Here is a 144,179-nt window from a genome sequence, read left to right on the forward strand (position 1 = left end):
TAGTGTTCATTAAGCACTTCCACAGTTATTAACTACGAGGTTTCTAAGCCAAGTTACCATTTTTGCATTTGTATATCATGAGGCTAACACGATGATACTTTTATGCCCAGGGAAGTCGAGACAATTTCCAATCCGAAAATTGCCTAGACCGGCACCGGGAATCGAACCCAGCCACCCTCAGCATGGTATTGCTTTGTAGCCGCGCGTCTTACCGTACGGCTAGGGAGGGCCCCTAATTTTTTGGCGTATTGAAGTATTTTTAAGTATTTTTTGTATTGTAATGTATTAAGTTCATCATAAATTGTATTTTCCGTGTATTTTATTCTATGAATTGTATTTTTCGCGTATTATTGAAGGTATTTTTTCATTTCGTGTTTATATCTGTCAAAATCAACTGTTTTGAAACTAAACATGAAGATCATTTGTATACATATTTATCGCAAGTCGAATGAAAACATGTATGATAATAGCACAGAGAACAGACGTTCATCTTCATTCGCGGACTTGTGTAAAAGTTTGTACTGGTCATTTTAAAGTAAATATGTCGTTATGCCCCCGTTGCGCGGTGCTGGTATGCTCATTTCTTACCGGTGTTACTGACGGAATAACAATTTCTTGCATTAATAACTTATTTGTAAAGCTGGTTCCGTAGAATATAGCAATGTCGGATTCGGAAGGTGGGTTAGATCTGCTGTCTATTTACATTCGACGATGGATCTTCCGGCCGATGATGACTGCTGATGAAGTATGCGGTGTTTCGCGGAGTAGTTCACTAGCGTTCGCAGAGGATACCGCGCCAAAGAGCCAAGAATCAGCAATTTGCTGCTAGCAGGAGGAACATTTGACCCCATTTTAACGCTTCCCAGAACGTATACGTTGCACTTGGGTTGACGCTAATTTCATAATATACAATAAAATGTATTAAGGTGATTATAGAATGAAGCCAGAAATCGGCCATTTTGTAAACCACGTGCTTTTCCAATATTTTTTTCAAGGGCACGAGATGAAAGAACCATAACGCGTATGGGGCTGAAATAATGGAAGATCGTTTGCTTAGTTATGCTGAACAATCATAATTTGAATTTCGGCACTGTACGAAAACTATTACGCCAGATCTGGGCTTTTGGAAATGAATGTAGATAAACGTGTGGTGAATTTGAAATTCACCACGGGCTTCATTCTATAATCACCTTAAAAGCAAGAAATTAAATAACAAAAGATGAAATCTGATTTGAAAATTATAACATTTACCCAGGGCCAGATTTAGCCGGAAGGGGGCCCCGGGGCCAACAGGTTGCGGGGGCCCAAAATGTACAAAAAAAAGGTGGTTCTGGTACATAAGAATTGTTGGGGCCCAAAAGCAAGATTTCTCGCCTAACTTTTTAAAAGGAACACCATGAAAGCTATTGATTGCAGTTTCAAAAAAAATGTTACTTAGGTCCTTTTGAAAAGTTAAGCGAGATTTCATAGTGGTTCAAAAGTACGTTTTTGCCTTTCTCGTACAACAAAGTTGTACCGAAAGGCTATCATTTCACTCCGAGAACGACCTTTTTATAGAAGCCTCGGAGACCCAGCCCATAGTGTTATATACCAATCGACTCAGTTCGAAGAGCTGAGAAAATGTCTGTCTGTCCGTGCGTATGTATGTGTGTGCACAAAAGCTAAGAAAAACATTAGACAACTTTTCATATAGTAATTCTTAACCGATTTTCTCGCAACAAGTTTCATTCGACAGGGGGCAAAGTCTAGTTGATCAGATTGATTTTAGATCGATCGGCCGTTACGTTTGAAAGTTATAAAGAAAATGGTACATCGAACCCTATCAACGCCATATAAGGTTGGTGTCTTGGCTAAATGCGAGAAAGGCATTATCACCACTTGGTGAATTAAGTTGGGTTTTGTTGTACAATATTGGCCCTGACGAAAGCGAAAATACAAAATGGGGGGCGGCTGAAGCTTTTTTATTTCACCCAACAAGGGATATAGGACGTCAATTTTAAAATGCTTATCCAGCTTTTCGCGCACGGTAATGGCTGCCGTTTTTTGACACTTCGCTGCCTAGAAAAGTGTCAAAAAACGGCAGCCATTACCGCGCGCGAAATGCTGGATTAAAGCGTTAAAACGCATTTTAGCCAAAAATGGTTCATCTTTTTGGGTTAGAAATTTAATTTAATATAGGTAAAACGAAAATTGAATTATTTTGATCAAAAAACATGTGTAGATAAGGAGCCTAACATGTAGTTTTTCAAAATTCTAACCCTACTTATTTAAAAGTTTTCAACATATCACTGTTAGTAACATTCTAAAAGCATTTTCTTCTTCTTCTTCTGTTCGCGGCTGACTGTCATCATGCCGCTGGTTAAAGGGCTAGTGACTTAGACTATATGCCCCTAAAAGCATTTTAAAATATACTTCCTATACTTCACCATGTTGAAAAACAGTCATTTCACGCACACGTCCGTCGCCGCTAGATGACAACAGCGCGGCTGCGTCAAAGCGTATAGTATTAAGGCTTTGGTCCGATTCGTGAATTAAAATCTAATTAAACTTAAAAGTGACAATTCAAAACTTTCCAAATAACCCTGCTCGCAGAGCAAGATTACTTTCGACAGAGATCGTTGAAATTGAATCATTTTTGATAGATGTTTTGTTGGTCTTACTGGGTAGCACTAGCCATTCTTATGACCGGGGGACTTCATAATTTCCAAACTGTCACTTTTAACTAAATTAATGATTTCGTGTGTGTTACTTCTACGTAAAGTTAAACGATTTACAATGATATGGAAATGCTAATATCATCTTCCAAACTTGGACGTACATGTTCATGATAGAATTAGAGACGAAAGTATAGAATTGATAGTTCCCCGTTAGGATACGGCAGGCATGAAGAATGTCGATTTGAAAGCGAGCGGAGGGCAATATTTGTGATGGCACATATCACACGACCACAGACAAACAGACGTAACAGCTTGAACATTTTTCTGAAAAATCCATCGCTCAACTCCTCTACCACCATCTTTTTTTTTTTTTTTATCTATTGCATTTATTTGATAGGCTTAGGCGTGTATAACACTTAACGGAGCCGAGACTCTTTATGATATTTAAAAACTATATCATTATTATTAACAGTTAGTAGGGGAAAGGGACATTGACCAAGATACTCGTGGTGACTCAAGGTTAGATTGCGTAATTTCAGGATGGACAGGGTTGGGATTTTGGTTTTGGGTTTTTTCAGCTGCTCATCCGGGTATTTGACGTCAAAAACGTTGTAGCATAGCGTCGTGCTCGAGTTGAGATTCGTCTGGGAGCTTCTTCCGGATGGCCAATGCTTCATGGTACACGGAACAATAAGACAGAAACAAGAAAAAAACTTAGAAAAAAATTAAATATTAGACTTTGATGTCAGACGAGCAAAGAAAGACATAGATAGCCTGCATATATACCACATCGCGATCCCCAAAACACTTCTTACTTCCCTGTAGGGTTGTTTACCTCGGGCCACAAGGGTATCCAATAGTTGCTCTCTGGAGGCGTCGTTTTCCGAGCAATACCAAACTACGTGATCGATGTCATCGTAACCGGCTCCACACCTACATATATTGCTATCGACCAGGTTTATTCTATAGAGATGTGCGTTTAGTGAATAGTAATTGGACATAAGCCTCGACATCGTGCGGATAAAGCCTCGACTTAAGTCCTCACCTCTGAACCACGCTCGCGCAGAAACTTTAGGAACTATGGAAAATAGCCACCGTCCAAGTTCATTGTTTGACCAAATCATTTGCCAATTTTGAAGAGTACTCTGACGGACTAATGGGAAAAACTCGTTGTTCGAGATTTGTCTATCATAAACTTCACCTTCCTGTGCGCCCACCTTTGCTAGCGAGTCCGCCTTCTCATTGCCATAGATTAGGCAATGGGATGGGACCCATACAAAGGTAATCTTGAATGATCTTTCGACCAAATCACGCATCTGCTCTCTTATATTTGTAAGAAAGTAAGATGCGTGCTTAACAGGTTTCATCGACCGGAGTGCCTCGATAGAACTAAGACTATCCGAGAAGATGAAATAATGGTCTACGGGCTGATCGGAAATTATCCCCAAAGCGAAGTTAATTGCTGCCAGCTCAGCAACATAAACCGAACACGGTTCCTGAAGTTTTCGGAAGGTGATTGAATTTACATTGAAGACACCGAAGCCAGTGGATCCGTTGATGCGAGAACCATCAGTGAAATATCTGTTGTTGCAATTGACATGTTCATATTTTCGTAAAAAATAGGGGGAATGGAAAGATTTCGAAGATGATCTGGTATTCCTTGAATAGCATGTTTCATGGACAGATCGTATTCAATGGAGGAACTGTCGTTGATGAAGCTAACTCGTGGTGGATTATAACATGGAAGACAAAGATCTGTCGATATGTAGTTGAGGTAGACCCTCAGGAATCTTGACTGACGAATCAGTTCAAGCATATTATCGAAATTTTCTAAGACAAGTGTGTTACTTGTTCCACATTTGATCAGTATTCTAAGTGAGAGTTCCCAGTAGCGGTGCTTTAAAGGAGTGACTCCAGCAAGCACCTCCAGGCTCATGTTATGCGTTGAATGCATACAGCCAAGAGCAATACGCAAACAACGATATTGAATTCGTTCCAATTTGATCAGGTGGCACTCAGCTGCTGAGAGGAAGCAGAAAGAGCCGTACTCTAAAACAGAGAGAATAGTCGTTCTATATAGTTTGATGAGATCTTCCGGGTGAGCGCCCCACCAAGTTCCGGAGATAGAACGTAGAAAATGAATCCTTTTTCGGCATTTCTCTATCAAATAATCAATATGGGATTTCCAGGTACACTTAGAATCAAACCAGACCCTGTAGAGAATGAAATGTATGAAATGGAAGCAAAAAAAATTGGGCTATTTTTGTATGTTATTCTTAATGTGCTAAATTGGGTATTTCTACTTGAGCGTGTATGCAATGAGCACCTGGCATAAATGAAGCAGTTTTGAAACGATTTTGTTAGCGGAAGGACGTCTGCCTTCCTGAAGTCACGACAATGTCGTGGTCGGTACGCGAACTGCTCGCTCCCAGAGGGGGAATTCTTTGCTCGGCCGGTGCGTGTTGTTTTGCTTTGATCGGCATCGGTTCTATTTGTTTTTTTTTCGAATTTTCTTCCCGATTTAGTGTTAAATTTGGGTTCGGCCGGAAGAGTGTATGTGATAAAGGTTTGTGCGCATTGTTTCCAACAAGGTTTGGACCTCACCGATATATTTTCGATAGTTTATGTTGGTGTGTGTACAATTAACGAGTGCAGTGTGATATCATAAGACATCGTGTGAGGGCAATGATTTCAACGTTAACAAGTGTTTAAATATGAAAATGGTTGTGAAGGCCCGATCGTTTTTGAGATTAATTTATTTACACTTGCATATGACGAATCGAACACTAGTGTGCGTGTGCCAAATGTCACTCTTCTCTATAGCACCATGGTTAGCTCATGTCGCCGCCTCGTAGCGTTGTCTATTGTCATTTATTAGTGTTGCACGGTTGTTGCAGCAAAACATCACAAATACTTCGAGTGGAATACAGTGGAATCACGCACAATTCTACTCATTTGGAGACATCAATTGCTTATTATAAACCAAACTAGAGTCGTTATTCATCCGATGTATCAATCTTATAGTGAAAAAATGGATTAAATTATTTTCTTCGAAAGTTTCAAATATGTAAATGAAGTTCTAAAATAATATAGAGTTATTGGTTGGTTTTACCGGAAACTTATCAAAAGGATGGAGGGTAAGTGACTGCGAACCTAACTTTCATTCGAAGATGTCAAACTAAATTTTCACGCACGCGCACGAAGTTGGGTAAGTTGCTTGTATCTTGAAAAAAAAAAAAACATTTTAAGTAGAAAATTTACATTTCTATCGATATGACGATACTACTATAAAACAGTGAAAGCATCGTAAGCATGAGATAAAAGTGTATCACACTTTTAGTACATCATAGATTCGGAGGATGTATTATATAATAATATCCATAATGTATAATGATAGAATAGAATTTAATTCATTATTTCCGATATGTTGTTTTTTATAATCGCCGACACAATTCTAGGCAATTTTCTCATACGAAAATCACGATTAAAATTGTGAATCTAAAATTTCGATTTGTATATAGTAGTTTTGTATGGAAAGTTTACACAACGATTGCCGAGTCAGATATGTAGTTAAGAATAATAGCTGATGTGGATATGACGAGATGTTACTTGAAACCGTGTACAATGCAAACTTTGGAATTTGTGACAATATGCATATTATTCTGCACAGCATATCGATTTTCATAATTTTCTACGATTCACCAATGTCGATAATTCACTGATGTTTAATTGTATTAATCAAATAAAAGCAGGATATAAAATGTATGGCAATAGGACTTAATAACTAAAAAAAAAAAAAAATCCAATTCTGGAGTGAGTTGGTCGATGACCGGAATCGTCATAGGACCTAGTCGGTTCGGAAAAAAAATCCAACTCTTGAGTGCGTTGGTCGATAGCTGGAATCGCCATCGGACCTAGTTGGGTCGAGAAAATCCAACTCTGGAGTGGGTTGGTCGATAGCCGGAATCGCTATCGGACCTAGTTGGGTCGAAAAAAAACCAACTCTGGAGTAAGTTGGTCGATGGCTGGAATCGTCATCGGACCTAGTCTGGTCAAAAAAAATTCAACTCTTGAGTGCGTTGGTCGATGGCTGGAATCGCTATCGGGCCTAGTTGGGTCGAAGAAATCCAACTCTGGAGTGAGTTGGTCGATGGTCGGAATCACCATCGGACATAGTTGGGTAGAGAAAATCCAACTCTGGAATGAGTTGGTCGATAGCCGGAACCGCTATCGGGCCTAGTTGGGTCGAAGAAATCCAACTCTGGAGTGAGTTGGTCGATGGTAGGAACCACCATCGGACCTAGTTGGGTCGAGAAAATCCAACTCTGGAGAGAGTTGGTCGATAGCCGGAATCGCTATCGGACCTAGTTGGGTCGAAGAAATCCAACTCTGGAGTGAGTTGGTCGATGGTCGGAATCACCATCGGACCTAGTTGGGTCGAGAAAATCCAACTCTGGAGTGAGTTGGTCGATAGCCGGAATCGCTATCGGACCTAGTTGGGTCGAAGAAATCCAACTCTGGAGTGAGTTGGTCGATGGTCGGAATCACCATCGGACCTAGTTGGGTCGAGAAAATCCAACTCTGGAGTGAGTTGGTCGATAGCCGGAACCGCTATCGGACCTAGTTGGGTCGAAGAAATCCAAATCTGGAGTGAGTTGGTCGATGACCGGAATCGTCATCGGACCTAGTCGGTTCAAAAAAAAAAAAAACAACTCTGGAGTGCTTTGGTCGATGGCTGGAATCGCTATCGGACCTAGTTGGGTCGAAGAAATCCAACTCTGGAGTGAGTTGGTCGATGGTCGGAATCACCATCGGACCTAGTTGGGTCGAGAAAATCCAACTCTGGAGTGAGTTGGTCGATAGCCGGAACCGCTATCGGACCTAGTTGGGTCGAAGAAATCCAACTCTGGAGTGCGTTGGTCGATGGTCGGAATCACCATCGGACCTAGTTGGGTCGAGAAAATCCAACTCTGGAGTGAGTTGGTCGATAGCCGGAATCGCTATCGGACCTAGTTGGGTCGAAGAAATCCAACTCTGGAGTGAGTTGGTCGATGGTCGGAATCACCATCGGACCTAGTTGGGTCGAGAAAATCCAACTCTGGAGTGAGTTGGTCGATGGTCGGAATCACCATCGGACCTAGTTGGGTCGAGAAAATCCAACTCTGGAGTGAGTTGGTCGATAGCCGGAATCGCTATCGGACCTAGTTGGGTCGAAGAAATCCAACTCTGAAGTGAGTTGGTCGATGGTCGGAATCACCATCGGACCTAGTTGGGTCGAGAAAATCCAACTCTGAAATGAGTTGTTTGATAGCCGGAATCACTATCGGACCTAGTTGGGTCGAAAAAAAAAAAACCAACTCTGGAGTGAGTTGGTCGATGGCTGGAATCGTCATCGGACCTAGTCTGGTCGAAAAAAAAAATTCAACTCTTGAGTGCGTTGGTCGATGGCTGGAATCGCCATCGGACCTAGTTGGGTGGAGAAAATCCAACTCTGGAGTGAGTTGGTCGACAGCCGGTACCGCTATCGGACCTAGTTGGGTCGAGAAAATCCAACTCTGGAGTGAGTTGTTCGATAGCCGGAATCGCTATCGGACCTAGTTGGGTCGAAGAAATCCAACTCTGAAGTGAGTTGGTCGATGGTCAGAATCACCATCGGACCTAGTTGGGTCGAGAAAATCCAACTCTGGAGTGAGTTGGTCGATGGTCGGAATCACCATCGGACCTAGTTGGGTCGAGAAAATCCAACTCTGGAGTGAGTTGGCCGATAGCCGGAATCGCTATCGGACCTAGTTGGGTCGAAGAAATCCAACTCTGAAGTGAGTTGGTCGATGGTCGGAATCACCATCGGACCTAGTTGGGTCGAGAAAATCCAACTCTGAAATGAGTTGTTTGATAGCCGGAATCGCTATCGGACCTAGTTGGGTCGAAAAAAAAAACCAACTCTGGAGTGAGTTGGTCGATGGCTGGAATCGTCATCGGACCTAGTCTGGTCGAAAAAAAAAATTCAACTCTTGAGTGCGTTGGTCGATGGCTGGAATCGCCATCGGACCTAGTTGGGTGGAGAAAATCCAACTCTGGAGTGAGTTGGTCGACAGCCGGTACCGCTATCGGACCTAGTTGGGTCGAGAAAATCCAAATCTGGAGTGAGTTGGTCGATGGCTGGAATCGTCATCGGACCTAGTCTGGTCGAAAAAAAAAATCAACTCTTGAGTGCGTTGGTCGATGGCTGGAATCGCCATCGGACCTAGTTGGGTGGAGAAAATCCAACTCTGGAGTGAGTTGGTCGACAGCCGGTACCGCTATCGGACCTAGTTGGGTCGAGAAAATCCAACTCTGGAGTGAGTTGGTCGATAGCCGGAATCGCTATCGGACCTAGTTGGGTCGAAAAAAAAAATCCAACTCTGGAGTGAGTTGGTCGATGGCTGGAATCGTCATCGAACCTAGTCGGGTCGAAAAAAAAAATCAACTCTGGAGTGCGTTGGTCGATGGCTGGAATCGCCATCGGACCTAGTTGGGTCGAGAAAATCCAACTCTGGAGTGAGTTGGTCGATAGCCGGAACCGCTATCGGACCTAGTTGGGTCGAAGAAATCCAACTCTGGAGTGAGTTGGTCGATAGCCGGAATCGATATCGGACCTATGTAGTTGGGTCGAAGAAATCCAACTCTGGAGTGAGTTGGTCGATGGTCGGAATCACCATCGGACCTAGTTGGGTCGAGAAACCATCGGATCTAGTTGGGTCTAAGAAATCCAACTGTGGAGTGAGTTGGTCGATGGCCGGAATCGTCATCGGACCAACTCTGAAATAAGTTGGTCGATGGCCGGAATCGTCATCGGACCTAGTTGGGTCGAGAAAATTCAACTCTGGAATGATTTGGTCGATAGCCGGAATCGCTATCGGACCTAGTTGGGTCGAAAAAAAATTCAACTGTCGATGGCCTGAAAAATCTCGACCCATGAAGGCATAGCTAAAAACAGCAGCTTTAGTTATTGAAAGTTAGAATGTGTGAATTTTTGAAGAGATGTGAACAAAGAAGATTGTTCAATATTTTCTGATTTGATGCTGGAATGATGTTATGAGCCTGGAAAACTCAACCCATGAAGGCAGAGCCAAAATCAGCAGCTTTGGTTATCGAAAGTTAGAATGTGTAAATTTTTGAACAGATGTGAACAAAGAAGATTGTTCAATATTTTCTGATTTGATGCTGGAAGGATGTTATGAGCCTGGAAAACTCAACCCATGAAGGCAGAGCCAAAATCAGCAGCTTTGGTTATCGAAAGTTAGAATGTGTAAATTTTTGAACAGATGTGAACAAAGAAGACTGTTTAATATTTTCTGATTTGATGCTGGAAGGATGTTATGAGCCTGGAAAACTCAACCCATGAAGGCAGAGCCAAAATCAGCAGCTTTAGTTATCGAAAGTTAGAATGTGTAAAATTTCAAACAGATGTGAATAAAGAAGACTGTTTAATATTTTCTGATTTGATGCTGGAAGGATGTTATGAGCCTGGAAAACTCAACCCATGAAGGCAGAGCCAAAATCAGCAGCTTTGGTTATCGAAAGTTAGAATGTGTAAATTTTTGAACAGATGTGAACAAAGAAGACTGTTTAATATTTTCTGATTTGATGCTGGAAGGATGTTATGAGCCTGGAAAACTCAACCCATGAAGGCAGAGCCAAAATCAGCAGCTTTGGTTATCGAAAGTTAGAATGTGTAAATTTTTGAACAGATGTGAACAAAGAAGACTGTTTAATATTTTCTGATTTGATGCTGGAAGGATGTTATGAGCCTGGAAAACTCAACCCATGAAGGCAGAGCCAAAATCAGCAGCTTTAGTTATCGAAAGTTAGAATGTGTAAAATTTCAAACAGATGTGAATAAAGAAGACTGTTTAATATTTTCTGATTTGATGCTGGAAGGATGTTATGAGCCTGGAAAACTCAACCCATGAAGGCAGAGCCAAAATCAGCAGCTTTAGTTATCGAAAGTTAGAATGTGTAAATTTTTGAACAGATGTGAACAAAGAAGATTGTTCAATATTTTCTGATTTGATGCTGGAAGGATGTTATGAGCCTGGAAAACTCAACCCATGAAGGCAGAGCCAAAATCAGCAGCTTTAGTTATCGGAAGTTAGAATGTGTAAAATTTCAAACAGAAGTGAATAAAGAAGACTGTTTAATATTTTCTGATTTGATGCTGGAAGGATGTTATGAGCCTGGAAAACTCAACCCATGAAGGCAGAGCCAAAATCAGCAGCTTTGGTTATCGAAAGTTAGAATGTGTAAATTTTTGAACAGATGTGAACAAAGAAGATTGTTTAATATTTTCTGATTTGATGCTGGAAGGATGTTATAAGCCTGGAAAACTCAACCCATGAAGGCAGAGCCAAAATCAGCAGCTTTAGTTATCGGAAGTTAGAATGTGTAAAATTTCAAACAGAAGTGAATAAAGAAGACTGTTTAATATTTTCTGATTTGATGCTGGAAGGATGTTATGAGCCTGGAAAACTCAACCCATGAAGGCAGAGCCAAAATCAGCAGCTTTAGTTATCGAAAGTTAGAATGTGTAAAATTTCAAACAGATGTGAATAAAGAAGACTGTTTAATATTTTCTGATTTGATGCTGGAAGGATGTTATGAGCCTGGAAAACTCAACCCATGAAGGCAGAGCCAAAATCAGCAGCTTTGGTTATCGAAAGTTAGAATGTGTAAATTTTTGAACAGATGTGAACAAAGAAGATTGTTCAATATTTTATGATTTGATGCTGGAAGGATGTTATGAGCCTGGAAAACTCAACCCATGAAGGCAGAGCCAAAATCAGCAGCTTTGGTTATCGAAAGTTAGAATGTGTAAATTTTTGAACAGATGTGAACAAAGAAGATTGTTCAATATTTTATGATTTGATGCTGGAAGGATGTTATGAGTCTGGAAAACTCGACCCTTGAAGGCAGAACCAAAATCAGCAGATTGGTTATCGAAAGTTAGAATGTGTAAATTTTTGTACAGATGTGAACAAAGAAGATTGTTCAATATTTTATGATTTGATGCTGGAAGGATGTTATGAGTCTGGAAAACTCGACCCATGAAGGCAGAGCCAAAATCAGCAGCTTGGTTATCGAAATTTAGAATGTATAAATTTTTGAACAGATGTGAACAAAGAAGATTGTTCAATATTTTCTGATTTGATACTGGAATGATGTTATGAGCCTGGAAAACTCTGCCCATGAAGGCGGAGCCAAATCAGCAGCTTTAGTTATCGAAAGTTAGAATGTGTAAAATTTCGAACAGATGTGAACAAAGAAGACTGTTTAATATTTTCTGATTTGATGCTGGAAGGATGTTATGAGCCTGGAAAACTCAACCCATGAAGGCAGAGCCAAAATCAGCAGCTTTAGTTATCGAAAGTTAGAATGTGTAAAATTTCAAACAGATGTGAATAAAGAAGACTGTTTAATATTTTCTGATTTGATGCTGGAAGGATGTTATGAGCCTGGAAAACTCAACCCATGAAGGCAGAGCCAAAATCAGCAGCTTTGGTTATCGAAAGTTAGAATGTGTAAATTTTTGAACAGATGTGAACAAAGAAGATTGTTCAATATTTTATGATTTGATGCTGGAAGGATGTTATGAGCCTGGAAAACTCAACCCATGAAGGCAGAGCCAAAATCAGCAGCTTTGGTTATCGAAAGTTAGAATGTGTAAATTTTTGAACAGATGTGAACAAAGAAGATTGTTCAATATTTTCTGATTTGATGCTGGAATGATGTTATGAGCCTGGAAAACTCAACCCATGAAGGCAGAGCCAAAATCAGCAGCTTTAGTTATCGAAAGCTAGAATGTGTAAATTTTTGAACAGATGCGAACAAAGAAGACTGTTTAATATTTTCTGATTTAAAGGATATTATAAAGGTGTTGTAGGCTCACAATACTCGAACCATGCAAGCATATTCAAAATTAGCAGCTGCCAGTTATCGAGAGTTAGAATACGTAAAATTATTTTCAAAATATATAATTTGAATGTAGTAAATTAGTTTCACTCTTTTTACAGTTAGAGTAGAGGAGAAGGTGAATGTAGAGAATGTAATGTATGAAATGGAAGCAAAAAAAATTGGGCTATTTTTGTATGTTATTCTTAATGTGCTAAATTGGGTATTTCTACTTGAGCGTGTATGCAATGAGCACCTGGCATAAATGAAGCAGTTTTGAAACGATTTTGTTAGCGGAAGGACGTCTGCCTTCCTGGAGTCACGACAGACCCCAAGGTATTTTGAAGATAAAGATTGGTTTATGTTATCATTCAACAGCTTTAGTTTCAGTTGAGCAGGGTACCGCTTCTTAGTAAACACAACCAACTGAGTTTTTTGCGGTGAAAACTCGATCCCTAAATGTCTGGCCCAAACAGTCAGATTATTTAGGGAACTTTGCAATGGTCTTTGCAGGACTTCTGCACATGAACCTCTTAGCGAGATCACGGCATCATCTGCAAGTTGTCTAAGTGTGCATTGTTGTCCTTCCAAACAATTGTCAATATTTTTGACATAGAAATTATAAAGCAAAGGACTTAGACAAGATCCTTGGGGAAGGCCCATGTAGCTATTTCTGGAAGTTGTCAGAGTGCCGAGAGTAAAGTTCATATGTTTCACTGACAACAAGTTGTACAAGAAATTATTTAAAATAACGGGTAATCCACTACTGTGCAGATTTGCCGACAGTACTTCTATGGAAACTGAATCAAAAGCGCCCTTAATATCCAAGAAAACTGAAGCCAATTGCTCCTTATGCGCAAAGGCCAGCTGTATATCTGAAGAGAGCAACGCTAGACAATCATTTGTTCCTTTCCCTTTTCGAAAACCGAACTGAGTATTTGATAGTAATGCATTTTGTTCGACCCAATGGTCAATTCTTGAAAGGATCATTTTCTCCAATAATTTCCTCATGCACGATAGCATGGCAATCGGTCGGTATGAATTGTGATTAGACGCTGGTTTCCCAGGCTTTTGAATAGCTATTACTTTGACCTGTCGCCATTCAGGTGGCACAATGTTGTACTCCATGAAACAGTTGTACAGGTCAAGTAATCGTCTTTTTGCGATATCTGGGAGGTTTTTCAGAAGATTGAATTTGATGTTATCGCATCCCGGAGCAGAGTTATTCGATGAAAGAAGAGACATAGAAAGTTCCAGCATTGAGAATGGTCCACCCAAAGAACCGGGATCAGTGACTGATTCTCGAAATAGCGGTTCTGCTGGTACGGAATCTGGACAGACCTTTTTTGCGAAGTTGAATATCCATCGATTGGAGTATTCTTCACTCTCGTTGGTGGAAGTGCGGTTCCGCATGTTGCGGGCCGTTTTCCAAAGTGTTGTCATTGAGGTTTCTCGTGATAGTCCTCGACAAAACGTCGCCAGTAGCTACGTTTTTAGCCTTGAGAAGATTTTTGAGCTTTCTTTCAAGCCTCAAATACTCTTCGAAAGCTCGGACCTTCCGTGTTTACGAAAGGCCTTGAAGGCATCAGATTTCTCAGAATACAACTTAGTACATTCATCATCCCATCCAGGAGTGGCTGGTCTTCTTATGACAGATGTACTTGGAACGCGTCGTTTCTGAGCTTCCAGTGCGCTTTTTGAATCAACTCAGTAAGGAATCGATACTCATCCAGTGGCGGAAGAATATCAGTTGATTCAATACCAATTTTTACCGCCGATGCAAATTTTGGCCAGTCAATGTTTTTCGTGAGGTCGAAAGGAACCTGAACTGGCTCTGATCGTTGATAGCCATTTTTGATTGTGGTGACTATCGGCATGTGGTCACTACCATGGGGATCTTGGATTACCTTCCACGTACAATCTAATGATAGTGAGTTTGAGCATAAAGACAGATCTAATCGACTTTCTTGACCTTGAGGTCCTATTCGAGTTACTTCACCTGTGTTCAAGATATTCAAGTTGAAATCGTCGCACAAATCATAGAAAATTGGCGCTCTATCCAGCTTTCCACGCTCGGTAATGGCGGCTTGCTGCTGTGTAAAAATCAATCGGTCACTGTACTGTTTGACACTAGCTGGAGGAAAGCTCGCTGGCGTTCCTGGGTGAGGGGAAGGGAAAAAAGGCCTTTTCGTCAGTGAGTTTTCCTCCAGCTAGTGTCAAAAAGTACAGTGACTGATTGATTTTTACACACCGACAAGCCGCCATTACCGAGCGTGGAAAGCTGGATTATCGTCTCTGGTTTCGCCCCATGCAATACCATGTGCATTCATATCGCCCAGTATTAAAACTGGGGATGATAGAAGCGAAACTGCGCTCCAAAGATGTCGACGACTAAGCGAGGCATTTGGTGGAATATAAACTGAAGCTATGCAAAGGTCTTTATTCTTTACATTTACTTGGCAAGCGACGATTTCCAAGCCATTTACAATTGGGATGGGAATTTTGTAGAAAGGGTAACATTTTTTGATCCCCACAAGAACGCCACCATAGTTATCATCCCGATCTAGGCGAATAATGTTAAAATCGTGGAAGTTGATTTCATCTTCAGAAGAAAGCCATGTTTCACAGAGTGCAAATATATCGCAATCGTGTTTGCGAATCAAAAACTTGAACACGTCTAATTTATTTTTTAGACTATGACAGTTCCACTGTAGCACAGTGATTGTATCTTCTATAGTGGCCGTATTATCTATCGAAAGATACAATTTCTGCAAGAAGGGGCCATGAAACAGTCAATTGCTTCAGATATGTTTCTACTGTTGGTAAAAAGATTTCAATAATTGCCCTCATTGAATTGGGTACATTAAATAATTTCAAAATACGGTCCACAAGGTCCTTAAAGGATATCAGTCCTCGCTTGGACGAGATTCTTTTCTTGGAAGTGCGAGTAGCAGTTTTCTGCTCAGAGATATTTCTTGTCTGATGTTTCTTTGAAACATCAGTTTTAAACAATGGCGGAAATGTCTTACTGCAACATGGGTCACAAGGTGCAGTGTAGACAGGCTGCTTCAGGATTTTAAATAATCCCCATTACCATCCAATTTTGCAAGCTTTTAGGGACGATTTTGTTTTCTTACGGCGCAATCCCGGGATGACAGTTTCTTCCTCTTTTCGGGTACGTGTACCTCCGCAGAATCATCCATATCGGCTACGTCAGAGTCCGATTCGTCTATGGAAATGACATCATAAAAATCACTTACTTGAACGGCAGCTGAAATAGCAGCCGTTGCGTTGGCAGTTGCGGATGTATCTTGCGACTTCACCATTTCTGCATACGACTGCTTAGAGCGCTGTACTAACGAACGCTTAACTTTTTGGGTGCGCTTCTTGTACACCGGGCATTCTTGCAAACCATGGGGAGGGTCTAGACCACAATAAGCACATTTTGTAGCTTGTTGTTGGCATGATTCCTCCCTATGCTTCTCAAAACATTTGCCACAACGGGGCTTGTTGTCGCAAAACTCGGCAGTGTGCCCCAACTGTTTGCAGTTGGTACAATTAAACACCCTCGGCACAAAAAGACGCACCGGAAATAACATATTTTCAATATCTACATATTTTGGGAGAATCGAACCGGCGAACGTCACCCGAAGTGAACCTGACTTGGAATACACTTTTTACCATCTACCATGACAGCTGAATGCAACTCCTTGCAATCCAGAATATCCACAGTAGATTGCAGGGCATTCTTTAAGCGACCTTTTCCTGCAAGTACATCCGTACAAGTCAGGCTCGCTGCGTTTATCACGCCTTCAATTTCGACCTCTCGCGAGGGCACATAAACCAAATATTCTACATTATACAGTTGGTCTTTGCAATAGCATTTGCATCCTGATATGTAGGTGCGGTTACACGTAGTTTGTTCCGATTAATCTGATGAAAATCAGTTTTCGGAAAACGACGCGTCAAGTCGCGTTTGATTCCTAAAAATCAATACTTTTCACTTTCTGCCGAAAGTAAACAACCCAAGGCCCAGGCGAAGAAGCCTGGTAGAATCGCGATGCGAACGACATTGTCTTTGGGAGGCGTTTCGCCTCCGTTTTCTTCGTCCATGTAATATAAACCCAAAATCCCCAAAATAATAAAAGAAAATAATATGAGAAAATACTAATAAGATTTAACTATAATAATAACCAAACAACAACAAAAACACAGAAAAAGCGAAATGAATTAATAATATTTCAGGCGAACTTTTTCGCTTTTTGGCCCACTGTAATCCACCGGTACCTAACTATAGGCAGAACACAAAACGGCACCACTGAAGTGTGGATGAATCGAGTTCAACGGGACAATGGGATACGAAGTTTTACTTAGCCTGTTTGCTGTCTAGTCTCCCGAGTGACGACGACTTAGCTGCTGATTGTCGTTGCAATAATGCTTCCAGAAAAAAAGACTTTACCTTCTAACGAGACATGGCATTGCTAAGACAGCTCGCTGCCTTAATTTGTTGGCTGGATGGATCACCTTGTGACTAACTAACTTTTAACTCGCGTAGGTAACTAACGATATAAAAACAACCCCGACCGTGAGGAAAAAAAACTCCACCGATTAAAAGAGCGTCACGTGATGAGACACGGATGTAAATACGTCCGGCTCGTCCAGAAACACGACAAGGAATCCTACCACCATCTTGCGAGCATGTTGCACGAAACAATGTTTCGTATGACATTGTCACCAGAAGGCGCTAGAGTGAAATGTCAAACTCGAAGGATTCCTACGCTAGCGCCTCTAGTTGTGAAACGTTCAATCAATCAAATTCAAATTGGTCGTTAAAGTCATGGTCGATAGAATTTTCTCTAGTGTTACGTCTGTTTGTCTGTGACACGACCTTCCTTCTGCCAAGCTCCCGTATGAAGGGGGAGGGAAGAATATCAGTGTGGAAGCCAGAGATGCCAGATTTGAAGACATGTCTTCAATTTGAAGACATTTGAATCTCTGTGAAGACATTTATTTCCTGAAGACATTTTGAAGACTTTTCAAAATATTTGAAGACTTATCTACTTATTTGAAGATACTTGAAGACAATAAGCCAGCGAGTGGAAAATAGAATTTTATTTTTTACTTATAAAAATACCTTCACACTAGCTGGCTGATAACTGCAGCGCATTTCAGACCTCATACGCACTTAGCTTTGAGTTGTGCGCTGGTTAAAAAATTCCCGATGGCAGCATTTGTTTGAGTTTTCCTTGTCACCGGCGGTGTTTTTGACATGTATGTAAAAAAGTATTTCGATCATTACATCGGAACGCAATGACCGATCAAATTTACGGCAAAAATTGATTGAATTCTTCAATGACTTGATTTAATCAATTAAACCGTTGAACTAGAACCTGAATTTTATCTCTATTCCTTCCGAATTCCTTTGATCTTTTCGGTATTTCCATGTGACTTTCTTCTAAATATCCGTCGGGAAACTCTTTAAATTTTCCGCGAATTTTTAAAAGAATTTTCTGTGAAAATTTCGAAGAATTTTTCATGTAAAATAAGGAGAATTTCCGATGAAAATTATGAGGAGTTTCTTGTCCAAATTCAAGAGATTTGAAATTGAAAATTCAGTACAAAATTTATATCTTAATAGTTTCCATAAAAAGGTATAAAGGAAATCCTCCAAAATTTAAACTGAAAATTCTCCTTCTGAACTCCCACAATAAATCCCTTTTAATTTCCACAAAAAAAATTGTCTCGATTAATTTTAGTAGAAATAGAAAATTTTTACGAATGTCGACAAAAAATTGAAATGGATATTTCTAATTATTTCCATGGTAAATTTTTACGTGAAAATTACATGAAAAAAATTCAGGGAAATTCCACAAAAAATCGGTGGAATTTTAATTAAAGACTAAGTAGAAAAATCACAGGAAACTAGTTACACGCTTTCGTTCAATTTTTCCTTGAATACTTTTCACGGTAACCGCAAAATACTCAATAATTAGTACAAAATACGCATTTCGGTGACCAACTGGGACTACCCAATAAATGAGTAAATCACTTTTACGCATTAATGCGTATTCTAGCTGTATGTCAAACATTGCGTACTTTTAGGGTCTGTCTCATTTGGAGAATTAAACTTAAAAGTGACAGTTCGAAAATTAGCAAATAACTCGGTCACAAGAATGGCTGGTGCTACCCAGCAATTCCAATAAGACATCGATTCAAAATGATTCGATATCTGTCAAAAGTAATCTTGCTCTGCGAGCAGGGTTATTAGATAATTATTGAAATGTCACTTTTGAGTTTAATTTCAGTTTAGTTCTCCAAATGAGACAGACCCTTAATCTCTCCAAGAAATACGCTCATGGGTGAAATTTACGCATTTTTAGTAAATAAATATATGGACCTTGATTAATCGATATAGGACAGGAAAGATAGGAAATGTAATTTTTTTTTCAATCCATATATTTTAGACGTAAATAGGAAACACAACAAGTTAGTTTATTCTTTATTAAAAACTTAAACAAAAACAGAAAAACGGTTTCGCTCAATCAAAATTGGCATTCATTCCATTCAATCAGTTTTGCACACAACTCATGGGCGTGACGTCTGCAACTGTTTTGCTGAACGTGGAAACTCATGTCGTTTTCGGTTTTAAACCTGGGTCAGGTCCGACCCCGACTCTGAATAACCGAACGAAAAACGAATCGGGATCGAGTCAGTATGATGGTATTAGTGAGAACTCAAGCCCTATCATCTGTTTTGTTTTCAATTTGCACTTCTATCAGCTGGCAGAAACAGACATATTTTATCTATTGAATTTTGTTATTAGTGTTATTTTTTCTTGTTTTATGAATTATGGGGGAAATCAGACGTTTCTTCTGTTAATCGTTTAATGACTAAAATGACTATTAATCCATCAATAAATTAATGTGATTAGGAGCTTATGATGAATGACAACGGAAATGTGGATTGCCGCGAAAGAATTTATGGCAATCCGTGTTTACCGATAAACTATTATGCTGATTCTATATGGCTTTTTGGGTAACAGTGATTGTGTTACAGTAGATTTGAATTATCAATTATGTCATTGAAATGGAACAGAACAAGAAAATATGGGAACACTTTGTAAAAAATTCAATACAAAATTTATTTAGATTTAATGCCTTTTATTTTAAAACAAAGAATCAAATCGTACAAGAGTTGAACAGCATTCTTTTTTGCTATTTGCATTCTTTCTGCTATTTTTCTCGCCCGAGGGGATAAATTGCGATTTCGTCAGAACTGCAAAAACCAAATATGTATACAAAAGAGGCAAATAATTTTTCACTACATAATCTAAACAGGAGATTCAACATAATAAATATGAATGGGAATAAATATGTCTTTGTCGGTTTTTTAACGAATTAAAATTAAAAACCTTTCTTCCACTCAAAAATTATGCAAAATTCGTATGAAAACTGTTCCTAAATTTGTCGAAGGCAACATAGTTGCTAAAGCCTTATAAATGGTTAATGCCAGGGTTAATACATTATGTGTATATTCTTCAAATCCGTAACCTTGAACAAATTATGCACAGAACTGCAATAATGAATAAAATAATGTTAAGGACATTTTGGTGTAAATAACTTCATAGCGGCAGATACTTTGGTACGCTATTTTCCCATTGATAGACCAATTATACCTAAAGTATATGTACTAGACTGGCCCAGGAAACAAAAAGTTGTCTAATTCCACGGGGCACCCCCCAGGATTGTGTCTTTGGGTGACAAAATCAATCTCTGAAAATTTCAGCTCAATCACTTGTTGCATAAGCTGGCACATTTGATTTGAAGTTTGTATGGGGATTTCAGCCAAAATGTATAGGAAAATACATCTCCGTCACTCATTCGATCTGGAAATTGGTTCTGATTGCTCGATTGACCTCAGAATTGCAAAAACGGCAGTTGGTATGCTACAGAACAATTTCACAGAACATTGTATGATGATTGAATGAACTTTTATATAGGTTTCGGCTGGTGCGATTCGATCAAAAAATCCAAAAATACACAAATCAGCTCCTAATAAATCAGCCGAAAACTATACAAAAGATCATTTAATCATCATGCAATGTTCTGTGAAATTGCTATGTGGCATACCAACTGCCGTTTTTGCAATTCTGAGGTCAATCGAGCAATCAGAACCAATTTCCAGATCGAATGAGTGACGGAGGTGTATTTTCCTATACATTTTGGCTGAAATCCCCATACAAACTTCAAATCAAATGCGCCAGCTTATGCAACAAGCGATTGAGCTGAAATTTTCAGAGATTGATTTTCTCACCCAAAGACACAATTCTGGGGGGTGCCCCGTGGAATTCGACAACATTTTTTTCTCCCCATACTAATCTGGGCCAGTCTAATATGTACGAATACACAACGTAATAGCACAGAGAAACAGACGTCTCACTCAACACATGTTCCATCGTTCACCTTTTTAACGGTGGATTCAAATTTTTGTAGGTGGTCAATCGGCCACCGATGGCGCTTCCATCGGATTTGCTTGTGTTTGACGTTTGCACACTACCGCCATCTGGTTGCCGTTTGACCACACACACTGCATTTAGCACTGGGTGATAATGCTTCCGTGACGATGATTTTGATTGCATTTTGTTCTAAGTGAGACGTCTGTTTCTCTGTGGTAATAGTGAATAAATGCAGCTACCTTCTCGTCACTGCATTTTATAAATCACATTTTCAACAAAATGTTCAACCCTCATTTTGTTTATAATGGAGCTACCATCTGAGGTAATCAGCGAAACATATGTCGATACCTGAATCCGATTCACCATCAGAGAAACTTGAAGACAGCACAACATTGAAATAATCAATTTTAGCGTGGAAGACAGCAACAAAATTGATAAATTTAACAAATGAAACAAACGAAATCAAATACCCATCCTTGTATTTTACGTTTTCATTTTCCTTCAGCGTAAACATAAACACCAGTTTGACAGTTTGTGTTCGAATGTATTGGTGAATCTAGGTTGGATCTTGATAAATCGGCAGAGCGAACCTCATTCATTTTGGGTCGGATCTGGTGCGGATCGCGATCCAACCTGAACGAATAACCGAACGTTTTGACAGCTGTTAGAGCGGATCTAGAGATGTCGTAAAATTCCGATTAATCGATTAGTAACTAATCGATTACTCTCGATCCTTGTCGATTATTGAATCGATTAATCGTTGGATAGTAATCGATTCAAAATTAATCGATTATCAAAACGATGAATCGATCAATCGAGGTAATCAATTAAATTGCGACATCCTTATGATGTCGTAAAATCCTGATTATTCGATTAGTAACTAATCGATTACTCTCGATTCCTCTCGATTAATGAATCGATTAATCGTTTGGTAATAATCGATTCAAAATTAATCGATTATCACAACGATGAATTGATTAATCGAAGTAATCGATTAATTTGCGACATCTCTAAGCGGATCCAGTGCACAGATCCATGCAGAACTAGGTTCGACCCAGCAATAACCGAAAACGACATCAGTTCCATGAGCTTTTAGCCAAAGGGGCCGGTATATTGTAATTAAAAATAAAAACTTTATAAAAATAACAGCTGCTTGCACGCATCTGCATCTCAAGAACAGTTTGTTTCCGTATATGAATCATGTATTGAATGCGGTGACACTTTGTGGTCATTTTAAAAGTCGTAGCACAGATGGCCAAGGCGGCATTGAAAGCTGTTCGGCTGAAGCCGAAGTCGGTTCCTGAGTAAAATAAAGTAAAGTTTGAATGTAGGTAGTATACATAAGACAAAGTAATATGATTTCTTACCGAACTGAAATGATGAGATGAACAGCCTGTCACCGGCCAATGATTTGATGATCTATTTGTTTTATATTGAAATTCAAATTGTTAACTTTTCCATTTTTACTGCACAATAAGGAACAAACAAATGCAAAATGGCGCGCACACGAACGGAAAACGATTTGATATTCATTTTTACGCAATTTTAAGTTGATGATACAATTATCAAAATGCATATTTTCTACTCCCCATTGAGGAGTAAAAAGAAGTCATTTTGTGACGTATACAGTATAAACTGAAAATTGTGTGAAATGTACTCATAAAAAGCGTATTTTGCGGTTACCGTGTTGGTAATTCTTCTAGAAATATCTTTGGAAATTCTTCCAGTATTTTCTCTGAGAATGCCTCTCAGAATTTCTACAAACATACATTCTGGTATTCATTCCGAAATTCCTCCAGGAAATTGTCCGGAAGTTTCAGGGATTTTTTTTCGAAAAATCCTCCAGTAATTCATTTGGAAGATCCTCCAGAACTAAGTAGATACCCGACTAGAAGGTCTTATCAAAATTATATCATCATATGTTATTATGTTATACAAATTTTTTTAAACAAAATTTGTTAGAAATATGGTGCAGGATGTTGTTAAAATTGTTAAATTCATACCAAAAATTACACAACATGAAACAAAAAAAACAAATTTTGTAACAATTTTATCACAAAATAACATACTTTGTTGGAAATTTATAACAGAATCAGAAACAGAATATATTGTTTACTGTGCAGTTACAGGTCGTGATAGGTCTCCAGATTGTGATCAACATTCAGAAATATTAGTATTTTTCTGAACAAGAATATTTTTCAAGAACATGAAACTAAGAACATTACAAATTAGACAACTTTTTCAAATTATCCTATCAGCGTTTGTGATGTCTATGTCAGGAGACTTTGCTACATCTATTTTAATTGCCTACTGTTGGGCAATTCGGTATTGAGCATTTTTTAAATCTTATTATGTTAAAATCCTGTTACAACATTTGAAAGATAATGGCTACTAAGAACAAAATTGTATCAAAATAAGTTATATAGATCACAATATGTTAAAATTGTGTTAAGTTTTAGTTATGCTCTTCTAGTCGGGTAAGTCTTCGGTAGTTCCTTCACGAATTCCTCCAATAGTTCTTCCAGGAATTCTTCCAAAAGTTTCCCCCGGATCCCTTCGGAAGTTCCTCCTCTGGAAAATCCTTCAATGGTGCCGAATTACTCTCCAAGAATGCTTCCGTCTCGGCCTGAACAGTGTTCGTCGGTCTGATTTCAGTTGCATCATTTTCCAGCTATACCTTGAATTTATACGAAATGATCTTGTATGAGCGAATCCCGCAGTTTCCACATTTTTTAAAATTGTTTCCCCAAGAACTTTCTCCACAGTATAGCATTAGTAATTATCGATGACCAGCTCGATAATGATAATCGACTAAATGATATTAGAGTCGAGATTACACGACTTCCGACATTTTCTTTACGGCAGCTTTTTTTTCCAAAACAATAATTTCATAGCTGTCAAAATAATCTGACTGGTATTAGCAGGTATTGGCGTATTATTGGAGAGTCGGCGTATTTAATCGGGTATTAAAATTGTATTTTAAGTTCTAATGACGTAATGTCGGCGTATTGATGAATTATTTCGTATTGAAGTATTAAACATATTTTTTGTATTTTTCGGGTATTTTTTTATGTATTTTTAGATGCAAGTATTTACAATTCAACTGATTGATACAGTTGATCGCCCCTCGGCTTCCGTATGCTATGAAATTTATCTGGTATTTCCTTCAGGATTTTTTTTTTTTTGAATTTTCTGCAGCAATACCTCAAGAGGATCCTCCAAGAATTCATCCAGAACTACCTCCAAGAATTTCTCCAGTAGTTTCTTCAGGAATTCCACCGTAAATTGCTTCAATAATTCCTCAATAATGTCCTTCAGAAATTCATCAGGAAAATCCTTCAGGTATTCCTCCAGAAAATCCCTCCGGAATTCATCCTGAAGATTTTACAGGAAATCCTTCTTAAGTTCTTTCAAGTATTCCTCCGGAAGTTCCTTCAGTGAATCCTTTGGATGTTCCAACAGGAATTCCTCATCCTGAAGATTTTACAGGAATTCCTTCTTAAGTTCTTTCAAGTATTCCTCCGGAAGTTCCTTCAGTGAATCCTTTGGATGTTCCAACAGGAATTCCTCGGAAAATTTCTTCAGGAGTCTTCCAGAAATAATAAGAAGCTCTATCTAGAAGAAAGTTATAAGAAGCTCCATCGGGAATTTATCCGGAAGTTGATCTAGATATTTATCCCGACGTTCCTTCAGAAAATTCTCTGGATGTTTTTTTTAAGTATTTCACAGTAAATTTTGAATACCATCAGGGTATTCTTTAAAAAGAAATTTGGAAGAGTTCCAAGTGGAAATTCAGTTTAAAAATCCGACTCAGTACAAAATCCAAATAAAAATCGTTAAAAAAAATAAAGACTTTTAAAAAATATTCTCTTGAATTCTAACAATTTGAATGTTAAAAAAATAAACATTATTCAACATCAGCAATACAAGGAGATTATTGAATTTACAAAACTATTGGATTTTGAAATTTCTCGCTGATAATCATAATCTTAATATTGAAGACATTTGAAGACATTTTTAATCGACTGTGAAGACATTTGAAAATATCATCTGGCATCCCTGGTGGAAGCTGATATATCTTCACTGGCAAAAGGAAGGTGGTTTGACTTGCTCATATGCCATCGCGTGCGGAAGGATTTTCTATCGACGAGTACTGTTTCCGAATTTCTAATATGACATCAGCATTTAGTCGAATATGATTTTTATTGCACTTTGCACTTTATTGCAATTCTATACTTTCGCCTCTAATTCTATCATGAACATGTACGTCCAAGTTTGGAAGATGATATTAGCATTTCCATATCATTGTCACTTTTAAGTTCAATTCGATTTCACGAATCGGACCAAACCCCAAGTCAGGAAAAAAACATGACAGAAGCAAAGCATCTGCATCGTTTAGCCAGATTGGGCAAAAGTTTGAAAGAGCATTTGGTGGTCGCGATTTTTCTGACGAACCCGGAGTTGTTACACTGCCGCGATTCGCATAAGAGTCCCAAGTCGATATTTGACAATTTTGATTTCCTTTCAGAAATAAGCTTAAAATGACTTCAACTTAAAGAAAAACTGATAAAGTAATAGGCTTCGTTCTAAAAATTTGAAAATCAAAACCCACTTGTGTTGCTATTTATTCACATAAAAGTCATCATCCAGATTTTGATTCACTTTTGCACAAAAAATAAATATAATTATGGTTCATTTGATGGGTCTTCCAAGAAAAGGCTGAATCACATAAGGATGAAAACTCATTAGGCTGAACACGAACAGCTGAAAAAGAAAATTCTCACATAAGGCTGAAATAACAAAAGGCTAAAACTCGAAAGGCTGAGAAATCGTGAGAAACCAATTTTAGTGACAGAATTCACATTTGACGTTAATAGGGGCGACTTCTTCTTGTCTTTCAATTTTCAAACGGAATTCTTATTTTTTAGTCTACACAACTCAAAAAAAAAATGAGGTAACATAGAAAGAAACAAGACTTTATTGTTCTTGGTTCTTGTATTTGGTTTTTGATTCTTGCCAAGATTTTTTATTCTTTATTCTTCTCTCTTCTTCGGTCGAAAATGTTCAATTTTTGCGTTATGTAATTAATGGATCTTCTCTTATTCTTTATTTTTTATTCTATGAGGGTTACATGATCGATTTAAAACTTACTTGTATATTCTTCATTTTTTTCAGCTTAATCAATTTCAGCTTTTCGATACACTTCAGCCTTCTGATACTTTCAACCTTTTGAGTTCAGCCTTATGAGTATTCAGCCTTATGTGTTTCAGCCTTTCGTAGGACACCCCATTTAGTTTTAAAACAATGTATACAAATAAAGAATAAAGAATATTATGCCAAATTTTCAAATAGATTGTAGGCTTTATCAACTTATTAGATTTTTTTGTATTTCTCCATGTAAGACGAGTTTGAAAAATTTTATGGCATATTACTGAAATTGAAGAAAACTGACATGGGACGCTTATGCGAAAAGGGGCAGACAACCCGCTTGTAACATTATTAGAAGGTCGCCCGAAGGAAGACTTGAAGCTATGATTATGTGAAAGGAAAACTGTTGGACGAATAGCGGAGGAAATGCGAGCACAGTAATTAGAATAGTCAAGAGAAAGCGATGAAGTCTTTTGTTCATGCGGCAAACCGTGAAGGAGTTCGTGTATGTTATTGTTGTGGGCAGGCTGGCCACTTCCGGATAAATTGCCCAATCTTTCTCAAGCACCAGAAGGATAAAGTGGAGACTATGACAAACCGGCGTCTGCTTCGTATCTATCTTCATCGAGGTGTTGAGCCTCTAACTATTTGTAAAATTCAAAAAATAATATGATGCAAGTGAGTACCGACCTGAAGAATTGGCCTGATGTTGGTTAAAAATCGGGCGAATGTTGGACCCAACAGTTAGACGCTTTAAAAAAAATGAGTTCTCTGGGAAAGTTGACCTTGAATAAATTCAATAATCACTTGAGCGAACAAAAATTTTCAACAGGAAAGGTCAATTATGGGGAATAGAGACGTATTCTAGGTCTTCAGTCGTCACATACAACTAAGATTAGGTACCTTGCCTGCAAACTACTGTACACGTTCAAGAATACGTGGAGTTCCAACTCCTCGTATTCACGCCAACTTACTATTATTACTAGGAATTTATTTGACACTATTTATAAAATATAGAAGGTGTTTTCTTTCACACAAAGCTATATCAATGGATTTCATAAAGATCTTCGTTTTATTTTTTATATTCTCAGAGTTACATCTAATTGCAGTATATTACGCTTATATTCCTCTTTCTCTACCTCAGAGGATCATCTCGGATAAAACCTATCGTTTAGATTCTAGGAATAAGTTTTCTTGCGTTTTCATTTTTTCCGAATGTTTGCCAGTACTATAAATAGCTTGTTCTGTAGTTTTTTTTTGTTGTAAATTGATTCAAGATTGGTATAATACCAACAGAGAAACAATTCGAAGCCTAACGTTGTTTGAATATGGAACCCGGTTAAGTTAGTAACATTACGTGAGATTTTTCAATGGATTTGTTTAGTTGTGTTATATATGTCTAACATATATATCTAACGGTCGTTAATGCTATTTAGTTATTGTAATAGTACATTTACATCTCTGTAACTTGTTCGTATGTATCGTCTAAATATCAGTTCAGCTATGATTTCCAGATCTCTCCTCTATATGTATTCGTTATTCTTTCTGGTTACTCCTAGCATAAGTTTAGAAAGCTTTACATCAAAATTGCTGGAATTTGAACTGAACTTTCTAACTAGTTACACGTTCTACAAAGTTTTACGAACATCTGAAGAATTAAAGTGTTATAATAGATATAACTTATGGGGTTGTACGGTGATTTGAAAAAACTTCCCCGTGTCCACAGTAAAGCTTTTGTATGATATACCGACGGATATAAATATGATCCGTTTATGTCTAGCCTAACTTCAACTATAACATCAGGCGGCTGTCTGTACATGCTATCGATAAAAGGACAAATGAAAAGATTTTCTTCGAAGTGAATACATATTCTCAATTCTGGAATTGTCGGTTAGTCGAATTGGAAAGTTTATAGTTTGAAGGAAACATGCAACTTTACCACTGTCCTAGAAACAGAATTTGAGTATTTACAGATGTGGACACAGGTCAAGCTATGGCGTTTCCGGTTTTGCTTGATTCGTTAACTAGCTAAACTCTACGCTAATATAAACACGTACATTCTTCGTTTCTGTCCTATATAAACTATTTGAAAAAGGCAACATTTCGTTCTGTTACGACGAGTACTCGTAAACTAAGGAAACAACATTATCAAAATGGTAAACAACGTCATTCTACTATGAATTTCGATTATTCCAATCGCCGTCCCTGTAAGTCACGCTTGTCACGCAACACATAAGTAGGTAGATCTTACATAAGTTGAAGTGTAATCCAGTTACAGAGTGCGAGTCAAATTCTCCAAACATTCGCACCTTCGATCACATCTAACGCACCACAGCCGGCCATCGTACCATTTCTAGTCGAAAAAGTAAAGCTTCTGCTATCCGGATCCGCCCGAACCAGCGGACTTGTTACTGTAGGGACTGGGCGACAGAATTCCCGCATTCGGTGGAGTTGGCGTTTTCACCGAACGGATGCCGTCCCCTTCACAGATGTATTTACCTGTAGAAATGTTCCAGTTCGAATAAAATAATAAATGTTGTGTGATATTGAGGTCGATAGCGATAGAAAGAATTCAGCAAAAAGTTTAAAGTTAAAGGAACCTGTAAGGGCAACGTCATCATTGAGACAACTCACAATAATTTCGATATTGTGTTGGTTTGAAAATTAACAATTAAATAGGATTATGCCAATAAAGATGAAGAACTTCAGTCACGATAACGAACCATTGAATGGATAGAAGAAATGATTTGAAGAACACAAATTTGGCATCCCAGATTGCTATGAGACTGATTTAATTCAGAAAGATGTTTTGCGCATATAAAATATTTCTTTGAATAACGAGAAGCGTTATATTTGGACAGCTTCCGTCATTTTCTACGTAATAAATTACTGAAAGAGTAAAGATACCATTCAGGTTTTGAAAACCATGTGATTCGATTCAAATAATGTCGTGTAATCGAAGTTGGGGATCGGAACAGAGTTGCCGCCCAAACAGACCTCCTTCCTATCTGGCATGGTGTTCATAAAATTTCGAATATAAACTTTGATATGAAAACAGCCCATTTATATTTATATTAGATTGGAATCGAATCAATTTACCTGACACGAATCGTCGTTTCACCAACGACAAGCGGTAACCAGTTCCGACCAACTCGAACTCGATGCCGGACAGTGTCGTACCCTCACAGTTGAACTGCGCTGATATGATGGCTGGATTCGATGGTCCCGAACCGACTTCCAGACGTGCCCGTAACGTGTCAACACCCACGTTATCCGAGTGCTGTGATATGTCGGTGAAATTCCACACCAACCGATTGGATTCGCCTTGCCTATAAGAACCAATAAAGTTAGAAACTCCTTCAGAAATTTTAATAATCAGACGATACGTACCAAGCCGAATGAGGTTTTGATTGCACGTTTTTTACTCCGCCATCGACTGGTACCGTAAGTGATACGTTCAGCAGTGGCGACGCCAAAGCCATGGCATGGCTGTTGTACTTGTAGTCAATTTTGATGTCCGTGTGTCTTTGTTCGCACTTCCAATAGGACACCAACTGGAATGGACACGAAGCGGCTCCCGGTTTAGCCTTTACCTGATACTTGAGAATGTCGACATTGAAGTACGGCGCCGTAGGGTTCTGTTCCGACTGCCGCCTCAGGATCGACGTTAATACTGGCATGTTGAACTCTAACGTTGTGCTGAGAGCCGTCGACTGCAGCTGCGTGATCAACTGCTTGTTGGGCAGAAAGTTTTCGAGATTCTGAAGGTTTTTGATACGGAAACCCAGCTTGGCCGGATTGGGATTGTTTGCAAGAACGTTAACTATTCCCGCTGGGAAGGACAGCATCATATCACCACTCATCTTCACCTGGCAGCGAGTCTCATCCGCTCCCCTGAGAAAAAGAACGCTTTTGAGTTAATCGAATCGTATCCAGTGAACATCCCATGCCTCGTACCTGAAGTAAGCATGAATGATTTCATGGAAGGCCACGGCCAATGGTATCGTATCTGTCATGCCAATTGTCAACGGCGAGGGACCTCGCGACGACCCAATACCTACACTGGGACTGCGGAACTCTAAGCTACCCACACTATCCGCCCTGGCAATCTGCGAAGCCGGACTTATTCGACCTCGCACTAAAATACAGACCATCATTACTTTTCATGATTATTTGGAGTAACACCGTAACGTACCTGCCGCTTCGGATCTACGGGACGGTGGCCTTGGTATCGCTATACTGCTTCCACCGGCTGATGTAGGCGTGGGTATTTGTCGCTGCGTCAGTTTGGTCAGATTGGCCGACGCTGGCGCTGAGGCACTAATATCACCAACCTCCGAGAAAATGTCACCCAAATCCGCGTAACGGTTGCTATTGGAAGATGAATTAGGTTAGACAACTTTTATTTCACCTACGCTTCGATCTATGTTGGATTATACAGCAGATATCAGGATAACCGAAGGAACTCACTTGGAAGTGGTGGACATCGACAACGTGGGACTCTGCAGGGGCGCATACGGATGCACCGTTGTGGGCGTGGATGCGTTAGACGCATTCGGACTAGTTAGATGGGTTGTGTGGTTCAACAGAGCCGCTGATTGCGCACCGCTCAGATGCTGCCCGGGACCGGCCTGTTGATGGTGAGCCGTTGAAGCCGAGGAAGAGTGGTGGTGATGGTGATGCTGCTGCTGAGGAAAGATAGCATGAGTAAGAACCAACGGATCGTTCCCATTCGAGGGTCTGTCGCCCAGCTGCTGGGACACCGATTGGGACCGCTTCATGCGTAACAACATTCGTTCGTGCGTTTCGGAGCTTCGCCGGCACTGCTGCACGTGGCGTGCGTATGTTTTGGCATTGTGAATTGTCAGTGTGGGATGAATGTGTTCCAATGGGTTTTTGGAATTGACGCAAAATATGGATGATGGATGGAACAGGGAATGGACACACAGACAAACCCCAACAGATGATGACATGGGAACAGTTAACCATAAAGAGAATGAAACAATACAACGAGTTAGTTGTGTTAATAGAAAAGTTTTTTTAAGTCACACTGCAAACGTACTACAGACCTACGGAATTATGGCACAATGAAGAACCTTATTAGTTATCCAATACTAAACACATAGAGTAATACCAGGCAAAAAATATTTGCTAAGTGCATCAAACGATTTGAAGCAAAAATATCAGTGTTTTCGGTGATACTTTGTTGGGCTATCGTTATTTAAGATTAACATTTTGAAACATTACGCAAAATCAGAAGTTACCTGTGTCTCAAAATTGATATAGCACAAAGCAAGGTTTTCCGCAGTGAAAATATGTTCAGTCGTATGTGGAAGGCGAATATGAATTTTAGCGTCATCGGGGTCAACGGGTCGAATATGGGTAAGAATGGGTCACTGTTTTAACTACTTAGAATGCCTGTAGGTAGATTGAATATATCTAAAGCCAAGAAAACCTAATTATAAAAGACCTTTTTGCACGATTTTGTTATCTGACCTCTAGACTTTCGGTAAGAGCGATGACCCATTCTCACCCCCGATGACGGTAGTATTATTTTTTGACTTGGACGCTATTTGTTATGTGATGCTTATCCTGTGACTGTGCAAATCCGTAATCCGAATTAATGTAATAATTTTTAAAATGACCGCAGGAACATCCAGGTATTAGCTTGATGATTGAATTCATAAACCCAAATTCTAACAAAAATCTCTACATCAACAGTTTAATACGATAAGCCAAACTACACTCCTTTAGCGCAGTACACGCAAATATACGAAGCCTGCAGACTTTTAATATAAATCAAACATGCTAAAAAGTCAATCAAAAAACTCACCGACGAGAGCGCCCCTATCGGTGACAGAGACAAATTCTCTACCGTTGCTCGTAGCTCGTCAACGCTGGCCGATATGGGCGCCGCGCCATTGTTCAGCGGTTTGATTTCGACGTGGATCTTCCGTTCTTCCCGCTCATCGTCGCTATCACTGTCCGAACTCGAGTAGAAGTTATCTGAAAGGTTATCGAATTCATGATAGCATTTAAAATGGCGTTAGTCATATAACGTGGCAAAACTTACTACTCTTCTCGGTGATGGTCGCACTGTCCCAGGTTGTTTCCCGCGGCTGTATGCTGTAACCGTCTTCGTCGACTTCGGGTGTCGCCGTCGGAGCCACATTCCCCGTGCTGACGGCGGAGGTTGTCTGCAGGTTGCTACTGGCGGCTTCCGTTGCCTTCACGGTATCGTCCTTGTCCTCGCTAGAGAAGTTTGACATCGGTTATTGGATCAGGACAAATATTCTTAAAATTTATGAAAGTGATTCAAACATACAAGGCCATTCAACGATGTTTATACATTTGAAACATTAAAATTAAGCGGTTCACATAAATTCGTAAAAGGGCCTCGACTATTGTGTACGAGTAGCATCACTTGCTTACGTTATCACAAATAACAATTTAAGACTGAATATTATCTATTACAATCTAAGATAGAAGCAAAACATTCACCAACATTCGAGATCTGTCCTGGCTACGACCTTGCGAATGCAAGGAACACCCATCTAGAAAGTAGCAGAAAACTCTACCACCTCTTATATGTAAGTGCCACGGAAGTTTTTGGAATTTTTAGTTCGAAAACAGCAGGAAACATTGTGGTAGAATGTGAAACACAGGTAGATCAAAGATTGAATCACAAAGTAAGATAAAGAACAGTGACAAAGAATGGGGTCCAAACGATGTTGGTCTCGAGGTGGAAATGGATGAGATGCGATTTGAGGTTGTCGACGAATTCATATATCTTGGAACACCCGTTACATGTGATAATGACATTAGCCGCGAGATGAAAAGACGTGTTGCGGCAGCAAGTAGGACTTCCTACGGTTTACATAGCCAGCTAAAGTCTGGCAGTTTACAAACACGAAAAAAAGGTCTGTATACATCGTTGAGTCTATAGAATTCTTGGAGTTTTTGAGCGGAGAATACTGCGCTCAATACTTGGTGGCGTGGTGGAAAATGGTGAATGTCGCAGACGCATGATTCACGAGTTGTACCAAGTGTACAAAAATGTAGACATATGTAGGCTGATAAAATACGGCATATTACAGTGGGATGGACATGTAGTCCGTATGCCGGAAGAGAGACCAGGAAAAGTCATGTTTAGCAGAGAGGACTTTGTGGTAGACCCCGCACTCGCTGGCTGTGTGTAATCGAGGCCGGTGACCGGCGATTTGCTGCCCATTGTCCAAGAACGAGCGACCTGGAATACGAGATTACATTCGGTTTTGCTTTGGACAACACGGTGTGTACGACCATCATAGGTAGGTAAGAAACACAATCAGGTGTCAAATTATGTCAAACTATTGAAATAAAAATGAATTTTCTGTAATAAATTCATGATAAAAAGTGATGCCAGGCACAAAGCCCTAAAAACCTAAAAACCTGGTCTGAATCATCAAGAGACATATGCTCCAGTAGCAAAGCTCACAACGGTACGAACGGTTTAAACTGTTGGTGCCCAGAGAGCATATTGCTTCCACCGAATGGATGAAAAAACAGCCTTCTTGCATGGTATGTCACATGAGCTCAGAGGCACATCCATGTTCTAAGTCGTGGGTAGGACAAATAGGGGAAACGCCGATTTGAACAAAAAATTAGATGTTGAGAAACCTCTCCAAATCAAAAATATTTGTATTTCAAAATGCCTTCCGGGAAGAATCCTCACATAATTTGTGATTTTTCTATTTCTGATCTATTTTCACGGCAATTATTGGATATCCAATGAATGTTCATTGCGTACTAGCTCTTTTCGTTAAAACAATACTGATCACAATCAATGTAAGATAAGAAGAGATAAGGGTAGTAGTTTAGCGGATGGTGGTGTATAGCAAGTCACCTTGGAAAGCTATTAAATATTTCATAAGGCGGAGCTACATCAAAGAAATAAAGACAAAAATCAATTTTCGCTCAGTGCGCTAAAAAAACGTGTGCGCGCACTTAGGGGGAGATACCCCAGCGCCGGACACTTCTAAATTCGGCACTTGTAGAGATCCCTCCATCATCTTATGTAGTACGGAAGAAAGCCATTAAAAAGTTTTTTACCTGCAAGGAATATCAGATTCTCATGTTGTAAACTTTGTACAAAATTAGAAATTGAACAAAAATGTCGAACATTTTCATGTTTCCCCTTATTTTCGAAGGTTTGAATCAACAATAATAAAATCAATCGAATACATTATGATTATGTTGAGATGGTCAATACTAGTCGTATTTAAAATATCGATCATGATTTGATAGATACAAATGTATTTGTGGTGCGAAATCAATTTCTGGATCCGGTAGCTGTCCCCCAGGTCCGGACAGTGAGTTTTTTATGTGATCAGATCAAATAGCCATTATTTGCACCTGTTTTGTTCAACTTACTTAAATTCAATTGTTTTTTCTTGCCCCAAGCAGCACACTTGTCATAAATGAGTTGTTGTCACTTATGTACGATTAAATCCAGTCATATATGAGTTGTTGCAACTAAATTGGTGTAAATTGTGCTACTCGAGTGTTGAGGTATTAGAAAGCCACAGAAATAAGCAGAAACAAAAATTGAAGATGTTATTGAAAATGTATAGAATTTTCAGTAAAATGTAAGAAATTGAGCTGGTCAAATAAGCAACACGTGTTGATATCTGCAACTTGAAGCAAGTGAAAAATATTATTATTCTATTTACTCATGTAATTGGAACTTAATCATATTTGAACATGACGCAATAGTGTCTGGTACTCGGGGACACTTTTCTGCACCGTGAAAGTTTTCACCAAAATTCATTATCAAAATACATCGTCCTAAAACGTGTTCAAATGATCAAATATAATTTGTATGAATCATCAATGATCATGTATGGTACACAAGTAAACATTGGATGATTGGAGAGTTTTTGCTAAATGGCTTATGAATCCGGCATTGGGGAATCTCCCCCTAATATGTTTCGAGTCGCCTAATAAATAAGCGATTGCACATTTCATCACGTACTCCACGCACTCCAGTGGCTTGCGAAGAGTCGCGCTTATTTCGACAGAAACGACGCGTACTAAAAGTGCACGAACCATCAAATACTTTATTCAACTTCACTGTCACGCAGGCTTGTAAAATGTCATCTGCATGTCGACTAATTTGTTCATAACTTTCTTCGGAAGCCAAATTTACTTAAAAATTTTAGATGCACGCATAACGCTCGAGTAGTGCTATATTTTTGTCCAAAGGTACATTACCCTAAATATAACATCTGAGGCTAGAGAGTGAAATCTCTCCAAAATGTCACGTGTCATTTGACATAATGTCATTTGAATGACATTTTGCCTCCCACGCCCCAGATTACATTTTTACAGCAATTTCTTGTTAGACAAAGTTGTAGCTACATTTAAGCGCTATAAGTTCGCCATACTTGATAGTTGATAGCTAACTACTGAAAAAAGTTCTGGGAAAATTATGAAAAAAGAATGCAAATGACATTTTACAACACTGGTCACGCGACTAGCTGAAGAAAAAACCAACACATTGCTCGACCGGTAGCCAATGATTGTCATGCCATCTCCAAACGATTGCAAATTGCGTTTTCTAATGTTCAATACATTTGAATCAACGGTTGCGAAGGTTTACACACATATCGGCATAACTTTATGTTATCTGTGTTTATGATGATCTTCTGATTGTCTCTTTGATGATCTATCTCGATGATCTTCTGATTGTTGGAGGCAAGGTAATTCTGTCGGGACCCTACACACTTAATTTTTTTTACCGGGATCTCAGCAAAATATTGAACTTTTACCGAGATTCGCACAGCCGTGCCCCAGCAAACATGTTTTTCGCCGAGATTTCTGTCAAAATTGCTGAGAATCAGCAAATATTTTGCCGAAAATCAGCTAACAAACGCCATTGCTGAAATATCAGTTTTTTATTTTGCTGGCGCACGGCTGTGCGGATTTTTGCCGAGCTGCAGAAATAAAAACTGAGTGTGTAACAAAAGGCGGAAAAACTGTTATCTGTGAGAATAACTTGCGTTAAATTGTGATGCCGTTGAGCCTGTATGGTTGACTGATATTCTAAACGACTTAGGAGAAAAGGTGTGGATTCTCAGCGAATCTTTTTTGGGGCCCCTTAGTTTTTAAAAAAATATAAAATAAATATTTTACATTTAGCACAGTCCGAACTTTGCTTAACAAAAGTTGAAGGTTAAGGGCCAACTGTTTATCTTCGCTTAACTCTTTAGCAGTGCTATTACCTATACCCCTAAACTTCACAGATGCATTAGGCTTTAAAGATGCTGCGATATTAAGCGTGGTACCTTATAATCTATGTTTATTGTAAAAAATCCCTCTTGGTATTTTTAAAAATTGGTGATATGTTTTTATAATTTGCCAAATGTGTAGGTAAGAAGCCTCGCAGAGGCTGTCTGAAAGTTCATAAAAATTGTTTAAAGTTTTATGTCTATAAATTGTTTAAAGTTTTATGTCTATGAAGTACATTACCTACACAAGATTTTCAAAACAAGAATCATGAGGAATCGGCCAAATTCTGTATAGGAATTGGGTAAATGCGAAATGTCTAGATTCTCATACAAATATTGTGTGAAATGTAACAAAAATTTTCTCACAATTCCTGTATAAGATCTTCCATTTGATGTATAAGAATATAGCAATAATATGCCCAATTCTTACACAGATTCTGGTCAATGTTTATTTAGAATTGTAGCATCCGCAGGCTGGTTGTAAATCTAGTTAGGTTTATAAAATCCAACTCTGAAACGCGTCAATCGATAGTTGGAATCGCTATTAGAGCTACACGTATCAATTCAATAAAAAAAACCTTTTATTATCCTCTCGGTGATCTATTGGACCTAGTTGGCTCAATGAAATTCATTTGTGTAGTAGGATGGTTGACGGTCAGCATCGATATAAGACAAATCAAGAGAACCCATTTTTGAAGTAAGCTGATTGGTGGCCGGAATCGTTGATACTAAGATCCAAAAACAATGCAAAGTTGGTGTGGCTTCGTCGGCGATTTGAAGAAACAACTGAACCTGATTGAGTCAATGAAATCCAATTCTGATGTGAGGCAGTCGATGGTTGGAATCGCTATAGAACCTAGTCAATTCAAGCAAAACCCAACTATAAACTGGCCGTTATCGTCTTATTTGGGTCAACAAAAATCCAACTGGAGTGGTAGTGTGGAGATATTTCATAAAAAATAAGAGTTGGGTCATTGAAATTCAACTCTGAAGAAGTCTGGACGATGCTTGTAGTCCTCTTCAGAAGCAGGAGGATCAAGTACATATACAATCTTAAACAAATCTGGGTTTGATTATTATTCCAAGAATATTGAAAAAATCGTAACAGAAACTGATCACCATTAAGAACAGTCTTCTCCAATCATTTAATGCCCAGCTACAAAGTTTTAACAAAGCAAATATTTGGTTGCCAAAATCCCTTGATCTATTTAGTCCAACCGTCACATCGGTACCATCAATTCAAATATGCACATTCGTTTTGGAAGTTCGTGAGAAATCATGTAAATTTATAAGGGAAATGAGAAAATATTCTTTGTTAGCTTTATATTACTCATAAATATCTCTACCATCGAGTTTGTCGGTTTTATTATAATTGACCTCTTAACTCAGTGAGGCTGATGACATACTGGGAGCGAAGAGAAGCGAAGCGAAGAGGTTGGAGATAAGCAAAGCGAAGTGAAGCGGCGATCAAAGCGAGCCATGACAAATTCAAGTGTAAAAACATGGATTTCGTCAGGCGGAGAATATTTTGCTTTTCTAAGCACATTTAGCACAAAGAAAAGAGTTATAATGTGAGCGATAGATTATCACCACATACAAAGAGACGTAGGGCGTATAGCTATGGTAAAACTTTTTGGGCCATGTTTTATTCCTGTTTTACGTTTGCTCCTATGGGAGATCCATTAATTACGTAACGGGAAATTTCCAACCCCCCTCCCCGCTATGTCACACTTTTTGTATGAAACATTTGAAAATTTGATATGGATTGTCACACTTCGCCGACAACGCCCCTTCCCCTTCAAGCGTTACGTAATTTATGGATGTTTCTCTTACGACATTTCTATACACTGAAGTTGATTAGTACTCGGGAGATACGTACCTCATAAAAACAACTTCCACAAAAATCGTTTTGTCTCGGCTTCCAACCTTTTTGAAAAACGGCGTAAACAAACGCAAATCCCAAATATCCGCAGAAAAAGGGAAACCATTTCCCACCAATGGCCGGCAAAAAATTGGGACAACAATTTCCTTATCTATCGGATTGTTCCAGAAGTTTTAATATGCGGACATAAGCAAAAATTTACGCAGTTTTACGGGTATTTCAAGATACACGGTACGTATCTCCCGCGTAAAAACCGACTTTCAGTGTATAATCAAATATCAAAGCGACTGATATAGCGATTTTACAATTTCTTTCGGTTCAAACGCGCATTACACGTGCATGAAAAATCTATCATTTAAAACTAATCCCCAAAACTAAATTCCCAATTTTAATGAGTACCGCTACTATGAAATACATCAGATTTGCTCCGTACATGTAGCTAAAACCATACATATTTTAATGTTTTAATTAACAATTAAACCAAGGTCCCGTGCAGGATGCCTTTATTAGGGGGTTTTCTGACCAGAGTCTATTATATAGAGTTACGCAAAAAGGATCTTCTTACACTTATTCTGAATGATGTTCTTGTTATTCTGTTGCCAACTTTCACTTTTGTTCAACCCTTCAAGTGACATCACGGGAACGTTCACTTCTAAAGCTTTTTAATTCGATAACCTAATCACCCACAGAGTGCAAACACGTGAGTTTCTTGTTGCTACTTTATTGGGGAATGTATTGACGTTTTTTGAAGCTGTTTCTAGATCAAATCAAATACATTTCAATTCATGCGTTTTCATTCACCATAATAATCATTAGGCGATAAAAATACTTCCGCCTCACCAACAAGCATTTGTTTATTTTGCTCGATAGGTAGACGGTTTGACAGTTCAATAGGTAGATTTGGCTTCACTCTTTGCGCAACTCTATATAATAGACTCTGGTTCGGACATAAATATCCCCAACTCAGCCATCTTGGATTTTTATATGGAATTTATGCTCGTTTGTTTACGTTTTGCCCTGAAAATGTATGTTCCCCCCCCCCCCCGCGCTGGTTATTCCCATCCAATGACGAAGTCATATAACCTGTACACAAAAAAATCTTGGTTGCGTGTCTCTCCCGCAATACTTTTTACCCACAGCAATTTTACAGCGAGTGAACGAGGATAGACTCAAATCAACAAACATACAGAAGTGATCCTTTGCGAACTTCTTCACCTCTTTGGCTACCGCTTCTCGCCTCTTCTCATCGCTTCCACTATGCCAGTTATAACTTATAAGCGATATTTTCCATACATCGCTCATTGAGGTAGCTTGCACGCGAACGCTTCGCTTTTCTCTGAACTCTTCTAATCGCCCCTCTTCTCTCCCCCAGCCTGATCCCCAAATAGCTTATGATCGCATGCAGCATATCCAGCCGTTTTCTGCGGCCCGCGAAAGACTTCAGAAAATACAATACATGTGGTCCATTGATAAACATTACACAATAGGAAAAGCTTCTCTCCGTGCTCATTTTTCCGTTGTAGTCAGAGCACTTGTCAGTTTCATATCTTATGATCGCTTATGATCGTTTTTTCATCATCATTCATCACTTAAGGTACACCGGGGCAAGTTGAAATGCGGGGTAAGTTGAAACGGAAGCTGTAATTTAGATCAGCAATGACCGAATGCCCTGATTATTTTTTTCAACAAATTACTCCCCTAAACGCACCTTCTGACTGCCATTCCCGGAAGATTGCAGCTACTAAAAGCAATCCCTGCCATTGTTTATTTTTCACCCTTTGCCAAATTCGAACCAACTTTTTGACGTGCCAATGAAACAGGTCCCAAAATGATGTTTGGAAGTGTTTTTTCATCAAATTTTCACGGTAGGTAATCATTCAATGTTGAATAAACATAATGATTATCAAAAATCGATGAAAGATACGTTTTAATTTTTGTATTTTGGTAGTTTGATATTACTCCGCATTTTCAACCCATCGGGGCAAATAGAAATGTGTGGTGCGAGGCAAGTTGAAACAACGATTCAAAACGTCACCCTCGCAATTAAAGTTTCCAGAATTCAATATGGTCCGTAAGTACATTCGGAAAACAAAAATTAATAGAAAGGTCCAAAACTCTGAAAATTAATTTAATAAATGTCTGCCCTGTCGTGAATGCATCCCTCCTACAATCTCCACTTAAGAATAGAATAAAAAGGGGTCATGTTTAAGCTGCACGGTCTAGTTTTGAGACTCTTAATCTACTTTGCCTCGCTGTGAGCACTGGCTCTCAAAAAATAAATAATAGAGCATGTAAACATTCCGTTAACTCCACCTTTCACTTCCCCAGCCCCCTTTCTCCAATCGAGGGTCTATGAGAGATACGCTGGTTAATTAATGTGAATTTATGAAGAAGCCACAGCCGAATTAATCAAGCGTATAATTCAAAGAAAAGAGTATAGAGTATCAAAATTTGGAATGTGACTTTTATGCGAGTAAATATCAAGATGAGACAAGTGGGATTTGATTTTCAAATTTCTAGAACAAAGCTTACTATCTTATCAGGGTTTTAGGAGACAGTTTTAAGCTAATTTCAGAAAGATAATGAAAATCGTCAAAAATATACATGGGACTCATATGCGAATCTTGGGAGTATAGTCACCTTTAGAACCACGTGTATTTTGAGTTATACTGAGTACATATATTTTGTTTTTGATACGGTACAGTTTGCTTATGTCTGTATACGGCGCAGTGTTTCAACTTACCCCGATATGCGGGGCAAGTTGAAACGGAGCATATAAAAAAATAATTTTAGTATGCAAAATATTTATAAAAAAGTTTGGTAAGGTTGCTTATTTTTTATGTATAATCTTTGGCCCGAACTAGCAAACACCGCAAACGGATTCAAAATTTATCAAAGGGTGATTTTTTACAGCACTTCAAAGTTCAACTTTGAAAAAACCGTTTCAACTTGCCCCGGTGTACCTTAATAAATAGATGGAGGGCAACATCAAACAATACTTCGATGTTAAGAAAATAACAATGTCAATTTTTTTTGCAGATTTGTGCAAGCTATATGCCGAATGTAGTCATTCATTGCTCTGTGAAAAGTGCTTTCATTTATCAAAATAAATTATGATTTAGCCAAATTCAACTGAAAAAAAGGTTGATTATTAACTTCAGAAAATAAATTAACTATCAACTATCATGCCAACATATTTTACGCTACGAGAAATATTCTAGAAATCAAGGCTCCGCTTATTTTATGAAGAAAATGATTCAGTAAAACTCAATTATTGATAGAAAAGCATGAAAATACCAAAAATTGCCCGGAAAGAATATGCAGATTTAGGCTAGGTGTACCAGTTGTGGCTATAGCACCAGTTGTCGCACCAGTGCTTTATATGCGAAATGGCCAATCAAATCACCGCAAACCAAGTTCAAATCGATAAAGCATATTCATATGATACGATAACACCTTTGATTTCCTCCCAAACAAGCAAAGCATAATTGTAAAAATTGATTTTGCTTAATTTTTGACGTCCTTTGCACCAGTTGTGGCACTAGTGGTCCCTATTTGGCCAGTCCCATAAGAAAACAATGGGATTTGCCAAATAAGGAACCAAAATTAAGAATAGTGCCACAACTGGTGCATGCGTTCCTATTATGGATTAATCAATTTTGAGGATAATAACAAATTTTATTGTGGTTTTCACAGCTGTACTAAGGAGCAGAAAGTAAAATCTTTCGCTTGATATATAAAGTCCACCCACATGCCTTTTACTTATTTTTTTAAAAATAGTTGTTCTTATGTATGGCGACAATTGGTACACCCACCCTACTCGATTTTTATTCAACACTGCTGTAGTGTCCACCTGGCTCCAAAAACACGTTCGAAACATGCTTTCGTTATTTGTCAAGAAATAGTGAACCATAACCCTCGAACATAAAACTATGAGGTCAAATCTTAGAACCGATCGAAATTTTGAAAAATAGTTTAGAAGATTTTCCAAATGAGCCGAAAAGATGTTGCTAAAAGAATTTTCTCGTCTCAAGTCCGCTACTGCAAAAAGAGAAGTATCGACAAAAAGTCAAAGTACTACGACGATAAAACTTGTAGGATAAAATGTCCTTACAAATAAGTTGTCAAATAAAAAATGGATATGAAAAATCATTTTGTATTATGACTTTTAATATTTCACATGAAATAAAAAAAATAATGTTGCAAATATACTGCGGCCCGCTTCATCAGTTCAAAATTACTGTGCGACCCTTGATGATTAGCCGGGGCCACTGCCTTAACTGATACATAAAATTGTTCTATTTCTCATTGCAAAATTCTTGGGCCAATCTGGCCAATCGCACGCTACGACACTGATTGAAGTAGTCATAGATGTACAGTGACCTGCATAATAAAAAGCCCACTTGCCGTTTTTTATTCCAAATGGTCAACTTTGGAGATCTAGATCTCCGATGCGTGTGAACTAATTTTGCTGAAAATTTGACCAGAACTCAGAAACAATTTGAATTTACCACACCTAAGTTTCGACCATATTGATTCACAGGGTAAAAAATTATTGCGGTAATACCAAAATGATTTTTAGCAAAAAATTATATCTTGAAATATCTTGAATTCTATGTGCATATCGAGTTTTCAAACATTGTTGTTCATCAAACAGATGGTCTTATTAATCCGGGGTTCAAAAGTTAATAGATATAATAGCAGTACACTCAAAAAATCTGCACGTTTTTTCTATCGTAGATTTCTTCCACAACCAAATACGGTAGTGAAAGGGTTACATGATTTTCTTGTAAATTCACATTCTACGGGAAAAGTTCTCAGATATTAAATTATCACAGTTATTGTTACTGGCATAAAAACTATATCAACATATTATCGCAAAAGCAGAGCATTTTTTCTATACTGAATTTTGACCAACATGTCATTAGCTTCCCTCTGCTTCTAACCCCCTCATGTTCTTTGTACTATGTACTTTCTACTTACGCATCGGAGAGTTTATCGTCTTTGGCACTGCAGTTCTCGGTAGAGTCTTTCTTCTTTTTGGTCTTTTTCGATTTGGCCTTCTCTCGCCGACTCCTCAGGAATCCAGAAACTGTCATCGACGAAATAGAATTAAGAAAATGTTTGTTAGCTGTGAACAGAATGTTCTCCACGGTTTGCATGGACATATGTGTGTCGATCGAATACGACCAACAACAGTGTACGAGGGAAAACAAATGATACTAAACAAAATAATCGGTGATTGAGATCTAAAAACCAAAATAGTGATTAGGTAATTGAAAGAAAAAAAACAAGAAATCAAGCGATTAAAAACAAATTAGTGTTTAAACTTATCGTTACATATAAAGTAAGAAACCATCACAAAATCAGAGCAACAGTTACAAATGCCAGTCAAATGAAACAGAGAAAAACAGAAGTAAGAAGCGCACGCGGCGACTATTTTTTAGCATTTTTATGGTTATGAGAGTGCATGTGTGCAACTACCAAATACTAATCAGCACTACATTCCGCATTCTGAAACAAAAAAAAGTTTTACACCATAATACCGCTGCTAGGTATCTAATTAGCACGTGAAGCAACATCTAGAATGTCTTCACCGAAAAAAAGCCAAACAATCGGATTCAAGCAACTTACCGTTTCGAAGAAGATTTGTGCAAAATATAACCGAAAGGTACCAATCGCTACTTTGGTTAGATGAACTAGTGTACGAGTGTGAGTTGAAGAGGTGATGTGTTTACCATCTATATGTACTTGAAATTGATTGAGTCTAGTGAGTAAAATATAAATGATCAAGTTGAAGACGAAATCATGAAGAAGAATTTTTACCTACTGCCGAAACATAAACATTGCTATCTGATGATGTTGCACATTTAGAAAAACGAACAATTCACAAAATAAAAGCCAACAATAATAAAGAAAAAATCGCTTTTGTCGAATTTTGTGATAGAGAACCCGGGAAAATTTCAATAAGAAATTTGGAATATTTTACAAAGGAAGCTCAGAAGAATTTTCTGATGAAATTTGGAATAATTTCCTGAAAATATATGAAAGAATATCGTAAGAATTTCCCACAGAAATTGATAACTGATTTGAAGGTAACTTCGGAAGAAGTTCTCGTGAAAACTTTCCGAAGAAAATATGGAAGAATTTCTTGGAGAAATTCAAACAAGTTGTTCGAGGAATTTCGAAAGAACATCCCAAGAAAATTCATTAAAAAACTTGAGGAAAAATTCGGAAGAATTCCCCAAATAAATTCGAAAGAATTTCCCGACGAAATTCGAAAGAATTTTTAGAAGAAATTCTGAAGAATTTCCCGATGAAATCCTTCCAAATTTTGTCGGATTTTTTTTTCTTAGATTTATTTTCCGCTTCCTCTAAAAATACTTCTTCCGAATTCTCTATGATTTTTTTTCGATTTTCCTCGTAAAGATCTTCCGAATTTCCTCGGATTTTCGTTTGAGCTCAGTAAATTATTTCAAATTTCCTCGCAAAATTAAAGCTACCTGGGAAAATTCTTTCGATTTCCTCGGGAAATTCTTTCTATATTTTTTTGTTAAATTGTTTTAAATCTTCTCGGGAAATTCTCCCCAATTCCCATGCAAATTTCTTCCGAGTTTTCTTGGAAAATTCTTACGAATCTACTCGAAAATTTCTTCCGAATATAATCAAAACATTCTTCCAAATGTTTTCAAAAAAATGTTTTGAATTTATTCGAAAAATACTTCAAAATTTTCTCTACAAATGCTTTTGAATTTCCTCTAACCATTCTAACAAAAAATTTCGAAAAAATCGATTTTTTTTTTCATTTTTCTGTCTAATTTTCTTGGGTTCTTCCTAATTTCGTTTGAAATTTTTTCCAAATTTCCTTAGAAATTTTTCCGAATTTCCTTAGGAATTTCTTCCAAATTTCCATGAGGAATTCTTCTGAATTTCCTTGATTTTTTTTTTCTGGATTTCCTTAAAAAAATTTCCGAAGCTCCTTGAAAATTCTTCCGAATTTCCAAGGGAAATTCTTCCAAATTTCCTTGGGAAATTTTTGTCGAATTTCCTTAGGAAATTCTTCCGAATTTTCTTGGGAAATTCTTCCAAATTTCCTTGGGAAATTCTTTCAAATTTGCGAATTTGGAAAAATCTTCCGAATTTTTTTGGGAAAATCTTTCGAATTTCCTTGGGACATTCTTCTTTAGGGTCCCTCCTTAGCCGTGCGGTAAGATGCGCGGCTACAAAGCAAGACCATTCTGAGGGTGGCTGGGCTCGATTCCCGGTGCCGGTCTACATAATTTTCGGCTTGGAAATTGTCTCGACTTCTCTGGGCATAAAAGTATCATCGTGCTAGCCTCATGATACACGAATGTTGAAATGGTAACTTGGCTTAGAAACCTCGCTGTTAATAACTGTGGAAGTGCTTAATGAACACTAAGCTGCGAGGCGGAAATGTCCCAGTGGGGGATGTAATGCCAACGAAGAAGAGAGAAGAAGAAGATTTTTCTTGGAAAATTGTTCCGAATTAACGAGGGAAATTCTTCCGAATTTCCAAGGGAGATTATTCCAAATTGTCCTAGGGAAATTGTTGCAAATTTCCAAGGTAAATTCTTCCAAATTTCCAAGGGAAATTCTTCCAAAAATTCAAAGGGAAATTATTTCGAATCTTCTGTGGAAATTAATCCGAATTTCCTTGGAACATTCATCCGAATTTTCATTCTAGAAAAAAACATCAGAACTTCGACGGAATTTTCGTTTTTGGTAAAACTTCGCGAGGAAATTCGGAAGAATTTCCCAAACAATAATTCGGAAAAAAAATGCTTTGAATCGTGATGATTTTAGGTTTAAAATCTGGAAAAAATTTCTGCGGAATTTCGAAATGATTTTCAGTGGATTTTTATTTTTATGTGGCGGATGACAAACTCTCGACTTAAACTGTCGGGTCCATCCCTGTTATTCCCCAAGGTATAGAATTTTCTTATGGGCCTCTATTTTAGATCAATGGCAGACGTTTCTTAGCAATTTCTAGAAAGAATTTTTCGAGGGAATACGAAAGAATTTCCTAAAAAAATTGATGGGTGTTTTTAGGATATTTTGCGCGGAAATCCGGAAGAATTTGCTGAGGAATTGAAAAAAACCCGAAGAAATATGGATGAATTTTTCGATGCAATAATACGGAAGAAATCCCAAACCAAACTCGTTAGAAAAAATCATGTATCATTCGACGAAACTTCATGACAGAGCTATGAACAAAACCTTAGGGGCCCTCCTTAGCCATGCGGTAAGATGCGCGGCTACAAAGCAAGACCATGCTGAGGGTGGCTGGGTTCGATTCCCGGTACCGGTCTAGGCAATTTTCGGTTCGGAAATTGTCTCGACTTTCCTGGGCATAAAAGTATCATCGTGCTAGTGGAAGTGCTTAATGAACACTAAGCTGCGTGGCGGTAATGTCCCAGTGGGGGATGTAATGCCAAAGAAGAAGATGAACAAAATATAAAATGCTACTTTTATCAACTCACAAAGACCATTTTATATTCTGACATTTCACTAAAGTTATGTAAAGGCTCCCCTAGACCTAAGCGATTTCAACTAGTCGCCTCGATTCTATCGTTAGATCGCTGCAGGCAATGTTTCATTAACGCTTCCATACCAACGGCTTCAGAATCGCATCGCGTTTTTTTGGAGAAACCTTAATTCGTTAAGCTTAGAAAAGGGTAACAGACACTTTACATTCCATGGGCGAGCGAAAACCCGGTTTAGAATTTAATGTCAATTTGATGTATTTTACTGTTTTGCCGCCATAGTGTACACGCGAGTTTGACGTCATTGAATTGGGTTAAAATCGTAACGCTGCTCGTTCGGCAACACCAACTGTTTGCTTGGCTACACTTTCTCACGTGTCAGCACGTCTATGGAATCTATAGTATCTGCACTTATTGCACTTATTGTTCTCAACTTGACTCAACTAAAGTTAACGAATACCAATTTAATTTTTCTCAATAAGAAAAACTAAACATTTATAATCAAGAGGAAAGAACTACAATGGATATCTCTCTTATGATAGATAATTTATGCTCAAAGTTTTTGCTTGGAAAGAAAAAATAATTTTATATTTTTAATAACTGTACAATTGAAAAAACACTGTTAGTTTTGTAGATTTGTAAATAAGTTAGACTCTAAATTGAAGGAAACTACATCAATCTTACTTATTAAAACCTACAAGTCAACTAGTAAGGCCAGATGAAAACCCAATAAAAACATTTGTGTACAAAAGTATTTCAATGAATTATATTTATTCCGAAGGTGTTGAAAGACAATCTAACCGAAAATAAGAATTCTCAACGCAAGATTTCTGAAATAAAAAACTAACCAACAAAGCCAAAGAATCACCGATCGATAAGTGGAAAAATCCAAAACCAAATTGCGAAAAAAATAAGACGAAAAAAATATAATATCGTAAAATTGAAAAATTTCGGAATCAATCAGATCAATTACATTTGGACCCCCGGAGCAACGCATTCCTTCCAATGAAAGTGCTAGCCAGACCATTGTTGTTGCTGGTGCCATTGTTACTGCCGTTGTTATGCACATCGTTGGGACTGGTTGGGGCAGAAATGGCCGACCCGATGCCGACGCCAGCACCGCCAACCGTACTGGTGGAAACCGAATCTGCTCCGCCACTGGTGGTCGAGTCGCGACTTTCCCGACTTCCTGTTGCGGCGGTGGTTGTGTGACCGATGATGGTGCGTTTTGTTTTTGCGTGTTTTATTGTCGAAGCGAATCGCGATAATGGATCCGATGGGAAAAACATACGAAGCAAACGAGAATGTTTGAACAAGAATATATCAATTTTGCATATTTGGACAAAAGAGAATTTTGCGGAAAATTATGAAAAAGTTAGGTAAAGTACGAGAAAAATTTGGATTTGAAAATCTAATTTAATTTGAGTAAAACAGATCAGAAGAAAAGATGAAAAAGAAAGACGTAAGTCCTACGTCAAAAAGAAAGAAGTGATCGGAAGAGTAGAAAGAGTAGATAAGTCAGCGTCTTGTTGCAGTCGTGATCCCACGCCCGTCACTGAATAATAATGCTGGATATCAACATCATGATGAATTTGAAAAACCTTAGAAGTTTAATAGCAATGAACTTCACTTGAAATATGTGATCAAAGGTCCTTTTAATTTTATACCATGTGTGGCAGTTGTCTTACTTCAAATACCAGATAAAAACGTCTAATACGCAAAATCGCAATTACAAAATACTGAATTTCCTTATGAAATCTAAATGCACAAATCTTTTAAGATGCATATCAATGTTAATGTTTTCTAGACCTGTAAAGTCATTCTACTAAACAATTCCATCACCTTTTTTCGTCGCGCGCGAACCAGTTCTAACAGAATAGGATGCTATTAATTTCCTCGCCAAATTAGATTTCTACTTAGAAGACCCCCGTTGATGCCGGTTAGGAGAAGCGGTACGGGTACGACACCGCTTTCCCGTGGGTGATTGCCACCATTCCATTAGATGATTAGGTTTGTGTCGGCCCAGCCAGCAGACGTAGCCGAAAAATCAGAAATGTCCACCTTCAGCTGTTTTGGGTAGATTTGATTATAAATTAATCTAATTACAGGAGCTCTTTATTCAAACAAATCGTAATACTTCATTTAGCGAAAAAGCAATTGAAAAAGGTTGAAAAATAGTTGAATAATGAAAATAACGAATTTTATAAGAATGAGTCATTCCATTTTTATGTCGGGTCCATTCCACGGAATGTGAACTGAATCCGCAGCAAATTAATTTCACATTCCATCAAACCAAAATCAATTCATTCTGCTGGTCAGTTAAGTATTAGATTAAGTACGTTTGTCTTATATTACAGACACATTGCGAAGAATAATCGCCATGAAAGATAGAAGGAAAACTATAAATTTGAGAATAACTTTTCGAAAATTGGTAAGAACGCTTCCGTGTGGACAACAGCAAATCCAATTGTTTCCAATATGGGAAAAATCAATGAGAAAACATGATATCATCGGTCGTGTGAAGATTCTCGTTCAAAGTGTTGGTGTATGTATAGATGTCGTTAAATCTGTATGTAGTTAGCTATACGATACTAATGGTCGGGTAGTGGGATGAGTAGGAACCAAGTAGAAAGAAAACGCTAGTAGTTTGGCGCAATAAAGCGATTAGTAAACAATAGAAAGTTTACGAGTGATGGAAAAAAAAGTAAGCATTGGATTTAGTAAACGAACACGAAATGATTCGCAACTAAAAATAATTCTGGAGGTCTATAAAACTGATTAATGTTGATTAGGAGCAGTATTGATTGATACAGAAATGTGATAGCATAGAAAAGTAGTACAGAAATGATAAGAATTAAGAACACAAATACAGAAATTTGAGGAAGTGGGGGTGTTGTGTCAAGTAGTAATGAAAAGAACTGTTTGTACTGACAGTTATTGTGTAAGTGTAGAAATGATTTGCGGTGAATTGGTTCAGATTGATTAAGATTCAAGTAAATATATTGAATGTTAAGTTTTTATTCTGATTCTTCTAAACAACACTGTTTTGCTTCATAATAACGCTTAAGTCACTATAAATTTAGAGTCAAGGTTAATTACGCCAATTTCGAAACAATGCTCATATAAATAATTAATATTAGGCGGAACACAATTTTCATTTGCATGAGCGCTGATAGAGCAGATAATTTATCAACCAATATATCGACTTGATGATAATCCAAAACAATCGGAACCATTCTCACCAAATTAGTCAAGACCACACAAGTGTCTAGCTATATGTGTGTTGGATTCGATAAACAATCGAAACAGAGTGAATAAAAAATAATACACAAAATAATTTACCCTGGGAGTTAGACATGAAGAGATTTAAAAGGGAGGTAGTGCGGCGGGAAGATTTTTGTTGTTGTTGTTGCGATTCTTGATCCTGTTTCATTTGCGGCTGTTGCTTGTTTTGTGGTGGTTGTTGTTGTTGATGATGATGATTAGTTTTGTTTAGAAAGTCTCCGTAAAAGGATTTACTTGTCTTAGCCGTACTTTGAGCCGAACTGGAAGCGGAAGAATCCCCCGCCGCAACCGGTGACAATGGCCGGTCCGTACTACCCCCGAGGGTATCAATCAGACTACCCCGGCCGCCCGAGGTCGGTGGTGAAGTGGACAGATTCACCGGCGAGTTTGTTGGGACGGCCGCACTGGAACTGGATGTGAACCAGCTCCTTAAGTTGCTCTCTTTCTTGATGATTGGGACCGGTTGGGTGGAACTGGTCGTGGACAGTGCCGGTGAGTCCAACACCGAGCCTTCCCCTGCCGTAGTTACCGATCCTCCTGATGTTGCATTTGGGATCGAGGTGTTGATCAGAAGCTGATTATTGGAAGTTGCTGCTGTGCCCGTTGTCGCTAACGAACGACTGCCCATCTTCACCAAATCAAGCTCTATACACTCTGCATGGTCGCATGGATGGCCGTTTATGCATAGGAAGAGACAAAAATCAAAAACCAAAACGAAAACACAAACAACTTACGCACTATTTAATTGTGTTGGCATGCGATTCCTTTTCTCTGCGACCTAATTGACTTACTTTGACATACAAAAACGAAAACTATGTTTTTTGCATCATTTTAATAAAACCTATAAAAGCTACCGAAATAAATTTTGAACGATTCCAAAGAGATGAATTTACATTTATGCAATTAGGACAATCTAGTTTTATCGCAAATCAAAGATGCAAAATCAAAACAAAAAAATCATCCATTTTATGAAAGCTCAAAACCAAAAAGAAAACTTATCTAAAACAAGACGCAAAATCAAACATCACTTTAAATGTAATGAAACAAAAAAGAAACATTCAAAATCAAAAACCAAAACCGAACACAAATCGTTTGCAATTAATTCACACACGTGTGTCTTAAATGTTTTAAAATTGGTTTCCGGCAGCTGAACATGAATGAATATTTCGCTCTCTTGCGTTACACCGCTAATATTGTCTACAGTTTCCGGTAGAACCGAGAATCACAATCTGCACCTACCTGGCTTTTCCAGACCGGTGTACTTGTTGAGAACAAACTGCTCCAGCAGTTTGTCCACGGTCAGTTCCAAGAATTGACGCTTCAGATCCGAATGAACCTGTCCGTGTATAGAAAGCAGGGTGGAAATACGTAAGAATGAGCATTCATATTTTTCAGACTTCAAAGGCACATACCTGCCCAACTAGGTCAAAGTTGTTTTGCACGATTTCCATGTAGGACGTGAGGAATTCCTTCATTTGTTTGAGGTGGGCTTCCTCAATTTCTTGAAAGCGCTGTAAACGGAATAGAATCAGATGAATAAGCAATGCATCAATGGCCTTGCTCCAATTATCGGAACAACCGTTGAACTCGTCTCTATTATAAACAAGCGCGTGTGAGCACGATTGGAATGCAAATAATTATTTCATACAATCATGTTCGGCTGATTCGCCTCCATGAGCATCGTCACATGCAAGTTGAGTGTTGTCAACCTAAAGGAATTCAACCTCATTCCACTTAGTTCCCTTTCTGATACTAACTGTTGCCCTGTGATAAAAGACATACCTTGCAAGTTATTGTCATCTTCTTCTCAAACTCCTGTTTGATAATGTTGTGCTTCTCCGCCAGAGCCTTGTAGTCATCCTGCTGCTTGCGAAGCTTGGCTTCGGATTTTTCAATCTCCTTAGCCGAGTTGTCCTTGCGGGCTTTCTCCAGCTCCTGTAGGCGCGTATTGTAGACATCCTTAGATTTTGCCACCGCCGTTGTAGATTCTTTCATGGCCTGGAAATTGTAATGAAAGATTTTTTTATTGTTTTTGTATCCGACTGAATTAGGAATTATGAATATGATACAATTTAAATAAAAAATCTAAAAATTTACATACTTCCATACTTCCGAGTACCGATATTTCTCAAAAAGACCGGAAATCAAAGGCGAATTTGACAAATTGTTTTGTAAAAAAAAGTTTTTTTAATCCATTTGTTTTTAATACGTTTATGTTTTTAATATGAGATGTGTGAAGTGAGTGGTGAGTACTGAGAAATTAGTAGTGAGTAATGTACAGTTGGTGAGAAATTATAAGTAAGATGGGTGTGGTAAGAAGTGAGATATAATATGAAAGAAGTGAGTAGCGAGAAATAAAAAAGAGAGAATAATAATTAGGAAGTAAGAAAAAAAATGGGAAGCGAGAAAGGAATATGAAACTGAACCATTGCCAATGCAGTGTTGCCACATATAAAGATATATCTTATTTGTAAAGATTTTTAAATATTTTTTGATAAAGATATCTTTATATAAAGATTAAAGATTTTTTTTTGAAGAAATACGATTTTTCAAGATTTTTGTGCATTTTGGAATCTAGTGTTCTGTTTTTTTTTCTCATTTTTGGCCGATACTTTAATCCGACATCATGACCGATAAGGCAGTTTTCACTCAGTAAAATCCGTCAGCTACCAGATGGCTATCGCTTGACTCAGTAGTCAAACGGAATGTTGATCGTTTTTCAAAGCTTATCATGTACTTTACGTTCTATTCGAACTGTGACAATTATTGAACTGCCCAGCGCCACCGTCGTCACCTCTACGATCCCATCCCTGGTAGAAGTCATGAACAGAATAAAAAAACATGATATAGACTTAATTGATATAAGAGATAAAAAAAACAGGCAACAATATCAAAAATTTGCACCGAAATATCATTTAAATATCAAGATATGCTATGGATAAGAACAAACTAATGGCACATGATACTGATCTCTTATTATAAATAGCATAAATTGATCTCCTCATGATATTTTCATGCAAAATATTGATATTGTCGTTTGATCTTTTATCTCTTATATCAATCATGTTCATATCTCATTTTACTATCTTATCAACATTTGATAGTATTCAGCTATTTACTTCTACTCGGGATGACCTACTGCTTGTTAATAAAATCAATCGTATTTTTCAATCGGAAAGCCTTGAGTATTCGAACATGTACAGTGAAATTAAATCGCTTTATCTGATTATCCTTTCCAACATCTAGAAAGATGAATTTCTTAAAAATATCATAGACAAATGGCTTACAAAACTTTGAACAACATCTTCACGAGAAAATGAAGACCTACGTAGGGCTAGCGGCAGATAATCTGGCAGGACCTCTTGATTAACCGCTGAAGGTAACTTTCTATTCTCTCGCATGTAATTTCTATGTGGAGCTGGTGAAGCAAACAATCAAACTCTTGAATGATCCCGTTCTTAAGACAGCTTGACTCATCGATCCAAAGAATTTGGAGAACATTACCAGTCTCAGTTCGATCCTGAAGAAGATTCCAAACTTTTGCGGGAGCTCAGGGGTGCAAATCTTTGCAAAACTAATCAGATCGAAGAGCAAGCCGATACGACGAAAAGTTGCGAGACATCGCTAGGCGGTAAACGGCGAGAAGGAAAGCTGGTATTTCCATTATTAAGAAAGTTCATCAACATTTCTATCTCATCCCTCATTCGGCAGCAGCTGTCAAAAGGCTGTTTTGGCCGAATAACTTTATTACAACTTTGGTTAGTAACCGACTGAATATATATACGGTATATCAGCACGATTAATGCTATTTTGCGTTAAAAAATGTTATGTTAAAAAGAAAGGAGTTGCCAAGATGGCTTTAACGTTGCAATTCAATTCAAAATGCAAAAAGTCAAAATATTCACACTACAAACCTGAAAGGTTTATAACTTTTGATCACCTTGATTTGCAATAAATGGGATATTACAAAAATACCTCGAAACTCGTTTCAAAATATACTCTCATTACAAATATCTACCTGCTTCTAAAAAACCCAACAGATTTAAAAACATTTGTATATTTTAAAAAAAGTGAATATTTCAGCTATTAAGCACCTATTCAAGTTTAAGCCTGGAGCACAAAGACAAGTTCGCCAATCAACTCGTCGAATTTGACAGTTTATCCACGGGAAATGTCAAATTTGACGGGCGAAATGACGAACGATGTTATGCGCTTCAGCCTTAAGTACATAGGGTAAGACGGTATAATGCGCCCCACCTGGCCAAAACGCCCCCTTTGATTTCTAGAAAACTATAACTAATTAGAGCACCTCCACGGGAGTCCCCATCTGGGTCCCTATCGCTATTTCCGGGCCTTTTATAGAGACCCACTTCTACACCGGCGGTATCTGAACGGGAATGTAAAATAAGAACGCAACTCAAAATTAGCCGTGAGTTTCCAAATTTAGCGCCCAATACTGGGTTGCTAAATTTTCATACAGAGTTGCTATTTCGTGAAACGTCACTTTGGTATAGATACAAAAAATTGCAGAAAATCTGTTTGTCTTTTTCAGGACAATTCCGGCGTAAATAAAATAGCAAGGGAAATATTCAATTTTTTTATCTAGCGTCCCAGTTCAACTCCGCGAAGAAGTAATTATACTAGTGGATCAGGTATGGTGAGGAGCGATGCGCCGAAATTTTCATGGATTTTCGCTAAAGAAAATTTTACTGTTTTTCTTTGGCAAGTTGTTCCAAGGAGGAGGTCTTCCAGGTGCTTCCAGGAATCCCTCAGAAGGTTGCTTGAGTGATTGTTCAGTATTTTCTTCAAGTTGTTCCGCCAGAAAATCTCCCGCAAGTTTCTATTTTCTGTCATTCATTTGAACATGATTTGCTTCGGAAATTCAACATAGGATCTCTGGAAGATTTATCCGGGAGGTCCCAAGCAATCTTTAAGTTTTTTCTAAAGACATTTTAGCAGTTGTCCCAGAATAGTTTTAAGATTTCTTCCAGAATCTATCGGGATTTTTTTATTGGAACTGCCCTATAATTTCTTTTGAAAACTTAGTAAGTTTTCCCAAGAAAATTCTTTGGATTCTTTCGGATGTTGTTACAAAATTGTTTGTCCGGGACATTCTTCAGAGAAAAAGGATTTTGTCAAGTCAAGAGATTCCTGTAGGAAACTGGTGGAAATTGCAGGAGGAATTTCTTTGACTGCAAGTAGTACAAATCCCCGAAATAAATTTCCAGGAGGAAGGAAGTCCAGAAGGAATAATGTTGAAAAGAAAAAAAGAAAAAAGTTTGATGACGGGTCTCCAGCTAGCCTTACGAGCAAAGCGTAGAATTGCCCTCCGGATTCCCGATTCTGTTGTTTTCAAATGGGCTCCTTAAGCATAGTTGTCACACAAAATACATACTCATGCAATGACAGGCACAGAAAAGCTTTCAATAATTGATAACTGAGGAAAAGCTTATAGAGTACTAAGTTGAGCAGCTAGCCAAGTTCCATGTAGAGCCATTAAAGAAGAAAATGACTACTTTCAGCAACGCCCGGTGAGAACTCAATATGTTTACGAAGTCGCTATACCTAAAACAGAAACCACCGGTGGGAAGATGGGGCGCTATCCTAGCGATGAGGACTCCCGTGGAGGTGCTCTTAAGGGTCAAAATCAGTTGGTACCCATAAGTATTTGTAAACCCACCATACTATGTAAGCGGGGAAGTATTTTTGTATTACACAATGAAAATAATAGCAAAATACAAAAAGTTACAGTTTTGATGTAACTTTTCATGTTTGTTTGCTCAACATTCTGGAGCGACTCTGGCATACTGTCCGCAAAACTTGCACTGGAACACTCAGTTGGGCAACAAAATAACTTTCTTCAGATAAAAAATTGCTTCCATCTTCAAAAATGTAACGATTTTCGAAAACATGTTTCACTGGCCAAAACGCCCCAGTGTAGGCAGCACGATATGTCCTTACCAACTGGACACAAGCGCAGCGAGCCTGCAGCAGATGCTTTCAAATTGTATGGAAAATATTAAAATGTAATTCACACCTGCTTGAATGGACCTATGTTGGTTTTTTTAATGTCAAGCGCATAAGAGTTTGTAGCCTTTTTATTATGGGATTGATAAAATACTAATGAAGGGCTATGAAACGTCTTTGGTTGAGGTAGGGTGTATTGCCCAGGCACTTTTTAAAATTCATTTTTTCACGACTTTTCAAAAAAGATTTATTACGTGTTATCTGTAATATTTTTATATGACTACTCACGGGCAATGCATTTGGGACTTCCTGGACTACCAAATAACACAAAGTTTGCATAAATTGCGTTGAAAAGTTAAAAGTTATCAAGGAGTTGCCTTAGGGGGGGCATATTATACCGTCTTACCCTAAAGATTTTTTCAGGATTTTTTGCTCACAAATAAAGGTGAAACAGATTTTTACGCCTGAAAATGAAGGTGAGGTTCGAAAAATAAGTGGCAACACTGTGCCAATGACCACATTATCCTCTTTTGTAAATATCAGATTCATGGCAAACTCAACTCACAACAAGCGATTGTCTCAAACTGCAATAGCAATAGCGCATTTAGAGAATTGTTGGTTACATAATGGAGAAAAAAATATTGGCTGTGAATATTTAAACATAAAACTAGTCATCTTTTGATATGATTTGAAAAGTTCGTTTCAGATAAAATTGCCAGCAACATTTTACTTATCCAATTCAGACATTATCGACATTATCGCTATTCTCTTTTGTTGCTTTTGAAGTTTCATGTATACCTCTGATTTTTTTTGCCTTTCTCGTATACAAAGTATACGTAAAGGCTATAGGATCACTTCAAACTGAACTTTTGATAGAAGGCTCGGAGACCCATACTGTTATATACCAATCGACTCAGCTCGACGAATTGAGGTGATGTCTGTATGTGTGTGTACAAAAATGTGAGACACACTTTTTGGTACTTAGCATTATCCAATTTGCTCGCAACAAGCTGTAATCGACGCGGATTGCGGACTCGTTGTTTCCTATTGAAAATTGGTTCAAGCCATTGAGTTCCAGAGTTATTCAACTTCTTCTTCTTCATTGGCATTACATCCCCCACTGGGACATTGCCGCCTCGCTGCTTAGTGTTCATTGAGCACTTTCACTGTTATTAACCCTTTTGTTACGGACAAAAAAACACCCTTACGTTACCGACAGCCTACCCGGGTACCCACGGACTAAATATGATCATAACATTGTCAGTTTTTCACCGATTTTGACGGTGAAAAAAAAAATTTAGAAACCGATACGAGTGCATGACTGCAAATAGACATAAATTGAAGAAAAAAGTAAAATCTATCCCCCCAAAGTGCAAATTCTACCTCTCTTATATGTTTTTCTCATTTTTATAGTGCGCGAGAAAGGCATCACCAATTATACGTTCCATTCACAAATTTTGTCTTCCCAAGGCATAAACTGATTCATATTTTGGACCAAACTAATTTTTTTTTCGATTTTTATACATTCTATGTTTCATTACCTCAAAATTCACAAGGGGGTGATAAAATCGGGATATTATTGTATATCTATCAGCTGATGATATTAAAACAGATATTGGTGTAAAAATCACTCTGTACTGCTTGATCAAAATAAAATTACAGTGCAGGCCGTACCTTTTATTGCTTTATTCATTCCCGGGTAGAAGTGAATGATATTATATTATATGATATTATATAACCCGACGGGTTCGGGTCGGGTTCGGGTTTGGAAAATTAGAACAATGTCGGGTTCGGGTCGGGTACGAGATTGAGAAATAAAATATTGAATAATTTTTTATTCGTTTCTGGTAATTTTAAGGCTTGTTCGTTGTTTGGGCCTATACCCCTTTGAGTGTAAAGAGAAATATAAAATATCTTGTTTTCCGCCAAAAAAATAATTCGGGTCCAGCTCGGGTTTAAGACTGCAAAAACTATCGGGTACGGGTTCGGGTTTGATAGGATTTTTCATTCCGGCTTCGGGTTTGGAAGGAATTTCTAAATCGGGTTCGGGTCGGGTTCGGGTTTACAAAAATTGAAACCCGACCATCTCTAACCTATTCGTTTAACTTTTAGTTAAAATTTGACAGTTCGATGGTTGTTTCTCTTTGGTTAAAAATAACCCTGCTCTGGAGCATGGTTAGATTTGACAGTTCGATTGTTAAACTTTGGTCGTGAGAAAATTGGCTCCAAATCCATTTTGTTCCAAATAACTATCAATCTGTCAATACTCAAATGGGTCGGCTTCGGGCTAAAATTTTAACCACGATGGGAAAATAACCATCGAATTGTCAAATTTTAACTAAAAGTTAAACGATTTGGTGGAATGGTTCACAGCCCTAAAACTGAGTTCAATTGAGGCGGTCATTAGCGCTTGTAAAATGCTGTACATGACTAAATTAACTGGGTTAGACAAATTTTGAGAGAAATTAAATATATATATATTGTAACTCTGTCAATTATCATCCGATTTTGACAACTTAGGGATGCCTGAATTGAAAATTTAATATTGTTTCACAGTATATTTACAGGGCCTTCGAGAAATAAGTTTATCAGAATCCAAATGAGAACACACATTAAGGCCCGTCTCATTTACCGAATAATTAAACTTGAAAGTGCCAGTTCGAAGATTTAAAAAATACCCAGTCTTAAAAAAAGCTGGTACACCCCCCAAAACCATTGAAATGTAAATCTATCAAAAATGATCTTGCTCTGCAAGCAGGGTTTTTCGATAATTATTGAACTGCCACTATTTATAAGATATGAGACACCACACCTACATTTCTGTTGACAAAATTAATTCATCTATTTGATCTTGACGCATAAACTCTTTGGCTACACACTTGAGCTCACTATAATGTGGAAATCGAAACTAAGATAAATTATTCTACTTAATCATTGTACGTGTCATCGACAGGTGTTTTATGAAACACTATTGAAACCTTTTTTCTTTGCATTTGATCTGATCCAACTGGAAGTGGATGTCGCATTGAGTATAATATTTTGCTTTAAACTGGACAATTTGTGTGTTGACAGAATAATAGTTTTTTGAAGCATAATGTACTTAGCGCAGAGGCGTCGCGTCCGCATGTGCAGCAATTTTATCCCCAACATTTAAACTCTAGATAGATTTCTTGTCTTTCTAATCCAAGCATGTATTCGAATTATGTGCTTTTGAAAGGTGTTCCATGCAAATTTGACTATTAGACACATAAACGGAAAATATGCATGTTTTTTCATAGGCGGCATGTGATGAGACAACCAAATGCTGCGATGGGGACGCGTTATATTCTCGGGTACTTATTCAAAAGGACGTATGTGATTTTGTAAACAAAGATTCAAACGTCGATTTGTCCAATCTGATGGCATTCCCACGCAAACCAACACCACCAACAGGAAGCCGAAGCCTCCCCCTATCTGTCTATGGTGACGGTTTGCGTGGGAGGGCTATCAGATGGGACAAATCGACGTTTGAATTTTTGTTTACAAAATCACATACGTCCTTTTGAATAAGTACCCTAGTATTCTTCTCTACGATATTGAACCGACCCACCGACACCACATGTTGTATCAACATGGAACTTTCAGCCGAGAACGTTTTGTCATGCATCATACACGCATTATTTTGTATGTGTGGATCATCTGCTCTAACCGCAATCGGCGATGTATAGGTAGTCAAAGCGTTCCTCGCAGGCAGTGCACGGTTTGGTGCCTATAAGGCATTTTATGAGACAGATCGAAACAGCTGTTTTTCTCGTGTTTATCTACTTTGACAATTAGTGGGAGCCCGTTTGTTTGGTAATTTCGCGCCGAATATTCCGATGGGTCCCATCATCAATTCTGCCTGTTTTATTTTTCGTCTACCAGGGTTTTAGAACATAGTTTTTCATATGATTCTTAAAATGTATCGTTAGATAATTCATATACAGGCATACCTCGATAGTACGTACACCTCCGTAATTTTAGTGTACGTACTATCGAAGCGTACGTACTATCGAAGCAAAAAAACACCGAACAAAAAAAAAATTTTTTTTTGCCTTTGTATTTATTTGGGAGTGGTGTAATGTTTATAAAACCGCTCGGAAGCCAAAATTTCGATAGAAGACTCTGTATTTTAAGCAAATTTATATTTGATATAGTACACAACGGACCAGCATGACTCTGATTTTTCTTGAAATGGTGCCTACATGTAGCATTACGTAAAATTATCGTCCTTGTAAATGTGAGGCTAATGTTTTTATGAAATATTGTATGTTAATGCTTCGGAACATCCATAAATTACGTAATATTCGTGACGTTTCAATGATATGTTACACATCATGCATAATTATACATGTTACTAAAAAAAGTGACATTTTTACGTGACGTATTTTATGGATTCCACCTATAGATTTTATGTAAATGAAAAGCTTTAAGGTTGTCCTGAACTGTCACTATCGTTGCGATTCTATTGGCTCCATTGACGCTGCCTTACCAAAGCGATTTTAATTTTCTCGTTTGTAGAATCGTTTATGCCTTTCTCGTACAATATGTAACGGAAAGGCTGTAAACTGCAGAAACGATTTTTTGATAGGAGGCTTGGATGGCCGACTTTTATATACTTGATCGGTATCAGCTTGATGAATTGAGGTACCACTGGTGTCTGTCGATAAAGTATTTAAATCTAAATCATTGGATGTTGATCTACTCACAAACTGCAACTAGCGTGGATCTCTGGCCAGGAAGTGCAACGTGAGGTAATTTTTGGCAACATGGCCACTATTCAACACACTAGGTTATTTGTGGACGCAGTAGCGCCCGTGGCAGGTGTTTTTTTTTCAAAGTTTTTTTTTTTTCAAAAAATCAAAATTTTGAACGTCTGTTGTCTGTGATTTTTTTCATCGAATGCTGTGTCTAGTTGTCTAAGGTTGTCACTGGTTTTGTTTTCTGCATCTGATAGTAAAAAAAAATTGAAGTGTCAAATATTTTATTTTTTGTGAGAATTTCCCCGCTTGCTGCGTCTGATTGGCTAGTCACCGGACAGACAAACAGGGCTATTTTATTTATGATTCTTGGCCAAACATAAAGATACTTTTTTGTCTGAAGATGTGGGTTTGTTCTACAGGAAACTAAGGAATTACTTTAAGAACACCCTCTATAGAATTTTTTTCAAATTTTAATTTGAAATTATTTCAAAACTTTATTTGAAATTTGTTTTGACATTCCTCTGAAAATTCCTTAGGAAATTCATTCAAAAAACTTCTTATTTTCAAATTTCTCCAAGATTTGTTTCAGATATTCTTCTAGGATTTTTTTCCGAGGATATCTCCAGGAAATCCTTAGGTAAATCCAACAAGATTTTTTGAAACTCAAACTCAAACTCAAACCAAGAAATCCACCGTGAATGTTTTTTCAAAAATTACTTTAGGAAATTCTTCAGGAAATCCTTTCGGATACTCCTATTCTTCCTGGAAAAGGAACTTCTCAGAGCAGTTCTTGAAGGAACTTTCTGCAGAATAATTTGAGAAAATTCTGTGGGAATTCCAGAACAAATTTCCGGGAATACATGAAGGAATTTCCGGAATAAAAAGTGGGAGAGTTCCTCGAAGAATTTTCGGGGTTATTGTTTTAAGATATTGCTGCGAATTCCTGGAAAAAAATCTCGGAAAATACTGAAGGGCATTTTGGATGATTTTTTATAGAAATTTAAGGCGAATTACCGCAGAAATTTTGATAATGGTTGCAGGATCTTCCGGGAGAATCCCTTAAATAATTTCCAGAGGAATTTCAAGGGGAATTTTTGTAGGTAATTCCGAAAGAGTTTTGACCAGTGGTGGAAATCTGTGAACCTTGTTCATAAAACAACGCATGCAAAATACTCGCGAACACTTGTTTTGCCTTTTCTTGCCTACCTACTGCTCGCAGAGAAAAAAGAAAATCGAACCCCGAAAAATGTTCGTGGACCTTCGCGGGTCATTCGGGTTAATTTGCAAAATGTCATAAACCAACCTCGGATCATGATTCTCACGGATGTTCGAGCAAGAACACATTTGTTTATTGTTTTTGTGTTTATGTTGAGTGAAATTTATCCATTTTATTCGAAGTAACCTCAAATACTCGCGATCGTGATTTTTACTCGCGAAAAAAATACTGCCCTGCTTTTTGTCTTTGCTCTGCCTGTACACGCGAACAAAGCAAGCGCTAGAAAAAATGCGGCAGTATGTTCACGCGAGTATGACATTTCTGGTAAATTACACTCTTTTCTTACTCATGAAGCGAGTATTTCCAGCACTGGTTTTGAAGAAATAAATTTTTTGTAGCCAGATGAATTTGCACACGAATTTTGCATGGAATTTCCGAGAGAATTCCCGAAGAAAAAAAAACGGGAACAATTTTCCGGGATGGTACTTGCAGGAAGAATTCCCGGAGCGTGAGTATCAAGGGCTTCCACGTGAGTTTTTGAAGAAATTCAATGAGAATTTCCGGAAAGACCTCGAAGTAAATAATGGAGAGATCTTGATGGAATTTCTGGAGTAACTCCAGAGAGAATGCCCGGAGGAGTTTACATGGGAATTTCTGAATGATTTTCTGGTGGAGTTCTGGGAAAGGAAATGTGGAAATTTCTAAAAGAATTCCTAAGTGAATTGCTGAAGTAATTACAGAGAAAATAATGGAATTTAGAGGGTATATTTGGAAGGATTAACGGATAAATATTTGGCTATAATTTAAGATGGATGTTTGAAGGAATGTCGTAAAAATTCGCGGAGAAATTCCTAGAGGAACTTCCGGATGAAATTCTGAAGGAACTTCTAGAGGAATTCCTGGAGGAACTTTCAGAGAAATATTTGGAAAAACTCCCTTAGAAATTCCCGGAGAAACTTTCAGATGAATTCCTGGAGGATCATCTTGATAAATACCGGAAAACTTGTAATACAATAAATTGATTCACGCTGACCCACGCCGCCGCTAATCACCGCCACGCCACTACCACTGGGTGAAAATGATTTATCACGCCTCACCGGCGATAAAATTTCAATCGGCGCACAGGTCTAGATAGAATATCGAGTTAAATCATGTATGGAATTTTCGACCAAACTATCAAAATATCCCAAGAAGAACCCTTGGGAGAAACTACTGTTCCAGGATAAACTTTTCCGGAAATCCCAGTAAGACGTCTCAGAGGAAATTTTCGACCAAAAATTTTCCTAATTTTAGTAACGCTGCTAATTTGTTTCTAAAGAAAAAACCCAGATTAATCCACCTAGCGTTGGTGGTGCCTTTCTCGCATTTAGTTAACCTTATATAACTTTTAAACGCAATGACCGATCGTTATGAAATTCAATAGTGATCAACAAGGCTTTGTCCCCTGTCGAATAAAACTTGTTGCGAGAAAATCGATTAAGGATTACTATACGAAAAGTTGTCTAATGTTTTTTTATAGCTTTTGTGCACACACATACACACACATACATACACACGGACAGACAGACATGTGCTCAGATCGTCGAGCTGAGTCGATTGGTATATAATACTATGGGTCTCAGAGGCTTCTATAAAAAGTTCGTTTTCGGAGTGAAATGATAGCCTTTCGGTACAACTAAGTACGAGAAAGGCAAAAATTGTGGAACTAAACTTAATTAAACAGTAAAATATCTTGCCGAAAATTTAATTTTATGAATCACCATTCCCATGATGGAATTAATTTACTCCTCGGGGAAATATTTTCTGGTCTATCAGATGAACTAATGCTTGGGGAAGAGTTCTAGAACTGGAACTAATTTTCTTGATAGATAAAATAATTCATAAACATAATAATTGCTCAATTAAGTGGATAGCTGTTCTGCTTTCTAAGAAAATCATACCCATAAAATTTCAATTATTGCTTATAACACTCTTATGCCGATGACACACTCACGCCAGTGCGTGTACGAACGCGTCCAAGACAAAAGAATTCCTCTTGCTGATATTCTGCTTTATGAGGGCTTGGACGCGGTCCGCATCGCTCAGCTGTTTCAGATGTTCCTTCAATTGTTTAAAATGATAGTATAATATGTGTTACGTAAGACTGGCAAACATTTATGACACGCTGCTTTTTTCAAAGTACTGCTACTAAATTCGTTATAACCTCAGTTTTTAAATCAGTTGTGAAATTATTACGTAACATATGAAGGACCCCCGCATGTGCATATTCAAATTTTTACTAAAATTGTACAGAAAATTGAATGAAAAAAAAAAATTTTTTTTGTACGTACTATCGAGGTAAAATGTACGTACAATCGAGGGTACGTACTATCGAGGGTACGCACTATCGAGGGTACGTACTATCGAGGTATGCCTGTAATTGCATTCTAAGCATGAAATGCTGAAGAAAACACGAATGAAAAGTAAAACGTTACGAACATTATTTTGCGTACGGACCTAACGGATTGTTCACGCATAATCATACGAAAACAGAACATTAAGGTTGGTATCGTGTTCAAAAGAAATTTCTTTTTCTATCTCAATCACATGTTAAATTCCGTTCACTGAATCGGAAAAGTAAAGAATCGAAACAAAATTCTTACAACAGTATCCACATGAAAAGAACAAAAATCAAAATTGGCATTTGTAAGGTTCCCACGCAAAGTAATGGGAGCTGTCACTTTACTTTCGGAAAAATATTCTGCTCAATTATTCCGTAAGTAAAAGTGACAATTTGCTCCATGCAGATCAGTTGTCAAAATTCCTCTTGGTAATATTGAACAAAATTCCGTAACCTCTCTACTTTTTAAGTCGATACTGGCCTTTAGAAGTAAATAAACGGGCCACCGCGAAGCGTCTTATAAAATGCCTTATAGACGAATCCAAGTAAAAATAAGAAGAAGACACACGACGGTGTTAACTTTGACAGATCCTACAGCACAGCATAGGAAGATCATTTTAAAATGCTTATAATAAATTCTAGACAAATTGTAATTAAAATCTGATTGATGTACGGCACGGAAAAAGTTCTGAATTAAATACCAGGAAGCTTATCTCAATTTTTTGAATATTTTCCAAAAATGTATCTATCATACAGTTCGGAACTTCTTCCGTATCATACATCGATCAGATTTTAATTACATTTTGTCTAGAATTTATTATAAGCATTTTAAAATGATCTTCCTATGCTGTGCTGTAGGATCTGTCAAAGTTAACACCGTCGTGAGTCTTCTTCTTATTTTTACTTAGATTCGTCTATCGAGAACCGCTTCAAACAGCGCATGCGCGATTCGATGAAGAGAGTGCGATCGGAACAAAATCGAAAGAGAAGAGTAAAACACGAGCATTTCTGCTTCCTCAAAGCGTTCCATTACGAAAGTTCCGCTTTGTATAAGCAACGCGAAGTAAAAGCGCTTTTGATATTTGATGTAAATGGGATGGCCCGTTTACACATCCACTAATCCTGACGACAATGTACTGTCCGATACATAATAACGCGACATTAGCTCAATTTAACCAGAAATTGTCATCTGCTAATAAGCGCAATAAAGCCTGTTATATTAGACATTGAAGTATCCGACAATATTAACATATTGTAAACAGACATTAAATGAAATTTTCATCTTCTGATGAAAATCTATATTGTCGCAGAATTAGCGAATTATGAAACGGGTTAACATTTTTGAAGATTTTTTTTTTCGAGAAATCCAATATATTTAGTTAGGGAGGTCAAATGTCAATGTAAGTCGAATGTCAATGGTCCACACAAAGTTATGAATTTTTTTATGAGCAAGTTTCCATGCGAAACTTCACGACATCTGTCCAGTCCAGAATATTGATCAAAGATAAAAATTGTAAATAGAATAAATAATAATTAATAATAGAATAAATAATAATAATAAAATGACATGCTAATTACAAAATCTCGGGAACTTTTTCAAATCGGCGTGTGTAACATTTTGATCAAGCTGAGAAAATGAGCTTGGAAGTTTTCAGATTTTATTTTTATTCCTATTTAGAAACTAATCATTTTTATTGCAATTGAATACACCTCAACGATACATTATGAAAAGGTTCATCGTCACTGACCCTGAAATCTGCACTGCGTGTAAACATTTCAGTTATTTTAATAAAAATATATGTTACAACGTTCTGCAACAGATAAATCACATACGTCGTTTTGATACGTCAGTATGACCGAGGTCATGCTACTTTCGTCGAAATGTTACGCTGCTCCGTACGCTGCATTGTTGATACGTCGAAATGTTGCGTCAATTTGAAACTTTTCACGCACATGCGACAAAAAATTGCAACATTTACAACATGACGTAACAACATTTGCTGCAGAAAAACAACGTAAAATGTTTTTCTTAACGAAAATCAAAATATTTAAGCAACATGCTTAATTTTGAAATCAGTGATGAAAAAGTACAAGCAGACGCACGGCTTAAACTATTTAGTTGTTCGAAAAAACTTTTTAAAGTACATTTTCTGCTAAGCAGTGTATGTGCAATATTTTCAACAATGATGTCACACCGTTTTGCAAAAAATTGATTTACATTTTTAAAAACACATTTTCATGTAGCTTTGAAGATATACACATTTTTAGATTAATTTGATGCCATATGCTGTTGAAAACGGGTTTGCTTACAATTTGCGACATACGCCGTTTTGAAAAAGTACCCGAGAAATATTATTAGAGCCTTTGCATGATTATTCCAATTTCCTTTTCTGTATTTAAAACTTCGTCCTATTTTACGAATAACTAAAATTAGAATTTAAAGTACCAGCTCAATAATTTCCGAATCAATATATTGCTTATTTGTCACATTGGAAACGATTCTGATGGTAGTAATTTTTAATTGTACTTAAATCACTTTGAAGCTTAGTTAAGTTTGAGTTAATTCAGAAAATAAGAAGTAGCTAAGAACCAGTTAGATGCAACAACATAAGCAAACATATTGAGAAACGCGCTGGAAAATTATTTGTTTATCATTTCAGGCCCCTTTTATGTGTTTTTCTCGCAATATTAAAATAGTGCACAGGTTGAAGAATTGATCACGCGACGCCTCTGACTTAGCGTAAAAGTCAGAAGATTAAAAATAATAACTATCGAGCTGCGAATGATCATGCACCGGAAAAAGTACTTTTAGCTGACGAGAAACCTAACTATACTACCCATGGCGCAAATGTGTAACATTTGAATTTTCGTCAATTATGAGTTAATCTTAAGAACCCTAAGTAATCTAAGAATTAAATCAGATTAGTAGTGATTCCAATTGTTCTGCTGCACTTATTTTAATATGAATCTGAAACATGCATTCTCCCAGCAACTGCCCTAGATTAAATTAACTTCAGATTCAAAAGCTCAAAACTGTTGCACAACTTTGTTCTGCAGATTGAATCACGAGATTCATTTTTTTATGTTTTGGCGATTGAACGTTCGGAATTCGAATCAATGCACTTTGCAATTACGCTTACGGATTAATGCACTTTGCAATTACGCGGCATTTCTGAGCAGCAAGATAAATAATTATTTTATTTATTTAAACAAAATTCAAACATGAACAGAACACTGCTGGAGATACCAGCGTTTTTGTTTTATTTTGCTTCAGATTCCAACGAGAAATAAATCGCTGCTGATCAATCAGTTAATTGGTTTGCAGTCTTATTTTTTCTACTTGCAAAAATTTGGTTTTCAAACAGAAAGATGCATTAAGAATTAATGGCCCACTCTTTAATAGCCTATTCAGATTGGGCTATTTATGACTTTGTTAAGTGAGAGGGTATTCAATTATTACGAGGTGTTCAGACTGCAGCAAGATAATATATCTTGACGTTTCCATGTTTCCTCAATTGCACGCTAATACAGGGTTGAATTCAAGGAGAGTTTTAAAATTTAATTTGCGAAATCAAGCATTTGTGTGGCGACAATCGAACATTTTTTTCTGAACAAAGTTTCTACGAAAAAAAAATATAAAAAAAATATGAAAAGGGATTTTTGAAGAATATTTGAAGCTCTCATTGAGGATAATGAGCGAAGCTACATTCATTAGTTGGTTGTGCCGTTCTTCGGGGAATCAGACTATTCCTCAATTTATTTTTAAGTTTAAAAAGTATTTTGATTCTGTACTATGATCGAACGGAGATTTGATAGAAAAATTTAGATACTTTTGGGAATTCTCACAAATAAATAAAAAAGGACGATTGGACCAATTTTCAAGAAATATTATCGAACTAAAATGTATTTCCACCAGTATCTCCATGTATGAAGGGCAACTCAGCAATTTATTTTTTTTCAAAAATGGCCACCATTGCGTTCTACTCGACAATCAATGATCGATGAACAAAATCGAATCGTGTGAATGTGATATAATTTAAACTGGATTTTGGATGAATTAATGCATTACCAATCCATGTTTTATTTAAGGTTAATCTACTTTATATATACATCCCATTCAAATCGTACAGTTGTCCCACGTGAAAAATTTTGAAATCCAAAGTATATTAAGCCATTCAAGGAGCAGAATTGAAATAATTTATGAAATCATGTTTATTCATCAAATATATTCGTTTTACAACCATTCCTACGTTTTAAATTGTCTTCCGCATTGGCCCTTGAACTTTGAAAATTTATTCGATTTGTTCTATTAAATCTAGGTTTAAGTTAAATACTTCATGTTAATTCTAGAGAGCATCTGTTTTTTAAACAATTCATGTTGAATAAGTGGAGAATAAATAATTATCATCATTATTTTTCATCATATAAGATGCTTTCCACAAAACCATCACAATCCGAGTTATTCTTCAGCGCTCAGAAGATTTCCATCTAACATGCATTCGACCCTGCTGCGACAGAAAGAGCATGACTGTCAACTACGAAACGAAATGAAAACAGAGAGAATTTTCTCTCTGGCAAAGAGAGCGTGACGCTTGTCAGTTTTGATTTTTGTTGAATTTCTCCCTGCATCCCAGTTAGAACGAAAGCTCTCTCGTAATAATTGGTCGTAATAAATTCTTTATGACTCTTTTTAGCGGGTATCTTTTGACAGCGCAAAATGTATGGAATATTACGTAAATAATGACATCATAAAGCGTATTTACCCTGAAACGCCAATTATTATGTCATTAATGGCGTAATCTGAATAGGCTTAACAACACAATGCCAAATATTTGTCAAATTCCTTCAGACATATATCAAACTATCGACATGGGTATCAGGCATACTTGACAAATTTGTTATTATTATTATTTTGGTATTTGTTATTGTAACAAAAACCAGTGCTGATAACTTTTGCGCTATAGCGAAACATGTGTACCGTTTTGCTTCGAATTGCCGGACGCTTCGAAAGCCGGACACTTCAATTGTTATTTAATTTTATTTACCATCTCAACAAGTATTTCTTGGGTTATCAATACAGGGAAAGATTCTTAGACTTGAAACCATTTTAACAAATGTAAGTAATCCGTGATCTGTGGTAAAAACTTGAAAATTAGAGGTAAAAGCTGAATGCATGTCATAATCAACGGTGAATTCCGTTTTTCTTAGATTGCAGCTTAAGACTCAACATTAGAAAAACTAAGCTCATATTTTCTATATTCGATCCTTTGCAAGGGGGATTAGTAATTTATTAACATAGTATGATAGCACTCTTTGTCATGAATTAGAGAAATTGCTTGGGAATTCATAGCTTCATAGTTTTAATTACATTTTCTGTATGTCCGGACTTCGAGGCAAGTTTTTACAATTGCTTCGATTTCCGGACATGCTGAAATGATGTTAAATAACTGTTTATCAGTTAAGTTAATTGAAAGCAAATGATTTGTAATGAGCAAGCATAGTTACAATTTCATTAGATTTGAGTAGCTACACCCCAAAAGGAACATTGCTTGCTCTCAGCTTATCGATATATACTTATACACATATGGTAAATGGTATCACTTTATTAATTGCACACAAGTAGCAAAACTTGCCTTCAGTTTCTAGTGAAAAGTTGTCTTCAAAAGTATTTTTTGAACCATTCACATTTTTGTAGAAAAAAAAACAAGTTCGTAAAACTAGCTTTTATAACAGAATTGTTTTAAAAAGACACGTTGTGAACGACACCCCTCAAATAAAAAAAAACTCAACATTTCACGGACACGATTGATATAAAAGTTGATATAAAAATTGTATAAAATTATTGGATTCCCAATGTTGTATATTGCAGTTAAATGCTCCCGCTTGGTTTGAAATGCTGTTTTTTGATAGTCCTGAACAGAAACTTTGGATGGTACACACAACCGGGGGATGCCAGATTTCCATACAAATCTGCATATAAACCTTACATTACGAATTTATATTAATCGAGAAATATGAATGCTATATCCTAGTTGTCTTTGAACGGATTAAATTGGCTTTTTGAGAATCAATATAGCCAAACTCGAAGTGTCCGGAAATTCGAAGCAAAACTGTCCGGTATTTGAAGCATCCCTTATACTGTGTCCGGATTTCGGAGCAAGCGATGTTCAATGTTTTCGATTATATTAGCTATTTCGTGCATACAAAATGTCATTTTCAGTACACTACAACAAATTTGATAACTTTATCTTGACAGGGTGTGTTATCACTCAGCGTCAGGTACTTAATTCCGTTTGAAATATTGAACTGAAAATTCAGCAGTGCTTAGGTGTCCGGACTTCGAGTCATAACGGTATCTGAAATGAACGAATCAGCTAATAATTGCAATAATATTTAGAAACATATTTCAGATGGTGCGCTTTTTCTTTTAACAACAGCCTAAAATCGAGCCTAAAATAAAATAAAAAAGCTGTTTATTTATTTTTTATCCGGATTAAATCTGTCCTCGAGCGATATTGTCACTGTGTTCCGTGCTCTAAGCCACAGCTTGACAGCTAGCACCAAGTTTTCGGCTTCAATCATTTTGTATGCAGATGACAGCCGTTTCAGGGGGCTGGGTGGAATAGTTCCTTCTCTAGTGCGAAATAATTGGTTCAGTGTACTATATTTGGTTTTACGTAGTTTACGTAGAGCGGTCGTGTCTTGTATACAACCCCAAATTGTATTGAAGAAAAAAATATATATATATATAACTTTTAAAAAATATCGTCGATGAAATATTTTGTTGCACCTTATTTCTAATTTTGTGTAACACCTCATTTTTAATATCCTTGTCTAACTTTCTGTGAAGAAAATCAAAGGTACATGAAACTTCGATACTAATTCATTTTTTCACAGCGTGCAGCGTTCGCCTGACACCGTCGATAAAGTTTAAAAAAATATAATTCCGGATTTCGAAACAATTCCTAAAACCCACCTGCACTGCATCCTGTGTGCTCGATTCTTCCTCCTTAACGCTCTTGTGCTTTTTGTGCAGTTCCTCGGCGTACTTGTTGATGTTCTTGACCAGTTCGGTCAACTTCTGCACTTTGGTAGCGTGCAGCTCGGACAACCGTTCCGTCGTCGATTTGAGGATGATCCACAGGGGCGAAAACGTACCACCCCCACCGGATCCAGCCTTGTTGGCCAGCTTCGTGAGCAGCTTGGAGTTGTACTCCTCCAGGTTGGAGCGCTCGCGAAAGTACTCCGCCAGTTCCTTGGTCGCCGAGAGGCCATATTTCATGTTCTGGTATAGCACTTCGTAGCCGTTGTTTTTCTCGCCCTGTGAAGTGAAGGAGAAAACAAAATTTAAAGTTGTAATTAGTCGGGTTGGATTTGAATGGACGTTTCTGCATCAGTGAACACATGTAGAGGCAAATGTTACTCCGAGAACAGAGCTCGTAAAGAAGCACGCTTTATGGGATTCATTCACAGCTGCAGTTATTTATAAACAAATCCCGTCCCACTAAGATGCTCCCTTGCTCCCTGTCATCGGACTCGCCTCGCCGTCCGCGCGCCGGAACGTTAAAAGCCTTGGAGGGGAGTTTGTTTTTCCACAATTTGCAGACGACGCGGCTGCCTGATCGACGCAAAACAGAAACGGAAACGACACAAATAGGTGTTATATGGAGCAAAATAAATGCCGGTCGTAGTTGCCGCCGTCGTTCTATTCATGACCAGGCTAGCACTTGATGGCGTCTGTCCAAATTTAGGCTTGGCTCTGCCGTCAGAGCTTGGCGCTATGTCATATGGTCTTCTTTTTTTAAATGCTTTCTAGTACGAGTTGTGTGAAGGTCTAAATATTTGAATAGTTCATCCATGTCTACTATGTATCTCGATCCATGTGCTACCTGTGATAGATGTTCAATCAAGCGGTTTCTACTCTGCACAATCTCATAGGTGACGTAAAAGCCATTCATAACTTACCGAATTCAACATACTACAGGTTTACTAGAGCAACTCAACCGTTGTAACATCAATACGTTGCAACTCTCATTCAAGTGATTACATACTGTTTTAAATATGCGATGTTTGTCCTTATGCTTAATGGGTTTGGTGGTCATATGGCAACCGCTTCTGCCTCATACGAAAACTTGCCAAGGAAGTCAAAATTTCTGAGAAATCCATGCGAAAACCATCAAAGAAGACTTGCATGTACCTTCGAAGCCTTCAACGCCACTTGATTACGGACCGGGTATAGGAACTACGAGTGACTCGTTCAAAAAGATCATGTTTTTCGACGCGAAAGCTTTTCAGCATCGATGCTGACGCCAACGGCCGCACGGACCGGTTTATCTCACCGAAGAAAGTTGCGGATGTTCTGGAGAAAATGAAGTTTAAATTTCAAAACAATCCGACTGGTGTCATGATGTTTGGCTTGGGGGCCTCCAACGGTTTGAAACTGCCGCTTGTTTTCATTGATATTGGGGTTAAAATCAATATCGAATTGTTTATCGGTATTTTAAAGGACCAAGTGCTTCCCGCATATGATACAATCGATCGGGACCAGCTATGGCAGCTAATGCACGAAAACGGATTTCTGGATAAACTGATACGGTTGATCGAGGCGACGATGGATCGGGTGATGTGCGTAGTTCGAGTTTCAGGGGCATTCTCGAGTCCCTTCGAAACGCGTAGAGGGTTACGGTAAGGTGATGGTCTTTCGTGTCTGCTATTCAACATCGCTTTGGAGGGAGTAATACGAAGGGCAGGGATTGACACAAGTGGTACGATTTTCACGAAGTCCGTCCAGTTATTTGGTTTCCGCTGACGACATTGACATCATGGCACGTAACTTTGAGAGGATGGAGGAAGCCTACATCAGACTGAAAAGCGAAGCTAAACGGATTGGACTAGTCATCAATACGTCGAAGACGAAGTACATGATAGGAAGAGTTTCTATCGGTGGTGACGAAATCGAGGTGGTTGAAGAATTCGTGTACTGGTGACCGTGCGCACTGGTGACCGCCGATAACGATACCAGCAGAGAAATTCGGAGGCGCATAGTGGCTGGAAATCGTACGTACCTTGGACTCCGTAAGACGCTCCGATCGAATAGAGTTCGCCGCCGTACCAAACTGACTATCTACAAAACGCTTATAAGACCGGTAGTTATCTACGGGCACGAGACCTGGACGATGCTCGTGGAGGACCAACGCGCACTGTGAGTTTTTGAAAGGAAAGTGTTGCGTGCCATCTATGGTGGGATGCAGGTGGCGGACGGTACGTGGAGGAGGCGAATGAACCACTAGTTGCATCAGCTGTTGGGAGAACCATCCATCGTTCACACCGCGAAAATCGGAAGACTGCGGTGGGCCGGGCACGTAGCCAGAATGTCGGACAGTAATCCGGTGAAAATGGTTCTTGACAACGATCCGACGGGAACAAGAAGGCGAGGTGCACAGCGGGCAAGGTGGATCGATCAGGTGGAGGACGATGCTGAATGGAGAAAACTTTTATGTGCAGCACAGGCCACTCCGGCCTTAGTCTGATAATAAATAAATAAGTGCTACCCTGGGGGAGCCCGAATTCTCAAATAATCACAGTTACATGCGAACGCGCAACGACTCTTGCGTCAACTATGAAATCAGTAGGGCCCATTCACAAATTACATAACGCTTTAGGGGGTGGGAGTAACATACAAATTTTAGAACTCTTTCATACAAAAAAACGAGGGGATGGGTGGGGTTGAAAATGGTAAATTTAGCGTTATGTAAATGCTGAATAACCCAAACTGTTATTCCTTTTCTACTATGAAACGTTATTCAAAATTATGTGCGTTTGTTGCACAGATCTAAGCGATTATTAGTCGGAGTTGACTCATTTCAAATAAATAACTCATGTCAGAGGCTTAAATTTTAAATTGTGTTGTATGGCTTGTGTGACGTTTATTTTATAACAATGTCTAACAAATCATCGTTCAACCTAATTCAAAATTCAGCTTCTATATTAAATTATTGGAAAATTAGTCAAACTCGGACTAAATGATCGGCTGCATACTAGGTTTGGTGTTTTAATATCTACTCGTCAATATTCCAAAATCATATAGCCTATACGTATACTTAGTTTACGAGAAAGGTAAAACGTTTAGGTCAGTGATCCCTAAAGTGCGGCCCTTTAGGCCTTTTCCTGCGGCCCGCGAAGGTCTTCTGAGAATACACTACATGTGGCCCATTGATAAGCATTATAGGAAATTGTAGGGAAAGCTCAGTTCAAGTTCAGTTCAGTCAAGTTCACATCACTATGATGTTGAAGCACGATTTATATATCATGGATAATTTCATCATTATGATTCATGAATATAATAACTTCATATATAGATGTTATGTAGGCCTACAGCAAATAAACTTTGATGTTATCGCTCCGGGTTATTATAGTAGCAAATTTGTATTTAATCGCAGATTTTTAGGAACTAAAGGTTGAACTACAGGTAGAAATAATATTGTAATGCCCATCATTCTCCGTAATAAAAAAAACTTTTATTTTTCAAAATAAGTTAGATTTTGGAGGAATTGAACTGAAGTTTTGCTGGATTTTTATCTCGAGAAAATACGTTCACCATCAATAATGGATTCTGTTTAGAATACTATTCGGATTCTTTTTAGAATCGCAACAGACTTCAGAGTCTTCAAACGGATTATATTCAGAATCTCAACAGAATCCTGAACGGACCCTATTCAAAATTTCAAACAAATTCCGAAAGGGTTCTGCTGAGAATTACGAACGGATTCTTTTCAGAATCTCAAACGGTTTCCGTTTAGAATCCCATACGGATTATGTTCAGAATTCCAGACGAATTCTGTTTAGAATTTCGATCGAATTCAGCTCAGAATCTCGAGATGATACTGCTCAGAATCCCAATAGAGTTTTTTTCTTAGAACCCCTTCGTTATTTGCTACGATAACTTATAGTGAATACTAAACCTCGAGCATGAGAAACATGAGATCGAAATTTCAGAATCGGTCGACATATGATAATATGTCTTATACTTAGGGAGTGAGTGCTAGTAATGGACCCCTTAACGACGGAAGCTTACTTCAATCGCTTCGCTAGAGTAAGACTCATAACAAATTGCCATTCCGCAGCACTAGATGACAAGCAACAGGTATCAGCATCGCGTTTCGTACATAACACATGGTAAAACATTAATTTTTACCATTTTGTAACATTTTCTTCATAACTTTGAAACGCAATGATCGATCGTTATAAAATTCAATAGTGATCAACAAGGCTTTGTCCCTTGTCGAATGAAACTTGTTGCGAGAAAATCGGTTAAGGATTACTATACGAGAAATTGTCTAATGTTTTTTATAGCTTTTGTGCACACACATATATACGCATACACACATACACACGGACAGACAGACATGTGCTCAGCTCGTCGAGCTGAGTCGATTGGTATATAATACTATGGGTCTCAGAGGCTTCTATAAAAATTTCGTTTTCGGAGTGAGATGATAGCCTTTCGGTACAACTTAGTTGTACGAGAAAGGCAAAATGTATTTTAAAATTATGTAGCCAGGTTGCCTATTATGCCCCTCCCCCCCGGGTCCATAATACGCAACATCGAGTTTGTTGTTTGTTTACATACGTATTATGGTCCCCCCATTTGATTTACATGTTCCATTTCCATATGTTCCTGTTGCCTATTATAGACCCCCCCTCCCCCTCTTGTGCTAGTAATGGACCCTCTAGTGCGTTTACATTCATAAATTAGTTAATATAACTAAATTTCAGTCTACTACTACTACTACTACCAAGTGAAGCAGCTTTATCCTATGGAAGTTTGCAGGAAATTGTAGATTCAAGCGTAAACTCTCGGATTTTGTTCAGGGGGTCCATTACTAGCACTCACTCCCTGTATAATATTATGTCATATATATTTCTGCCTACTGGGCCATAAAGATGCTATCCACTACTGCAAAATCGGTACTATATACTAAAAGTCAGTTACATCCATAAAAAGCTGTAGAATAAAATGTCCTAACAAGTACATATTTAATTTGAAAAAGAAAAAGGAAAAAAATAGGTTAAATGTATAATTTTCTGTAATAAGCAATATGAACTGAAAAACAAATGTTGCAAATATACTGCGACCCGCTTCAACAGCTCAAAACTTTTCTGCGTCCCTCGATATTAAGCTTGCTGGGGACCACTGGTTTGTGTTGATATAAAAGCTTCAATATATTACCTTAAATTTGTTTAGATCTTGCTCAAAGTTAAGCTAGCTTCATTACTCACACTGACTCATCACTATCGTCCGACGTTGGCGCCAAGACAGTATTAAAAATGGATCATACTTACCCACCTCTTTTCAATCTATAATTTTAATGTCGAACATAGTTTTTCCATGGCGGTAATAAAGTGATTCCATTTTAAAAGGAAAAAAAACAAAATTTGTTTTTTTTTCCTTTCAAAATGGAATCACTTTATTAGTTTAATACAAACATAAAAAAAGGTTTTCAATCGCAGGGGAGAGAGTTATTTTGGCAAAAAAAATGCAATATATCCCTCACCTTATCACTTTTCAGGAGAATCTTCTTATACCCTGAAAATAAAATAACATTCCTTAAACTGCTACTACTCTACACATTCCTTATAAGAAAAAACGCCATTCTGCTGAATAGATCATTCCGTAAAATAACATTCTATGAAATAGGAAATTGCACCAGATGTAATTCCTCGAAATACAATACGAAATACAATCAGTTAATTACCTTGTGTATACAATGTCCATTCTATCGTTTGATGTGAGCATGCATGTTTGTTTACATAAAGAAACGACGAAATTGGTGCCGCATTTCTTTGTTTCGCGATTAGATGAATATATGTTCAGTGAGATGGAGATCGGGGCAGTTCCCCTACAAGCTGAACAATTAATTTATAACGTACAGTACAATTGAGGGTATAACAACTTTAGATACAACTTTAGTTGCAAGTTTGGCAAACAATTTTGTTTTATTGCTATAATATTGCAATTAAATCTGCCATTAAGCATTTTTTCCGCAGGTACTGAACTCAGTGAAGGTACTCCCAGAGGAATGTATACTTTACGTTGAGAACCGTTGACCTACAGGAAACCACTGTGTGGTGTCTGTTTTTGAGCGCTCTCAATGAAACATCTCAAAATGTCGTTCCATGTCTGGGAGCGGGTTAGTCTGAGATTTGGGAGGAAAATGATGCTAAAATCATCGGTAAAACCAACGTCATTTGTGGATTTTTCCAACTGTAATAAAAATAGAACAGACAGAATCGTATAGCTCTACTCGTTTATGAATGGCTGCAAAATAAACGTAGCGTAGAGAAGTTCGCAAAAAGATAATCGCAAAAATATGAAACCAGACCGTGTCATCGGCCTTGTTGAATCGTCACATGATTTTCCCTGCCATACCGGTAGACCCTTGAGTCACATCCATTTTCTGGTCTTGTTTACTACGTTTGTTGTACTATTCGAGAGTTTGTCTGTCTGGCAAACCAAGAAAAGGGAGAATGCATGTTTCTATGTAGCGTTTTTTTTTTGGTTCGGAGGCAGTCTACACTGCTCGATGGAAACGTAAAACCTCCAACATTGCGCCTTCAGTAAGGTGAGAGACGGTTTTGACTAGCATAGTTGTTTTAAAATTGGGATAAAAGTTCTATCTATCCCTTTCGGCTCAGATAGAAACCATTCTTCATTTTTATCAATGGCTCTACATTTCAACTGGAACATGGATCGCTTTTCAACTTAGTTCCAGAGTTTTTAAATGTAGACTTCTCAATACCAATACCTGCCGTTACGTGTATCGTGGATACACTACACTCAGGGAGTCGAGAAAGTTTCCCACCACCACATTCTAGAACGGACCAAAAACGAACTCGTCATCTCCGAACTGGCAATCATACACCCTTAATTTTTTTACCGGGATCTCAGCAAAATGTTGAACTTTTGCCGAGATTCGCACAGCCGTGCCCCAGCAAACATGTTTTTACCGAGATTTCTGTCAAAATTGCTGAAAATATGCAAATATTTTGCCGAAAATCAACTAACAAACGCCATATTTGCAGAAATATCAGTTTTTTTTTATTTTGCTGGCGCACGATTGTGTGGATTTTTGCCGAGCTGCAGAAATAAAAACTAAGTGTGTACGCTTTGCTCACCAAAGAAATAACGTAATTATATGTCATGGCATGCATGTACTTTTTTTTAAAACACCATAAAATGATTATTTTAATTATGCTGAATGTAATTCACCTCTATCCGGCAACCCGCCATTGTGTGATGTGTTTACCTTTCATTAGCGAATCTGTCGGAATCAAAAATCTCTTCAAGCTTCTCCCATCATCTTATCATCATCAGCAACGTCACATTGTCATTCAGATCAGAACAACAACTCGTTTCACGGAGAATGGAATCTTTCCACGAGCTAGCCAGAGATAATATCCCAAACGCAAGATGCGGCAACTGCCATCACTCGAAAAGTCCATTTGCTAAATTGATTTAAATCAAATTAGGCAAAGAGACGTGACCTGCGCTACCATGCGGTCCGCTGAGAGCAGGCAGCCCACGTCTAGTCCGAAGCCGACGATTCCAAGAGTTAGGAGTAAGAATTTCAATTCCAATCAACGATATAATATAGTTAGGAAGTGTCAAATGATTATAACTTGTTCCTGTTTTTTGATTTATTTATTTTCAATGATAACAAATTATTATGAGAAAATAAAATCGTTTTGTTTTGAATTGCTGATATTTACGTGGTTTCGGGGAAGCAGATGGAATCGAATCAATCACGACTAGCGACGTCATCTAAGACAAAAATTATGAAACAAACCCTCTTATACCTGTGTCGTTCATATTCCACTAACTAATCCAATAAAGACCGATCTAAACTCCAGAGCTCAACTCCTATAGCCGGAGGGCGTGCCACATGCAGAAGTGGCAAATGCCCTGACTCGACACTGACTGGCTCATCGTTGATTACTGTTTCGCGTGACTGATCAAGCGTAAAACGAGACTTGAATGTGACATTGTTTGTGGGGGGAGCTCTTTCGTTGAAGCTCGTTGCTAGGTTTTTGTCCGTGGATGAGTATTTATTGAAGTTTTGTTTAGCAAAACAGGTAGATTGTCATGATTCTGCGACATCAGTTATACAAAGTTTAGATCAAATAAATAGAGTTACAACTTCCCAACTTTAAATGGGTTTTACAAATACCAAATTCACCTTTTCAAAATTAGTAAAGCCCGAAACAAGTTATCTAAACACCAATTCCAAAATGTTGGCTCTACGAAAATGTATGCCCTGAGCCCAGATGTCACAACCAGTATCTAATGGCACGCGTTGAGCCATTCATTAGAGTAAGCAATAAACAAAACGGCAATTCCCTCACACACTGTTGGCATTCCCAGCTATGAAACAGAATTCAAATGCGCAGCCATACCTCCGCCGTCGTCTTCATCGTTTCTTTATCAATGATCGCCCCTCCAGCAGCAATTTCAGTAGAATAGGTGGAAATTTGTTCTCACAGTGAGGTGGAATTTCAATTGCTTGCAGTGTCGTCGCACGGCACACGGCATTTACAACCGCAATGATATTGCCGGAGGAGGTGGTGCAATCAATGTTCAAATAATTGAAGTTATGTTGTCCCACATTGAAAAATTTACGCTCACGAAACTAACCGACAGTACAATTGAGTGACGAATTATTTCTTTAGCTGCAATTGTTGCACGATGCTGCCGATCTGCAAGACAAAGAAAAGCTCTACAGCGAACGCGGTTGGAATTCATTAATTTCTCGGTTAACCTAAACTTTCACAGCTTTTTAAATACCCCCTGAATTTTCTTTGATTTTTTGTGAATTTTTTGGTGGGGTTAACTCATTGTTTCATTGATGCTGAAGGCCTTAAACGACTAAAACCAAACCGTGTAAAAAACCTGGGTGTACGCCTGCGCATTGCGCGGATTCGTCGGCGTGTGGAGCGAGTTGGACGACGGTTCAAAACACGCCGACTGAAAGATGGCACGGTGAAATGGCCCTTTGTTGAAGAACTGGAGACTCGTGCTGCAGATATTCCGGATGGTGGCAGCGTGGAAGACCAATGGACCGCCATCAATAATGTCTTCATCGCCACCAGCGAGAATAATTTGGGCGAACTGCGCACCCAGAGAAAACAATAGATCACCGATGAGACTTGGAGGAAGATAAAGGAGCGAACAGAAGCCAAATAGATAAATAGAGCTAGAGAAGAGTGATCAAAAACCAGAAGAGCCAAAGTCTTAGCCCGTCAACGATACGCGGCTCTGGAGAAGGAAGTAAAACGCTCATGACGGGACAAGTGAGCGTAGACGGACTCTCTGGCCGACGAAGGAGAAAGGGCCGATGCAACTGGGGACATTCGCCTCCTCTACGATATCTCACGACGCTTAAGCGAGGCGAAAACGAATACAGCGATGCCTGTGAAAGACGCGAATGGTCAGTTATTGACCGACCCCAATGACCAGTTGAAACGCTGGTTCGAGCACTTCGAACAACTTTTTTAAGTGCCAGTCAGGCCACCACCTCACCACCTCGGCATGATCTGCCTAGGATCCGACGTATAACACACGTCAATACAGAAGCTCCATCAGTGCTAGAGATTCAAACAGCCATCCAAAGCAGGAAATCGAATAAAGCCCCGGGGATCGATCGCATATCAGCCGAGATGCTCAAAGCTTACCCCATGACATCCGATCAACTACTGCATCGTTTATTTCGTAATATCTGGGACACCGCAACTTTCCCGATCGACTGGATGCAAGGTATCTTAGTGAAGGTGCCCAAAAAGGGTGACCTGACTGTATGCGATAGCTGGCGATGCATTATGTTGCTGCGTACCATTCTAAAAGTTCTATGCAAAGTTATCCTAGCCCGGATTCAGTAGGAGATTGATGCGACTCTCTGGCGGCAGCAGGCTGGATTCCGTGCCGGAAGATCCTGTGTGGACCATATCTTTACGCTCCGTATCATTCTGGAACAGGTCAACAAATTCCAAGAGTCCCTTTTTACTTGGTATTCATAGACTACGAAAAAGCTTTCGAACGTCTCAATCACGAGAATATGTGGGGCGCCCTGAGACGCAAGGGGGTTCCTGAGAAAATCATCGGCCTCATCGAAGCACAGTACGAGGCCTTCTCGTGTAGAGTGCTGCACAATGGGGTCTTGGGGTATTCTATCACTGTTACTGTTCCTCACCGTAATCGACGAGATTCTGGTAGGTGCGATTGACCGTGAACCAAACCGTGGGCTGCTATGACAGCCTATATCCATGGAGCACCTAAACGACTTCGAATTGGCTGATGACGTTGCACTCATAGCTCAACGGCGCTCTGATATGCAGAGTAAGCTCAACGACCTTACCGAGCGCTCCTCTTTCGCAGGTTCAGTCATCAACGTCTACAAAACCAAATCGTTGGATGTAAACAGGGCGACCCCTTCCAGTTTCACAGTAGCCGGGCAATCAGTGGAAAATGTTGAAAGCTTCCAATATCTTGGTAACCAAATGGCGTCAGACGGCGGTACCAAAGCGGGCGGATCAAGAAAGCAAAATACGTATTTTCAACTCTAACGTGAAATCTGTGCTGTTATATGCTAGCGAAACATGGTGTGTATAAGTGAAGAACACTCAACGGCTGCAGGTGTTTATCAACAGATGCCTGCGGTATATAATTCGGGCCTAGTGGCCTCACAACTGGACCTCAAACAACGAGCTCTAACGTCGTTGTCACCAGAGGCCTATAGCAACAGAAATTCGTGATCGGAAGTGGTGCTGGGTCGGCCACAATCTACTTTATTCGCACCAGGCTCACCAATACAACTGTACTTTAACTGTCAAAACCATATGGGTGGAACGGGCGGAATAAACAAGCGGAAGGGTGAATAAAAACGAAACTGTTCGTTCATTCAATTAAAATGCGCGTCGAAATCCGTTCTATTCGGGAACTTTGTATGTAGTTTTACATCGGTACTGTTGTCTAGAATAAGTATAAAAGAATCCATGGAAATTGTTTGGGAAGTTATCCAGAAGTTCATTGAGGATTTTCTCCACAGCTTGTGTCCTAAATTAGGTCGGTGGATGGAATCAGTTTGGGAATTTTCCATAAAAACCCGAAAATCCGATAAGAATTGTCAGAAAAGTTTATGCGAGGAAAACCGAATAGATAATATCTAGTATTTCTTATGAAATTTATCTGCATTTAGAATTTATTAATGAATTCCTTATAGATTGCTTCCAGTAACCTTAGGAGTATTTGATTTGAACAAAAATATATGGGCTTGATTATTTCTAGACCAACATTTGAAAAGGGCGTAACAGCCAAAATTTATTCCTTCTGATTCTTCGTCTATATACAAAGCTCTATATGTGGACGAAGAATCAGAAGGAATAAATTTTGGCTGTTACGCTCTTTTCAAATGTTGGTCTAGATTTAAGTAGTTCATCCAAAAACAATCTTTCGAGAATTCTTCCAAAAATATCCTTCATGTGTTCTTTCAAGATTTCCTTCGGGAGTTTAGCCAGAAATTCTTTCAGTAATTGTTTCTTGAATTCTTGTATCCATTCCATGGCGATATCTTCCAGGAATTCCTTAGTGACATCTTTCATGCATAATTTTTCCAAGGAATTCCTTCATGATGAATTCTTTTGATATTTTCACTCTAGGAATATTTTGATCACTTTCTCTGGAAGTTGCTGCAGGACTAAAATATAGAAATTCCTGCGAGGATTCTTCCAGACAACCCCTCTGGAATACTTTCTGAAGCTCCTTCAGAAATTCCTTCTTAATTTCCTCCAACCATTCCTTTGGAGTTCCTTCAGGAATTCGTTTGGATAATCTATCAAAAATCCCACCGGAAGATACTTTAGGAATTCCTCCAGATGATCTTTCAGGAATCCCTCCGGAAGCTCTTCCAGAAGTCGCTTCGAAAGTTCTTCAAGGAATTCCTCCGGAGGTTCCTCCAGCGATTCCTCCGGAAGTTCCTCCAAGAATTCCTTCGGAAGTTCCTCCAGGATTTCGGAGGAATTTGTGGACGAACTTCCGGGGGCATTCCTGAAGAAAATTTCAGAGGAATTACTGAAGTAACTTTTGAAGGAAAACCAAAAAAAAAATCTTAGCGGACTTTCCTGGTTGAAATTATTGAGGAATATGTAGAGTAATTTCTGTAAGTTTTTCTGAACGAATTCTATGCAGAACCAAAGAAACTTTATTTGGAACTCCTGGGGATTTTTTAGAGGATTTTCCTGATGAACTGAATTAGTTGAGATTTTCTTAACTTTTCCTTGTTGGACTCTTGAAGGACTAGGAAGACACTCCTAGCATAGAGGATTTCCAGGATCAATTTCTAGAATATTTTTAGGAGGACTTTCTTGGAAGAATTTACGGACGATCTCCAGGGGAAACTGCTTTTGGAGCATTATTAGGAATCCAAAAAATTAAACATTTTGCAAATCCTGGAGGATTTTTATTACAAGCTGCTGGGTGATTTTGAAAGAGAAAAAACACTCTTGTAGGAATATTGATTGGGATTTCAAGATGAATTCCTGTTGAATAGGAAATCTGCTAGGTGAACTTCATACGGAATTCTTGGTGAAAAAATGTGCACAGGATCATAGAATACCATTATATACATATATCCACCCAAATTTAAATTTCGCAATCCGCAAACATCAGTGCGAGTACTTAAACGTTTTTATCATGATATGATTAGTCTGTTACAGGCGGGTAACATTGCGTGTATTTAAAATCATGATTTCGGGAATTCAGGGAAAAAATGTTAAGTTAACTATTGCGACAACAGTCAATTCAAAGAATGGGCAGTCGATGAAAGCGCCAGGCGCACCAGGTTGAGCAGCAAAATTGGGTTGCTGAGTGGGCGAAAGATCGGCAGATCGAAAACGGAATGGGAAAAGAGATCTTGGCGATGGGCTTCAAGGCGGGAAGCGACTGGCAGTTGAAGAGTGGGTGAATAGTAGAGCTTAGACTTAGATAACCAAGCTAGTAACAACGATGAAAACGCCAATAAAACGGTGAATAGAAGCCAAGTGGCCATAGAGAACAACGTGTGCGAGTTATAAGCCACAGCCTGTTCGAGAGCCTCCAGTTTTCAGTGTCGAGTCGACCCAGACCGGTTTATTTGAATTTCCCGGCCCCGGACTCTACGTTCCGAGTTCTTCGGCCTAAGCTAGAGGCGAAAGTGTGAGACACCGATTTTGTCCCGACGTTCTGCGAGAACTCGTCCAACCCATGTAGAAGCGGTTGCAATCTGGGTCAGTTAGAAGCCGAATAGTAGCAACCACCGGAGACTTACCGTTGCCGCCACTGCATCTACGACCATTCGCCGCCCTCGTCGTCGCCGTCATCCGATATTCGCCGCCACCGTTCCCCGTCTAAACGCCATCTTTCAAGCCGAATACACGACAGCCTCTGAGCCGCCTACCCGCCATCTTCCCAGCCAACTACTCGCCATCTTGGATGCATACTTCTCGGCGATCGTTGGCTACTTCATCATCGGAGTGAGCCCCATTTCCGATACCCGCTTATCCTTCATCGAAGCTACAAGCCGCAACATCCACCCCACCGGCGCGGGCGAGCCCGCCCGCTGACGAAGGTATACGACCTATTCAACGACGTGCATACCAACCGTTTCTTCTACCATCACGTTTAAACGTGAGTAGCGCTTGTGTGTTAGGATCCAGAAATCCAAAAACTCTCCCTCGCCGCACGCCCTGAGATCCGAAACCAAAAGAGGTCTTTCGCATCCACCCCGGAGGCAGCCGTTGGCTCAAGACCAGCTGTCTGGGGTTTGCTGCCGGTTTCCTTCTGAATCCGAGCTCTGTGGTTCCGGGGTAAAAAAAGAGGTCTTATAAGTCGTGGCCATCGCACTGTCAGTCCAGTTGGGTGATCATATGTTTCGAATCAAAACAAACACGATGCTACGCACACCAACATATCCAATGACAGATGGAACTGAAAATGTTTTTGACCCTTCCTTCGGAAGTGTCTATAATTACACTTTGTATGCGTTACGCAGGTGTGTTACGTATTAATCTATCAAGAAATCTCGTGAATTATTAAATGAAATGTATGGTATTTGAAACAAATTCACTTTGATATTGAAAAAATAATTGTAACAAATGATATGATATGGAAATATGCCTATTTTTCTGGTTTGTTTCAAAGAAACAAATGATTTTAATTGAGGAACATATAGAAGCATGTGCAAAAAAATCTTCTCAGAAAAGCAAAAACGTAAAAATTTAAAGGGATTTTAAAAATTCCTTCAGAGGAAGCTAGATAGCAAATGTGAGCATGTTTTGAGACACTAATAGACCACTTGTATGCATGTATGTGTGCGTATGTGTGCAAATTCTGAAATTTACTACCATAAAAGTCTCACTCATTTTTAAGGTATTGAACAAGTTTAGTTTTACCAAATTAGGCATCCATTAGGCGAAATATATGTTATAATTGAACGCTATTGAGTTTCGCTCAGATAAATGACTGATTTAGTTAGTTCTGGATTAATTAATATCGAGGTCTCTGGAAATTACGAGTACAATATATGCAACCAGCGTTACGATAGTTACTAACCATGTCACAATAGCTATTCAATCCGACGAGCGCCTTATAGATAGACAGCATGAAGTACAGTACGTTATCATTCGTTGAGTTGTCACTCAACCCATGACATCCGCCTTTGGGTAGGCTATTATTTTGTCACTTTCACGGTAAATCGCCGTGGGAAGCTGAGTAGTTTTATCTCGTTTTAAATACTGGAGTCTGGAAAAAAATTCCTTATAACTAAGAAAGGGTCAAAATCTTACTGTAGGTGGATGATTCTGGGTTTTATTATAAACCTATTAGGGGAAACCGCCAAATGTTGAACGGCTAATTTTGTCGCCTATTGTTGAACTCCCATAAGAAATGCACGTGCGTTCAACAATAGGCGAAAAAAATAGTCGTTCAACATTTGGCGAATTACCCTATATGGACACATTTGATCAGATTTTTTTTAACAATGTGAGTATCTGTTTTATTATCGGAAGAGAGGGCTGATCTTCGCTGAACCTTAAATATCGAGTGACGGAGTTTTTAATACATTCTGAACATCAGGTTGCTTTTATAATTAGTAAGAAAAGTAGCAAATGAAAATTTACCTCATTCCGTACGCTCGCTTCCGATTGCCAAATCATCCCAGGCCAGAGAGCCACATTGATGTAGTATCCTCTAACAACTCGTCTGTTCAACTTTGCTCTGACATCGGCCCCACAGTGACTTGTCTCGAGAATCAAGAAGCCTGTGGTTTTCCCATTCATACGACCATCTATGATTGTACCGTAGAGCCGGAAAAGATCGAGAATCTCCTCGAACGGCACGGCCTGTCCGATGTTCGACACCCATAATGCATAGCGTCCTACAGCATCATCTTCAGCTTTGCTCCTCTTTAGAACGCACATACGGAAATCTGACGATGGCATTTCTGAGGTGTTACACTGATTCAATGCCAAACTGGAGTTACGTATGATACGGGCATTCAGGTGACGTGAGGCTGACAGTGCTTCTTTACGAGTTGACATGTAGACATTTGCACTGTATCTGTTTATTTCAACATCCAGAACGTCTCCGTGAAGTGCAAACAAGTTTGCCATTTCCGTTCTGGTTATTTCAGCAGGAATGTTATAAACATTTATTCTGATCGCTTTTGTCATCTTCGTTTTTCTTTTTCAATTCAATTACTCACTATTTTCATTTCAGATTACACGCATTTGACACTAATTAATGGAAAGTAGTTAGGAGAAATGAATTTGAGAATTCCACACATTGACTCCACACAGAGAACTGCTTGACTCATTCAAATTCAATGCTGGTTACACTGGATTATTATCATGAAATACTGATCAACTAATCTATCGATCGCTATCAAGAACTATGTTAATCGGTTTTAGGGAGGAAATTTGTTGTGGAGTAGTCAACAAGCTTATATGTACATTATGAACATCGACAGGTTTGCAAATTTGAGTCAAAGTTCAATACCATCAATGTAGAAATTTATTCAAGTATCATCCATAAGACTTGAATAAAACAACTTTACAAAATTACAACTGGTGATTCAAAATTCTTCAGATATTGTAGAAGCAAATGAATATTTACCTTATTAGCATTGCACAATGCTGACGTCGACATCCGAATCTCTCCTCTCCAGGGATTCACCATGATACGGTTTCCTCTGATTAATGTTCCATTGATGTTATCAATTACCACCTTGGCAGAATAATTCGACTGCAGAGTTACTTGCCCGAAAGTACTTAGATGCAGCACTGTTCCGTAGGGACGGAACAAATCCCCAATTTCGTTAAAAGGTACATTTTGACCGATGTTTGTAACCAAAAACGCCCAGCACGGTACCTCTTTATCACCGGTCTGGTTAGTAACAGCAAAACTCCTGTAACTAGCAAACGACCAATCTTGATGTCCTTGTAGAAACAAATCAATACTGAATCCGTTAATTACACGACCCCGCAATTGACGAATGGCTTGTTCAGCCGACTTGCGGCTGACCATGAGCACGAACGCTAGGCTATCGATTACTTTGATATCCACGACATCTTTTATATAGTGGATAAATACGTTTGCCAATTCAGGCACTGTCACTCCAGGTGGTAAATCTGTGACACAAACTTCAATAACTTTCACCATTTTCACTTTCTTTTTCAGATCCACTACTTGTATTTTTGATCAAATACGAATGGTAACTTCCTTGTATTACATAACAACTTTATTCGGAACATAGACAATAGTAGCTACCAAATACTGACTGGACTAAACTGCCTACTGTCGCATGGGGCAACAATTGACAAAATTTGACTCGTTCATTTTTGATAATCTAGCAGAATCTGTTATTAAATATTGAAACAACCATGAATTGATTACCAAATGTTGTGCCGTCGACTAACATCAATTGCGAGAGAGTTAGTGGCGTAATTCATGGGCGAACGTTCTGCCGCGGAACAGCAGACACGAAAACAACGTGCCCTCACATCATCTATTCATCGACTTGAAAGCAACGTATGATACAAGATTTTCATGAACTATTTGGTTTCGCTGACGACATTGATATTACGTCACATAACTTTGAAAAGATGGAGGAAGCCTACATCAGACCTAAGAGGAAAGCTATGTAGATCGGACTAGTCATTAACACGTCGAAGACGAAGTACATCATAGAAAGAGGCTTGAGAGAGGATAACGCGAGCCAGCCACCACGAGTTTGTATCGGTTCGGTGGTAACGGAATTGAGGTTGTCGAAGAATTCGTGTACTTGGGCTTCCTAGTAGCCTTCAAAAATGATGCCAGCAAAAAAAATCGGAGGACAATAAATCGCACGAGCAGGAGACTCCGCTTGGATCGAATAGAATTTGCCGCCGCACACTCTCAGTCATTGAAGTGATGAAATGGACCATGGGTGTCTTCAGCGAAGTTTCAATATAATCTCAAAACAAAAGTTTTGAAATTTTTCAACGGTCATTTTGATGTTATAAAAAGTATATGTGACCGCATCAAATTTTGAAGGAAGCTCTTTTTATTTCAACCAAGTTTTCCAAATTCCATACAAAAATGACCATTTCTGCAGAGTTCCTTCAGGAATTCTTCCGGAAGTTCCTCCAGGAATTCCTCAGAAAGTTCCTCCAGGAATTCATCCGGAAGCTCCTCCAGGAATTCCTCCGAAAGTTCCTCCAGGAATTCCTCCGGAAGTTCCTCTAGGAATTCCTTCGGAAGTTCCTCTAGGAATTCCTCCGGAAGTTCCTCTAGGAATTCCTCTGGAAGTTCCTCTAGGAATTCCTCCGGAAGGTCCTCTAGGAAATCCTCCGGAAGGTCCTCTAGGAATTCCTCCAGAAGTTCCTCTAGGAATTCCTCCGGAAGTTCCTCCAGGAATTCATCCCGAAGTTCCTCCAGAAATTGCTCCGGAAGTTCCTCCAGGAATTCCTCCGGAAGTTCCTCCAGGAATTCCTCCAGGAATTCCTCCGAAAGTTCCTCCAGGAATTCCTCCGGAAGTTCATCCAGGAATTCCTCCGGAAGTTCATCCAGGAATTCCTCCGGAAGTTCATCCAGGAATTCCTCCGGAAGTTCCTCCGGAAGTTCCTCCAGGAATTCCTCCGGATGTTCCTCCAGAAATTCCTCCGGAAGTTCTTCCAGGACTTCCTCCAAAGTTCCTCCAGAAATTCCTCCAGAAGTTCCTCCAGGAATTCCTCCGGAAGTTCCGAAAGAATTCCTGGATAAACTTTCGAAGCAATTCCTGGATGAACTTCCGAAGGAATTTTTGGAGGAACTTCAGAAAGAAATTCCTGGAGGAACTTCAGAAATGAATTCCTGGAAGAACTTCCGAAGGAATTCCTGGATGAACTTCCGAAGGAATTTCTGGAGGAACGTCTGAAGGAATTCCTGGATGAAGTTTCGAAGGAATTCCTGGAGGAACTTCGGAGAAATTCCTGGAAGAACTTCCGGAGGAATTCCTAGAGGAACTTCTGAAGAAATTCCTGGAGGAACTTCAGAAAGGAATTCCTGGAGGAACTTCAGAAAGGATTCCTGGAGAAACTTACTTTATTTATCTTTTTTGTCTTATCTTATTTGTTTTATTTGTCTCATTTGTCTCATTCATCTTATTTACACCACCTTTTAAAAGCTTGTGTGGAAACCTTGTACAAACATCCTCTCACGATATGTTCTAATGTTGTTCTAGAAACGGCTCATGTTTTCATTCCCCAAACCAGCTGGAGTTTGTTTATTTTGACTTCCTTATTGCGTGATTAGTCGGCGCTGCTGCTGTTCTCTCGCCGAACCACTGCATAAGTGATAAATTTCTTCCCCATTGTTGCTAATACTTTTTGTTCTCAGTTTACTGCAAATTCTAAAGCAATTGTAAGGGTGAAATCAGTAGTGATTCAGTTTGGTTGCAAATTTTCGAATACTATTCTAGTTTGAATATGAGCCAAACTAGAACAAACTCACAGGCTTCCACAGCAGTGTTCTATTCATGTTTGATTTTTTTTCCATTAAATGAAATGATTATGTTGCTGCTGAGGAAGGTGCGGTTAATGCAAAGTGGATTGATCTGTACATAAAATGACGCATTGATACACCAAAACAATTGAAAAATATTTGAATCTCGTGATTCATTCGTGGTTCAAATCTGCAGAAAATAGAACTGAGCGGTATAACAGTTTTAAGCTTTTGAATCTCGACTGTTATAAAAAATGAATCTTGAGCCACTGCTGGGAAAGCGCATGATTCAGATTCATATTCAAACTGACAGCCCCGAACGATTTGGATCACTGCTGATTTTACTCTAAACTGCATAATGATGAAATAATTTTGGCGACATTGACAGCGTCATTCTGGCGGGCTGAATTGGATAATTTTCTCTCTCAGAGACTGGTACCACGTGCTTTTTAACGCAAAAACCCTTCCCTCAGACCTTAAAGTGTGATTTCTCCAGAAGTTGTTTGTAACTTAATTTAAAAAATCCAAATTCCAGAGCCCGCTGTGATAATTTATTTGCTTATTTTGAAAAGACAGACCAAACAATGAAATTTTAGCAGTAATTAAACTTTTTTCAACACTTTTACTATTTATTATTATTCAAAATCAAGGATAATAGCAAAATACACGATCTGTGACGGCGATCCAGTTAGAAAAAATGCGATCGTTCTGCGTGGCATTCGAAAACACAATCAAAGCGAACATGTTTAGCGAAACTTGGGCCCCCCTTAGCCTAGTGGTAAGACGAGTGGCTACAAAGCCAGACCATGCCCAGGGTGGCTGGGTTCGATTCCCGGTGCCGGTCTAGATAATTTTCGGTTTGGAAATTGCAGGGGTCTGCGAAGCGGCCATGTTTCTGATGCCAGCATCAAAATCATCGATTAATTTAATACGAAGGCGTAATCATAATCGTTGAAACCTGCCATTGAAAATGTATTTTGAATATCATGATATTTTGGCGAAGTAGAGCGCTTGGTGCCGATTGAAATCTGAAAATTTATTAAAGACATCAATATTCTTGTTGAAATACACCTCGCATTCATACTTTCGCACAAGTTCTTGAAAAATGATGAAAAATAATTACGTCTATTTGGAAAAAAATCACTTCGGAATAGTGGTTTGTTTACAAAATAGAATTGTCAGTGGGAAACCCAATTTCAATAGAACAATGGGAAACTCAAAGATGTTGGCTATTGTCAAACGTAGTGGGTAGGATTGGGGTTGCCAGATACCTGGGAAATTGCCTCGACTTCCCTGGGCATAAAAGTATCATCGTGTTAGCCTCATGATGGACGAATACAAAAATGGTACCTTGGCTTAGAAACCTTGCAGTTAATTGAATTAACACTAAGCTGCGAGGCGTCAATGTCCCAGTGGGGGATGGAATGCCAATAAGAAGAAGAACTTTCAGGAAATGGAGGATAATTCAGCCGTCTTACACCCCGCTCCTGAACTGGATCATTATTCAGCACGATTATTTTATTTAAGTTGCAGTTAACGTTTTGATATTAAAACTTTCCCCAAAAAAACTCATATTTTGAAGCCTCCAGCTATTTATCGATTAACAATCTGATATGAGTACAACTGATGCGGATGCAATCGAGTTTCCAGCACTGTCCCGTATGGACGAAATAAATCCTCAATTTCGCCAACCGATATGTCGGGGGCGATGTTCGTAATCCTAAACCCCCAGCACGGTACCTCTTCATCGGCGGCTGCGTAATATTCATCGAGGGTGCCTTTATCATTTTTCAACGACCAAATGCAAGAGCCATGAAGGTCCAGCTGAATACAAGATCCGTTGATTACTCGGCCTGCCAGATGACGAACGGCTTCTTTGGCCGCCTCAAGGTTAGTCATAAGAACGAGGGCAAACCCTCTCAACAATGTAATATCCACAAGATATTCTCTGTAGTCGACGAACGCTCTCACTATAGCATGCACCGTAACACCATAAGGCAACCGTTGAACGCGAACTTTAGCAACCTTCATCATTGTTTGTTAGTTGTTTCTTTTTCTATTCAATTGCTTGTTAATTTAAACATACATAAACTAGAAGTAAAGTGCAGAACGTTACAGAACGTGCAGACATTAGTAGCTACCAGACACTGACTGAACTGAGTGACAATTAAATTAATTAATTAGACAACAGAAGAAAACGAGATGCACAATCCTACCCAAGTGTTTAGAAAAGGATAATTGCCAAATGCAGACATTGAAACATTTTGGAAACAAAATAAAATTTTGTATTTGTTCTGACGACTGTGGTGTACTTCAATGTAAAAATGTAAAAAAACCAACACCTTGGGTCCAGTTAATAATCATCGTAAACATAAATTTCTCGGAACAGGAAAAGGTTAATCAAGATGGTCCCCATGTATATTGGCGGTATATGCGGAATTGAAACAGTACTGGTTTTGGGTTGGGTACGAATTTATTGAATGAAATAAATGTCGAGCTTCAAAAAAATAATAGTTATACCGTCGTCGGGAGTGACAATGGGTCAAATGGGGTGGAAATCAGAATTATCAGCACAAAAACTGTAGAAAATTCAAGAAAATCCGTGAAAATTGAGATCAATTTCCTTTGGAAATGCAAAATAGTTTTCCATGGAATTTTAAGAGAATCTCGTTAAAATTCAGAAAAATTTCAAAAGAATTTCCCGAGGAAATAAAAAAATCCCGTAAAGCTTCATAAAAAATTCCTATAGAAATTCGTGAAAACTTTTAGCTTGAAAAACATGCAGCTTGTTGATTTATTCTCAGCTTAATTATTGCATTTCTCAAGCCCTGGCCATGCTTTCTCGATCAGATGGTCTTACACAGATGCCTTCCTTTGATTACCATTCATCTGATGACACAATCCACGCACTTCTACACCAAGGGACCAAAATTTCAAACTAAAAATCAGGATCCAATATCTGTAGGACAGGAAACCATACATATTGAATTACAAGAAAAACATTTCTTCCACTGAAAAATGTTTTCGGAACATTGTTTAATAGCCAATCAAAGTAGCAGACTTTTAGTATAAAAAAAGACTCCCTAATCATTCTTTTACAAATATGCTCTATCGCACCGATTTGGGTTAAAATGTATTGATGAATACGTAATTAAATACAGTTTTTAATGATCTTTTTGTGTGCACATTGTATTGCTTCGAAAATTTTAGTTTACATGAAATATTTGTACTTTAAAAACAGTGACATTGAAATGGTGTCGCGTTACGAAAATAGTCGTATAATTGATACTAGACAAAAGGTACAAACATTGGAAAAGTAATATTTCGGATTCTCTTAGTACTCATCAAGAGCTTTCTTTTCGTGTATTAAGATCCAAAATCGGACCATTTTCCATGAAGTTACACTAGGTACAAAAATATGGTGTCGCGTTACGCGAATTGAATGTGCTTCTGTAATAAGGGATAAAATGCTTTCGATTTATTGATACAGTATCACAATGGTTTCTTTCAAGTAATTTAGGGCTTGTACATGAATAGCGTAACAAAGTTGGGGGTTTAACGGGGTGTGTCATTTGGTAACTCTCCATACTACAAAAAATAGGTTACCATATAAAAATGTTACGGAGTAATGGGAAATTACAAATGTTTGGTGTTGTGTAGGACCCTTTGGGGTCGTCCGTTAATAAGTCACGTGAAACTGAGTTTTTTTTTCGAATAAATTGTGAGGCTTTTTTAATCCTCTCTCTTCTCCACGCAATATCACAATGCCACTCATATGAGTAAACGTAACTAACAGTTTGCTGAAGAACACGGTTTCCTTCTACCATGTCACGAACCGTCAAACTTGTTTGTGGATGCCAAGTATGATTATAGTTTTTTCAATGGTTCGTTTATTTGAAAGGCTCATCTGACGTGAAGCGTTACGGAGCCGCAGTTATGTTTTTGCCTTTCTCGTATACTAAGTATACGTAAAGGCTATAATTTCACTCCAAAACCAAACTTTTGATAGAAGGCTCGGAGACCCATAGTGTTATATACCAATCGACTCAGCTCGACGAATTGAGGTGATGTCTGTTTGTGTGTATGTATGTATGTGTGTGTGTGTGTATGTGTGTATGTGTACAAATTTTGTAGACACACTTTTTGGAACTTAGCATTACCCGATTTACTCGCAACAAGTTGCATTCGACGGGGAATGCGGTCCCATTGTTTGCTATTGAAAATTGGACCGATCGGCCATTGCATTTCTGAATTATTGAAAAATCATTGTTTTTCCCAAGGGTCCCCCCTTGGAAAAAAAATTCAAAATCGAAAAAAAAAATTTTTTTCAAGAATGGTGGAAATGCATAGTAATTAATGCAAAAACATGCAAAATGACAGAAAATATGCGATCTATCCCCCTAAAGTGCTTTTGTGATTTTTTTAGTTCCTTTTACGATGCACGAGAAAGGCATCATCACCGCTAGGTGGATTAATCTGGGTTTTTAATACAAGTTTTATCTTGATTTTTAAACATATTTTTAGCTTTGAGGAACCGAAAGACTCGTGTTTTTTTCTCCATTTAATTCGATGATTTTTAATATTTTAGTTAATTTTCCTTTCGTTCGCTCTCACTAGCTCGGCATTTTTTATTCCTTGACCAAGATTGTCACAGCCGAGTACGTCAGCGCTCAAAGAAGATGCCGTGAACATACGTCAATTTAGTATATATTTCATCTTAAGAACATTAACAGAGATTTTCACAGTCAATATCGATGAAATAATTTAAGAGTGTTGGTCACCGGTAGTCAAAAATATAATGAATAATAACGTCAGGCAAAAAACTTCGCCAAACCAATGCCAGAATAAGGGCTTATCGAAAAAGGTTAACAGAGGGTTGCTGAGTGATAAATTGAAAAAAAAATATTTCCATTTTATGTTAATCGAGATGAATCAGCATTGGGCTGGTTCGTTAATAAAGACATATTATATCAGGCATCCTAATGAATTTTGCTTTGACCTGAATGAATATACAATAATAAGACAATTATTTCACACCAGGATATAAACACTATTTTCAAAATTGAGTATTTATTTTCTGAGTAGTGTTGATGATAGCGTAAAGATCGAAAATGTAGTTAAAAGTAGTGCACTCAGCGCAAGACGCAGACCTTCTTGTGATAAATATTGGTTGAGACATGAGACGTATTCCAATCTTTTCGGAAATGAATAAAAAGTTGAAAAGTTGACAACGTTTCAGTAGAAACGTTGAATAAAAAACAATATTCCTCTTCAATGTTGCTGAGCTTCTTGGCCCATCATCACCTTTCAAAATGGTTAACGCAGAAAAAAGGCAATATAGAACTTTTCAGTGTAAAAAAAACTCACTTCTGACCACGTACTTAAAACCGATCCGGGTCATACTTAGGTGTGACTAATATGAAAAAGGAAAACCGATTACCATTTAATTTGTTTCTAAAACTGAATATGTGATACGAATGGAATTGGTTCAGTTCTATATTTGTGCCGGTTAGTCCCTCAAACTTTAATAACTGAAACTCCAGATCGTAACCACCAACTCGAACTACATTCAACGATAGATAATGTGATAATATTCTGTGTCGAATATAACATGTCGCATCGAAATCGGCTGAAATTACGTATTCTATCAACGATAAACACGTTTGCGTAACGCGACACCATTTGCAGGAGACTGTTTGTCGATCAGCGTAACGCGGCGGTGTTCATATCAATTCAGTTGTTTTCATTATAATTTCCGTTTTTTCCTGCGATTTTAATTCACAGCCTCATTTCTGTTGATGTATACGAGAAATGCTTAGAATAAATCGAGACTCCAAACCGTATACCAGAGCTGAAAAGCGCATTGCATTTCAAAATGCGAAAAAGTGTAATTCAGCAATGGTGTCGCGTTACGAAATGCAGCGCGCTATATTTATCATATTCAAAGCGAAAAATCTCAAAATGAATATTCTATCAGAAAGGAAATTTAGTGAGGATAATTTTACACCTGTTTAATCATATGTCCCCGAGGCTAATTTCCGAATGCAGACCTAATTTCTCACTGAAAGTCGGCTCCTCATGGTGTCGCGTTACGCTGGAATATGTCTGATGATCTCAATTGTTAGACCAGAATGCCGTCATTATGGGTGTAAAAGTATTACAGTCGGCTCTCGGCATCTCGATACCTCTCCCTATGTCGATGGTTTTCTCGATCCCTTTAATCTACATACATTTGGGCATTCTATATCTCGATAACATCCCTATCTCGATTCTGGTCTTAGTTTGTTCAGGATTCTCTCTCTCTATGTCGATATATTCATATTTCTTGGCTACTAGACCATTTTTGGACAATAACAAACACATGAACAACAAGAGATGACATTTGGTTTGTTGTCGTTTTTCATAGCAACGAGCTTTTTTCAATCTAGTTCCCCTTTTCAATTTTTCTTCCATTCCTCGATCTCTCCTTATCTCGATGCTCCCTTCAATATCGAGATGTGGAGAGGCGACTGTAGAAAGTTTTGTGTTTCCAACTTTAGTAATACAGATCGATATACATAAAAAGACAAACTCAGTGTCTACAACCAGATGTCGTACTGACAGGACATTCAACGCCTAGCAAAAAAGCTCAATTTGCTGATTTTTCTATATAAAGCTCTTCACCGGAATTTGTTAACGGAACAATTATTTATACATTACACATAATTCACAACGTTGAACAACTGAAAATATTAGTAGGTTAGATGTACACCCAAAAATAGTTCCAGTAAAATGAACAATGTGTTAGTTACGTGACCACAAAAAAATGGTATGGAAACCCGCCAGAAAAAAAAGACTTTCACCAATAAATAGCCCCCCAACCCGATCAGGAATTTATAACAAAATTATAACTCAATTCTATCAATGGTTGTTATTAAAACAACGTGTGTTATAATTAGATAATTCGATAAAAATGTGTCTTCGGCCAGTTTTATTTCATATCAAAATTATAACAACATTAGTTATGTATATTTACACAAAATAATTGCCTATATTTTTTGATATTGGAAAAAAGCGGAGGTAATCACCTCCAGTATAACTTGAATCAATGTTCGATGTTAATAGCTAGTATAAAGTTAATTGCCTACATTATGGATGGAAATGCGGCGTTGTAGCGTACCACATTTTTATACGTGATGTAGGCAATTACCATGAAAGTAAATTTTTGTACCTCATAATCATATCAACGGTTGTTATAATGTTGAAATGAAGGTAACAACCTCTGATATAATTATGTTACGGCTAGAGGGAATTTTGATATAATTTTTGTTATTTTAACTAACCAGCCAATTTTATGACACATTTTGTTACATTATTTTTCTGAAATAAATAACTCCCCTTGTTATAATTTTGTTATGCATTCTTGATCGGGAAGCAACCAAAAGTTCACATTTTACTTAAATTTGTTCCTAACTGAACCAACAAGTTCACTCTTGGTTCACATCGAGTTCCAAGCACCTTAACAGAACTTCAAAGTTCACCCTTGCGCTCCAGCCATACACAAAATTAGGTACTTTAAATGCAAGCTGATTAAGGCTCAAGACTCCATCACAAAATAAAATGAAAATAATGACTGTATCGCTTGTTTGTAATAGTGAGGCAATTGGTACGGAAAAATGCAGATAAATGTTGTTTACAACTGGGGTGGGTGGAAATGGGGTGTTAAAAATATGCCAGCTGATGCATAATGTTGCCAGACTTGACGAAATGTTTATTCTATATCATAACACATGTTCACGGTGTATCAAATATACGGGTATTTATCGGTTTAAAATTTGTTATTACCCACTTGGAATTTAACAGAAGCTTACATAACATGTTTAAATATTTATTTCTGGTATATTTGTTCAATCTGACAAACAGCAATGTTTTTTTCCAATAAACAAATCTGGCAACGGAGAAGAGATGATTATTTTCTTGTGTATGCACACCTTTGTTTGCGTGTTGGCTGGCGTATACGTTGTATTGTTCGGAATGAATGAAGTTGCATCGCGTAGATTTTGAACTCACCATTTCACTTATTGCGCTAGTGAATTTGAGTCTTCCGCATTTTATTGCATTCACAATACGGTCGTCAAATTTGTCTCTCACTTCGATTTTTGGAAAGCAGTTTTCGACAGTTTTTGGGCGTGAAGTGAATTAATTGGTAGTCAAGGTTGAAGAAAAATGTGAAGCTCAGTTAGTGAATATGTTTTAGGAGTGATCAAATCAAGGAAACAATGGGAAAAGATCAAGTGAAAAATCAAGTGAATGTGTATGTGTTTCATCCGAACGTTCGAACGTTAGTATGCGTTCGATGAACATACGAATATCGGCCAAGGAAAAACGCAGTTTTCAGCGTTTTTCCAGCAATTCCTCAGTAATTGCTAGTTTTGATTAGTGAAGAATTAATATGGAAATGCAATGAATATATTATGATGGAGGGTAAGTCCGTAAATAGCCCCAAAATATTGATTTACTTCAAAACTTTATTAGTATTAGTGCGGATTCGAATAAAATCATCGTCATTATCGAATTTATTACGGTTTATAGAGCCTTAAGCCAAAACATCCCATCTTATGCGTACTTTTGGTTGCTTGGGCCACTACCAGATAATCTGTTCAAAGGTCGTCAACACCTTTCTCGGTGCAATCAATTAATACATAAGCAGTCGCACATTCGATGCATTATATGTACATAGTTAAATAAATAACAGCGTTAGATTGTTGCTATCGACTCTATTTTCCTAGGTTGAACTCAAAGTTAAACTTTAAAGTTACAATTAGAAAATACAAATAACTCCGATCTCTGCTTAAGGGTATGTCTCATTTGGAGAATTGAACTTAAAAGTGACAGGTCAAAGGTGACAGGACAGGTCTTGCTCTGCGAGCAGGATTATTCGATAATTATTGAAATGTCACTTTTAAGTTTAATTTCAGTTTAATTCCCCAAATGAAACAGACCCTAAGGAAGTTTATTCTTGCATGTGATAGTTTGATCCATCTATGCGTATTGTCATAAAATATCGACATAAAAGGTGTTTTCATAAGTTGGACAGGAAGTCATATTAACAACATTTAATTGAATGAGTCAAACGTCAGGCTCTCAGTACCGAAAATCAATGTTTGATAACTACCAATACCTACGCGATTAGTTCATTTATGTAACGAAAGAAAAAACAATGTTCATCAATGTGTAATCAATAACATCACCTAACAATACGGTTTTATCTCTTCATGTGTCAGCATATTCCACGCATGCAGCACAACTCACCCAAAAGTAATCGTTAAAATCCACCGTCATCTTGCAGCTTCCGCTCTGTTTCTATCCGTAACTATGTGTGTTCGAATCACCGTAAATCTCCTACAGCTCCCGTTCTAAGACACGTGAACCACCACAAAACACAGCAAGATGACGCCCCAAGATCGTTCCCCTTAGCGGTTCACTATCAATTCCACATACACACTGCAACTGACAAGGCGGCGGGTACTGACGATAAGCGCATTTACACACTACTTCCTATTTGCTTCTTCCGATCGGAATTATCACATATCTTCGTTATCACAGCACGCTAATTCTTGCCGCCCTATTCCCATGGCAGCAGCCTGCTGCTCGAAGTGCACATTGCTGTGGTTGCCGCTCATTTCTTCCGTGTGTCACATCACATCACAGTAGGCTGTGGGAATTCACTATCACTTTTCCGCTAGCGAAATTGGTTTTCTCTTCGTTATTAATCTTCTTTTCTTCTTAGGTCGCTGTTTTCAACTGTGACGGCAATCTCACTGTATTCCGACTTCGTCGTATTCGTTAATGCGTTGATACTTCTGGAAACCAAGAAATAAAAAACAATCTACAATTCACATCATATAAAAAGTTTTATTATTTTTGCATCAGCAGCACATCCACAGGGGAAGCTTTCCTCGCCGGGATGATGATAATTTGAAATTCATATCACACACTGGTTTACTGCTGCTATGGGGCGTAACGCTTCAGAGCACTGCCTAAACGGCACGTGTTCAAAATAACCACCAATTCAAAAACTGTTCCATACGAGTTGGTTGATTTTGGTTGAATTATTTCACTGAATGCAGACTTCTGGGTTACTTGTATTGTCAAAGGAGTACTATACCTAAATCACTCGTTGTCGTTAAATTTGCTATGAATGAATGAAAGTAAACTTACAAATTGAGCTCTATCGAGCCTTATAAATCATCCATGTACATTTGTTTGTTTTTGAACTACCCCCGTTGAACAATGCGCTTATCTTCAAATAATTCCAAAATAACTCAGTTCAAATGGACTTGAACTTGTGACAGTTACTCCGATTCTGTTTTCGGCTAACGGATCGTCTGATAAGAACTGAAGCCTGCTTCCTGTCGGCCTCGGCCATAGTCTGCGGCAGGCGACAATGGCCTCAACAATTCATCCGGCTGTACGGCCTTCAAGGGGAAATCTTCTCGGTTGGGTCACAGACAAGCATACGCAAAACTGGAGGAAATTTCCCAAATACGGAAGGTGACCATTGTGAGTTTTCATATTTCGAGATAAGACAATTTTACATTACATACTGTCATCTGGTTTCGTGAAAGTAAATAACAAAAGTTATCGCAAGTGGTTTCGTAACGATGGATTTGATTAATATCTGTGGCTTGGTGTTATCTTAGCTATGGCACATTATCGGCTTCTCGCGTAAGTGGTCTGTATGGTGTGCACTTACAGCACAACACAAATCATGTACCCATGGCCTTAGCTTGTGCGCCCCATACCAATTATAAAGTGGGTGTCAGCTGATAGAACGAGCCGTGCAAATACAGATGACTTCCGATCAGTGAGTGGAGATGGATGACTCAACTGACAAATGGATGGTTCGCGTGGATGGGAAAAGTAGGCCATGCAAATACAACAAAATAAGTTTGTAAAAAGCATATTAGGGGTATACACTTAACGGCGTAGGTCGCTGCGTATCTGATTATAGAAATGTTTCACACTCAATCACAAGGGACATATTTCAAATCGCCTATGAAACATTTCCATAAACAGATACACAGCAACCTACGCCGTTAAGTGAATCCCCCTATTATAATAGGGATAATCACTCAACAGCATAAACATCTGCGTATCTGGTTATTGAAATGTTTCACACACAATCACAAGGGACATATTTCAACAGTAAGGTCGTCTTTAGTGTCTCGTACTAGACTCGACTCGACGAGCTGAAAATAATTTTCTTATCAGAAGTTATTGCCGAAACTCTATTGTAGCATATTATTATTTTGTCACTTAAACACCAAGCTAGACACTGTGTTACATGAATAATACTGTTCAACGGCGGCCCCCGGCAAGACAAGAGGTTTACGAGCGACTGTTTATCAAGGAGCACGCGGTCCAGCAGCTGTATAAAAATCCTATTCTTTGGAAGCTGTAACTAAGATCATGGTGAATAGGAACTTTAGGCCAACGACCTATGGTTTCTGTAAAAAAGAAAAGTAAGATGTCTACCGTGAATATCAACTTCAAGCATCAAAACCAAATGTTGATTCCGTTCAAGACAACGGTTCTAGCAGCTTGTGAATATTTAACGGTGGAGAAAATCAGCAAGCAAGAGAGTGCGAGCAGAGAACAGCGTGTCCCATCAATCCCTGAAGAAGCTAAAATATCTTCCGTCGGAATTCACATGGTGATGGCCAAGGATGACGTGCCGTTATTTATCCGGACAACGCTCAGATTCCCAGAGGAAGAGGTTCTTCAGGTGGAGTGGAAGGAAGGTGTCGTGTGTCTCATCAGCAAAAATAGCGATAGGCTGGATTGTAGCATCTACCACATTGCTAAACGCCGCCCACGAGGTACTTTCCCAAATTTTATGCCGCCGACTAACACCAATTTCAAGAGAGAGTTCGTGGGGCAGTACCAGGCGGGATTCATGGGTAAGCCAGATATTGCAGAAATGCCGCGAATACAACGCGCAAACATCTCATCTGTTCATTGACTGTTCTAGATCAGCTATGTCAACAAATTCACTGTGATCAAAGTAACCAATATATCGTGTACAATCGTTGTAATTGCATCATAGCAATCTTTTTTCATTGACATGTTATTCTTCCTATTCATTCACATACTACTCAAATAAACCGCACGTTATTTGTTAAAGCTTTGCGTTCATTCATAAAAGGCTATGGGCACCTTTACGCGAGACGCTGTAGGTGGTATTCCACAATATAACGGTGGTGAAGGATTTTAGCACTGGAGCGTCATGGTCAAGATGTTTTTGGACTTCGTGGGCGTGTTGAATACGTTAACGGAAGAAGCACCCGAAGAAGTTGCTGAGAAGACGAAGTTTTTAGAAGCAGATAAGAAGCCAAAGTCGTACATCGTTTGTTTCCTGGCGAACGAATGTCTGGCGATTATCTGTGAGAAGAAAACAGCAAAGGAAATGTGGAAAGCTCTCGAGAACACTTTTGCATAGCGATTTATAAGTACTCAAAACCTTATTAGAAAGCAATTGAATCGTTTGTAGCTTAGAAAAGGGGATTCGATGAGAGCACATATATTAGTGTTTGAATATCTGATTCAACAACTGAAAACAGCGGGCGCGAAGATCGAAGTTCATCTTGTTGTTCCAAACCTTAATGGATACATTAAATCCCTTAGTAACTGCCCTTGAAAACATTCCTGAAGAAGAGTTATGTTTGGAAATCGTGAATCAACGCCTAATAGCCGAGGAGTTGAAGTTCAGGTGAATTGAAGTTAGCAGCATTCAGCGGAGAGAAAAGCCAAAAGCCATCCAAGTTTCAAGACAGATGTACCAAATGTGGTAAGCGAGACCACTTCAAGAAAGATTGCCGTCAGATAAATGGTGAAGCGAATTCCGCTGATCAACGCAAGGCTGTTAGTTTCGTAACAAAAATCGCAAAAATGAGAAACCTTGAAGCGGAAAGCTGATGTTCAAGTTAGACTCGGGTTCCAGCGATCACCTGGTTTCGGAAGTTTTCACGTAGTCTCGTAAGCTAGATCAACACATCGAAATCCAGGTAGCAAAAGACGGAGAAACTTTGGTTTCGAAAATTGTGGGAACAATTGTCGGAAGCAGTAAGAAGGGTACGTCGTTGACGATGAAAGATGTGCTCTACGTCCCAGAGTTACGCGATAGCTTGATGTCTGTAAAAAAAAACTGGCGAAGGCCGGCGTTGTGGTAGTTTCCTCTGATTCTGTTGCAATTTTGAAGAAAGATAACGAAGTCATTGCTACTGCTAACTTGCGAGGTATTTTTTTACGAAATCGAAGTGGACAGCTCAATAATATCGGCACATTTGTGTCAAACTGAAACGAGAAATTTGTGGCATCAAAGACTTGAACACCTAAGTCAACAAGGAATGAAGGCAATTGTAAGTAACAATCTAGTGAAAGGTGCATATTTTAAAGTTGATAAACTGGCATTCTGTGATGCACACGCATATTGGAAAATCAATGCAGTGAACCATTCAACGGAACGCGTCCAAGAACAACAATACCATTGGAAAGAATTCATTCGGACGTCTGTGAATCGATTGAACCTACTGTGTGAGATGGTGCCTTTCTCGTGTAAATAAAAAAATGTATTTTGGCCATAACTTCCGATCCCATAGTCCAATCTGGCAAGCTTTCTGGCCAAGTCTGCATCGAATGCAACTTATTGCAAGCAAATCGGTTGAGGATAAGTGCTCGAAAAATGAGTGTCACTTCTGCTACATTTTAGTACGTGGGTGCGCAGAGACACACACACAGACATCACCTCAATTCGTCGAACTGAGTCGATTGATATATTACACTCTGGGTCTCTGGGTCTTCTATAAAAAGTTTGTTTTTGGAGCGATCATATAGCCTTTACGTATACTTAGTATACGAGAAAGGCAAAAATCCAATAAGTTCCGTATGAACTCGTGGCAAGTGCAGAGGTATATTCGGCTTGCAGTGAACGAGTGATTACATCATCATTTCCTCCCCCTTCCCTACATTGACTTGCATTCTGACGTGGCAGGTGCCAGTATGACCTAATAAATGAGATCACCAGTACTTGTACATTGAAGATGAGTGCTAGTCCCAAGCAAACATCTGTTGATGCATGTATTTCTGACGACGAGAATGATTTTGAGGCAGAATATACTGGGGCGCTCCCTTCGCAACAAGAACAACACGAGTCTGTAGGACAACCGGTGTTGAGGCGCAGCGAACGGGAGCGTAATTTCTTCACCGGTTACAGTGCAACTTCTGTTGGCTTGTATTCTACACATGTACCTACAAAGATTTAGAAGTCCGAAATGGTCGTGCTGAATGACTGAGTGCAGTAGATGAAGAGCTCAAATCATTGACGTTGAACGGTGTGTGGAAGGTAACGCCCTGTTCATTTGGTGTGAAACTCATTAAATCGAAGTGGATTTTCCGCGTAAAGGAAAATTAAGATGGGCGCGCAATTCGGTATGAAGCTCGGTTAGTAAAGGACTATTAGCAACGATGTGGTGTGGGCTTCGATGAAACGTATGCGCCGATTGCCAAACTGAGTTCCATTAGAACGGTTTTAGCAGTAAGAGTCCACAAACAGTTTCATGTCCATCAAATGTGTGTCCGACCGGACTTCTGCCATATTTGGGACGATACCAACAAAAACCTACAGAAACACACTGGCAATGTTTAAAGAGGGTCGTCCGTTATTTGAAGGGAAGTGGTAAAACTGTATTAAGGATGCAACGAACTAATGAACCAGTATTGGTCGGCTTTGCTGATGCGGACCAGGCGGCTGATAACGAAGGTCGGAAGTCTGGATGTCGTGGTGTAGCAAGAAACAAACAACAGTAGCTATCTCATTGAGTGAATCAGAATATGTGGCTGGTTAGCTGGTCCGAGTTCTTGAGGATATGGGAGTGAAAAATCCCCAAACTTCAGTAATCATCTATGAAGTCAACAAAGGTTGTACTGGCATGGCAAAACGTTTGGAAACAAAACGCAGTAAGCACATAGACGTTAAACATAATTTTATCAGGGATCACATTGCTGAAGGAAGAATCCAAGTTAAAGCAGTTGGCACTCAAGATCAATTAGCCGACATTTTTACAATGTCATTGGATAGTGGAAGATTTCAAATATTAAAAAAGGAATTTAGGACTAGACGATTGAGTGATCAAAGTAACCAATATATCGTGTACAATCGTTGTAATTCCATCATAGCAATCTTTCTTCTTTGACATGTTATTCTTCCTATTCATTCTCAAACTGAACTTCAAATAAACCACACGTTATTTGTTAAAGCTCTGCGTTTATTCATAAAATTCACAGGGAAGTAATACGAAGGACAGGGATTGACACGTGTGGTACGATTTTTACGAAGTCCGTTCAGCTATTTGGTTTCGCCGACGACATTGATATTATGGAACGTAACTTTGAGAAGATGGAGGAAGCCTACATCAGACTGAAAAGGGAAACTTAATGGATTGAACTAGTCATCAATACGTCGAAAACAAAGTACATGATAGGAAGAGGCTCAAAAGAGGACAATGTAAGTCACCCACCACGAGTTTGTATAGGTGTAACGAATTCGAGGTGGTTTAATAATTCGTGTACTTGGGTGACCTCCAATAACGATACCCGCAGAAAAAGTCGAAGATACATCATGCTAGGAAATTGTACGTACTTTGGACTCCGCAAAGACCTGGACCTGGAACTGGTCAATGCTCATGGAGGATCAACGCGCACGCGGAGTTTTTGAGAGGAAAGTGTCGCGTACTATTTATGATGGGGTGCAGATGGAAGACGGTACATAGAGGAGGTATCAGCTGTAGCCAAAATGTCGGACAAGGAAGTATCAGCTGTAGCCAAAATGTCGGTGGCGAGGTGCGCAGCGTGGAAAACTGATTTACGGATCCTCAGCAGACTGCGTGGTTGCGGACGAGTAGCCATGCACCGAGTTGAATGGAGAGGACTGTTATTTACTGCACAGGCCTTTCCGGCCTTAGTCTGAGAAATAATAATAAACGCTCAGATTCGACGACTTTTCGGATCGTACTTTAGCGACGATTTTCTTGAATATCGAATGGTACAAATAATGTCTGGTTCAGAACGTCCGACCAACCAAACAAGTTTGAATTATTCTCCAGACGGCATTCTAGAACAGCGGGAAGTACAGGAAGATTACCCTACTGCGGAAGCCGATGAGATTGCAGCTGAAAGGCTGTTGAAGAGTATGTGGACGCAATTTTGAGGACGAGTGAAATGGACGGTAGATTGGGTCAAATCATAGATTCTGTAGGACGTGACATTCGAGCCTCGTTCCAGTGCTGGAAGATCAAGTGACGCACTGGCAACGTATCTGAATTAAGCCATCAAGAAGGACAAATCGCAAGAAGCTCGGCAACTACGCGTCGGAATGAACCAATATGAGAAATAGATAGTTATAAGACTTCACAGTTCTGATACAAAGAAAGCTGATTATAGTGGAAGTAAATGGAAGAATTGTGCCTTATAACTGTCTAAAGAATAATTAATGAATAATTAATATTGAACGCCTTAGGGGAAAATGTTACAATGTTAAAAATACTTAACTCTTCCATTTACTTTCGCTATATTCACTTTTGTATCAACAGATACGTATTTCGTTTTCTACTTGAAAACTTTCTCAGCGTTTTATAATCGACTTTCAAGTAGAAAACGAAATACGTATCTGTTGATACAAAAGTGAATATAGCGGAAGTAAATGGAAGAGAGAAGTATTTTTAACTGTGTAACATTTCCTCTAAGACGCTCTTAAATATTTAATCGTGAGAATAGATACATACTTTATTCTGGAGCTGGAAACCATATGTGAAGAGACGAGGCTCTTGTAGACACAAAGAAGGTGTCGCAGTCAAGCTACGTAGCAGACGCATGTCACTAACGTTTTATGCGTTCGACCTTCTTGCTGTGAGTCGTATCGGCCAGAAAGGCTATTGCACGAGCCTACGGGAGAAGTTATCGCTGTGGGACGTGAGAAGGATGGCCTCTACCGATTGAACCAGGTTGTTTAACCGAGTGCATGAGTGGCACGTCCAGCGTGGAGCGATTACCTGCCATGGTGACAGGAATAGAAACTCCAAAACGAATGATGTTATCCCGTCTTTCATGTGCTGCAGGAAAGCATCAACAGTAACTGTGAAAGTCCCACGAGTCGAGGGCAAGATAGGTCATCGAGCTGGTCCACTCGGATGTGTGTGGAATGATGGAGAAACCTTGGTGGGAACAAGTATTTTGTCACCTTTATCTATGATGCCAATTGAATAACCTTCGTCGTAGGCGGCAAGTTGGACAAACGGATTTGGACAGAAGCAGTGGCAACAACGGTCTACCTAATCAACCGACCGTCAACGAAGTTTGGAGAAGTTTACGAGAAGAAAACCGAACCTGCCCTATCACGTATGTGTTTCCGGTTCAAGAGCAATGTCGTATGTTACTAAGGTCGAGCGTGCGGAGCTGGACCCAAAGTCAGTACCATGCATTCTGGTTGGCTATGCGGTGATTCTAGATAAGCGTCAATGACCGAAGGTACAGATCCCGGAAGAATAAAATTTAATCGTTGAGTTGACTGCAACGATGGTGTAAGCCGCACTGAGAAAGATAATTATTACAGTTTGCCGGTGGGTAGTGTGCTAGAAGAGCCACAAGTCTCGCAAACATCGCAAACAAACGATGAGGCATAGTGAGCAGTGTTGGGAAATGTACATTAAAACACTCTGATTATGCGAATATTTACATTTTATTCAGTCAAATTTCATGCACCAAACAAGCCGAAACAGTTTTGCAAAAAAAATGTACGCGACATCGTGACATTTTTTTTGCCGATGAAGCAAACTGTTTGTTTGCTGCTACGTTATGCAACGTACACACCAGTCAAGCAGTTTGACGAACATTGACTCCGCCCCCAAGAAAACGCTTCGGTTGCTGCTTTGTTTGAACGTGTGTGAAGTTGTTCGAACAACCATTTGACAGTTGGCGGCTCGGTTGGAAAAAATTAAAACGGTTTGATTTTGGTTTTCGGGGGTGGAGTCAAGGTTCGTCGAATATGTTTGAGCATTTGTAGTGCAGTTGCACAAACCCCCATATATTTTTTGATGGTTTGTGCTCAAGTTGGCGCTTCGGTCGTTCGTGTGTGATATTGTTGGTCGAATAAATTGATTGTTCGTGTCGCTGTTAGTGAAACTTGATGGATGTTTGAATAAACGAGAGGTGGAGTCAATGTTGGTCAAACTGCTTGACCATGTGTACGTTCCATTAGAGTCGTGCCAGCGTGCGGTCAACATTTGCATGAGATTTTTTGTTTCGGCTCGTGCGCAGCGCAAACAGCACAGAATAGAGTTTAATTACCTCTGGCGCAAAGCCTAGAAGGAGTGCTATCTGTAGATACTGATTTATTCGTTCTTATCTCTAAAATGTGCAAGGATTAATGAAATGAATTTTTCCCACCAAAAACGGTTATACGTTGTGAAATTATTGTACGAAAACATTAATGGTAGGGAGAGAAAATAGTAAAAAGCATGTTCTGACTGTCTTGGCTGCTGCTGCGGCTGCCGTGGTTTTGTTTTTTATTTTTCTAATTTGCATGGAAGAATAAATGGTAAAAATAAATGTCAACCATTCCCGTCCCTGCAGTGAGAGGGAGCGCAGATTTCCAGGCATAATGATTTAAAGTTACGTACAGTGTCTTACCTAATAGCCAACAGCAATTTTGCCACAGAACCAACGCATCCACGAGGAACATGATCGGAGAGCATGGACAGCTCCGCGACTCGAAAGAAGTAGCTGTTGAAATGCAACATGGCACTGGGCACAGGGACTGGAAGCACACTTTCCGAGGCAAGTTGATTTGTAACATCATTCATAGCGGCCACCATCTCTCGTAAGCTTCGCAACTTGGTTCTTGCTGCAAAACGGATACTCAGACTGTCCCCTTCTCCTTTCGAAGCACCACAACCATGGTACAACATGCGTTAGATTTCGCACTTGGCGATAGAGCGACAGAAAGGAAAATCGACAAGCGCGCCTGGAACTCGCCCAACAATAAGCTCTACCCACAGGACACGCCAAAAGGTGTCTGGAGAACGCTGACCAGGAGGGGCCCAAGAAGGTAGCAAACAAGAGCGAAGGGAGTAAAAGGAGGGCAAGAGCGAAACAAGCCAGTCGGCCATCGGAGGCGGGAAGTCAATCCGGCCAAAAGAACCAACAACGGTCGGGCGGGGAAGGAGAGGGCTAAGGAGAAGGGGGAAGCGCTGCTTATGAAAACGGAGAAAGAGCTCTGAGACGTCCATCCGCCAGCGAAAAGGATCGCAGGGAACACAGATTGCTACTATGAAGCTACCGACCACCAACGCCATTTTGGTTCGCCAGCCGTTCATTTATTTATTTCTTCGTCTTGAATTATAAAAAAAAACTCCTCAGACTGCTTCTTATCTAATATTTCTTATTCTATTCTTAAAAACTAGTTTAGACACATTAAAATCAAAAACAGCACTTGCACTATTAAACGACCGAAAACAGTTTTCCAGAGGGTTGTTAAAACCATATGACGTCCTGTGACGCTGAATCAGAATAAGATCGCGTTCACGCAGATGCCGAGAAGGAGCGTAAAACGTAACGTTTTGCAATAGATATGGACACTGCACGACATTTTTTTAAATATCAAAAACAGACAGCCTTTGCAGATTAGTCCGACGAACCTTTTCAATCCTGATAGATTGTGTCACGTGGTATGGGGACCACACACATACTGCATACTCCAAGATACTTCGCACCGTTGAACAGTACAGTGCTTTGAGTGCATAGATGTCCGTGAAGTCCTTTGTATTTCGACGAATAAAACCCAATGCAGCAAATGCTTTCGCGGTAGTCATGCTGATGTGCTCATTAAAACGAAGCTTGGTATCAATGGTCACCCCCAAATCGCGGATCAAATCTACACGTTCTAATTGAGTGGAACCTATCGTATACCCATTTTCGATACGTGTATTTCAGCGAGAAAACGATATAGCTTTGCATTTGCTTATGTTGAGAGCCATTCCATTTTCCGAACACCACAGTTGGAGTTCGTCTAAATCGGCTTGAAGCGCACAACAATCGAGATGCGATGAGATTACTTTAAATATTTTTAGGTCGTCATCTCTACAGCATCGTTCGAATGCACTCGCCAGCATCTCTACAGCGATCGAAGTTGGTAAGCTGGAAGTTGACTGGTCACCAACCACCGATAGTCGACAAGGGCTTACGCCATGTTGAATCCAAAGGAGAATGAAAAAATCTCTCACTTATCATGTTTGTATACACCGGGACCGGATTTAGCCGAAAGGTACTACAGTTTGTGGAGGCCCCAAATGTCATTATGCCATACAACCTTCAATTTAACACCGCATACATACAAATTATGCCAAATGCTCATTATGCCAAACGGAAGAAGATCGCAAATGTACTTGTTCGGTTGAAGTAAGGGAAAACGCATAGAACTATTCAAAGCGGCAAGGCTGGCAGTAAACAAGGCCATCAAAGTGGGTGGTGATGGCCAAAACAAGACGAGCACTAGTGCCAGCTGGCTCCTCCCGTGCGATGTCCAACGAGATTGAAGACAATAATTGAAGTATGAAGTATGTACCATACTAGTAATCAAGCTAGTGGGATTAGCCGACGACGTAACGATGACTAAGTGCAGAGTCCATCCAGCCGTCGTGGATAGGTTGCGTAGCAAAAAGCTGCATGTTAAGACGGAGAGCGCATAATAACCGGTGCAGGAGGCGACAATTAGGGTCGGCGTCTGTGACATCACCTCCAAGAGATCTTTCAAACAATGGAGGGGGGGGGTGTGATGCTCAACAATCTCGTGATCTTCGCCTGCAAGCGCGTGTCTCTAGGGTAGCGTCGCGATACGGAAGTCCAGCCTGGGTGACAGCATTGCGGGAGATCTCCCGCTATCGGGTAACTCGTCAGATTAGTATGGACCCGCGGTCGGACATAATTCGATTGGGATTGGGAGATAAAGGGCTCCAAAAGGATGACATTTGGTGCTGAATGGTGGGAATGATGGGAGCAGTTTTATAGAAACTTTTCATAATATACATAACAAATAAGTCGTACCAACACAAAATAGTGATTCGTACCCAGAAGTGCATTAAACAGTCTATTATTCATTACTTTATCCCGCTCTTGCTGTTTTTCGGCTGGTTCAAGCTTCATAACAAACAGTAAGCACAAGAGGACCATTCAGTTCATTACGTTTTAACCGCACTAGCTGAACTCGGTGCAAGAAACTTGTTTTGCACTTCTATCTGTCTACATAATTATTTTTAAACCTTATGAAGATACCGACCGTCCCTCCCATAATAGCATAAATAAACCAGTATGTGTATTCTACATTACCAGAATTGTGTTTCTCTGCCCCTTAATTTTCGTATTTCGAATGAAGAAAATCGAAAGAACTTATGTTTATGAAAAGAATTGAATAAACACTCATCAACTACAAAAAAAGAGTTAGTAACAGCTCCGTATGTTTTCTATGCCATGAAATTTTATTATTTTTAAATTCACTTGATGTTTTTCTTTTTCAGTTGATACGCGCTGTGATTCCACTATTCCAATCTTTATTCCCGTTACGTTTCTTCATCGGTCTTGCAATTAATTCCAACAACCGGACGATCAAGTGTATTTTTTGTCTACCACTCCCTCTCAGTAGCCAAGAGCTCGCACTTCATGAATCCACCTTCAAAATGATGAACGAATACGACGTACGTACGGCAATAAATTATTCAATTTCCACTTCCATCGCCATCATCGCTGATGTTACACAACGCCAGCAGAACCGTCAACCCGATTGCGACGAGATCACTGACACCGTTTTTCTGGACGCGCTCCACCCTCGACTGTGAATTTTATGCGCCCCACCTCAATCACCTGCTGCTGCAGTCAGTGGCATCATTCTTTTCAATCGCAGATCCCCAATAAATTGCAAACTTTTCGCCATTACATGCACCTTTGTAGCAAGAATATATTTTTTCTTGAAACTCTCAAGTTTACTCAACTTCCCAACAAGCTTTCAAATTTTTCACTGAAACAGAAAACCCAACATTTTTTCCACATAGCCACTACAATAATCGCTAATGGCTTCCACCACAGCGCAAGCACGACACAATCATAATTTTATTGAAACTTATTCCAGTGATTATATAGAAGAAACTTCAATCCGTACCCTGGAAAATTACGACGAATTGTCCCGTGACCCGATCCGCGAACCGTGTTGGATATCGACCAACCGCAACTTTTACGGAACCAAAAGAACAAACAGCCCAGAACACAATGATGAAGGAATCTCCGACCCGACCGAAACTCTGCGCTGCGGATGATGAGTTTTTTCTTCGTCGATTTTTGACAGCGACCGTTCGCGGCACGGATCAACCGTGAAAGACGAAACACTTTTCTTCTTGATGGCGAGAAAACAGCCGCCGGCTTGGCCGCCGGCGCGATGATACGACGGTAGCGTAGTGCTAGGATAGGATGTGCCAAGTAGTCATTAAAAATCGTACCGATTTTCTGTCACAATCGTACCGGTTGCTGATAGGTTGGAAATGACAATCGATTACTTCGATTGGTGGCGGCGCGTTTTTCGTAGGGCAGCATGTTGTTAGTTTGGCCGTGTTGCTGGTTTGTAAAGTTGATATTAAGCAAAACACGTAAATGTTTGAGTTCCAGTTTTTTGGGACAAAACTATTTTATACTGAACTGCAAACGCCATATAAATTTATCTAAAGGATTGTAAAGGTTTAAAACTGATGATTTTGGGCATTATCATTCACCTTTATGTCAATTTCGGTCTCAAAATCATATTTTCATTAGCGAAAACTTCTCACTGTTAGTCTTTCGCTTCTCTTACAAAAATAATGGATGGAACGGAAAGAAAAACATCAAGTTTTGATACCTGATGTTTGGAAGATTTTGTACTAAATTAATTTGGATGCACTGGCGACCACCTCGTCAGAGCAACCGACTAAAAAACAACAAGGCAGTTTCAATTGAGTTGTCACATCCTATCCTAGGCGTAGTGCACAATGCCATAATACGGCTGCTTGCGAGCTTGTTCAGACCAGGGGACTGAAGAGAAGGCTAATATTTACCTGGGTGGTGCGGATAGAATCGATTTGGTTGTCAAACTGAAGCCAAAATTTTCTATTGTGCCGGAGCCAAACATTGAAGATTGTGGTTATGTTCGTTTCTGATCTAATATTGAGAAGTATTGTTATTATTTTGGGAAAAAATAAAAATAAACTTTGTTTGAGTTTTGTATTCTTTGAAACAAATATTCTCACATTATATTTCGAGTGGAAAATTAGTGGGAATGCAACTAAAAAGCATTCGTTACGAAATTTCACGAGATTCAGCAGCTGATCGGAGCATGAATGTATGTAAACAATCGTAAAGTCATGTAGAGTCTAGCGCATTTGTGCGCTCTCATGCAGCGTGGAAAGAGAAATTCGAAGAGCGGGAAATGTTTGAAAGCCAAGTAAATGCAAAATAATTTTGTTTATGGGAGTGATTTCAAAATATCCCTCTGCTCGCTTGAGCGCAGAAAAGCGGCTCTATCCGCAGATATTTACCATAGGAGACTGAAGAGAAGGCTAATACGCCTACCCACCATTCATTCAATATATGGCGTACAATGTTTTTGTTTTAATTTTGTTTAACTCATGTTAACAAAACTTCGGAAGTATCGACGAGCTATTTTTCGACATAAAGAAGCCATACAAACACAAAAGACTCGATGTACCTCAACTAATGGCAAGTTTTCGCCAGGAGAAGTTAATTGCCGATAATTGGCACTAACTGCGTACGAACCAATCACCCAAAATGAGCACTGCATTCGGGTATACTACCCAGAAACAGGGTACCAAAAACAGAAGAATTAAAAACGATGTAGGGTAGAGTGCCATTGTACCGCGGATGACAGGCGTTTCACCCTCCTGACTTCCCCTCTTTTTAATAAAAGTGACAAGCAGGAGATTTCCTTGCAGTTTATCCCCTCAGAATGCAAGTTCGCATTGTTTTATATCGTTCTGAGGTGAGAAACCATAAAGAAATCCGCTGCTTGTCACTTTTATTTAAAAGAGGGGAAGTCGACGAAGAGAATTCTCTCTTGCGACATTCGCCCTTATTCCAGATAGAGCTTGATTTTACCATCGATTGTAAACATCGTGATTTTATTCCTCTAACAGAAAATTATACTTAAAAACCTTTATTTAAATACATAGTGTTTTTGTTAACCTATTTTATAAATAATACAAAAAACTAAACTAAGTGCATTTGGTTTATGAAGCAGGCCACATGAATAATATTTGCAGCTGCATTTAGATTATATTGGAAAAGCAAATTGAATTAGATTAGATGCGCATTTATTTTATGAGTGTGTTGCACATAAAATTGAAGAGCCCCCAAATTTTAAGTTTTATGTGCATGAATAATAAAAGTTATTTGCAAAGCTTGATTGGACCCCCACCCCCTATATTTTGTGTAACAAAGCGCTACAAAAATCAAACAACCCCCACCGTTGCGTTACGTAATATTTCAACAGACCCTTAAGTGTGCGCCCCAGAGCTTGCTGACGTTTACTCACCGACGAACCGACGTGTCACTGGCGCTCTCTGATTGTCTCACACTTTTTAACGGTCATTCGCTTTTGCGGGCGATCGCTCCTGTCAAATGAGCTAAGACACAACTCCGCTGCAATGTTAATACACGTAGGTTGCTGGCTGAGCTATGAAAACTTCGCGAACCATTATGGGGGTGGCGGTAGTGTTCGATGATTTTTCATCATGGCGTCGTGGGCAGCAAATTTGAATTATTTTCTATGAAGTGGCACGTCGGTTCGTCGGTGGTTTACTCATCCTTCTCTTTGAAGCGCGTGGGGAAAATAGGATTTGTTTTCATCGGGAAACGCTCCGGAAGCGTTTCTCGATGAAACCAAAACCCATTCTTTCTGTGCGCGTGCAAGAGAAAGATGACTTAACGTCAGCAAGCTCTATTGAGATTCTCACGTCCGAATGTGTGAGTGGCGATAAAAGGAAAACAAACACTCAGCAAAGTTTGGGTAAAAATGAGTATATTTCCATATATTTTTTGACTCCTTCGCAACCATCGTGATGACTCGATCAATTTTGAGGTTATAGCCCAGTATCCACTTAAAAAGTAGAGAGGTTACGGAATTTTGTTCAATATTACCAAGCGGAATTTTGACAACTGATCTGCACGGAGCAAAATGTCACTTTTACTTGCGGAATAATCGAGCAGACTATTTTTCCGAAAGTAAAGTGACATCTCCCATTAGTTTGCGTGGGAACCTTACAAATTCCCTTTTTGATTTTTGTTCTTTTCAGGTGGATACTGTTGAAGAAATTTCTTTTCAACTTTTTACTTTTCCGATTCAGTAAACGGAATTTAACATGGGATTGGGATAGAAAAAGGAATTTCTTTTGAACACGATACCAACCTTATGACCAGAAGGAAAACAAACATGTATTTACACATGCCCTGGGAGCTGCGGACTCGATCGATTCTAATTTTCAAGATATTTTGCTTGAAAGCCGAAAATTTCCTCTCAGTGTTCAATGTACACGCACGATTCTCTCACATTGAATTATTATTATGTTTATCTTTTAAAAAATTATTTCAAAGATTTCATCGAGTTACTACATTGCATAAATTATTGTGCCGATCGTAAAATTAAATCATGCTGTTCACTTAATAAAATTCCTCGATAGCACTCGATAGGTTTGAAGTGACACCAAATAATTGAGTTTTGTTAGAAATGAACTATAATTAGTATGAGTTGATTTACACGTGTACTCTCTCGGCTGTGCTCAGAATGCTCACAAACTCTCTCGATGCGATGGATACTTTTTGACAGCTTGCTTTGGAGATTTTGGAGATTTTGACAATCGTTTCGACTCTATCCAGTTTTCCGCGAGCGGTAATGGCCGCCAGCTTGCCTGCGGGTTAGTCTCTGATTTGACGTTTCTGGAGGTCAACTGCACCCACCATTCCAGCATTTTGATCAATGTGGTATATAAGAAGGGTTGAATTCACTGAATCAGCACCTTCTTATATGCAACATTGGTCAGAATGTTCGGAGCGGTGGGTGCAGTTGACCTCCAGAAACGTCAAATCTGAGACTAACCCGCAGGCAAGCTGGCGGCCATTACCACTCGCGGAAAACTGGATAGAGGATCCCAAGTAACCATTAAGCAGTTAAAATCGAATTTATTTCGGTTCTATAGTCGCATTAAAAACCTGGTCAACAGTGCTAGTAAGACTTAAATTACACATAAGTGCTGCTCAAAAGCCGCTTTTGGCGAATTATTTGGCTGATATAGTGCTTGCCCCTACCTATTTTTCCACGCCTATGCCAATAAAATGTCAAAATATTTAGACGAGTTGAAACGAAATGAAAAAATATGAAACGAAAAATATTTATTTACATCTTGATGTGTTCTTTCTTTTTTCTTCCCTTTGACGACTTGATGATTTTTTTGCCATTTATGTTTAACTCCGGGCTTGAACGCCTGAACACTTGGTGGAAGGATTTGGTTCAAGTACCGGTGAGTTTGCCATCTGATCCATCTCCAAATTGAGTGGATGTATTGCTGGCAAGTGATAAAAACAGATGGTTTCCATCTGCCTTCATCCCAAGAGCGGGGAATGATAAAAAAGAAATGTGAAAACATGCTGAGTCCGTGAATACTTTTTATGTTCGCCTTTATAACAGGTTTCTTTCGACTAATAAATATAGCTAGAGAATAAATATGAAACATTTATCCTGCATTTTCCATGCAGTATGATTTAGTTTCCTATATGTACAAATGTTAATCATTATTACTGCAAAGCATACATGGTAGGCTTTAAAAATAATTGTCGTGCACCCACCGGAACATCTCACCGTTCCCCTTCCCCCTCAATAATATCAGTTCCAAATGCGAGTAAAAGAGACAGGTTGTAAAACACTAGGTATTATCTGGTATTATTTATTGTTATTGATTTCATCCAAACGTCAGTAGATGATAGCTCTAAATTGGTTTTGATAGTTCCCTTATTCGGCTTGTATCCACAGGGCTGATAAGCTTTCCATCAAAGCGTTATATACCGATATACGGCTTCTTTTACTGCCTGAAGAGTATACTGCCAATAAGCATTTGAAAAACACATATAAAGCTTATAAGCACTGAAAAGCTGCTATACGGGTTAAATAAGGCTTATTACAGTGCTTAATGGTTAGCTGGGTATATATCCGCAGCTCCCAGCACATTCGCGAAGTCGAAGCAAATTCTGCTCTTCCCTCCTATGGGAAATCCCATTGCTATCTGTCAGAGTTTGAGTGAAACATGGCCGCCATCTCCTCCTCTCTGTTGCTCTACTGTAAAAACCCATAAAGAACTGTCATTGTTTGTGTGAAGAATTTTGCTTCGACTTCGCGAATGCCGAATTGCACATAAGTGTGCGAGCGTTAAACGTCACTCATCTCTATATTAGTGGATGACAGGCTTACTCCCCCCCTGGAATTTCTACATTCTTTGACCATCTGTCATTTGTGTAGAGTTTATTGACGCCGCCGCCAGCCGCCGACAGCGATGTACCGAAATGTCAACGAACGAACCCTCGACTCGTTCATTACGTTCGTGTACGCTGTAACAAGCAAATTGTCTTAGCTTTGGTAAGTAAAAGTTTCTTGAAATATATTCTTTATTTCAACAAATTAAACTTAATTTGGCTGAAATACGTTCGCCATAAACCCGACTTATATAAAACGTACAAAATCATGACTATGTTTTGGTTTTTCATGAAAAATTTCGAATTTGCGTTCCAAGAACTTTTTCCACGTGTTGTCAAAATGGTGGAGAAATGCAATGAAAAAAGGATCAAAAGTTTTAGCTAATATTAAAATGTTTTTATTTCAGTTCTTAAATTTCTTCCGGAAGTCCCTATTTAACATTCAAGATGGGTAGGGAGGACAAAGCTACCTGGAAAGCCAACTATTTCGTTAAGATCGTGGTAAGTATTTTTTTTTATTTCGAATGTAAAATGGTTAAATTTAGCCCAATTTATGATGATAATTATCAAAGAATTCGAATATTCGGCTTCCTCGCTTGAATAAAGCTGAACCCAGGAAGTGTACGGTATTCGAAACTGGTTAAACTTTCCTCATGTCTGATATGGTGCAAAACTTAACCTCAAAATGTATGCCCTGTATGCTGTTTTGTTAATCGATGCATATTTTGTTGTAGCAACTGCTCGATGAGTATCCAAAATGCTTCATCGTCGGTGCCGACAACGTCGGATCGCGTCAGATGCAGACCATTCGCATCTCGCTGCGTGGTACGGCCGTCGTCCTGATGGGTAAGAACACGATGATGCGTAAGGCCATTCGCGGTCATCTGGAGGAGAACTCAAACCTGGAGAAGCTGTTGCAGCACATCAAGGGCAACGTCGGCTTCGTGTTCACCAAGGGTGATCTGGTTGAGGTCCGTGACAAGCTGATGGAGAGTAAGGTGCGTGCTCCGGCTCGTGCTGGTGCCATCGCTCCGCTGGAGGTCGTCATTCCGGCGCAAAACACCGGTCTTGGACCCGAGAAGACCTCTTTCTTCCAGGCTCTGTCCATCCCGACCAAGATTTCCAAGGGTACGATTGAAATCATCAACGATGTACCTATCCTGAAGCCCGGTGACAAAGTCGGTGCCTCCGAAGCCACTCTGCTCAACATGTTGAACATCTCTCCGTTCTCGTACGGACTGCAAATTGAGCAGGTATACGATTCCGGTTCGATCTTCTCCCCGGACATTTTGGACATCAAGCCGGAAGATCTCCGTGCCAAGTTCCAGGCTGGAGTTGCCAACTTGGCTGCAGTTTCGCTCGAGATCGGATACCCAACTCTGGCTTCCGTACCGCACAGCATTGCCAACGGTTTCCGCAACCTGTTGGCCGTCGCTGCCGTCACCGAGGTTGAGTTCAAGGAGGCTGAAACCGTCAAGGAGTTCATCAAGGATCCGAGCAAGTTTGCTACCGCTGCTGCCCCAGCTGCTTCGGCTGCTGCTGCCGCTCCGGCCGCCGCCGCCAAGGAGGCTCCGAAGGAAGAGTCCGAATCCGAGGATGACGACATGGGCTTCGGTCTGTTCGATTAAGCACTTCGTGTCAGTTGCACTTTGCCTTCTTTGGTAAATATCTACTCCGGCGGACGAACCTTTGCGTCTCTTTGTATAGCACAGATGCGTTACCGAGAGGGACCCCCGTATCTACTCGTCCGGTGTTGGAACGACAAACCGGCTCCCAATGGCGATGTACGCGGTCCGTGCAAATTTGTATCGTTCGCCTGAATACATATTGAGGATAGGCAGGTCTTATAAAAAGCAAATCAAGTATTTTGCAATAAAAAATACATTTAAAATGTAGATTTATGACTGAATTTAAAATATCACAAATTCCAAATATGAGCCGACTTTTATTTCTGCCACAATTCGCCAAAAAGCCCTTTGAACAAATTGCGTACATAATTGCCTTGCATCAGAAAAAAAAACTGTTCTATAAATTTGGAAATCAGAACCCACTTAGGGGGCGTCGAGGTAATTTCGCCAATGGGGTAGTGTTGGTAGAATCATGCTCAAATCTCACTCACCGAAGCTTCATGCCCATTACGCATGAGTTTTTCACGCAGAATCGCATTGTTTCGCTCATTGGCCGAAAAATGATTTCGCTCCAAAAAGTGTCAATACCCAATCGAAGCGCATTTTATGTTAAGATATGGATTTGTTATCTATTGTTTTAAGCAAAGAAAGTTGTTCCGATTAATTTAACGAAGAAGAACACGCAATGATGCAAATCGCGAGTCGAATCATGGACGATTCTCTGGGCCATGAGTCAGGAGAGGTTTCCCTCGCGCTTGATTTGAATCGTAGATGAGGGGCCCTCCTTAGCCGTGCGGTAAGACGCGCGGCTACAAAGCAAGACCATGCTGAGGGTGGCTGGGTTCGATTCCCGGTTCCGGTCTAGGCAATTTTTGGCTTGGAAATTGTCTCGACTTCCCTGGGCATAAAAGTATCATCGTGTTAGCCTCATGATATACGAATGCAAAAATGGTAACTTGGCTTAGAAACCTCGCAGTTAATAACTGTGGAAGTGCTTAATGAACACTAAGCTGCGAGGCGGCTCTGTCCCAGTGGGGGGATGTAATGCCAATAAGAAGAAGAAGAAGATGAGATTAATTTTAGAATAACATTTTAGACGTAGGTATGTTGTCACATTCCAGATTTTGATACGGGAAGGACGAGATTCTAAAAGTTGAGCGTGACCGGCTGAACGAAAAAATCCACCAAGTGATTGAAATGATTTGGGAGAGATAAGAAATGCCTTCGAATCGGCTTGATGGCCTCATATCTACAAGAAAGGGCACAGACTCGATTGTGCTAATTATCGAGGTACAACACTCCTCAATACCGCCTACCTACAAGGCAATCTCCCGAATTCCAGATTCAAAGTACCATACTTTCATTTCAATGAATACCTTAAATGGAGTCTCCTGACCAATTTTCAACCAAATCCATGGAGCTTTAGAGGTGCATCAAACGAGATTTGTAACTTTTTGTATTTTTCCATAGAAATTTCGTCTGAATGCATCAATTTTACTCCATATAGTAGAAGCATTAGTCGTTAATAGCTTCTTTAGACTATTGTCTACCACTCTGTCAGGGATACTAGGATGTTTAGTGTTTATTCTACGACTTTTTAGTAGATTTAGCTGGAAAAAATGCCTATAAACCAGAAAAATAATTTTAGATGCGTGTTAGGAGGTTAATACCAGTTAGAGCTCTGGTTAGGCTAATCATGTGAAGAAAAGTGGAAGAATGGTAACCGTCCCGTTGAATAGGAACCCCTACTTGACGCGGGGTGCTAATGCGCACTCGATTCGACGCACCCAGCCTTGAGCGGGGTTAGCTGTGGATGGGCACCACGTGCTCAGTCTGCAAGAGGAAATTCAAGTTCAGTAGAACGACCAAAAGCTGGCCACTTGCCTGCACAAACTGATAGTCAGAATCTGGGAAACCGAACAGCTACCGGAGGAGTGGAAGGAAGGGGTTATATGCCCCATCTACAAGAAAGGCGACAAACTGGAGTGTGAGAACTTTCGAGCGATCACCATCCTTAATGCCGCCTACAAAGTGATATCCCAGATCATCTTCCGTTGTCTGTCACCATTAGTGAACGAGTTCGTGGGAAGTTATCAAGCCGGCTTCGTTGACGGCCGCTCGACAACGGACCAGATCTTTACTGTACGGCAAATCCTTCAAAAATGCCGTGAATACCAGGTCCCAACGCACCATCTGTTCGTTGATTTCAAGGCGGCATACGACAGTATAGACCGCGTAGAGCTATGGAAAATTATGGACGAAAACAGCTTCCCTGGGAAACTTTCCAGACTGATCAAAGCAACGGTGGATGGTGTACAAAACTGTGTGGAGATTTCGGGCGAACACTCCAGTTCGTTCGAATCGCGCCGGGGACTAAGACAAGGTGATGGACTTTCGTGCCTGTTGTTCAACATTGCGCTAGAAGGTGTCATGCGGAGAGCCGGGTGTAACAGCCGGGGTACGATTTTCAACAGATCCAGTCAATTTATTTGCTTCGCGGATGACATGGACATTGTCGGCCGAACATTTGCAAAGGTGGCAGAACTGTACACCCGCCTGAAACGTGAAGCAACAAAAGTTGGACTGGTGGTGAATGCGTCAAAGACAAAGTACCTGCTTGTGGGTGGAACCGAGCGCGACAGGGCCCGCCTGGGAAGCAGTGCTACGATAGACGGGGATACCTTCGAGGTGGTCGAGGAATTCGTCTACCTCGGATCCTTGCTAACGGCTGACAACAACGTTAGTCGTGAAATACGAAGACGCATCATCTGTGGAAGTCGGGCCTACTACGGGCTCCAGAAGAAACTGCGGTCGAAAAAGATTCGCCACCGAACCAAATGTGTCATGTACAAGACGCTTATAAGACCGGTTGTCCTCTACGGACATGACACATGGACAATGCTCGAGGAGGACTTGCAAGCACTCGGAGTATTCGAGAGACGGGTGCTTAGGACCATCTTTGGCGGTGTGCAAGAAGACGGTGTGTGACGGCGAAGAATGAACCATGAGCTCGCCCAACTCTACGGCGAACCCAGTATCCAGAAGGTAGCTAAAGCCGGAAGGGTACGATGGGCAGGACATGTTGCAAGAATGCCGGACAGCAACCCTGCAAAGATATGGTGTTCGCTTCCGATCCGGCAGGTACGAGACGGCGTGGAGCGCAGCGAGCGAGATGGGCAGATCAGGTGCAAAACGACTTGGCGAGCGTGGGGCGTATCCGAGGATGGAGAGATGCGGCCTCCAACCGTGGATTGTGGCGTCAAATTGTTGATTCAGTGTTATCTGTTTAGATGTTAACTAAATAAATGAAATGAAATGAGAACGACCATTATCGATTCCTGCGTGCTATTTTGAGACCGACCATCACGTGCTCGTGAGTAGCAGGGACTATGTCCAAGGGTTTGACGATCCCTCCCCTAGCCATCTGCTAGTTGTGGGACTTGCCTAGGATGTGGTGGGGTTTGACAGTGTGCCCTGTTAAATTCCTATAAAAAGCTGCATGTTTCCGCAAGTAGGCCCCACCAGACCCCCCCCCCCCGCGCATTTCGTTAAGCCGCGGCATCCGACATCGACGCGTGTTGTACACCGTCGAGAGTTTTGAGCGCCGGCATACTGCAACGAGGTAGTGGTCGGATTCAATATTCTCACTGCGGTAAGTGCGGACGTTCGTGATGTCGGAGAAGAATTTACCGTCGATTAGAACGTGGTCGATTTGGTTTTGGTATTTTTGCGGGGAAAGAAGGTGCTTCGGACTACCATTCCGCGGGAGGCTGCCAAGTTTATGCATCGTTGGTGTTTTTATTCGATACGATGTGCAGACTATCCGGTCTATACATTTCCTCCCTTCCTACCTGTGCGTTCATGTCGCCGATGACTATTTTGACGTCCCGCAGTATCCATCGTATGTCTGCTCCAGCTGTGCGTAGAACGCTTCTTCCTCGTCGTCGGGTCTCCCTTCGTGTGGACAGTTCACGTTAATGATGCTATAGTTGAAGAAACGGTCTTTTATCCTCAGCTTGCACATCCTTGCGTTGATTGGCTGCCACCCAATCACACGTTACCCAGCACTATGAAGCTGGTTCCCAGCACGTTGGTGGTGCCACAGCTTTGGTAGAAGGCTGCCGTTCGATGCCCGCTTTTCGACACTTTCTGTCCTGTCCAGCAAATCTCCTGCAGCGCCATAACGTCAAAGCAGCTATGGGAAAACTCACTCACTCACACGAACCACGCAGATTTAAAATCCCTATCCATCACCGAACACACGATTGCAAAATGAATGCTACTCAACCCAACAGCGAACCAACAAACGATTCATACCTACTGAGTGCCTCCTCAGCAGGAATAAGTGAAACCAAAGATAGTGCGAAAAGAAATCGAGAGATGAGGATAAACCGATGTGTAGTGAGTGCAGCAGAAAACACTGAGTTGGACTCAGAAGATTGATTCAATTTAGACTCAATGATTCGTTTTGCGGGCTGAATCTTTCTGCCGAATCCTCACTCACCACTCAATTGCGATTTCATTCGTTTACGAACCGAATGTAAACAAATACTCGGCTATGCATCATTTGCTATCTGTGGGAAAGATTCGGTGATGAATTTTGTCTGTTTGTTTTTGGCACGATTCGTTACTAATTGAAGCCAAACGGTAGACAATCGAAATCGAAAATATTGGAAGGGCTCGTGTACGTTTGTTTAATTTGCGATTGTGTGTAGAGGTGAGTGAAAGATTAACGCTAAATGAACCGATTTTTCCCATACCTGCGTCATAGTTGCGGGGATAAAATTCATCGTAGATCATCCTGTCGCAACCTGCAAAACCTAGCGACTTGCAGTCTCATGTTCCAAGCTTCCAATCGTGATCCTTTATTCATTACAACTCGCAGATGGCCTGGGGAGGGATCGTCAAGCCCTTGGACATAGTCCCTGCTACCCGCAAATTTCGCAGTCGATTCGTCCCTGTAGTATATCGGCGATCGTCACTGCCCGGGTGGTATATCTCATAACACGAAGAAGTTCCAGATCGATCAACTGGCATCGGCTCTCATAGTTCAGTAGACAAAACGGATCCCTCCATGGCAACTTCCGAAGTGCAAATTGCAGGAACCGACGTTGGACCGATTTGATACGTTCGGCGCCAATGTTGTACGCTGGGCTCCAAACGGCAGAGCAGTACTCCAGAGTAGAACGCACAAGAGAACTGTAGATGGCAAGCAATAATGTCGGAGCAATGTCGGATTTCTTTTTGTCTATCCTAAATATTGATAAGAAATATGAGTCCCAATGTCCCAGAAGTTTTATCGACAGCGTACGAGATTTGCTGCTTAAATGTTAGCTCTGAGTCCAGGACTACACCAAGGTCCTTGATGTGATTCGTGCGTTAGAGTATCGTGTCAAGTAGGTTGTAGTTGAAAATGATCGATGTTTCTTACGAGTGAACGTTATGGCGGAGCACTTGGCTGGGTTTACGACCATGCGGTTTAGAGAACACCAGCTGGCAAAATGAGTGAGCTGTCGTTGTAAATTAAGACAGTCAGTAGTTGAACTAATTTGGAGAAACATTTTCAAATCGTTAGCGTACGACAGTCGAGGGCTTTCGATGGCTAGATGGACGTCATTGCAGTAGAGCAGGAATGTTAGTGGCCTTAGACCTCAGATGGCTTCCTTGCGGTATACCAGATGTAGTTTGAAAACTTTGTTTTATTCCATACTTTATTTGGTAGGCACTCTGTGTTTCTTAACCGCTACTGTGCCATGATCTACTGTGGTACTCTGCTTTACAGAATCCACAAAAAATATTCATTTTTATCATTGCAGGGTCCATCTCATCTAATTGCTCGTTGCATTGTTCGGTTTCCATTTATCCGGGTAACGTTGGAGGAATGCCTCCGAGAAGAACATTTTTGTCATTCGTCATAGGGCAGCGGTGTCGGTGAGACGCGCACTCCAAAACGCCACCGTTTGGGCTGCACCTCCGGCGACAGCAACAGCGATAGCATGGTTCAACTTGTCAAATGCGGCAGACCGATCGGTGTAGATAACATCGGTTTGCTTCCTTCTGAGCATGCTGTTGGTGATGTACGAAGTAAGGAATAGAAACGAGTTCTAACAGCTTAGAAACGGCCCTTAAAGACGGAATTCCTCGGTAATTGTCTACGTTGCGTTTGTTACCTTTCTTGTGCACCGGGAACATGTGAGCGATTTTCCAGCAAGCCAGCAAGTGACAAATGAAAAATACGATGAAGAAGGTCAAGCAGATCAGAAATTTGTTTTATGAGAAAAGCAGACGGAATACCGTCTGGTCCCGGATTATAGGACGACTTGAGTTTTGTTGCTGCGCTAGATATAGCGTCAACGTCGACATCTAACACGCCTAATGTTTGGCTGCTTAATGGAACGTTGCTGAAGACACTGGCAAATTGTTCCGCGAATAGCCCACAGAGGTCCGATGGGGTAGACGCAGTTTCATCGTTGAACTGCATTGAAGATGGAAGACCAGATTCTTTGCGCTGTTTGTTGATGTAATTCCAAAAACATTTTGGCCGCTGCTTAAACTTACGCTCAATACTGTGCTGGTAACGCAAAAAGTTCTGGCGACTGACACGCTGGTATTCATGGTTGAGCCTCACGTACTGATCTCGCCAAATATCGGGGTAAATTGCACAGAGCAGCTCTCTTAACTGTCTTCAATTCGTAATCCGTTTGTCTGCCAGGGAGGTCGCGAAATGTTATCCAGAACTCTCTTTGGAACGTGTCTATCGATGACGTACATCCTGACATGTGAGAAGGCTAGAGCAGCTTAATCCACATCATGCGTATTGATAACATTTTCCCAACCGATATTCGATAGTACATCTGTAATGCATACTGGTTATACAACAAAGCCACAAATCGGCCATCTTGGAAACCACGTGCTTTTTCTAGTGATTTTTCAAGAGCACGGATTGAGAGAACCATAACGCCCACGGGGTTGAAACATCCGTAGATGGTTTGCTTACTCATGCTAAACAATCGACTTTAATTTCAGCATTGTACGAAAATTATTACGCTCGATTTGATCTTTTGATATTAGGAGTAGAAAACCGTGTGGTGAATTTGAAATTCACCACATGGCTTGATTGTATAATCACCTTAAGTGGTCGGCTTTCTTAAAATCATATGACACGGGCGCAGTACGTTCAATGAAGTCGTGCACGTGACTGTATTCGATGCTGATAAGTAGTGGAGGATCATGAACAGCATTTTTGACCAGTGCGCAAGGTGTCTCGTATGAGAATTACGAGTTGTTTAATTTGACCGGTAGGTAATGAGATGCAGCTTTTCTGAGCCCTTAGACTTAAGGATTTCGGCTCCAATTGAGAACACAATATCATATACAGATCTGCGATGCCTGAAGCAGCAATATTCGATAGATATTTATATATGTGATGTCTTTGAATACTTTATTATAGTCAATTTATCACGCTGATACTCCCACTTGCACACGTGAATCAGAAGTAAAGTGACCATTTAAAAGAGACAACAACAATTCTTACTCACAGCTTCTGTGAAATGCTTCAGAAGTCGCCATAGAATTGTATCGCCCTTTCAACGCAAACCGATCACAGGACATCCTAAAAAGTTAATTTCGAAGGAGGTCATCTCCAAATGCCATGCTTGACTCACGCTTCCCACAATTGTAAAGCATTTACGATAAGTTATATGTAGAGGGACACTTACATTATGCCTAGAGGAAAAATACACAAACACTAAAATCGAACTATTGTGACGCCAGCGTGTAACGTTCATATTTGCGTTCTTCGTAGTGACCGGCGGTTCGCTGGTGGGCCCGCAGCGCCGTCCCCTGGATGAACCGTTCGTTGCAGATTCCGCATACGTACGGCTTTTCGCCCGTGTGCCGCCGGATGTGCAGCGTAAGATCGTTCGGTTGTGCGAATGCCCTTTCGCAGTAGGTGCACTTGTATGGCCTGTCGACGATTGGGGAAAGGGTATAGATTAGCCAAAGGCAATGTTGAAATGCATAATGGTGAAATACTTTTCTCCGGTGTGTACTCTCCTGTGAAGAACCAAACGGCAGGACCTTGAAAAACCTGAAATGAAGGGATGTGTTGCAAGATTCGATGGACTGGTGTGTTCATGTAAGAGGCCTTACTTTTCCCGCAAGTTTCGCAACTGAAAGGTTTTTCTCCAGTATGCGTCCGTCGATGACTTTGCATGTCGAGCGTTCGAGGGAAGCCCTGGAATGTTAAATAAAAGCTATTGAATTTTTTTGATTTTTTGATTGGCATTAAAAGACACCTATACTCAATGAGCTAGACTGCACTAAGGTGGCGCAGATCAGCGCAACGTACCACTAGTTGTCTTTTTCTCTCTCCCGTTGTTATTATGCAACGCAAATAGTGACGTCACTATTTGCGTTGCATAAGATCAGCGGAAGAGTAAAAAAGATAACTAGTTGCACGCAGCGCTGATCTGCGCCACCTGACCTATACTGCCCTAAATTATATTGGATGAAACAATTTTTTTTCTGTAGTGCGTGTCATAACTAATTATTAATATCCTATCAAATACCTTTCCGCAGATGTCGCATTTGTACGGCCGCTCTCCGGTGTGTCTCCGCATGTGCACGGTATAGTTGAACGAAGTGGTGAAACTCTTGCCACACAGTACACACAGATGGGTCGGTTCCTTAACCTCATTCGGACCCCGCGTGTGGATTTTGATGTGCGACCGGAGGTTGTCCTTTCGGTTGAACTTCTTATGGCAGTGGGGACACTCGAACTTTTTCTCCGACGGATCGTGCACCCGGTAATGGCGCAGCAGATGTTCGTTCCGGGCGAACCCTCGATGGCACACTTCACAAAAGAACTTGTGGTCCTTCTGATCGTGCTTTTGCCGGGTGTGTCTGCTGAGGCTGTTCTGCCACATGAACCGCTCGCCGCAGAAGTTGCAGAAGAACTTTTTGTGCTGATTTTCGCATTGTAGCTTGGAATGGCGCAGCAGAAGTTCGTTGCTCGGGAACGTACGGGAACAGTGCATGCAGCTCAGCAATTCTTCCGTCTGATGCGCGCTTTGGGCATGTTCCATTATCTGCTTGATTCGTGGGAAAGTCTGATGACATACCAAACATGTGTGCTCCCGACGAATAATGCCTTCAAGAGGCGGTTCGCCTTCCTCCGGTTCAGAGTCCGAATCACTGAGAGTCAATTCCTCTCCCTCCGGTTCGATGATCATGTACAAACGGTTAACGTTCCACGTGCAAACCTTCTGCACCAGATATTCGACATAGTTTTCGGCGATGAAGCCTTCCTCAAACAAGTACGGTTTTGAACGAATATTTAGCTCGTTGAAGCTCTCGGGTTTCATGTGGTCACGAAGATGGTTTCTTAGAAGCGCTATTTTATCAAATGTGGCATCGCAAATGCGACAAATTGCTTTCATTTTGTCATCTATATCTTCGAGGTCGTCTTTGGCCCTCTCGTTTGGACTGCAAGCAAAAATACGAAGTCAATTAATATTACGTATAGCATTAAACATGTTCATAGAACATTGAACAAAATTATATAGGTACTTACTCCACTCCAATTCCATGCAGCTTCATGTGCCGCTTGAGGTGATAGAACCGGCCAAAAGTACGACTGCAGAAGGGACACTGTTTTCGTTTCATCGATTCCGCCAATTCCGGCTTCTTAAAGATGTCATCTATGCCATCATCGTCATCGTACTCATCATCGCCGTCCTTCTTGAGTTTCTCACCTCGGGCGACAGCCAATTTCACTTCCCTTTCTTTCTCTTCGACTATTTGCTGCAGCTGCTCTTCCATCAACACACCATCCTTAACATGCATTTTCAGGTGGGTCTGGAGATTGTCCTTTCTGTTGAATCCTTTATGGCAAACGCTGCACTCAAACTGTCGGCTTGCTTCATGCATGGTCATGTGACGAGTCAGATGAGTCTTACGATGGAATGCCCGATCGCACAGATCGCATTTGTACGGACGGTCTGAACCATCATCCTCAATTATTCTGAAACAAAACATTACACAAATTTTCAGGTTCAGCATTACAAACATCTTAAACAAACTTACTTCTCTGGTTGTACCGGTAGCCCGGGGTGATTCGCTTCCATATGGATCTTGTAGTCCTGATAGGCCACAGCCGCGAACTTTTGATCGCAATGCTCACACTCGATATCGCTCTCGTGGACCAACATATGCTGCCGCAAACGAAGTACTCGCATGAACTTTTTGCCACATACATGACACTCCTTAGGACCTGTCGATCCCGAATCACCATCCTTGTCTCCCCGTTTTCGTTCCGTAGCTTCTATCGGGAATGATTGCATTACTTCTTCGATTCCTTCCGGCGTCATGTTATGAGTTTTTAAATGGGCCCGAATATGATCCCTCCGGATAAATCGCTTATTGCACTGCGGGCACTGCAATTTTTTCTCTGATGGATCATGGGTCTTCATATGACGATGGAGATGCTCTCGTCGTGTAAAACTTGTATTACAGAGTTCACAAACAAATTGCGGAGTGTCCACGTGGCAGCGCATATGACGATTCAAATGATATTTCCTTGGAAATTCCTTCAAACAGATTGGACAGGTCGTTGAGTTGGCGTCCAGTGTCACACCTGCCTGTGCTACGACGGTCGCAATCAATCTTTCCATTTCAGCTTTACTCTCCTCCGATATCAACGACATCAGTGGCTTACTGTCTTCATCATCTGAACTCTCCTTCCCCGCACTGTTATCCATATCGCTGTACTGATCGAACCCAGTCGGATCCACATCCGCCTCCATGTACTCTCCTTCGTCAACATCCATCACGGCGATTGGTTGCAAAACAGCCGGTTGCATCTGGTCCCTCTCATGCTGTTCCTGCAGAGGATCCAGCTCACCAAATGGAAACTCCTGCTTAATATCAATCACCTCCAATTTGACCGCCATATTTCCGTCAATGGTCAAATCGTCCGAGGCGGGATCAGGATGAACCTTACGACGGGATGCGTATTCTCGCAACAGGGAATCGCTTTCAACAAACCGTTGTTGAAAATCATATGCGGCCGTGACATCCCACACACATTTCTGGCACAAACGCTCCGGTAAACCATCGTTTTGGTTAATCTATGAATGAAAATTAATATACGTGAGCAATTCCACTTCGCCGAACAACTTTTTTCATAAGAACCAACCTGCTTGTGGATGCAGCTTGCCAGCATTTGATGCAACATGACCCCATTGCTGCCGACGGAATCAAAAATAGACTGTGCATAGTGGTCCTCCTTTCGACAGGAGCGACAGATCCTGCTGAAATCGTAATCACCGCTGGGATCCATTTTGTTTTGATCAGCCCAGATCACCAGGAGGAATCGTCGCACGTAACCAGTCCCTTTGGTCCTCTACGTTGAATCCATACTTTTAGGAAAGAACTTTCGATGCTGCACAAATTGTGAGCCTTTAAAATCGATTATTTTCACAATTTCTAACACAAAATAACTTTCCAAACAAATTTCCTCTTGTGGCAGACAGACTTTTCAACATTTGGAAACTTTTGACGTTTCAGTCTTTCCTCTTTTCAACGCGGCTTGGCGCCAGAGTGGCCAGATTTTTTGATAAATCGGTAGCTTGATTGCAGAAAAATCGTTACATAAATAGTTATCGGTAGACCACGGCGATATAATTATTATTTATTTATTCAGACTAAGGCCGAAGTGGCCTGTGCGGTATATAAGAGTCTTCTCCATTCGGCTCGGTCCATGACTACACGTCGCCAACCACGCAGTCTACGGAGGGTCCGCAAGTCATCTTCCACCTGATCGATCCACCTTGCCCGCTGCGCACCTCGCCTTCTTGTGCCCGTCGGATCGTTGTCGAGAACCATTTTCACCGGGTTACTGTCCGACATTCTGGCTACGTGCCCGGCCCATCGCAGTCGTCCGATTTTCGCGGTGTGAACGATGGATGGTTCTCCCAACAGCTGATGCGATGAATAGATGATGTGTGGGCACGTTGTATTCGCGGCATTTCTGCAGTACTTGGCGAATGGCAAACACCTGGTCCGTGGTGGAGCGTTCGCCCATAAAACCCGCCTGGTACTGCCCCACGAACTCCCTTGCAGTTGGTGCTAGTCGACGGCATAAAATTTGGGAGAGTACCTTGTAGGCGGCGTTCAGCAATGTGATTGCGCGGTAGTTGCTATAGCATATAGTATACAATCCAGCTTATCGCCCTTTTTGTAGATGGGACACACGACACCTTCCATCCACTCCTGCGGCAAAACTTCCTTCTCCCAAATCTTGGTAATGACCCAGTGCAGCGCTCTAGCCAGTGCCTCACCACCGTGTTTAAATAGCTCTCCTGGTAGTTGGTCAACCCCAGGGGCTTTGTTGTTCTTGAGTCGGCCAATCTCCTCCTGGATTTCCTGGATATCCGGAGCCGGTAGAATTATGTCCTGCGCGCGTTCTCCCAGGTCCATCACCATACCGCCATCTTCGTCTGCCACATCGCCATTCAGGTGTTCTTCGTAGTGCTGCCGCCACCTTTGGATCACCTCACGCTCGTTCGTAAGAAGGTTCCCGTTTATGTCCTTACACATATCGGGCTGTGGCACGTGGCCCTTACGTGAACGGTTTAACTTCTCATAGAACTTTCGTGTGTTATTAGCGCGGTACAGTTGCTCCGTTTCTTCACGGTCTCGATCTTCCTGCTGGCGCTTTTTCCTCCGGAAAATCGAGTTTTGTCTGTTCCGCGCCTGTTTATATCGTGCCTCGTTCGCCCTCGTGCGGTGTTGCAGCAATCTCGCCCATGCTGCATTCTTCTCTTCCACTAACTGCTCACATTCGCCGTCATACCAGTCGTTTCTCTGATCCGGGGGCACCGTGCCAAGTGCAGCGGTTGCGGTGCTGCATCTTCAAGAGATGCTGCGCCTAGCTGCTCTTCCGTTGGAAGTGCCACTTCCAGCTGCTGCGCGTATTCTTGGGCTAGTCTACCGTCTTGTAGCCGCCCAATGTTAAGCCGCGGCGTCCGACTTCGACGCGTGTTGTACACCGTCGAGAGTTTTGAGCGCAGGCATACTGCAACGAGGTAGTGGTCAGATTCAATATTCGCACTGCGGTAAGTGCGGACGTTCGTGATGTCGGATAAGAATTTACCGTCGATTAGAACGTGGTCGATTTGGTTTTCCGTTTCTTGGTTAGGTGATCTCCATGTGGCCTTGTGGATATTTTTGCGGGGAAAGAAGGTGCTTCGGACTACCATTCTACCACGGCGATATAAATAAATATTTATTTGATATGGAAATGCTAATATCGTCTTCCAAACTTGGACGTACATGTTCATGATAGAATTAGAGGCGAAAGTATAGAATTGATAGTTCCGTTAGGATACGGAAGACATGAAGAATGTTTTTATAGAAGTCGATTTGAAAGCGGGCAGGTACGAGACGGCGTGGAGCGCAGCGAGCGAGATGGGCAGACCAGGTGCAGAACGACTTGGCGAGCGTGGGGCGTATCCGAGGATGGAGAGATGCGGCCTCGAACCGTGCGTCAAATTGTTGATTCAGTGTTATCTGTTTAGATGTTAACTAAATAAATGAATGAATTGAAAGCGAGTGGAGTGCAATATTTGTTGTGATGGCACATATCACACGACCTTCCTTCTGCCAAGTTCCCGTATTAAGGGGGATGGAAGAATATCAGTGTGGAAGCTGAAAAATCTCCACTGGCAAAAGGAAGGTGGTTTGACTTGCTCATATACCATCGCGTGCGGAAGGATTTGCTATCGACGAGTATATGACATCAGCATTTAGTCGAATAGGATTTTTATTGCACAGTTCTGTTTTCTCATTGCGTCCTTCTTTTGCCACTGGAGATATTCCTTCCTTCCACGCTGATATAGGGCACTGCACGGAAACATCTCTTTCTCTTTCGTTCCTCATTAACTTTGACGTTTACTGGCCTTATTGTTTTCTAGTTTCTTTGCAGCGAGAAAGAGACAAAGCAGTCCGTGCAGTGCCCTATTCTTCCCTCCCCCTTCATACGGGAGCTTGGCAACAAGGATGTTGTCGATCATTTAGTAATTTGCGTTCGATCTTTTAATAGTTTATCAATAACTCATTCCAGAAGCTAAATTTCAAAATGTGTTGTATGGTGGACTCCTAGTGCGAAGGTTTTTCTACAACTCTGCCAAATGGTTCGTTGTTTGAATTCCGCTAGTAACGAAGTTATAGCTATAGTATCAGTAACTTAGGCTAAATGATAACAAAATTCCAATCATTTAGTTTAAGCTACTGCAACTAGCGGTATAACTCCGTTATTATTTGAATTCGAACAACAAACCATTAGGCAGATTTGTAGAAAAACCTTCGCATTATGAGTCCACCATACAACACATTTTAAAATTCAGCTTCTGGAATGAGTTATTGACAAACTACTAAATGATCGAATGCAAATTACTAAATGATCGATAACATCCTTGCTTGGCAATATATAAGAGTAAAATCAGCAGTGATTCAAATCGTTCGGGCTGTCAGTTTGAATATGAATCTGAAGCATTAATTTTCCCAACAGCTGTTCTAGATTCATTTTTTATACCAGTCAAATGTCAAAAAATAAAACTGGTATAACGCTCCGTTCTATTTTCTGCAGATTTGAACCACGATTGAATCACGAGATTGAAATATTTTTCAATTGTTTTGGTGTATGGATGCGTCATTTTATCTACGGATTAATCCACTTTGCAATTCCGGTGCCTTTCTTGGCAGTAACATAATGATTTCAATTAATAGAAAATTTGAAAAAGATGAATAGAACACTGCTGGGGAAACCAGCGAGTTTGTTCTATTTTGCTCCAGATTGAAACTAGAATAGTGGTCGAAAATTTAGAATGAAACTGAATCACTCCTGATTTCACTCTAAGTATTTTCGAATAATGGTTTTTTGCCATTAGGGTCTTGCCGACATTTCTCACCAACACGAACGCACGGTTCGTGGTTGAAAACAATCTCATTTGATTTTGCCGTGACAGCTGCTCGTGGTTGAAAACAAACTGAGTAAAAGTGTGAGTGAAATGTGCGTGTGCGTACACGCTCGCAGAAAGCCTAATGGAGGTTGCTGACGTTCAATCACCTCTCTCTTTCAAGCGCCTACGAAGGATAGGGTTTGTTTTCATCGGGAAACGTTTCCCGATGAAAACAAACCACATCTTTTCAATGTGCTTGAAAGAGAAAGGTGATTGAACGTCAGCAACCCTTATATTTAACATATTTATAAGGTTATTTTTTACGTGTACTGTCCCGCATAATAAAAAACAACATGTTATATGGTCAGAATCATTATTACGATGTAAGATATAGCTTCACAGTTTACGTTGCGGTTATCGAATACTTTTCGATCGATTCAACCATAACTGCTCGACATCATCACTAAATGTCAACATATAACATGCTGTCTCTAAAATGTTCTTTATTTCTTGCATTATATGTCAACATTTTATCATACTGTTGAGCGAAAATTCTGCACGCGAAAACAGACGATTTTTTATGGTGACATAACTTAACAACCCATTCAACATATAGTTATTTGTCAAATAACCGTACCACAAACTGTTAAAACTTTATATGAGATTGTTCATTTACAGTTGTCAACAGTATAGGATACTGTTGTCGACCGCACGGGAAAACATCCATGTACAGTTTGTAATTATGCGGGGTATCCATCGGCTGGCGCAATTTTCGTGCAGTTTTTCGTAACAAAGCGGTATATGCAATCCTACAGTTCGTCCAATCATTTTTCTGTGGGGGTAAATGGAAAATGCGAATGAGAGAATGTCAAAATTGAATAAGAAAACTTTTAGAAAAGTGGGTTTATCTACAAAATTCTTTAATTTTCGTAATTAAATAGTGAAAATCCCATCTATTTAAAGTTCATACATAATCATAAAAGTGTTGTGATCAAGAATATTCGCAATGTTATACAATTGAAAAGCATTTTCCTATGAAAACATAACAGACGCCACCACGGTGCAGTTTTCCTGAAAAAAAATCTGTACCAATAGTCACTAGCCATGGAAGTTATGGACATGAGCTGTGACTACGATCTGAGCACAATTTGTCGGTCGTGTCGGAAAGAGCACCGCAACATGCAACCCATCTTCGACAACTTGCAAGGTAATGGTCTATCGCTGCAGGAAATGATGTCCCTTTGTACTCAGCTGCAGATTCACTTCAACGATGGCATGCCCCAGCAATTGTGCCCTCCGTGCGTCACGGATGTCAACACGGCGTACAACTTTCGAAAGCAATCCGAGCAGACCGATCGCTTGCTGCGTGATTACCTCTCCCGAAGAGACTTGGGTACATCCGGAGTTGATGGCGTTATCAAGGTGGAGCTGTTCGAAATCAAACCGGAAATTACGCTGGCTGACGCAGATCCGTTGATCGGAGAAAAGTGCTTTGCCGTGGCGCTGGGGGATGGGATTCAGGCCATAGACGACAATGATGGAGGGTTGATAGAAGCTCTGGATGACGATGTGGACGATACGATTCAGGTTGACTATGGCGGAAATAGTGACCACGATAGCACGATAGAATATGAGGTGGAACAGCTTGACGAGTTGATTGAGGAGGAGGCAGTGTTGGAAGAGGAAAAGCCACGGAAGAACCAAACGCGCGGCAGAAAAGGACACGGTTATACAAGGATAGAGGGTGGGAAGTTTGCATGTGATTCGTGCGATAAGGTGTTCACGGATAGGCGTGGTATTACGAATCACGTCAAGCAGCATGAACCCAAGGAGGCCAAGTTGAAGGAGTGTCCGACTTGTGGACAAATATTCACTTCCGCCTACCATTTGTCCAGGCATGCAAAGATCCACGAGGAGGATGTCCAGTGTGAACAGTGCGAGAAGAAGTTTCCAATCGATAACTATGAGGAGTACAAACAACATATGGAGCAGGAGCACCCGGGGGTTCAACTTATTCCTCAAAAGTAAGTATTAGGTATTTGGTGCAGTGTCGACTTATTTTGGGGAGATGTAGGATAAAACAATTGTTATAGCAGTGGTTCTCAATCGAGTAGGTCATAGTGTTTAAGTTTTGCGTATCATCAAAAACCGTGTTTTATCGTGGTTTTGTAATGTAAAAAAAAAACTTGTTCTTAGAGTTCATATTTCGAATTAAATTACCAAGTAACATCAGTTTCAAAAAGAACAAAAATGAAAACCGCGAAGTAAAAGACCCTGAAAGATATGTTTCTATCAAAAATATGTCCAAACATCGAAAGTTTGAGAACCGTTGCGTTTCACAATTGCATTTTCACAGTAAAATTATTCTCTCAATTTCGGACAGAAAAATCGAAACCAATGTTTTGGATCCGGACAGACCTTATCGTTGTAGAAAATGTCGAATGCAGTTCATTCGTAAAACTCATCTTAATCGTCACATGCTTTGCCATAGTTCGCTTAGGAAGCACAAGTGCGATCATTGTCAGAAAAGGTTCCGCCGAAAGGATCATCTACAGAAGCACCTGCAGACCCATTTTTCAATAAAGAAAAGTATGAGAAAAAATAAAACACAGCCGGTTCTCGAGATAGGGTTGCAAACAAAATCCGAGACGATTAGAGACACTTCGGGTGCTGAAAGGGTTGAACCTAGTGTAAAACTGTGTCCAGTTTGCGGTAAAAGCTTCGGCAGAACGTACCATCTGAATCGACACCTGAGTTTGCACGCTTCCAAACCGGAAATCTTCGAGAGAAGGATTCACATAGGGGCCAAAGTAACCGAAGCAGTAATTTCGGAAATTCTTTCAAAGAAGATCGTGCACTGTACGATTTGCGATAAAAGCTTTGGTAGGTCTTATCATCTGAAACGCCATATGAAGCAACATGGCATAGACGCCTTTCGCAGAGGTCCATCGAAGGATGAGCAGAACATCATGTAGGTATTAGGGTGATAAATAAAATATTACGTAGCCACCACTCTCCCTTTGATAAGTCGACACTAGAGATAATCACTTAAGCGCTTCAAAAAATCTAACGGATATCTGGGGTGTCCATATTATACCCATTTAAAAAAAAATCTTAAAGAGATGATTTTCACAGCTTTCGAAAAAAGTGGATTACCTACATCAAAATGAAATTCGATAACAGCACCAAGAACACCCCAAGTATCCAAAATGATTTTCTAAGGTTTAATATTCATTGTAACCTATTTTTATGAATTCCCTTTCATTTTTCAATTACGCAGAAAGTATGAAAAAACGGAACGAGAATTGACCGATCTGGGACTGTCTCTAACGGCAGAAATGGTTGCCGAGCGGGGCAAGATGGAGGCAATCTGCCGCATTTGCGATACGACATTCGATAGAATTTCTGAGCTGCGGAGCCATCTTCGGACCCACGCGGATCCGAAAACTTTTGCCGACGTGAACATCCACACCAAACCGTATTTGTTTGAGGATGGTTACGTTCAGGAGAACTATCTGGATTACTTGGTCCAACAGGTTTGTAAGTGGGACGTATTTCGGTTCCATCAGATAGTAGATCCGGATGGGGAAGAGCTGGAACTGAGTGACTCCGATTCGGAGATAGAGAATGAGGAGCAACCTATCGAAGGGATCGTCCGCAGAGAACACATATGTGGACTGTGCAGCCAAAGTTTTCCCCGGAGAAAACAAATCATGGATCACGCTAGAGATCATCACAAACCGGAAGAACTGTTTGCCTGCCGACAATGCTCACGAGGGTTTCCGAGCACTGAGCTCGTATTGCGCCATATGAAGCAGCAATGTCAAAATCAGCAGAAGAAATTCCTGTGCACCTTCTGTAACGAAAAATTCATGTGGCAAACCAGTTTGAACAAACATGCCAAAGTCAAGCACAAACCCGCCAGACCACTGTGGATCAAAGCTGAACCGACTGGCGAGGAGGAAAAGAAGTACGTATGTCAGGTTTGCTGCAAGGGTTTCCAACGGTTGGAGCACCTCGAGCGGCACATTAAGATCCACATCCCGTCGGAGAAGAAATTTGAATGCAGCCAGTGCCATAAGAAGTTCAACCGGAAGGACAACCTTCGGTCGCATATGAAGATTCACAAGAAAAAAGTGGAGGAAGATGTCGCCGAGAAGCAGAACCAACTTTGTGTGTATTGTGGCCGGGCATTTTCCAACTCGTCCAACCTGATAGTTCATCTGCGGCGACATACCGGCGAGCGGCCGTACAAATGCGACATTTGCGATAAGGTAAATATCAAATCTACCGGAATCAGGGGTGGTAGGTCGTTTAGCATGAAGGTCGTTTGGCATAATAGTTGTGTAATCACCAATTTTGGAACTGTTGCAACATATGTTCTCCGCCAAATTTCCAACTTTCCTCGAATAGGATGGGCCAAGTCATTATGCAAAATTGTTCAGTGATGTGATATTCTTTTTACAGGGTTTCCCACGTTCTTCGGATTTGCAGTGTCATCGTCGAACACACACCGGCGAAAAACCATGCTTGTGCACTATCTGTGGAAAGGGATTCTCGCGATCGAACAAGCTCGTCCGTCACATGCGAATACACACCGGGACTAGGTAGCTGTTAGGTTTCACTTCCCTCTGTCCCAGACAGACAAATAACTGATTTATTTTTTTTCTCAGGCCATATGCATGCACCTATTGTGACCGTTCATTCACCCAGTCGAACGATCTGACATTGCACATTCGTCGTCACACCGGAGAGAAACCGTACGTCTGCGGAGTGTGCAACGAACGTTTCATCCAGGGAACGGCGCTCAAGGCCCACCAGCGAATAACGGGCCACTTCGACGATGGTTCCACGCAACCGGAGCGATTCGCCAGCATCAGCGTCAACAATCCGAATCGAGTGGAGAACAATGGCCCTAAGGCCGGTCGCTCGAGTTCAGGGTGCAACGTTGAAGTCATACCCAAAGTGGTAAAACCGGTCAAGTCACGCAGGAAAGCAAAAACGACAGCAAGCAGTAGCACCAGCGTCAGCACTCAGCCCATGGTGAGTGAACCGCCGGCTACCGTCGTCACATCACCACCCACGTTGACAATTAGTAGCGCGCCGACATCGCCGGGCGAGAGCAGCCCCAACGGCAGCAGAGCTCCTACCCATCATCCTTCGCTAGGGTTGAACAATTTATCCGGAGCACCGCATGGTTACGTTCCGGTGCCCTACATGATGCAGAACTATGATCTCGCCTCGTCGGGGCTGTTTTCGCAGAATTTTAGTCAACCGTAATAGTTTAGTTTTTAACCGAGTACTTTGTCTTGTTCTATGCATTACAACTCATTGTCTGAACCTACTATTTATAGCTTGGTAAACTTATACTCAAATAAGATTAAATACCTATGGATAATAATAAAAGCGGCAAAACCAGTTAAGCTTCCAACTTAAACGACTTTATTTTGAGACGATTAAAATCAAGTCAGGAAACAGCAATATACAAGAACGGAACGGCCCATGCAAGTCCATCTTGAATGAATAACCAGCTTCTACCGGGTTGAGGTTTGCAACGACCGCAAATTTCCTGGTCCTGAGAACAACCCAACACCGATGCTGTTAGGATTTCAAATTCACTCGTTACGAGGGCATAGAGAAACCTATACGTGGTTCGTAGCGAGGTAAATAATGTGGATCTTTTCGCTAGAAGAAGTGGTCAACTCAGCGATCGTCGGGGGTAGGCAATACAAAGGCCAATTATAGATCGGAGGAAGTGTCCGTAGACATTGAAATGGCAGGCGACGCTCTGATCAAGACCAAAAACAGGATGTGATCATGTTTTTGCCTTTCTCGTACAACGAAGTTGCACCGAAAGGATATCATTTCATTCCGAAAACGAACTTTTTATAGAAGCTTCTGAGACCCATAGTGTTGTATACCAATCGATTCAGCTCGACGAATTGAGCTAATTGAGCACATGTCTGCCCGTATGTATGTATGTGCGCACAAAAGCTTAAAAACAAAAACATAGACAACTTTTCGCATAATAATCCTTATCCTTAACCGATTTCCTCGCATGCAAAAGTCAAATCAGCAGCCGGAGACGAACCAGGAACAACCGGGACCGTCTAGAGAATCGACGTGGACTGTGCAGTCCCAGTGGCAGTACCCCGTTTGGCATAATGCCATATGGCATAATGCCGTTTGGCATAACGCCGTTTGGCATAATGGTCATTTGGCATAATGGCCGTTTGGCATAATGGCCATTTGGCATAATTTGTATGCGGTGTCAAATTGAGGGCCGTTTTGCATAATGGTCATTTGGCTTAAGGGCCGTTTGGCATAATAGCCATTTGGCATAATTTGTATGCGGTGTCAAATTAAGGGCCGTTTGACATAATAGCCATTTGGCATAATTCACATACTGTTCCAAGTTAATTGCCCAGGAATCTACTTACCATCATCGGAGGTGAATTACTCCGATGATGCGAAGTATACTTTAAAGCTCTAAAGATTATACGACAATTTGCGGTACAACATTCCGCGGTAATCCATTTCTTGATGTACCACATCGCGATCATTACCATTGCGCAATATTCTATTCTGCGTTTTGTATCATTCCGCAAATTCGAGTATTCAAAGAAGGCAAAATAACACATTTGGCCTCACACCTCGGGAATTTGATCCCATGTATTTTTGCATATGCGATGTTTTCGGGATTTGGGCACGGAAAATCAAAATTCCGGCCCCATTTAAAATGCACGGGACCGAAATCCTGCGGAAAATTTTCCCGAGGGGTAAGGTAGCCTTTATACCGGGCAAATGCGAGCAGTTATAGAAGGCAAAATAACACATTTTGCCTTATAACAGGAAAACACGTGCATCACGAAACGGTACACCATAAAATTGTAGATACAGTCAAACCTCCATGAGTCGATAATAAAGGGATCATCGGCTTAGGGAAATATCGAGAAGTGGAATATAAAATCCTTGAAAAGCTTCCCGAGCAACAAAAGTCAGGCAAAAATGGTTTCACTTCAACACCATATAATTTTCATTTCCTATAATTTACCCTTCTTTGAAACGCAAGCAGTTCTTTGTTTATTTAAAATGGAATTTTTGAACTGACCATTTCTTGAAAGCCTTGATAGCAAAACTTTTATTTACTTTTTCTGTAATTTACTCTTCTTTATTGCATATGAATTGTTGCAAACGGCAATTAATTTGGAATCGTATAAATTATGCCAAATGGCCTTTATGCCAAACGGCCCTCAATTTGACACCGCATACAAATTATGCCAAATGGTCGTTATGCCAAACGGCCCTTATGCCAAATGGCCATTAAATTTGACACCGCATACATATGCCAAATGGCCATTATGCCAAACGGCCCTTATGCCAAATGGCCATTATGCCAAACGGCGTTATACCAAACGGCATTATGCCATATGGCATTATACCAAACGGGGTACCGCCGTCCCAGTCGCCTCGCCTATCCAGTGGCCTGCAGCCCCCGACCAACACTTCAACGGACTTTGCCTCTAAAGTTGAAATGTTGAAGGCTAAAGTCGACGGGCTGCAGGCCGAGGTCGGGAGGCTATCGGATGAACTGAAAATTTGCAATTTTAAGCTCGAAAAGCTTGAAACCAGGATACAGTCCTTCAACACTCGTGTGGCTGTAAGTATCGCGTACATATAATAACTTAATCTATCCTAAATTAAACTATCTTAGCTTAAACTATCCTAACTTAAACTATTTCAGGCACTAGCGGATCCAGTACCCGGTCCCGAGCGCCGCGAATCCCCCCTCCCACAGCTCCACAAATCAACACGGCAGCGTACGTCCAATTCATGGAACGTGCAACGCCCGCTGATTTCACAAAGTTGATACGGGGTGGACTGCTAGCATTTCTTCGATAACGACCGTATAGTTATTCACGTCTCAATAGCACCAGCAGGATGTTGTGCTCAACATGTTCGCACACTTTGAGTTGTTGGTAGGCAGTCGAGCGATTGGAAGCATGTAGAGGCACGTATCCGAAAACAGGGGTCGTATCTTAACCAGTGCCGTTTTCTACCGTACAGACTGTTTCTGCGCCGTGAGGTGCACAGTGACGGTGACGGTGGCGAGGAAGATGCGGTTTGGGTTGGGGGGTCGGGTCTATCGGCGGTTGGCGCCAGCTTGGTGGCGGATGCTGGGGTTGGGGCTACCGAGTCGGGTCTGCCGAGAGGTCGGGTCTGCCGGCAACTGAAGACCACGAGGTGGAAGGTGGGGAGGCGGGGGGTGGGGGATTGGGTCGGGTCGGGTCGGCAGCAGACGATGACATAAAAAAAAATATTCCTTAAAAAAATAATTCCATAAAAAAGTTGTATTTTGGCCATAACTTTCGAGCCCATAGTCCGATCTGACAAATTTTCAATAGGAAACAATGGTAGAGTATCCTGCGTCGAATGCAACTTGTTGCGAGTAAATCGGTTAAGTATAAGTACCTAAAAAATGAGTGACATTATTTTTGGGGGGTGCGCACAGACACACACACACACACACACACACACACACACACACACACACACACACACACACACACACACACACACATACACACAGGGGCAGCAGGGACTTTGTCCAAGGGCTTGACGACCCCTCCCCATGGCCACTGCGAGTTAGACCGGGACCATCGTCCCTAACCCCTAATCCCAAGGCGTCAAGCGACCCGTGCCGAGGGGATGCATGGCCAGGGGGTGAAATAATAAGCTAGGCCTTTAACGGAGCCTGTGGGGTACCTGGGCACCCCCCACAGTAATTGTCCCTTACCGCGTCATGCTGGGCTCTGGCGTGGTGGACCTCTTTTCCCGAGCAACTCGTGGGATCAAAATGGAAAACCAAGACAATTCTTCAACTAGTGGTAGTAGTGTAGGCGACAACCCCTTCGCAAGAGGTGGGTTGTTCAGGTCTCCGCCTAGGAGGCCAGAGGCAATAGTCGGCAGCTCAGTGCGCAGCGCCAGCGTGGGTCACTTAACCTTCCTCTCGGCTAAAAAACGCCGGTAGAGGTTATTGACGGCCCATGGCTTGTGGAGGCGATGAACCGCAAACGCGATGGGCTCTCGGCCTTCGAGGTGGCGACGGAACAGCTGGACGCCATCATCGACTTTGCGTCATCGAAGCATAATATCAGTAAGGACCTCAAGAGGAGCTTGCAGAAACTTCGAAAGTCGATGTTGGACGCCAAGCTGGAAACGGCGGTCGGGACGGCCAAGTTCGAACCCGTGAAATCCATGGAGTCGAGGTCTACCCAGACTGAGGCCCAAGAATTCGCGGATTTGGGCAAGGTCGAATCGACCGAGGGCGCGCCAGCAAAGACGGTGGTGCCAAAGTCTACCAAGACTGAGGCTCAAGTATTCGCAGGTACGTCGGGGGTGGCTGCTCCAAAGGAGCAGACACAAAAACGGGGGAGACAGTCTCCAGGGGATGAGCTCACTGAGGGCCGCCCCAAAACGCGGAGGGTTACTACCCCGAACAAGGGTAGTGGGGCTGGGAAGCTGAACCCCGGCCAGGTACCTCCAAAA

General features: G+C 40.0%; 4 protein-coding genes across 22 annotated transcripts; 2 read left to right on the top strand and 2 right to left on the bottom strand.

The window, feature by feature from the left end:
* Positions 1–27,240: 27,240 nt before the first annotated feature.
* Positions 27,241–112,895, bottom strand: LOC134220842 (F-BAR domain only protein 2). 18 transcript variants are annotated; one of them, XM_062699963.1, is made up of 19 exons: positions 112,698–112,895; positions 112,403–112,556; positions 99,746–100,296; positions 86,614–87,228; positions 71,387–71,731; positions 51,909–52,124; positions 51,539–51,637; positions 51,366–51,462; positions 50,184–50,780; positions 47,815–48,030; positions 43,321–43,429; positions 32,261–32,439; positions 32,021–32,193; positions 30,658–30,875; positions 30,383–30,558; positions 30,145–30,325; positions 29,578–30,081; positions 29,287–29,516; positions 27,241–28,686 (listed from the first exon to the last, which is right to left on the bottom strand). In XM_062699963.1, exons 4-19 carry the CDS (start codon positions 87,163–87,165, stop codon positions 28,565–28,567), a joined length of 4,014 nt encoding a protein of 1,337 aa, XP_062555947.1. In that variant the 5' UTR covers positions 87,166–87,228; positions 99,746–100,296; positions 112,403–112,556; positions 112,698–112,895; the 3' UTR covers positions 27,241–28,564. The 18 variants fall into 18 exon arrangements, with proteins under 18 accessions (XP_062555947.1, XP_062555953.1, XP_062555945.1 ...); XM_062699969.1 differs by lacking the exon at positions 112,403–112,556 and having other exon boundaries at positions 99,746–100,293; XM_062699961.1 differs by lacking the exon at positions 112,403–112,556.
* A 5,186-nt stretch (positions 112,896–118,081) lies between these two features.
* On the top strand, positions 118,082–119,934 carry LOC134226716 (large ribosomal subunit protein uL10). Its single transcript, XM_062707671.1, has 3 exons — positions 118,082–118,202; positions 118,447–118,540; positions 118,774–119,934. The coding sequence occupies exons 2-3, from the start codon at positions 118,487–118,489 to the stop codon at positions 119,665–119,667; spliced, it is 948 nt and encodes a 315-aa protein (XP_062563655.1). The 5' UTR covers positions 118,082–118,202; positions 118,447–118,486; the 3' UTR covers positions 119,668–119,934.
* A 7,106-nt stretch (positions 119,935–127,040) lies between these two features.
* LOC134226290 (zinc finger protein 420-like) lies at positions 127,041–131,252 on the bottom strand. The gene is made up of 7 exons (XM_062706962.1): positions 130,865–131,252; positions 129,754–130,796; positions 129,242–129,691; positions 128,238–129,153; positions 127,819–127,903; positions 127,702–127,756; positions 127,041–127,633 (listed from the first exon to the last, which is right to left on the bottom strand). The coding sequence occupies exons 1-7, from the start codon at positions 131,006–131,008 to the stop codon at positions 127,426–127,428; spliced, it is 2,901 nt and encodes a 966-aa protein (XP_062562946.1). The 5' UTR covers positions 131,009–131,252; the 3' UTR covers positions 127,041–127,425.
* A 4,237-nt stretch (positions 131,253–135,489) lies between these two features.
* On the top strand, positions 135,490–140,061 carry LOC134226614 (zinc finger protein 420-like). 2 transcript variants are annotated; one of them, XM_062707489.1, is made up of 5 exons: positions 135,490–136,654; positions 137,014–137,601; positions 137,911–138,904; positions 139,098–139,237; positions 139,304–140,061. In XM_062707489.1, exons 1-5 carry the CDS (start codon positions 135,735–135,737, stop codon positions 139,908–139,910), a joined length of 3,249 nt encoding a protein of 1,082 aa, XP_062563473.1. In that variant the 5' UTR covers positions 135,490–135,734; the 3' UTR covers positions 139,911–140,061. The 2 variants fall into 2 exon arrangements, with proteins under 2 accessions (XP_062563473.1, XP_062563474.1); XM_062707490.1 differs by lacking the exon at positions 137,014–137,601 and having other exon boundaries at positions 135,492–136,654.
* The last annotated feature ends 4,118 nt before the right edge of the window (positions 140,062–144,179 follow it).

This window comes from Armigeres subalbatus, chromosome 3 (assembly GCF_024139115.2).
Source record: "Armigeres subalbatus isolate Guangzhou_Male chromosome 3, GZ_Asu_2, whole genome shotgun sequence".
Taxonomy (NCBI): domain Eukaryota; kingdom Metazoa; phylum Arthropoda; class Insecta; order Diptera; family Culicidae; genus Armigeres; species Armigeres subalbatus.

Excerpts from the sequence above, each read along its gene's own strand:
- LOC134220842 (XM_062699969.1), bottom strand. The coding sequence starts at position 87,165 with ATGACAAAAGCGATCAGAATAAATGTTTATAACATTCCTGCTGAAATA. Across the intron at positions 71,732-86,613 it reads AAGCGAGCGTACGGAATGAG|GGCGAGAAAAACAACGGCTA; the intron begins GTAAATTTTCAT and ends TTCACTTCACAG. Across the intron at positions 48,031-50,183 it reads CTTCATGTCTAACTCCCAGG|GAAGTCGGGAAAGTCGCGAC; the intron begins GTAAATTATTTT and ends CCGCCGCAACAG.
- LOC134226716 (XM_062707671.1), top strand. The coding sequence starts at position 118,487 with ATGGGTAGGGAGGACAAAGCTACCTGGAAAGCCAACTATTTCGTTAAG. Across the intron at positions 118,541-118,773 it reads ACTATTTCGTTAAGATCGTG|CAACTGCTCGATGAGTATCC; the intron begins GTAAGTATTTTT and ends ATTTTGTTGTAG.
- LOC134226290 (XM_062706962.1), bottom strand. The coding sequence starts at position 131,008 with ATGGATCCCAGCGGTGATTACGATTTCAGCAGGATCTGTCGCTCCTGT. Across the intron at positions 130,797-130,864 it reads CAAGCTGCATCCACAAGCAG|ATTAACCAAAACGATGGTTT; the intron begins GTTGGTTCTTAT and ends TTTCATTCATAG. Across the intron at positions 129,692-129,753 it reads CTACCGGTACAACCAGAGAA|AATAATTGAGGATGATGGTT; the intron begins GTAAGTTTGTTT and ends GTTTTGTTTCAG.
- LOC134226614 (XM_062707489.1), top strand. The coding sequence starts at position 135,735 with ATGGAAGTTATGGACATGAGCTGTGACTACGATCTGAGCACAATTTGT. Across the intron at positions 138,905-139,097 it reads AATGCGACATTTGCGATAAG|GGTTTCCCACGTTCTTCGGA; the intron begins GTAAATATCAAA and ends TTCTTTTTACAG. Across the intron at positions 139,238-139,303 it reads CGAATACACACCGGGACTAG|GCCATATGCATGCACCTATT; the intron begins GTAGCTGTTAGG and ends TTTTTTTCTCAG.